Consider the following 140,963-nt stretch of genomic DNA (forward strand, 5'->3'; position numbering starts at 1 on the left):
TGCTTGCTCCTGTGTGGGTGGTAGGGCCACAGTCATACTATGCTGGGACCTTGGGGTCCCACTGCCACCCGAACCAGAGAACAGCCTGCAGCTCCCACTACCATGTGGCTGAGGGCACACACCACAGATCTGCTCCAAGTAAGGCTCAAAGCAGCTGTAGGTCCAGGAGACAGAATCACCAAAACAGAGACCAAGGAGCAGCACTGGGTAAGGAACAATAGCCCCAAGGAAAGAATGCTGCAAGATGTAAAGACTGTGTTCAGTGGGATCTGGAGCCCTGTGGGCAGCTATCTGAATCCACCGTGCCCAGGCATCTAAAAACCAAGCCCTGGATTAGCACACAACAGGCTCCAGCAGCAGGCGTGCCCTGAGTCCTACCTTGGAGTGTTCCTGCCAACATCCCTCCCACATGCCTTGTGTCCACGCATCCTTCCTGCAGGACAAAGCCTTCTCCTTTTTGAGCTGGGGGCCGCACGATTCCCGACGTGCTGCATCAACACAAAGCTGCCCACTGGCCCAGCTCAGCAGGGCACACACAGCACCAGCTGCCATCTCAGCTCCTGGGAAGGCATGAAGGGAAAAGCATTAGGTCTCAGCCTCTGTTTGCTGGTGCTCCATAAAGGGCTGGTGCTGGCTCCTCCTCACGTTTGGTTGCTAAAGTGCAAAGAACCAAATGCTACAAGAAATTCTCCCATTCCTCTCTTCCTCTGGGACAAGAGCAGCTACCAAAGGGAAGGGACGGCAGAAGGTATCCGCGCTGTGGGGAATGCCTGAGACTCCTGAGGACAGAGCCTGATGTTGCTGCTGAGGGCGAGTGGCCGGGCTGCAGGAAGGTCCTGACACGGCAGGCGCCCCAGGTGACCTGCAGGCAGGGGCACTTGGCTGCACACACACACATGGACACCAATTACAACACGTGTGTTTCCCTGGACTGCTCTGCTGATGGCACTTTGCATTCACATGGCTCTTTATCCTCCAAGCATTTCACAATCAGCTGTGAATTAGTTCTCTCATTACCCATCTGGGCTTCCAGCATCTGAGCGCGTGGCCCGCCGGCTGCACGGCTGGCAGGTGGCAACCTTGAGAACAGTGCAAAGACGGGCCACAGCCAACTGAGTGGGATGCTGTTCCAAAGCTGTTTCATTTTAGGTACCACAGCAGTGATAAAGCTGACTTAAAATCCAGTATCTTGATCCTACCACCACAGAAAAATCTTCTGCTGAGCTCAGCACCACTCAGCTTTCTGAAGACAGCCAGAACAGCCCGCTCCCATTCACACGTCAGTCCCCCGTGATCCTCTGTGGAGGTGCAATCTCGCTGCCTTGGGTGGAATTTTCTAACAAAATGGACAAATGCCATCTATGAAATCAACAAAACAACCCACAAAGCCTTTAAATGAGAGCAGTTCAATCTGCTGCTCTGAAATAAACTCCCTTTAGCTTGCCCCTGCTGCCTCGAGGCAAACAGGCAGCTATGGGCAGAACTCACGCAGCCCAGAGTGCAAAGGCTTTTTTGCTTTATCAGGGCTACAGTGGCAGTGGGAACCGTTCTCATTGAGTTACAAATACTAAATAGCCTAAGAAAAACAGGGTGCTTGAAACAGTCATTAAGTTTATATTGAAACTATTTTTAAACTCTGTAGTATGAAGTCACCTACAGCTGCTTCATTCTTCACCTAAGAGATTTCATGTTAATGGGCACATATACTCACAGAGAAGTCTACACGATGAATATTTCTTACAAGGCAACAGCCCAATCTTCAGTTTCACAATCAAAGTTAATACAGACCTTTTTCAAAAGTGATGTCGTTAAGATTGAAGACAATTATAAACTGTATCAACAATATGTACTACAGCCTGCAAGTCACAATCTGTGCACACCAAATGGAATATATTATTGCTTGTTAGCCTATTAGACTTTCTTTATAAAAAGATTTTTATACAGAGTACAGGATTATGACAAAACTAGCTAAGTCGTTTTCATCTTGAAAATACAACATCAATTATTTCTTTCAACAAAGGCTCGAATAGTAGCTGAGAGTTAATGAACAATGACAAATATTTACTAATAATTTTATGGTCAGTTTGAACAGAATTTCCTGTAGGACTCTTTTCTGGTGGTTATTTACATACGTCTCTCCTCTTTTGGAAAAGGGGTGATAAAAGATAACGAGGGACACAGAAATCAAAAGAATGAGCAAACTCCATACCGAGGACGTTGGACGTTTCTGAAAATGCTAAATTATGCTATCTGTTAAAAAACATACATCATCTTGTCTTTAAAGAAAAATATTTTTCCTGTTTTAAAATATTACTAACAGCATGTAATAAACTAACTTAAAATGAGTCTCATAAAAAAGTTGTCTTGCTGTCTAAACATTACTAAACATGCTTAGGTTGAGATTCTGTTAACTGCCTCAACGTCTTAAAAACAGCCCCTGTACAGGAGCCCTGATATTCTGACTCCAGAAGACCTGCCAATTTAGAACAGTACAGAGATAAAGGATCCAGTAGCTACAAACATTAAATGCACATCATCATCCAGAGCAAATCATTCTGCAGTGATCTGTGCAGCAACCCGCACCAAGAAGCGGGGATGCGCTTGGCTGACTGTCAGCGGGCCCCTGCTCTGCTGCCCACGTGGATGTGGGCTCACAGTGAGGACCCGTGTGTTGAACTGCAGAATGAGGATCTCGTGTTGTCTCTATGGCATCCCAGCTGTGCTGGGGCAAAGGGAAAGCAACACCAGGAGACCGGGAGAATTCACATTGCTGCCTGAAGAAACGTGGCCATGTTCCGCTCATGAGAGCTGTGTGCGGGGCTCCGGTGTGCTGGGCTACGTGGGGAGAGATGGCTCTGCCTCAGCACCATGAGCCCCTTTGTTTCCTGCATAACAGTAATGGAGGTAACAGGGATCAGCCTCCAGTTCTTTCCTGCAAGCCACCTTCCTGTTACTACTAGAATGGAGCATCTCATGCACAAGGAAGGAGCGGGGAACCAGCCCTGTGTGGGGCAGATACTCACCTCTCCTCAGTCTCATCTCTCATCAGCACTTGCAGACCACAAACACTATGATGGCTTTTTTTTGCTTTTGTTAAAAGTCTCCTGCTCTTTCCCTCTCCCTGATCATAACTAACCGCTCAGCTCAGACACAGGAAAAAAGCTCCATCAGGACTAAAGGGGACCAAAGTTTAGCTTTCAGCCACTCACCACCCTGGCAAACTGCTCCAGCACACCAGTAATCACAACCAGCACATCACACCACCTTAGACAGAAACTGACAGGTCAAATTCAAAGGGAAATAAGGGGTTAGGTTTTATAAAAAGAAGCCATTCCAAGATCAAGATTTGCCATGGATGCTACACTGGGAGTCTTAACATCGATGGAAAACTAGACTTCATTTTAACTGCAATATGCCATAGTGCAGGAATCATGGGCATGAATGGAGCAAGAACTGAGACCGTCAGTACTGCACAGTGACAGCCTGAGCTGACACTCCGTGCCCTCAGGGCACTCCTGGAAGGGCTCCTGTGAGTGCACCTGCTTTACAAAGGAGCACCACCAGGACTGCATCACCCTGCCATGCCTGGCAGCCAGACCTTGCAACCTTCACTCACTGCAGAGAAACAGGACTTGGAAGTGACTCCAAACACAAAGGAGAATCGGGCTACCACCACCCAGGGAACAAGGCAGAAGAAGACAGCCCAAAGCAGACTGTTAAAATGACCTCAAAATCCAGAATTCGGGACGCTAATAAAAACAACACGAGCAAAGTGCCTTTTTTTGGTGAGGTTTTCTTTTTTTGTGTTTTTTTCTCTAACCCTGACAACAAACTTTTAGAATGACTACAAATAAATGGAAGACATTCCTCAGCATTGAGGAGTCCTGTTTTAACTACGCCGGTTGTCTATGAGCTTGCTGCACTTTTAGGGATTTAGAGACATGTTGCATTCACCAGGCACAGCAGAACTGAGCTTTCCAATGGACAGGCATTAAATAATATTTCAGAGGGAATTTTGGGGGGGATAAAAGACTGCAACGTTGCATTCATCTTACTGACAGAGGACAAAGATGACCAACCGGCTGTTAGCAGGAGATAATGTCAAACGATCTCCAATAGGAAGTGCTCAGCACTACTTAGAACAGAAGCCCTGTTTCTCAGTGACCAGGCTTGGAACGAACCCGGAGCTCCCCACAGTCCTCTTAAAGACATAGTTATTAAAAGATCCGGTGCTACAAACCACTAAATCTACCTAATCTATTCTAGTTCATACACGTATTGTACAATATTGCCTAGTACTCACTACATACCAAGAGGAAAGGATGCTGACTTGAATTACAGTAAATGTGCTTCTTTAAAAAAATGAGCGTCACAACATAGTTTGACCAGCATGCAACAAACTTTCTTCAGCTAATATATAGAAATTGTCTAATACGATTAGAAAAAATAATTAGTGAGAGGCCAGAGACATATCTCATCAAGGAAATTAAGAGATTTATCTGAAATGCTGAGGCTTTTGCCACTTAAAAACCTATTCATTCATTCCATGTCCCTTCTGCGCCTTCCCTCTCCTTTATATCATATCATTTTTACAGACACTATTTTAAGGCCTATTTGTTTGGTACCTATTCTGAAATTTACCTCAAAATGATTTAAAACGCCACAGGCAAGCTTGGATCAAAAAGCAACTGCTCTCACCACCCACTCTACAGTCATGCTTTACTCTAACAAAGCTGAGGTCCGCATGCAGAAATAAATGCTCTGAGTGCCTCAGTGAGAGGCTGAGGATCTGCTCACTCCTAAACATGATATGGGACCTTCACTTCTAAATCACAAAGCAAAACATCTCCAAAGCTTATTTGGAAAGTGCAATCACCAAATCCTCATTAAGAATTACGAAAAAAACCTAGCCATTAGCAGGAAATCTTTGGAGATTCTCTGTTATTTTTTATAGTAAGTGTTTTCAAAGAAGAGATTTTAATTGAGTGAAGGATCTAGCTTGCCTTTCTCTAGCACATGACTCTGCTGACAGAGAACGTGCTTCACAGGTTCACCTACGATGTTCCTTTCCAGTTAACGTTGCACTTGAATGAAATAAACATGCTGTGCCTTCAGCTTCCTCACCCATTACTGCTCCAGACTCTGGGGACAGCATCTCTTCTTTCAGCACATTTGACAATGCTTGCGTATTACTGAGTGCCTAAAGCAACCTTCTTTCCATGAGGAAGGTTATGTGCTCTCAGCACCTTCCTGTCAGATGACAGACTCAAATTTCTTTCTTCTGCACCCCTACAAATCTCACTCTCCAGCAGCAGAATAAAACAGCCCCGTTTCAGGTCAGTCAATAGCACGACAGGAAGGGCAGCATCTCCAGCAGATATGTACTGGAACAAAGGAGATGAAAGTAGAGCAGGAGACAGAAGAAGTGACTGAAGGACGCAGAGTAACAAGTGAGGGTATAAAGGGATAAAGCATATCTCAAGCTGCAAGTCTGATGCTCAGCTCCCACCTCTAGTGGTTTGGGGTTTTTTTTCTGAGCAAAATTGCAGATCATTAGACTGCTAAACTCAAACTCTGTTCAAACTGCCTGGTCTAAGCAGGCGCTTACTCTCCCACCAAGTATGCTTCATCAGCAGTGTTACACAAGTAATGCAGGAAAGACACTTGCTGGTAATTTGGCACAGTTTGAAAACACAGCGATGACAGTGCTACAGGGAACGTGATTCAGTGATGTGGAATCGACACTAAAGAAAGAATTACAGGTTTCTTTCTTCTTTCTTTTTTCAATAAGATCTTATGAAAAACTCATGCTTCCTCTGAAACTTTCTGCTCTTGCTCTTTCTAGGTCAGATATTGGCCTCTGCATTTTTTAGGTACTTTGAGAAAGAATCTGCCTAAGAAATTTTGAAGATGCACAGTTAAGAAAAATACCTTCCTTACTCCTCCCAGAATTTTCAAATGCTGCAACTTTCCAGAGTTAATGCTGATCTGAAACAAGGGTCCAAGAATGACAGTGAGAAGCGAAACAAGAGGTGTATGTCTAATTTGACAACTAGGACTCATGCCCCACGGCACCTCCTCCGACAGAGAGGGTACAGCACCCTCCCCCTTGTCTTCTGTCTAAGGTCACTGGTTTATCCTCCTCTTCCAGCTCCACAAGAACTGATTGAACATGCATTGCGCTTGAGGTCAGAGTTCCAGCAAACAAAACCTTGACAGCATGTTTAAAAAACAAAAGCAGTTCCCCCTTCCTTACTCACTAAGACCTGTCACAGCAGGGTCCCACTGTGCTCTCCAGGGAAAGCTGTGAGGACTGGCGCAGGAGCGGGCCTGTAGTGGGATCCACCATTGAGGAGGTTGGGAAGAGCTTGTACCAGCCAATTGCTAAAGTTGACAAATCCAGTTCTTCCAGGAGGACCCTTGCGACTCCCATGAAGTGCTTGCGCTCCATGCGGCCGTAGTTTCCCCAGACTATCACCTTAGAAACAAGAGGGGGAGCACAGTTAATCCACAAGCTTGCACGCTTGCTTGGGAAGCAGCAGTCTGACCAATTCTGTATTCCTCCTATGTATCCAGTTTCCCTGAGCTTTACTAGAATCCAAGAAGGGTGTAAATGTTTACACCATGCAGGCATACACAGGGACACGCTGGGCTGCTGCTGATGTGAAGTTCTGGATGATCATTTTACCTGCATTTTTAGCTCAGTTTTACTAATCTGAGTATTAACAGACTTTTTTTTTTTTTTTCCTGTACAAAAGAAGTGAATGTATGTGTAGATGAAACATTCTTCTTCAATAGGACAACTTCTGTAGGCCAAGCACATGCACAACATACCCATGGAGCTGCAGCTCCAACACCCACAATACAAACCAGTCCTGGCACAACAACTGGCCTCAACACAGCAAAAGTATACAACTTAACTTCTGCACTCAGCCTTGTAGTGCACAGCAGATGGCAAGGAGACATGGTTACTCACCTGGAGAAAGGGCAGGAGCTGAGCACTGGCAAGTGCGACTGGTGATGTAAGGGGCACACTTGAAGTGGCATGCAGGGGAAACAACAGACTGCCAAGAAAAGGCTGGAGACGCAGAGGAAGGTGTAATGAAAGAGCTGGCAGTTGAGCAGGGAAAGCTGAATCACACTTACGACACGATGGAGACCGGTGGGTGGAACAACAGATGCAGTGAGGGTCATGGGCTTAGACATGCTGGAGATCTGCACGTGACCAAATGGCCCTATGTGGCTCAAGACAAAGGTGACGCCTGAGTCCATAGCAAGTCCGAGTTCTGAAGAGGAGAGGATGAGTATGATGGGTTATGATGGTGACTGCTGATCTCTGGCTAATCATTCTTTCCCCTAGGCTCTGAATAACCAGAACATTACATTTTTAAGCAAAACGAGTCAGGAGAGACAATGAATGTCAATGAAAAGCCAAAAATTATCACTCTAGGTCAGCATGGGATGGAGCAAGATACTGCAGAAAGTTGGTCTGGTGGCACAGCAGCTGAACCAAGCTCCTAATTTTATCCTGTTTAAGTTCCAGTGTGACATTGCAAGCTGCAATGAGATACTGAAACTGGTCCTGAAGACAAACTGAATGACACAAATGGAGCAGGGCATGGAACAGAAGAACTGCAATGAGGAACACACAGCTCCAACCCCCTTGTAGCAGGCCTGCCTTCTGCTCCAGGAATGCTGCCAGGGCAAAGACACAGCTAGGGGAGCAGGTGAGAGGTTCACAAAGGACCACATACTGACATTTAGCACAGCTGCTTGTTACTCGGTTTCTGCTGAACCACAGCCCATGGGAAGGCAGCACTATTTCTCATTAAGTGGTAAAGCAGCATGGTAGCATTTCTCATTGTTCTATGACCAAGGCCTGTTTGTAAAGGTAAGGTCAAGGCAAAGACTCATGAGAACCCTCAGGCATGGCCGAGTGCTGGATGATGAAGTGGTGCCCCAGGACAGGCAGTACTGGAACCCATGAGACCTTTTCCAGAGACAGCTGTGCTCTGCCAACTCACCTTGGGCATTCTATGGGAGACCCTACCTGAAAAATGCTGCTCACGTCTCTGAAATGGAGACAAATATTACGTTTCATACTGAGCTTTCCAACCCTGCTGGGGATAAAATCCATAGTTCTTAACACCTTCAAGATCTTTCATGAGCTAATTTTTAGGTACCTCAGCCTTGCTTCCATCTTCTTTGTGGCAGCACGGCACAAAGACCATGCTGTGGTCCACAGAGAAGTCAAGGTGAAGATCCACTCAACAGCACGGCTGCAGGTAAGGAAATCCAGACCAAGCCAGAACCCATGTATCAGTCAGAAAAGTTCACTATAGCTTCAATAGGGAAAACTGCTTCCAACCAAGATAAATGGAGAAGAGTTCACTAAAAAGGATCCTGTAAATCAGCTGGCAATTCATATGTGAGTGGAGGTAAGCAAAAGAAACTCACAGATTAATTACATCAGTAATTCCAGTGAATTTTAGCTAGGATTTATGGCACGGAAATGACTTAAGTATGGATTAACAGTAGAATTCGCTCTCTGCCCTGGAAACACAGGTACAGAACTGGAAATGAGAGCATATGGCAGGAGATGTATAGCAGTATAAGAAAAAGGTAGAAACAGGCAGGGTATGTGACTGGGTGAAGGCCAAAGCAGAGTGCTCTGAATAAACACAGAAAAAAACCTCTGTTGCAAGGCTGTTTACTATCTATAGACATTACTCGTTTCCTGACTGGAAACAAAACTAAAACCTTCTCCTGGTAAGCGTCCACGTTACCTGGCATGGTATCAGATAATAAAGTTTGAGTATAAAACAATGCTTTTCCTTTTCATTTGTTATGTTCAGATCGAGCGCATCCAGTTCAATGAAAGCATCGGCTTCTCCTCCTCTATGTTACTTATCTAGATTCTTTGCCACACACAGTATGTTCCAGAACAGATGAAACAGGGAGATGGGCAGACCTGAGACTCAGTCTCTTACCTGTAATACTTTGCCCTGGGGGCTCTCAGGAAACAGTAACACCTGATTGTACAAAGGGTCTAATGATTTGCGAGCCACTTTTGTCTTCTTTTTCGCAATGCACACGCCATTCTCTAACAGGTAAGCTTTGATGTAAGCAGCTGGAAAAAAACAAATACAGTTACAAATATGAACAAACCTCAATGCTCAATTTTGAAAAGGCAGAGTGCTGTGTCTCCTATTTCTGAAGAAGGCATTTGCAGCAGTGCACACAATTTACTCAACCACCCTTATTTTCAATATGACAAACAGACTGCTCATTCTCACAGAAGCCAAGCAGAATCAACAGTACCCCTTTCTGCAAGCACTGCAGGAAGCTGGGGCTCAGTGAAGTATTTGAGGAGGTCAAAGCACACTACCTGGCAGTGTTTTGGAGCCGGGTTTTGGTGTGAGTCCTCGAGCCTGAATGATATCCACTTCTAGCTGCCCATTTCGCTCTTGCAAGCCAATTTCCACGTCCCCTAAACCAAAATGTCAAAACAGACAGAACACTTTCAAAGCAATCTATCTGCAGGCTGATAAAATGTTAAAAAAACAACCCCTGCTACGAGCTGTGTCAAATTGTAGGCCCTAAGTGCCTGATCTCCTCCTGTGTTACTCTGGAGTAGCTCTGCAGTGACTCAAACCCACATTTTCAAAAACAGTCTCTAATTCCCTCCCAACAGCCTCCTAGCACAGCTTTGGTGACTCAGTCTCACACTCTTTGGCTGCAGCTAACCTCCAATTTCTTCCAGACCGCAATATTAGAGCTGCAGGCTGCTTCAGAAAATGCAGTTGTAGTGTGCCATAAGAACATCTCTACAGAGCACTGGGCTCTGCATCTGGGCTAGAAAAATGCATGGGATGTGTTTTCAGATTTTTCGCTGCATTTGACTTAGTCTGTGACTTTTGGATCTGACAGAGCAAAGTATGAAGCCGGTGCTTCCCTGCTGATGCCATATTAGCAGCCATCAGCAAAACCTTGCAGCCAAGCTTACTTGATTTCACACAAAAATGGAGCGGAGGAGTGGTGGAACAGCAGATGCTGGACACATTATTAGGCTCGTAGGAGAGGTCTGTTCAATACTAAATTTAAGCCATCTAAGATCTTGGTGTTCCTTACCCATCGAGGTGGTGGCCAAGGTCTGACGCCCAACAAACTGTGCGGGACCCATGCTGCCCAGGAAGTCACTGAACTGCCCAGCAGATGCCAGATGGACTCCACTGAAATTTAAGCTGCAAAAGAAAGTGGTTTTGGCAAGTGGTTAATTTGTGTTTTAAAGCAACTTGGTGTAACTAAAGAGCCTGATTTAAGACATCTTTCGCATGAATAACATTTACAAAAGCCTTTTCTCTTGCAAAGCTCAGTGATTTCAAAGGCAGTTTAGTTAGGCGGGATGCATTTAAAATCTCTTTCCTTGTATTAAAAAAAACACAAACAGTACTGGATGGAGTCCTTGAATACATGTTTGTCTACAAGGGAAAATCGCTGCCATCTCAGACTCACGTGCAGCCTGTCACCTCTTCCAGGTAGCACTGTTATCTAAGCAGCTTCTTGGCGTAGTTCATAGGAACTCTCTTGGTAGCTATCCTCTCCCAACCTTCATTTTTGGGAATTAATTAACACATCTAGAGCTGTGTTCAGATGTGAGCTCAAGGCTGATGACATCAATCCCTTGGGAGTGAATTCCCTGTTGAGTTCTCACAGGCAGAACAGTGCACCATCCTCGACAAGAGGACCTCACTCCTTACCACTCAGCACCAGAATCACCCATCACACTCACTGCATGGTTTTCCCACCTGCTTCCCTGATCATCTTTGAAGCAGTCATGAGGACCCAAATCCTGGTTCAAGGCTAAAAGCACAGCAACCTCAAATGCCAGCAGTACCTCTACTTCAGCAACAGCAGCAAAGCAGAAGCTGTTAGAGGACACAGCCCTCAGCTCTATTCATCAGGCATCATTCTGAGCCATGACTTCAGGACACAGATGAGGCAATGCAAAAGGGTCAGACCCTGCGGCACGCTGATTTACGCAGCTGTATTATGGGCTGTTGGAAAACCTGCTGCCCCACTTGGTGCTAATGGCAAGGAGAAGGCCAGAAGCCCTCATTAAACACCCACACCAGTCCTGCTGGCATCTGCCAAGCCATGACACAGCTGCCCATCAGTCTGTGCCAGGGATACCCACACCACCGTGCCGCACTCACACGCTGCATCCCAGGAAGCTGCTGTATGTGGAAGTGACGCCAACTGCAGCCCTGCACTCTGCCAAGTGGCCTCAGAGGGGGCAACTGCCCACACGCTGATCCAGCTCATCGCTTCCTGGAATTCATTTCTCAGAAGGGAAAAGAGAGGAGAGCCATGTGTTCCTTCCAACCTACCCCAGCAATGGAATTCAGGCGCAGCCCCGCCTTTGGGGCAGGCTGGGCACTGCAGGCTGCACACAGCCACAAAGATCCATTCATTCACCCGCTGAGAGCCACTTCCATTTGAAAGACACTCAAAGCATTATTTTAAACCCCATTCATCCAGAAGAGTGGTAATTTCAGGTTGAGATTTCAGTTCTCATTAGCTATGCGCAGATCCAGGCTCAACCCTGCTGGGTATATTTATTTATTCATGTGATGAAGGAGGAAGTCACGCACAGACCTCAGCATCATGCTGCACGTGTGACAGGAGGGACATGGCAGCAGTGGGACACGCTGACAGCTTCACGGGGTGGCTCATGGCCTCGTGCTAACAGCCAGAATTTTCCTAGGCACAGGGCACAGCCCAAAGCTGCTGGGCCTGGTGAGGACTGCACACAGACACCCACCCCCAGCACTGCTGCACCTGCACACACAGGGAAATGCGATGGGGAGCACAGAGCAGCCTGCAGCCAGGAGGCTACAAGCCTATGATTTGCCCATACAGGATGGAGCCCAGTGAGGCTCCACAAGCTGCTGGCCCAGGCATTCTGAACTGTCCATAGAGGGTCAAGAAAGGGTGAAGAGTTGTGCTGAGAACCCAGAATAATTCAGGAAAAAGGAGATCTGACAGGGAAAGACATAAGATTCAGACAGAGATGAATGGACATCAGCCAGAAGGTAAATGTTTTCTTTATCCTCTGCAATTCATGGAAGATAAATGGACAAGCCTTAGGTCTTACTCCTACCCCAGGGAATACATGACCTGAGCAAGCACGTAAATAACAAGCTGGCAAGAGAATGCACTGCACTCAGGAAAACGCTGTCATGCTCCTAACAGATGCTCATCTCATTAACAAGATGCCTGGGATGAGGAGAATGGAGAGCAAGTACAGGACTGAGAGAAGCCCAGATCTGCAGAAGCACAAGGTACAGGTCTCCCTCTGTAAGTTCCCTGACCTCAAGGCAGGGCTGTGGAGTGAAGCCTGGCCAGTGACTGCTGAGGGGACTCAGAGGGAGAAGTGCACTCATTGAAACACCATTTTCCATTTGCAGCTCAAGCAAAAGAGCACCAGGATGGGTGAGGATGCTGCTGTGTCCCAGCACGGGGACTAACCTTAGAGGGATGGGAAAGGCCCATTTAAAAACAAAGACCAAGGTAAAGACTCCTGCGTTTTGGCTATCAGCCCCAGTTAATGGCTTTAACAGCACTGCACGAAACTCAATTTTACATCAGACAGTTAATGTTCCCTTATGTTGTTATATCTGGATGGAAAAGGAAGATGCAGGGAATTCTTTAATGGATCACACCATTATGTGGTGGGACTGCCTCGTATGCTGCATTGAGCTTTTGCAGTGCTGCTTTATTAGACATCTGAAGCAGCAGCTTTAAATCAGGTTCCTTGGCTCTAAGCAATTCCAGGATGTATATTTGGTTATTGTCAATAACCCTGGAATGGAAGCAATTTCTGTTTGGAAAAATCATAAGCCACCTCCAAGAAAGCTATTGCTGCTCCCTGGAGAGGAGAGAGGAAAAACAAAACTGCAGAAACATAGCATGCGTGTGAAGAAAAACCAGCAGGAACCATTAAGCTACATCAGCTAAATTTAGGATGCTCAAAAGAGCCGGGTGAGTTCTGTCTGTCAATGTCCAGTGAAAAGCTGGGATGGTGGGTGGGGGGACCAGGCCTCATGCAGTCAGAGGTCTGTGCAACACCTTCCCCATTCACTCACCTGCTTTTTTTGGAGGGAGGAAAAGAGCTCTAGGCATCTTCAGGACTTCTTTGAGGTGTTTGAGCCCTGGTGCTCCCCCGAGCCCTCCCTGCTGCTACATCTCATGTTCTTCTGTTCCACTGTCCAGAAGTCAGACCATGGGATTCTTCTGGTCCCATCACTAAAAGCACTCCCCCTCCCCACCACCTCACTCTTCCTTCCCCCAAAAACACTCCACCTGAAGGGGTGGAAAATGCTGCAACCTGATTATCACCAGGATCACCTTATTTATCTTGACATAAAAAGAGCTGCTAAAAACAGCTGCAGGAACAAATAGGCAGCATTCTGCAGCTGACCTGCAGGTAGCAACTGTCATATCCAGCACGGCCCTGGGGACAGGGCTGCTGCTCCAGACCCATCAGCAGCACACGAAGAAGATTAACAGGTGACACCGTCAGCCTTTTGTCTAAAGGGCACAAAGCCTCCACTCAGCAAGCACAGCACAGCCTTTTGAACAGGCAAGAAATTAATTAATTTCCTCCAGCCCTCTGCTTTCACTAATCATGATTCATGGGCTCTGCTTTGTCACAGCTGACTGGGAATTATTTTAATGAAGTTAAAGATAACGGGTTTGGCCGTGGAATTAGTTTTAAGTAAATGTGACTCTGGTTATTGACCTGGAGGTGTGGGCAGGACAGGGCGACCTGCTGGGTGTCAAGGACAAGCAGAGGGCAGTGTGCTGGAGAACTTGCACAAGTCCTTGGCTGCAGGCAAAGGGGCCAAGCAAGGAGTGCAGCACCACAGCAGCACTCAGAGAGTGACGGAAGCTGGGGTCTCCGGGCCCATCAGTGCTGAGCAGCACAGGCAGAACATGCAATAACATTAATTCTGCTTGCAGCTCGAGGCTGATTTTGCCCAGGCTGCAAAATCCGCTCCAGATGCATGGATGGCCAATTCTAAGAGCACGCCACGAATCGTGCCGCAAACATCGCAGCACCGGCAGCAGACCGAGCCGGGACAGAGCGACAGGAGCTGCTCTGCAGCCGCTCGGACAGCCACGAGAGGGAGCCAGGAGCCAAGGCCGGCACGGGCTGCGCCTGCAGCGTGCGAGCCCCGAGCCCAGCGCATCGCTCACCGCCCTGCCCGCCTGAGAAACGTCCCTGCAAGCACCACCGGTTCTGCTGGGAGACACTTATCAGACTGGGGCTGAGGCTGGCCAGATGTCGGTTTTTCCTTTCTGTTCGTTTAGTTGTTAAGTGCAACATCGTAATCCTGATTATTTAGGAAATCTGTGCAGCGGTTTCTGAAGACCGTGCTCCTGTGTTAGGTCAGGGCATGTGAAATCTGTCCTCTTCAGAGTAATGTAAGAGTGGCTGAAAGGCTCCCTGCCAGCTGCTGCTCTTTTAAGGTAGCAGCCATTCCAGGGCTGCCCTTCCCTGGCACACACAAACCATCAGGCAGTCGGATCCTCCACAGCACGCTGCTCTTCTTCACATGTACTCAGATGGAGAATGAGTTACACGAAATTCAGGATCTGAACACCTTCACAGACAACGCTGACCTCAAAAGAAAGAGCAGAAGGAAAATTCAGAGTACCTGTGCTCATTCCTTCCTACTGCAACTGTGGCTCCACTGCAGCTCACCCCACCACTGTTGGTTGCACGTCAGCATGCAGAGCACACGGCATACAGACATGTCTAAGGAAAATGTATCATTAATTTCTCTCTTTGTCCACGTGCAGTTTGTCTGACCTCTTTTCTACATCTATTTTTAAATTGCTTCTGGGATTCTGTATGCCAGGTACTACCACTGTGCTGCTGCAGATGGCTGCAGAATCTGCTTGTCAAGACCATGAAAAACTTGTATGGAATAGGATAGGGAAGCACCTCCACAGGTCAGCAGGTCCTCACCCAGCCCTAAGGCCATAGCAGCTTATGTACATCCTTATGGCCACTCACCCACCTGCTCTGAAAACCTCTCTCCCTAGACAGCTTGTCCCTTTGCTTTGATTCACTTTTTCCTTCCCAACCACCTTCCTATCAGCCCTGAACGTCATTTCTGAGTTATCAATGTGAAGCACAAGACAGTCTATTTCCTTTCCTTAGCTCTTGATAGAATTATTATATTTTTTTTTGGTGAACTCTCACTTCCAAGCCATCAGGACTGGTCTCACATGCACCAACCTGTGCTGGCCGCATAGCAGCTGCTACAGCTGTGCAAAGAAATGCAGAGCAAGGAACTGACCTCGCAGATGGGTGCAAGGCCCTGCTGCCAGGGAGCTCTGGCGAGAGAAACGAGGGTATTCTGAGACAATGCTGTGCCTTCTCCCTTGGACCATATCCTCATAACTCTTTCCATCTCACTTGTACACTGACTCCTTGGCACTGCGCTGCTCCAGTTCAGCCATGTAGGGACTTGTGAAGCCAGAAGCTCCTTTCACAAGACAACGCTCTGTCTTGTGCTTTTCACCATTTATTCACACCGTCCACACAACTGCCTATATTTGCTGTCAGCCCAGACCTATAGAAGTTACTTTTAAAGAAGAGCTCCATCCTCTGTGCTGAGTACTGACATGGAGTTTGGTTGGGTCCTGGGCACTGCTGGGCTTCAGAAAGCATAACTCTCCTAAGTACTTTCTAAAACAATGTTTCCTCTTTTTAGCACACAAATTGGTGATCAATAAACATGTTGCCTGGACACAGCCACACAACTGAATATGCAGCTGTGGCTTAACCTGCACAGCTGGATGAACAGATTCACTACATCCAACATCCCCTGCATGAGGATGGCCCTCAGCTGTGTCTTTAAAAATCTGGGACAGCAAGACACGCTTCATCCAGAAGAAACTGAGATACAGACTCTTCTGAGAATGATAATATATTCAACAGTTATTTTATCTGAACAGAAAGAAAAAGGCATCAGAACTCCAATTTTAGGAAGCAGGAACGTTCTGTCTAACAATCACAATCATCCACACTGCACATTAAGCTCTCCTAAACTGCATCTATCACACACAAAAGCCACATCGCTGTTTGCCAGACAAGGAAGAAGGCAGAACTGGTTAATTCAGCATCCCCTGCCCCTGCCTTTACAACACATCCGGTACACATCAGGAATTATTAATGCAACGCACACCTGAGTGCCACAAGCCCGGGCACACAGCCCCGTATGCTGTCAAAACTGATGTGAGTGCTGCAGGAGCCTTTGCTTTGGCTGTGAAAGGCTTGTGAGCACCTCTCCCCGCAGTACCTGACGTGGAGCTCGCAGCACCAACCACGCAGCTCTGCTCAGCCTGACAGCTCCGTCTCTGCCTCCCAACAAGCTCTGCTCTCTCCCAGCCACTCCACTCGCTGGAACATTTTTAGCACTGTGACGTACTGTCTTATGTGCAGTAACACGCTGTACTCCATTTGTGTGCGCTTCCGTCTGCTGCATGAATTCTGCCACTTAAACTGTGCTAGAAAAATGAGGCAGGGAACAGTGTACCAAGGCCTCCCCCACTCCTTCCCCACATTGCCAGGCAAGCTCCAGTTCCACAGCTTGTCTCAGCCGCGCTCAATAAAAGACACCCACTGCCGCCTGTCCTCTGGTCACTGCAGGTGGGATTCCATGCATTCAGCCCTGTGACAATAGGGGCACAGCCACTCTGAGCCATGCTGGTCAAGCTGAACAGCACAAGGATCTGCTGCTGTTGAACAGGCTCACTCACTTATTGGGATGCTACAGAAACAACTCTCCTTGCCTTCCCTGATTTCCAGCTTAAGACCTCGGAGTCTTGGTATCCTACAGCCTGAAATGTATTAACAACACATCTCTTTTAAAAGACTCAGATAAAAGAAGAGCCCTAAAGGTAATTTGTCATAAGAGAGACTAGAAGTCCCTTGGCTATGAACACCAAGAAAGAGGATGTCAGTGAATAGCTACAACATGAATAATTCAGATGGTGCTTTTAGGGATCAAGCATTCCTCTGCTTTTGGAGTAACAATGGTACCAGTGCTGATCTCTGGGTGAAGGACAGCAAATCTGAAGGGGATAGGTAGCGACAAGGCACATCAGTGCCGTCTCCAGCTTCCTTCTGGTTCCTGCTTCATAGTAAAGCAGACAAAGGCAGGCAGCTCAGAAACTAGTTGTCATTGGGACTGCTCCCTCATAGGCACTCAAGGGAAAACCAGAACAAGCTGTGGCTTACAGGCACATCAAGAGCCAGAACACAAGCAAGAGGCACAGGATGCCCACACCCAGCACAGACTGCCTTGAGCCCAACACCACAGCAGCTGCAGGAGAAGCAGGTAAGGTAATCTTGTGATGGGAAAAAGGGCAATGATGCAGCTAACAAGAAGCTTCCTTGCTGGACAGGCAAGCTCATCTCAACAATTACAAGAACAGACCTCAACGTTTTTGCTCTCTTCACCTGCTGGGCCTTTCTAAGGTAAATGTCACCTCAGCTCTCTGTAAGTTAATCATCTCTGCAGCAGCCAGCAAGAACAAAAAAACCTGACAAGTAGCATGTATTAGGGACCACAGCAGCTAGCAGCCTTTTGTTCCAGGCCCATTTTTGTCTTTCTGCTGCATTTTCAGAAAGAAAAGTGGTTGGCAGGAATAAGTTCTACACAAGTCCAGAATCTGAATGTCTTGTGCAGCTTGTTGCTTTCTGAATGTCATGTGCAGCTGCAACAAAACTCAGCCAAAACAAGATGTAGGTTGTGCAAGAACTGGGACAGAGCTGCTGAATCCCAAAGGTATATTTGAGAGTTACTCTTCTCTGCTGAATTCTTTCCCTGTGGTATTGGTGCTGCCATGGGACTGCCTGGTAGGCACATGTTACATGGGGAGCTGCCCTCTCATGCAATTTGCTAAATATGTACTTTGAAAACACTGCTGCAGAAATCTGTACCCAGTACAAGGGATGGTTTGGATGGATTGTGAATGGAGATACCTATGTGAGATCTGTGGAGGATGAAGAAAGTAAGACTCCGAGCTGAAAGATCACGCCACAGTAAGATGCAAGTCCTAGAAAGTGTAAGAAAGCCATCCAAGAAACAGTCTGTTGGAAAGAACAACTCAGAAGCCACAGTAAGGACGAGACAGATGGTGTTCCTGGTCCCTGCAGCACGCAACCCAGGCTGGCAGAGCACACCAATACATGAGGCTTGGCGCCTGCACATTGAGCCAGGGGGAGAAATCTAGAAGCCTTAATGACTGAAAATTGGTTTCTCTGAAATAAATATCACTTTCCCCTTCTAAAAGTCTCACATTGAGCTTTATTATATTAATTTCCTATACTAGTGCACAACTACTGTGCAGGATAAAAGCTGAGTAATGTGCTTGGGGAAATTTTTTTCTTAACTGCAAAAAAAAACAATCAATGGAGCAGTGCACTGACATCAGCTCTCTCGTGTGCTGTATGAGCTCACATTCCAGCTCCATCCTGCAGATCAGCTAACCTTCCACATACTTCAGCCTTTGGATCACACCCTGAGATGAGCATTTTCCTGAAGGAGGGCCTACCATACCTGAGAAGTATATCCCTATACAAGGTCTTTCCATACAATGATCCAGATTTCATGCATTATGAAATTATGACAACCACACTGCAAGCAGTGCTGCTCAAAATCATGCAGTATATGAAGTTCTTTGACTGTGATTCTCTGCTCTGCAACAGAGCAGCTGGAGCTAGCTGCAGCCAGCCCAAGTGAACATGACAGAACTCAGTCTTGTCTTGGTTGACAGAGAGCAGGTAGCAAAGTTTTACTGAAATGTTTATCACTTCAGTGGATCACCTTCGGGAGCTGTCATTTAGTCCTTAAAATGAAGAGGATCAGGAAAACAATGAACTCTGGAAACAAGCTCTTCTGGAACACAGTGTTTTGAATCCATCTTCTTCCCTCTGTGTGCATACCAAAGAGGTAAATGGGTAGGAAGAACCAGGGTAACCTCGTGCTGCTGAAGATTAGGTTTCTAACAGTTACCAGCAAAAGCTCCCTGGCCTAGGACTATCTGCATGAGTCAAAAACCAGCAGTGAAAAAAAACAAACTTGCCACAGCTAACAGTCGTATGAATCTTCATTGTACTTCCCTGGGAAGGCATCTACAGCAAACAGGAGAAGCCAAGAGAAGTCTGATTCAGCAGAATACATTTTGCCCCTAGAAGCTATTCCCAAACACTTCCTTTCTTTGCCACAGGAAAAAAAAAAAGCAAAGAAAATCCCCTCCGTCCACGTTCCAAGAGAACAGGGTGCTCTCAACTCTTTGTACTCACAGCCCTTTGTTATCAGCCGTGGCTCAGACTGGTAGCCACAGTTCCCATGGGCTCTCCAAGATCAATTTTCCCACCTGAACAAAGCATCCAGGAATCCCTTATCACACACTTCAGAGAAGTGAGAGCAGGAAGCAGCCCACCCCAGCGCAGGGGCTGGTGAGGATGCTCCAGCAGAATTTGAGGCTTGAATACCAAATGTCAGACGTGTTCTAATAAAGACATTTGGATTGCAATGCAGGATTTCTCTGCCACACTGATAGCTACGTGCTGCTTGCCTTCAGGGTGTTTGTATGGGTGCAGCACTGTACTGGCAGAAATATCTTCTCTCCAGGAATGACCAGCCAAAAAAGCCAGCAAATGCAAGGACAGGATACAGGAAAGAATACCCTTCCCTGAAGGACAAGCAATGTAAATATAAAGGGAAAAATATTTCACCCTGCACAAAAGCAGATTCTTGCCTCACAGTGCCAAGGGACCGAACTTAATCACTAATCCTCTGAATCTCAGAGCAGAAGCAGAACTCCAAGCCACAGGACTGTGGTGGTGTAGATGGAATATATCCCCCGAGACAACAGCTCACTGAAGAGATAAAGTACATCATGGCTTCAGAGTGACAAGATTGCTATCGCAGCCTGTGCCTCATTACTATTTCCAACCTTCAGCACAGACCTGTGATGCCTTTCCAGGATTAGCCTACTTCCGAAGCTAAAGAAAGTATCTCTTAATTTACAGCCTGTTACTTATTTAACACCAGAACTGCATTAATTATTTGAGGGAGCCTTTGGTCTATCCTGGTATTCTAGCAGTACAGTGTACATGGAATATCACACAGGACTCAAGAGCGTGTACAGAGTGAAGCCATGTATGGCACCAGACTTAACCAGAACACATTTTAGGTGTATAAACATTTTGGTCTCATACCCAGAAACATGGAACCATACGATACATATTGCCTGCCCTTTTTTAGTACTGGTTTGTTTTATGGTATTTTTTTCCCCACTTCCAAGATTCCCATGAATGGCCATCATAATCAAATGATGATAATTTCCATATATGGCTTCAAATAATGGAAATACAGAAAATGGAACTAAAGACAAGGCAGTTCCTGAAGTTCTGGACCCTGATGCTTTGCATTCAGTTACAAATGCAACAAAGTGAGTCGTAACTTCTTGTGGTTAAAACCTGGTTCTAAAACACACTTTTTAGGACACTACTCAAATCCAAAAGAAAAGTTCTTCAACAAGAACTTGTAAATACGGTTCTTAAACTTTAATATCAGAGTCACTGTTTTGTCACTTGCATCATTTTCATCACCTCAGCACACTTTTGTTTCCCAAATCAAAAACGTATTCTGCAATAGGGGAGACAGAGAGCTACCAAGCAATGTTGAATACTACTGGCTTATAATCTATTTATCAGTAATGAGCCTCAGCTATTCACCCGGAATTATTCTTCTAAAGGCAGAGCCGTTAAAAGTAATGGGTATCAGCTTCAGCTCAGAATAATGAGGACACTTTAAAAAGTATATAAACAGCTGGAGTATGTGCCAGCTACGCAGGAAGAGGGAGCAATGTGCTCTGCTCTAATTGGATGGGCAGCGCAACTGCAGCATAAACAAGTCAGACACACACATCTAAAAAAACCTAACAGGTACAAGAGCAGAGCACCTTGCAAGCAATCATCCAGCCCACTTTCAGTGACTTACTTTCCCTCCGATCCATAGCTGTTCATGCTGTCCTCAATGGACTCGTGGCTGGCCTGGCGCACGGTCCGGCTGGGCATTTCCACAGCCAGCCCTGTTTCTGTGCTCCTTTGGATGGCTCCTTTGAGTCTCCGACCATCCCCATCTGGAAACAAAAGAAGAGAAGGGGCAGTTAGCCACTGTGCTCAGAGCCCTTTGCTGTAACAGAGCGAAGGAGAAGCAGAGGAGGCCTTGCAGATCAGCCTGGCAGCACTTTGCTCTCATGCTGTGCTCTGTTACTCAGCCTCGTCAACTGCTCCCAGCCATCTCTGGAACAAAGCCCGACATCCAGCAAGCCAGCGCCCAGCAGATACTCAAAGTATACATAACACCCTACCTACCTCAAGTATTTGTACCAATTAATTATGCATTGAGTCCAGGTGCACACAGGCACGCAAGGTGGCTCTATGCACAGATCTACTCAACTCATGAGGACAAGCAATAACACCCACAGGCAGACTGAGGTATGCTGTGTGACCAAGCTCCAAACACCTCCTAAACCCCACAGCAACTACCTGTGAGGAGCAGCAGAGAGCCACCGCTCCATGTCAGCAGGCAAGGAGAAGGCCAGGCAGCAGCAGGGGTACTGAAGGCAGGAGCTATCCCAGATGGACAACAGGGGAATAGAGGGGCGCAGCCAAAACACTCCCCAGTGTCAGCACTTGGGATGGCATCAGCAGGGAAACCCCAGAGAGCACCATTCCCACTGCACATTGCCTGGGTCAGAGCGCAGGGAATTAAGGAGCTTCTCTTCCCTCCTGGGTGCAGCCTTCAGAGGCTCAGCCCTCTGAAATTAAAAGCTGCTATTTTCATCCTTCTTCTCTAGCAGTCTGTTTCACAGAACAAACCACGTTATATAATGAACATGTAATGAATATCATTACTATTAATTGCTTTTGCTGGCACTAGAAAGCTCCAACCCTCATCCCACATACAGGACTCATCCTGCACCACATCAGCTCCAAGTCTTCCGAACAAAGCAGAATATCCAAGTCCATTCAAAAGTGTCCATCTGCTAACCAGGATTCACGCAACAAACCTCCAGCCCACCAACACAGTTTCTCTTATTTTACTTCTTGCTACCAGGCTGATGGCACTGAGGAGGGAATGCAACACTGCTAAGTCACAGTGCTCTCAGAAACCCACCAGCTTCCTGGCACCCCTTGCTAAAGAAATGATGAAGCTACTCAGACTGAAGAACTCAAGATCCCCAAATATTTAAAAGAATAAGTCATTCCCAGCTACTTTAGAGAGACACAAGGATATCTGTAAGAACTTCTCTAAAAGATGCAGAACACTTGCTTGTGCAGCAAGCTGCTTAACCTAATAGCATTTTTCTTTGGGTCTCAGTCTAACAGGCATTTTCATAAAAATAAGTAAGATATCAAAATACTTCTAATCCTACTTCTCCAATTTTACCTGCAATGAAATGCAAAGAGAATTTTTTTCTTTTTACATAAACTCAGCCATAAAGTCCCTTTTCTTCCAGTACCCCGAGGTTTCCAGCTGGGTGAGCACATTGGCCCCAGGGCTCTGTACCAGCTGCCATCCCCACATATGGTGTTGCATGGGTATGCATGTCCCTGTGGGCTGACAGAACAGAATATATATGTTTTCTGTTAACATTAACTACAGTTTGTATTGTTTGTCTGCCTACAGCAATGCATGAAGCGTATTGTATAAATCAGGAAGTCACACAAACGTAAAACAGATATTTTTTAAAGAGCTTTCAAACTCCAAACCTTCAGGCAAGAACATTAATACAGGCATCAGCAAAAGCAAAGCCTAAGCAGCCTCGCATACTTCCCCAGCTGCTGCAGAAATGCTCCCTTTGATGCTTCTTCTACAAGCCTGTACAGTTTGCTTTGGTCCCCCAGTGGGGTTTCTAGGTTCCCTTCAGAGAGCATCCCACAGCCTGACCTGATGCTCCCTGTCATTCCTCACACTGACCTCCACAAACAGCCTTTCTGTCACCCATGTCTGTTACTTCCCAGCCCACCCCTACACAGGCCCTCTCTGCACACATCTTTCTGCACCTGCTAGGTTAGCAGATGTGAGAGCTTTGCTAGGCAAGCAGATCCAAAACAACTGATACATATGTTGAAATTAAACAATGGAAAAATGTTCACTTGCCCAGCTATAGAACACTGCTTAAAAAAAAAAAATCTGCTTAAAAAAGATCTCTAGATTATTTCTCCAAACTAATTAGGCACAATGCTTAGAAGACCATGCATCCACATCTGACACCAAGGCAGTGGCCTGGGACAGAGCATGGCATGATGGCAAGTCAAGGTATGCTTGCTGCCTTTCATCACCCATGCTGACTCAAAGCTGGGGCACTGCCATCAGCCACCCTGCTCAGCATAGGGCAGGGGAATAAGAGGAGGGAAAAAGGTAATTCTGAGCTGCTCTCACTTGCCCTTTGTGGCTCCCTACAGGTGGGCACTTATCAGTATTCCCAATCACGTTCACAGCTATGCCACATAGATATTTAAAAGAATAAAAAAATAAAAAAAGATAACGATAATGGAGAAACTCTGGAAAAGAAGCCAGGAATGAGTCAATGCAAAGGATGAGCTGCTATCACAGAGACAAGAGCCTTCCACCATCCATCAACTGCTGCAGCTAACTAACTACCTCCAGTCACTCTGCAGAAAGTTTCCCCAGCCTTGTTCTCCTTCAGTCTTCTTGGCAGCAACGTCTCTCAAACAGAAGGGGCTGAACTTTTTGGCTGATGTGCCAAAAAACGAAGCTCCAAACCACCTCAGCCCAAACCAATACTGAAACAGGCAAAGGGTGTGCAATGAGCACCAGAAATAGGGCACAGGCTCCTAACCTGCTTAAATCCTTCAGTCAAACTCTGCCTATGGTCAGAACACAACAGCAATATGTTATTTTACTTCCCTCAGTCAGGAGAGCAGGATCAGAAATAACATACTGGGAAAAAGAGTCATTGCAGAATTAAAACTGTTACATGCACTGCTTGTCTGCAGGCTGAAAACATTTCAGAAGCAATGGTCACCTGCCCTGGCCAATGCAGAGAGGCAGAGCTGAGCCTCCTCTCTCAGCTGAAGCCCTGTGCTTTGCAGATCACACAGGTAGATGACAAAACCCCGGAGTGCTGCCTGGCAAAACCATTTGCCTTAATTGTTACAAGAGTGGTACTGTGATTTTCTGCAGCGCCTCTAGATTTATTCCCTGCACCTTTTCCAATTAAGCAGTGAACACTGAGCGTTCTGCAGCAGGGCAAGTGCACAGGGCAGCATGCAGCATGAAGCAGATCCAGGTAAAGAATGACCTTGGGAAGGAGAAATGCTCTGCCCGAATCACCAGGCTGACGGCACCCAGCATGGCAGGGATGCTAAGAGCCAGAAGGGACCAGCAGACCCTTTGCCAAGCTGGCTGTGCTGGCAGGTGCTTCCATTTCACTATTTCATGTTCTGCTCAGCCAAACAATTTATGTTTATCTAAAGAATATCTTCTATAAAGGCATCCACTCCAGACTGGAAGATAGAGGGACGCAGTATCTGCTGCTTGCCTGCACAGCTTATTTTACTGCTTGATATTTAAAGATGTGACTGAAGTTTGCCTGGCTCCAGCTCTCAGCCATCAGCTTTTTAATGCCCTTCCCCACCACAAGGGCTGCTTTGTGTTCTCACTAGAAAGGCTCTTCTGCAGCATAATCAAGTCATCTCTCAATCTTTTTTGACAAGTTAAACAGACCGAGCTCTTTATGTTTCTCATGCGCTGGCATTTTTTCCCTCCTGCCCTTGAATCATTTTAATGACCTTCCCAGCTTTTAAACACCCTTCAGAGAACAAGCGCACAGAACTGGAGCCTGCATTTGATCACACACAAAAAAAAAGAGGTAAAATTCAGCTGGTGCTCTCATTTTGACTGCTGCTGTTTGCATCTCTCCAGACCACAGTAAGCTCTTGGCAGGGCAGCACTCCTCACCGGGATGCTGTGCACTCTGTGCCTGTCCTGCTGCTACAACCCTGGAGAACATAACATTAAGAAATACATAACAAACAAAAAAACGCATTTCTTTTAAAGGAGACAACTCAGTAAACTGTCTATACAGCTCTATACAGCTCTCCTACTCTCAGTACTACTTACCTTGATAACATGCACATCACCTGTGAATTTAGTAAGGTTTACATATATGTTTGCTCCATACCAAATGAAAGTGCTGAACAGCAGCAGACCTTTAACATGCCTCCAATCTTAGAGGATTTTCCTTGCCAAGTGCTTTCTGAGCACCAAAGAACATCTGTGGTCTATTTATCACTTTCACGTTTTTAGGGTCATGCTGTTCTAGCACATAACCCTTACATATGCATCACATTTACCCAGATACCTGCTTCTACTATAACAAGGGAAAAAAGACCCATTTTTCTTCAATCTTACTTGATTTACACTAATTATATTTCCATCATTGTGTTCTTTATCAATTACACCTTATTATCACGATTCTCCTAGTTCTGTCTGGGAGTAACATCAGACCACCAAAACATGAGTTTCTTCCATATGGATTAATGATGGATGGAGGGGTGACCACGGAGCATAGCATCCTTTGAAGCATCTTCTTCCTTAAATACATCATCGCTTGCCAACTGCACTGAGGCATCTCAAGGAAGATGGAGCTCCTGCAATACAGCTGACCACCACCTCAAACTGTGCCTTCACCCTGGAGGTGGGAAATACAGTAAAACAGTCCCTGTCCGTCTGTCCCCCAAGGAAACAGTGACTATCACTCATCCTCTCTTCCCTATCACCTAACACAACTCATTAAAGCCCTTTCTCTCTGCAGCAGACTGATCTCAGTGCTCAGAGAACATCAAATCTTGAAAATCTACACAAGTTGTGCAGTAGCTCATTCCAAGGTCATGATTACATAATTAGTGCTATCACCCAGGATTGCAGCACAGTAGCTGGTTACTGAGCTGACATTTGAGGGACAGTGTGCCCCTTCCACTATCCTTATGCCACCTCTCATCACCTCCCCACTGCTTCCTTCCTCCCCACTCAGGTGCTTGGTATCTTCCTTCTCTTTCCAGTTTGTTTTTCATTTTTTCCTCTGTTTGCTGAATGCTACCAACGCAAAAAGCATGATGTATGTGCTAACGGCCCTCCCACACTTTAGAATTAATTGCTATTGATTTAACCCTTAAATTAGGAATTGACTGGATTTCAACTCCATCAGCTTTGCTCCTAAATTAACCAGCTGCCTCCATGCACGGAACACACTGCTGCCAAAGCACATGACCCGCAGCACCAGTGAGGCCACCCAATACACCTTACACATCCATCAGGACAGCCTGGTCAGCTTTTTGCCTTCCCAAACTTGGAGTGTAAGGGGAAAAAAAAAATGGGAAGGAAAATCAGCTGGTTGCTGACTTGCAGGTTGCATTTGCTCCTATTGCAAAGCTCTGGACAAAATAATAGCCCATCCTTTCCCAGCAGGACCAGTATGAGCCTGAGCAAAGAGGATGCATTTCTACTCATGTTCCTACCCACACCAAGCAGCATGCATTGATCTGCATCCCTGCGTGCTGCAGGATATTGGCCTGAGAGCACTCAGCTCTCTGCCTTCACACCTGGGTCCCCCAGCAAATGAATTACCTGCTCTGCTCCAAAGTAAGGTCTGGGTTCAAAGCAACACTTACACAGCATTGAGAACTGACAGCTCCAGCAGGGGCACGGAGAAAAGCCCATGTGATAGAGGTGATGCACCCTTGGGAGCCAGCTGTGGACTGTGTGTACAAGAAGAGATGAGCAGCAGAGTTCTGCAGAAATGAGAGGAAAAATGAGACAGCAGTGTACCTGCTGCATCCATGGCTCAAACACAGCCCTGCCCTGCCAGCTGTTCCATCTTCCACTGCTTCACTCTTAGGGTCAAAAGCTAAGAGAAAGTTCTTTCTTCTTCATGGAGGTTTGCCCCAGAAATAATGTAAGTCAGTGTGGGGCTGAAAAAGGAAAGCCACCATGCACTTATCACCTGCTGAGATCAGGAAGAAGGGTCTCAAGTCCAGGTGCTGCCCTTTGGCACACCTCTGGGCATAAGGCAAAAGACTCAGGGATGGGGGATCTTCACACACCATGAGGTTCTGCTGAACCACTGACCACAATCAGCTGTGAGATTAATAAAAACTGCACTGTTCAGAACAAAAGCAAAAAATCCTCTCCCAGCCGAGCACAAACATCCAACAGCTGTGCAGCCCAGCACGCACGGAGCAGAGTGGCTGCAGCTGTTGGGTGTGCATTGCAGGCCCTGAACATGGGTGTGTGTGCAGAGCTGTGTGCCAGGCTGCTCTCCTACTGCTGAGGAAGAAAGATGTAAGTGCTGGATTGTCGGCAGCTTAACAAGATGAACTCAATCTCATCATGCCTGGCAAGCTCTAACATCCTGCCAAGTATTCCCAACGTCGACATCCTAATGGAGTGTGAATTATGAGCACCTAAAGAGAGGCAGTTTGTACTGTGCTCCAGAACATGCCAGACTATCATCACAGCCTGAGTAATCCACCAGAAATGACAGAAAATGGCTGGGGATAAACAGGGGCACTAATCAGGCTGCTAGCTTCATTCCCCTTGCCCTACTTTCAGGGGCTATCAGAGTTACACCCTTCTTTCCAAATGAAACAGAAAATCTTCCATGGGGCAGAAAAGATAGTTTAACACATTAATTCTTAATCTGTGCAGATTAAGTACATCCATGCGGCTGGGAAAGGACAATCACTCTTCCTTCTCCCACCCCACTATTTGCCCCTGTCTTTTCTCCCCCAACCCAACAGGCACTGACTGCACCCTGCCAAGATTACCACCAGTAAAACCAACTCTCCCCACAATCCATACTCCTTCCGCTTTCTCCTGATCAGCAAGACAACCAAAAATCAGGGAATTTTTATCAAGCAGGTAGTAGAATGTAGCAGGCACCTGGCTACAACCTTAAGGCTCCATCCATTCCTCATACAGTGAGCATGGGATGCACACAGGAAAGCTTCCCCTGCCGACACTGTGCAGCTGAGCAAGGCACAGGAGGCCTGCAGGTCTTTATGAGGTCTTTATGTGCTGGCCTCCCCCCACAGCAAGATGCTATCCCCAGCTGCAGATCGAGTGGAGCATCACTAAACCACTGGTTTACATCTTGTCTTCCTGAGCTCCATCTGCAAATTTTAGACTAGAAAAATGAGATACACTCATACTGCTCCATTTGAGTTTGAAAACTAACAAACAGTTTCCACGATGCTATTTTTAATGATTTGACCTTTTTGGAAAATTCATCTGCGTAAGAAAGAATTAAATGGCCAAAATTCTTATTTAGAGATTTCTAATGAAAGAATTCTGTAAAATTCAACAAATTGCACGTAGGCAGGAAAATGTGAGATTTTCTCCTTCGCTGACAGAAGAGACAAAGCTAAGAAACCAAAAGGGAAACATACCCATCCCATTTGCCAATGGCTTTTAAGGAGATTTTTGACTATGGTAAAGTCTTACGTTTTTCACCACTAAAAAAGAGTTAGAGTATCATAAGACTATGAAAACTGATCATTTCTTCCAGAGTATTTCATGGAACTGCTTGCAGCAAGATCTGACTCCTCAGAATTCTTTCCATGGGTCTCTCTTTTGTTTGCAACTGGAGATCCAAATAGCTTTGTCTGATGGCTGGTTCTTCACTTTCATAAGAAAATAGAACATGCTGCCTCCTCTTCCCCAGCCTGCCATGCTTTGCAGGAGAGAGTCTGATTAAATGAAAAGTCCGTATGCATACAGAACATTCCCTGCTGTAACAATTCCTCAACAGCCTACCGATGAGACACCAGCAATTCCCTGCCTGCAGGCCCGGCTCTCCAGGGACAGAGAAGCACAGGGCTGCTGATGCTGCAGCTCCCAGACATGTCCCCAGCCCTTCCACACCTTCTCCTTCTTAAGCGTTCAAGCAAAGGCTGATTAGTTAAAAAAATCCTTGCTATGGTATTTATAATGCAATAAACTACATGTACAATCATTGCACAGCAGTGAGGCCATCCATTCTTTCCACTTCTTGCATTTTTGTGGTCTGAGAGTCACCCAGAGTTTATTCACCCCTCTTTGACACTCACACAGCCCCTGGGGTCAGTATCCAAGTGCACTCTGAGACCAGGAAAGTTGAGCTGCTGGGCCTGGAGAACAGGTATGAGTGGCACAGCCACAGGTAACAATAAATAATACAAATTATTTAACCACTGCATGGCAATACTTATTCCCTATTAAATTGGTATACTGCATCTGACATTTTCCTCCAGGTGTTTTAAGGTGATGTTTTTTAAGTTCATAACCTAGAACTTTGCAAGCTATGGGATTTGGGCATGGAGAAAATAGGAAAGGCCAAGGGGTGAGTGGCTATAGTTTATCTGCAAGGGTCATGCCAGAGCTTTCCTGCTGTTATTTCAGGAGGGCCAGAGGCACAGATCTGTGTCCCTGTCCTTGGAAGTCCTCCAGCAGCCCAACCAAGTTATAAAGGCCAGGTTGGGATTTCTCCTTAATTACAAGAGTGTTGAACCAGAGCACTGTCCCAATTCTGCCATCCATCTTAACTATTAATAACTCCTTATGAGGACATTGCTTAAGTCCAGGGTCTGAAATATGAATGAGCCTGAGCTGCAGAAAACCTCTCAATTTAGAAGAGGATCACAAAAATGAGGTGACTTCACACACACACACATAAAAAAAGCAGCTAAAAAGCGTCACTATAAGAGAAGGATGGCATGAGATGAAAGAGCTGCCCTGCCCACGCTTTGCTACACCAGGGAGCTCTGCAAGACACTGCGCTGCCCTTCCCGAGTCCTCAGGGCACATAAAGTTTAGTTTTGGTATAGACTAAATTCAGAGGAAAGAGAACTGACAAGCCCAGATGCCTTAACAACATTTTTTCCTTCTCTTCTGTCCCACTGAAGCTCTTCTAAGAGCAAGCCACTTTATCAAACCTGGATGTGAACGAACAGTCAGCAATGGTCTTGACACAATGAGTCACACAATCTTTTGTTTGTTTGTTACAAACAATTAAGAGCATAGACATTTCTTTAGTGGGTGTGAAGCCACAGAACCCTAAAGTCATTCAGAAGCTGGAATCATGGCGCAGAATCGCACTTCGAATAGCATGTGTGTTCAGCTTGGGCTGTGATTACTTCATATTTTCCTTATGGAAATGAATGATCAAATTCACAGGAGTTGACTTTAATTATACACACTGTGTAACTTGTGTCCATTTGGAAGCAATTATTTGATCCACCGTGGAAGCAGAGAGAAGGAGAAGATGATCTGGTTTCCAGAAGGGACAAACAACCCCAGGCATTCAGCTTCTCATTTCAGGTGCATCAGCTGACACTGCCATGTGCATCAGACTTCAGCAAAGGTGCTTTCACGTAATATCTGCAGCGAATGTTGAGAAGTGAGAAGGCCAACACATTTTTCCTTTCTAATTCTACACACTGCTTTGGCTCCAGGAAGATCAACCTTGGCAGGTCCACAGCCATCAGTGCCTGCTGTGCCAGGCAGCTGCCACACACCCCACTAGGGATTACCTCAGCACAGCACGAGGTCCAGGCTTTGCCCACCATGGCCATGACTACCAGCTGCAGGCATCTCTGGGCAGCTGGGACAGAGGGGTCAGGCTTCCTAGGCCTGGGAGCAGGATAGGACCAGCCATCACAGTGGAAACTCCTGCTGCAACATAAGCAACTCATGGTTACTTCAATCAAAGCAGACAAAGCCCCAGGTGACAGCACCAGGTCAGCAGCCCTGTCAACCATACTGCTTTGACAAGCATCTCCAAATGGTGACCAGTCAGCCATCTGTCACAGAGAAACACTACTCAGTAGCAAGAACTGGGACACTGACATCTCATTAGCAGGCTCCTAACAAACATCATATGAATAAAAAAACAATAAGTCAGGCAGAATCTTTCTCACCCTGAACTTAGAGAGATGCACACTGCCTTGCATCCCACTGAAACTCTCCCACAAACATGGCAGACACATAGCTGCCTCCCACATCTGTCTTCTGCACACAAAATAAAAATCCCTGCTGATTTGAATTACCCAATGACACATAACACAGCAGCAGGTTCACCAGAGGCCCACGATTTGTGCCAAGTCCGTTTTGTAGAAGGAGCAGAGATGAACAAAGTGCTGCAGAGGACCTTGCTGATTCCTCTCTCTCGACCTCGGGAGCAGAAATGAGGACGGCCGATGGAGAAATACAAAAGAGGTAAGGCTGATAAAGCCAGTGACAGTTTTGCAGACAACACTCACAGGAAGATCAAGCACATGTTACAGAGCAATATGATCTCTATTTAGAGGGAAGGAAGGTTGTAACATGGGAACTTATTAAGGCATGCAAGCAACACCTTCTCAGAAGAGAACACTGCATATTAACCTTGCTTACGAAGCACCTGTGTCTGCACAACTTGCTTCACAGATCTGCATTTAACTTTTCCATTTATATTCTCACACTTGAAGACTGGGCTGATGTAAAAGGCCTTGGGATTTCTTGTCACGGGCACTGGCTGGGCCAGAGGAGGACATAGGAGCACCTCACGCTTCAGAGACCCCAGGTCCCATCATGTTTACAGTCCCCAGTCATGATTAAACAGCACAAAGCAAACCCAGGAGCAAAATGTGTCCTCCCTCATCCTCTTGCAGAGCCACGCATTCAGGGCTCCATTTCTTTGCTGACAAAAAGGAGCATCACAGCAGCCTTCTCTCCACCAAGCAGCGCGTAGAAATGTGCCACTTTTCTTCCTCCAGTGCCTTTTGTCGCTAGGGAAGAAGGCTGAACTCAGAACTTACCACTCAGCAAAGATGGAAATAGATATCCATTACTTTTATTTAAGAATTGAAGTATCTTTGGAGCCCTTAAGCTTGTCCAGAGATAGCTAGCAAGTAAGGGATTCTAATTCATTAAGTTAAAAAAAGCCTTGCTGAAGTTCACCTTTAAAGATAAATTATACAATTTGAAGAGTTTGGGGAAAAACGCAGCTCATAAATTTAAAATCTGTATTGTAGATTCTGTTAATAATCTCTTTTGAAAAGCATTAGAAATGAAGATTACAAATTTAATAATGTAACACAGGGGAGGAATTATCCTCCTCCCCACATAAAAAGGCAATTTGTTCTTGCCTATAAATTGACTTTCTATTCGTGCCATTAAAACCAGCATAACGTGCTAAAATTAGGGTCTGCCCCACCATGGCTCTGTGGCAACCCACAGCCAAGAACTTCTCACCCCAACAATTCAGAAGAAGGCTAACAAGGCGAGATGGGCCTCCTTCCATTCAGCCACACCACCGAGCTGTCAGGTCACGGCGCTCAGGCTGCAACAGACTCAACATGACTTACACTGCCCTTCCCTGCAGCTCACACAATGGCTCCGTGCATGTGGCCTCCCTGCTCCATCCATGCTCAATACAACATGACTTCCCCATCCCACAGAGCACCCAACTTCTCCCTCAGATGCTTCTGTCCAATTCCACACGTTCCTGCATGCAGCTGCCAATGCCCACACGGAACTCACTCAGAACCCTATGTTCAAGGAGCTCCTCCAACAGGAAATTGCATACAAACAGCTCTGCTGACAAATGTTAAAACTGCACCGTTGGGTCCCCACTGTCCCATATCCCACAGCTCCACTTCTAAGTTACCAATGGGTTACAACATTTCAGTAACAAAAGAAACCACTTTGCCACTTCTCAGTATCAGTACCAATCCATCTTACTTACCAGTCACACAATCTGAGCTCGGAGGAATGCATTTGTAACATCTGCTGGTGGCTCTTGCCATCACGTTCATGAATTGTCCCAGCTCTTCAAAGCAAAGCAGCCAGCATTTGTTTGAGTCCCGAGGAGCAGCAATGCTGCTCAGCATGCCCAGGAGGCGCCCTGTTAGCAGCAGGCTGGCATGCTGAATCAGCCTGGGCCCTCTGAGTGCTAATGGATGGCTGTGACAAGACATGCCTTCGCCCTGTGACAGGCCACTTCTTAGGCTGCTGGATGACTCATTGCATGCAGTCATTAATAACTGCTTAAAAACTCCCCATTTACCTAAATGCTCAAAGAAGTTCAGTGGTTGGAATAATAGCAGAAAATGAACGCCAAGGAGATTTGTGATAAGCAAAGAACCCATTTGCAAGTCTGATACATGCACAGAAAACACTTTGCAATCTCCACCACCCCTGGATTTGCCTTGCAGCCGAAGCAATCACTGGGTCACAACATGCGTGGATGTTTGGTGCACGCCTTGTCCTTGGCCTACTTACAGAGCAGCACTGTATTTTGCTCTTGCTCTGCTACCCACTGCAACCAGAGTCAGCTACAAGACCATACTTGATTTGGAAGTCTGCTAACTGTAGTCCCATGGATCCATAAATGATTGTCACATCTTTCTGATACCCTGCAAGCCACATTCCTTCTCCAAGCGTCCTTCTGTTGTATCCCTTCTCCTTAGAAATTTTCGTTTACCAAACACAACTACCCTTTGAACATTACACAATATTGGTCTTTCATTTTCTACTGTAGATATGTGGCTTTCTCCCTTGCATTTTACTGTTGTCTAAAACAACTTTCCACTCCAGAAGCTCCCCCACTTTGCACAGCTGCCTAATGAACCTGAAGTGTGACATTTTGTTCTTCACAGGGAGGCATAAGGGAAGCTGTAAGCCACTGCTGTGAGATGAACTAGAAAACACCAAAGGCAGCAAGCCCTTCCCACCAGCCAGCACCAACACCCTCAATATCACCCACCATACGCTGCAAGTACACTGCTTGTACTAGGCTATCAATAACTCCATAACCAAATCTAAATGTCAGCTTTATGAAGCACAGACAAGCTTCTGGGAGCAAGAGAGTTCCCCAAACTCCAGAGTCATCCTATCCTCACTGTTGATACTCAGTTTCCTACTCCTACCTGGCTACTTGGATGCGTCGGTCATAAAACTGATCCACGATCCAAGAGAATGTAAATCCTGGAAAGACTTTCCAGAGCACTGCAAAACCTCCTCTGATGTCACCCAAACAGAAGGCTGCCAATCAGCACCAGCACTGGTCAACATTTTGCTCAGAACTTCAGGCAAACAAATCCATTTGCTGAAGTGCAGGAAGCAAAGATTAAAAAAAAAAGCAGGGAGGAATGAAGACCAAAGAAGTTTGAAGGGTTTATTTTTACCAGTAATCAATACCTTCTGGCAGCCTTCCTCCTGCTCTAACAATGCCAGTGAGTACAGTAACCCATGGCAGTTTTGGTGCACTGCTCTACAAACACTATTTAAGAAGCAAAATTTATTTCAGGAGAGAAAAAGAAAAAAGAACAATTAGAACTTCGACAGCAAGACTGTGACAGAGGATGAGTGTTGGGAAGACATTCTAAGTGACAGAGGCACAGTTCAGGAGCTCTGGTTTCTCTATCTCCCAGCCATGCTGTCCCTCCAGGAGCAGCCCCATGGAAATGGTGTGCAGTTCACACAAGATATGCTCACACCTGCAGTCTGTGCTCAATATACCCCAAGCATTCACTCTGCACCGACACAGCTGTCCAAGCCAATCCATTACTAAATCAGAATGACAATAAAGCAGTTGGAAGGAGATAAATTATTGAACTCACGGCAATTTAATGCTCAAAGCCAAAACCAAACTGCAAAAGCTGGGAGCTGCTGACCAGACTCTGGTGCTCCTTGGGACGGCTCTACTGACGTGCTTAGGCTGACAGGCCAGTGAGAACTGGAAAGAGAAAATGCTGCACCTCATCTCTTCCTTAAAACATGTCCAGTAATGACATCGGTTTTATCTCTCTGTACTCACTTTGGATACTCTCATATAACTGTTTCCCATCTTCACTCCACTGAAGCAAAGAGGCGGACGATGGGTAGATGACAGCAATCTATTTACTGCATCTGAACTCAATGTGTACACCCAGCCCTGCACAAGAGCCTGCTGAGATTTCTCCCAAGTGTAGTCCTTGGGATCTATTCTTTCATGGCTGGCTATTCCCATCAACTCCCATTGCAATGCAGCACAGGCATGTGCCTCCAGGAGAGAACTGAACGCTTTAAATCCTTCCTGCCACAAGCAAAAGCATCCTGCATGGATGGCTGTCTTACAATGGAAAGGTTTTCTTATGAAAAGCATTATAAATAAACCATCCTTAGATAATTTCCCCCCCACATTTGCATGTAACAAACAGAACTATATTCAAAGATCCCAATTATAAAGCAGGTGTGTGACAAACATTTCTCAGGCAGTCACCCATCCCAAAGGGACAGAACACATTCCATACTGATAAATGCTATATAGATGGTTATCTGTGAAGATTTACAGATTCCTCATATACACTCTGATGACACAACTGACAAGACAAAGTCACTGCAGGCATCATTTTGAGCACTAATTACTTGCAGTGGCTGCAGACCACTTTCACCTCACAGCCCAGCCTCTGACACACCACAAATGAAAGGTTAAGGAATATTAACAGTGATTTTTTTCCTAATAGCCAAGGCTGTGCGCTCAGCTCCCTCAGCTGCACCCAAAGTTTCCCTAACTTCAGTGCTTCCAATGAAAAAATTAGGTCAGCTGCAAATCTTCGGTCAAGCATCTCAGCATGACAGGATGGCATTTTGAGTTTCCATTGGCTTGCGCTGATTTGATACCAATCTTGACCTTTAAAGCACAAAACAATACAACAGTCATTCTCAGATCTTCTATTCTGTGTCTTAAAGGACGCAGCAGAGACAGGAGAAAGACAGGCACTATAGAAAAGAGAACGTCCACATTCTACTCCATGTCCTCAGCAGCGTATTTGCTAAACGCAAGACAGAGTTCAGCTCCTCCTTGAAAATCAGAATTAAGAAACAATGACAAGAAACCAGCAATAAATTCCTGCCCCAGATCAGGCAGCGTATCACAGACTTTGTCACATCTGCCATAAGACAGTCACTGCTACCCCCGATTCCCCAGTTACCCCTCAATACTTCCTCTTGCACCACTATGGAAGATGCATCTTTCCAGGCTGTTTCTGCATACACAACGCAGTTTTTCAGCACTAAGGAAACAATTCCAGTACAGAGGTACTTCCCTTAAGCCCCTAAAGCCACCAGTTAACAAATGCGATTCCAGGCAGTTTGGAAGCCCCCATGTCTAAGACATGAACTGGGTCTAACCCCAGAGCCAGCACGGCGATACAGATCCACTTGTGGAGTCTCCTGAACACAATATTGCCTATTACTTCGGGGCAGCCATTACAGAGTCACAATATTTAGTCAACCTTTTTACTTCTACAGTCATTAATCATGCACCATTTAACTACTGGTTTGTCATTTACTCTCCTAATCCTTTTCAAATCTTTCTGCTTATTTTCACATCTTTTTTTAATCCCATTCTACGTGTCTTGCTAATTACACTCCTTCACTGTCATAGGCTGCTACAACACAGACACACTGAGCCAGAGGTGGTTTCATCACTTGCTGGCTTACACATCCAATGAAGAGCTGCTGCTGCAATATTTTAAATAAAGCAGTGTTACTGAAGATCACAAAGTATACTTGATTGACTGGACAGCTACATCACACCCTACAGAAGGGAGGGTGAATAACTGGTTAGTGCTGTACTTGAAGACAGTGTTTCTAACCTTGCAAAGAACAGTAAGAAAGGGGAAAATTGGCTATGATTTCTGTACTCTTAAAATAAATGATTTTGCTCGTTTGCTTTCAAAGGGCCGTTATCTGCAGTTCCTGTTGGTCTCGGGGGACTCCCAGCCTCTAGAAGAGGGAACACAAGGCCAGCCTGAAAGTTGGAGGTCAGCAAAAGCTGAGATGTATCCAAGTGATAGATGCCAAAACCGAGTGATGGATGAACGAGACGGAAGCAGACATCACCTGAAAATTTAAATCCAATTGAATTACTCATGGCAAAAAGGAATAGAAGAGGTAGTGTGACATATATAATAAAGAAGGAGCTAAGGGAAACAGATGACTGCTGCGAGGAGCAGCAGAGTGGCTTCCAGAGGCACCCAGAGCATTACACAGACCAAAGAGTGCAGGTCCACGAATTTACTCCCTGCTCCCTCCTAGGAGAGGAGGCTACAGGTCCCCTCTCAGCACCAGCCCTATGAATATGTGCCCTCCTGACCCCCAGTTTTCATTTCATTTCACCTCTATAGTGAATCTTGATGTTTCATGCCAGTGATGCAAAGCTTAACACAGTGCATACAGAGTGCAGAGAGGCTACAAGACAAACTGCTTCACTCTTCTTGGGACAGTTAGCAAATGCTGGTGAGGAACTAGCTGCTAATTTAGCACCTACAAAAGATGGCAGGAAGTACTCAACATCTCCACCTCCCAACCAGCACCTGGGAGGTGAGCTCACAACATCCAGAATAGGCAAAGCTCAAAGGGAGCCGAACCCAGAGCTCTGCTCAGCCCAGAGCCCATTACACACAATTTGTCAGAACCGTGCTTTCTAATTGAATCCAGTGTTCAACAACAAACCAGGAAAGACCAGAAGCCTCCCAGAACAACACTGTGTCCTATTTGGGCAGTTGCTGGACAGCTTCCACTTGTGGCCACAGCCTATTTCTTGAGAACAGCCAAGCATGCTTATGTGTAACCCCATTAGATTAGCTCCTAATTAACTGAGGACTGTAGATCAGACCTCAAGCATTTCCTTCCACCAGTAAGACCTACTGAAAGTGATAAAGAGGAATTATTATGCATAACACCTGCAAGAACTTGCTGTAAACACATTTGGCAGCACAGGGGGGTTCCTTTATGGCACAAACCATTTTTATCCATACCTAATATTTTCAGGTTTTCAAACGGTTGTCAGTGTGTTTGTAGAGACTGTTAATGAAGCTCACTGCTAAATGCAGTTACAATTCTGTAGCTATTAATACAACGTGACATCAGTTAATGTCAGCTTCCCAGTGAATCACAGTTGCAAACTTGTAGGTGTTCGATAGCTGGTTGTCAAGTTGAAATAGAACACTGTTAAATATAATCCAAGTCTGTCCTAGTTCTTCAGCTCTTTTCCCCTTCTCTCACTGCCGCCTTAGTGGACTGAATACCTGCATGTCTGCAGAGATAAGCGCAGGAAAATTAAGGGAGTAAATAGGTTGACTATTAGACCACTTAGATCAGCAAGTTTTAAAGTGTTTGCTTCTGACTGCAATTTCCTCTCAAATCTGACGCCTGTAAGAGCTTAAGCTCAATGAACCTTTTACAACATCTGAACCTTGCAAGGTTTACTCATATCAAGATGTTACGCTTTTCTTCTTTTCCTTCCTTACAAACCGAAATAAAAGACTGAGAATGTTTCTGAACACCAGCGTTTAACAGGAGAGCCAGCAAAATCCAGCCTTCAAACCATTTAGTGAATGTCAGTGACACAAGCAGAACGTTTCTGCATTGATGAACCCGCACTCAACAAAACAACCTTAAGGAAACAGACAGAAGCCTTGGCAGTTATTAACAAACACTTTGATCAATTGAACATTTTCAGTCCACCATGGGGTCCAATCACCCCTCCAAGATTCACCCTTTTCCTCAAAAATGCACTTAGCATCCTCCACAGCTGATCTCTGCAAAGCCAGTCTTTAGGCTCTAGGGAAAGGTGTTGAGGGAAATAAATGGTTTTATAAACGCCAGGAGATTAAGCAGAATGATGGCCTGAAATAAGACTTCCTGACTTTCACAGGAAGCCTGTCCTAGAAGCTCGCTGTCTCTCTGCAGCAGATGGCTGCAATGAACAGACTGTGAAAACAGAGTCAAATTCACCAACTAAAATGAGCTGTGGATAATTTGCTTGGTATTATTCCTAGAGCAGAGAGCCAAATTTTGCCTTAACCAACCATCCAACATTTCATGGGGCTCCAGTAGGTAAGCCAGGAAGCACGGAGTGAAAAACAGAACACAGGGAAACACACCCAACACAATGCCATGGTAGAGGCACTTGGCTAGGGCTGGAGTGGAGGACTTACAGAGAATTAAGAGCATTTCTGCAGGCACAGAGCAGACGGGTCACAGGAACAGACCCTTGATTTGAGAGAGAAACTAGGAATTTAGTTAAAACAGATGGAAAAAGTTTATAGAAAGATAACTCGGGTCTCTGGCGTGGCTCAAGCAGAGCACTGTGCCGAACAGGAGAGCTGAGAATTACTGCTGTGAAACTCCAGAAGAGATGTTCGCAAGTCAATTTCTTCCCTTACATTCAACCTCTACTTTCTCAGATCTTTCATTTATCCTCTCAATCCCTTCAAGTGGTTCTACCAGCTGGTAGAATCACAAGCCAGCACTTTATTGTATGTGCCCCCCTTATGCCATGGCAGCAGTGTGAGCACAGCCTTGCTGCACACACACACCGAGGAGAACGGCTCGCATCCCCAGCTATGATCACCCACAGCTCATGCCTTTGAGGTAGGTGAATCATTAGGTAAGTGGCTGCCTCTATCTGTGCAATTTTCAGAAGCTGCTCATGCACAATAACTAAACCAAGCCTGCTATACTTCCAAGTGTCAAACAGAAGTGGAAAATATCAGTGGTGGAATGACTGCTGGCTGCCATATAGAAATACCCTTACCTTTATTGTTTCTTGCCAAGCCTCTAGCTTATCAATAAAACATTGAGAACAGCTCTCTCTGTGTCGAGGGAAAGGAGCCAATAAACATGTGTTGTCTGCTCAGTGAAAAAATCCATGATGCTAATTTTGGAAAACATCACCTGGCAGAAACATATAAATACAGAACGAAAAAGGGAAAAAGCAGACTGGCAACACTGTGAATCCTAGTGGGACACTGTTACTGCAGAGGAAGCAGCAAGAACTGAAGTATTTATAGGCAGCCCAAAACCACTGCCAGAGACAGGAATGGAAGCAGGAGACAGAGTATGGGACCCTACAGAGCCCTGCTGCCCAGGAACAGCCCCAGGTTGACAGCATCTGCAGCACAGGATGAATTACAAGAGTCGCCGTATTACGCAAAGGAACACATGCCTTATTTAAGAGACCCTAAAGACCAGAGAGCATCGTGGCAACCATCAGCCCCATAGCCACAACAGTCCTGCAGAAACACGTACCATTAGCAGCATGGCATTCCTAAAGGCCCCAGATGGAGAAAGCAAGAACAACGATGACAGTGAGCACCGACACCACCGCATGAAAGCGAGTGTCATGGGATGCTAACGTTGCCATGGCAATGTCCTCATACTGTGTAACATTTTGACACTGTCTGTTTTCTGGGAAGCAGCAAGGATGTGGCAGCCTGCAGAACCTGCGTGGAACGGCTGTTAGAGCTTCGCCACGGCTCCTGCTGCAGCCAGCAGCCAATTCCGGCTGCCCGGGGATTGGACGTTGACCAATCTGGCAGCTCCACTTTCTAAAATGCAGGAGGAAGCTTTTAAACAGAAACAGCTCCATACATCACTCCGATTTAATATGCAGACTGCCAGGCTGAGCACTAGCCTGCACACCTACTTTTGGCATTTCTTGCCCCGGTTTCCAGACCAGCATTCTCAATGATCCTCCATCAACTTCTTTGAATCACAGAACTCAGATGAGCTCAGTACTCCGCTCAGCCTGGCTGTGTGCAGTGATTTAATACCTTGGTCTTTCTACTCACACAGAAACAAAAACCCAACTCCTAAGGGATGTAGCTGTGGGTTATGTGATTCCCACTGGCAGATGTACGTGGATCACCCAGATAAGGTACAAAAAAGTGGTGTGTTTTCTGAGAAGCATGTTCTAAAATCATCACTGACCAAATGGGAAACATAACACCGGGGCAGCAACTCATTTTGTTGGTTTTGTTTTGTTAAGGGGGGGAACACTGGACTGCAGTCAAACCTTAAAGTCAGTCTGGACCACTACCTACCTTTACTGTAAGCTTAACAAACCCACCACAAAGGTAAAAGGTCTGTACACAACTGCTACAGAGCAACTGCTCTGATCCCTTGGGCCACCAGTGGGACTTCACAGCAGTAAACAGAAGCAGAGAAAGCTGTTGGGTCTTGTTTGCCATGACAGAGCTATCCAGGAATGAGCTGACTCCAACAGCTGGAGGTCTAATGAGCACGAAAAAGAGGAAGAACCTTCTCATTTGTGTTCCTGACAGAGTGATCAAAAAACAAAACATGGATGTAAAGCAGCAACACTTAAATCTTGAATCAAGTTTTCCCAACTTTTTGCTAACACTGTGATGACATGTACTGAAACAAGAAAGGAAAGGTAAATAGTAGAAATAATAGTAAAAAAACCCCCAAACATCCATCCAGCCACCCAACCCTTCCAAGATGCTGAGAAGTTCTAAACAAGGAGCTGGTTTTCCAACAACAACAATCTTGATCTTCTTAGACATCTTGACTGCAGCACAATTAATGTGTTTGCCACCCAAGGGGCAGGGTAAGTTCCCTGCTCACTGTAAATACAAGAGGCACTGGTGGGCAGCTGGCAGGAGCCCCACACCCACAGAGCAGGTCTGGCCCATGGGCAGCTGGAATGTTACACATAAAGGATGGCAAGCTGCAGACAGGGACAAAACCACGAGTGGGAGACCACAACCTCCTCAGCCAGACCTGCCACCAAAGCAATAGTAGTGATTCAGTAACTACAGTTACCTTTAATCTAACTACTAACTGCGAATCACACCTCACAGTCCCCCGAACTGAGTGCTGCACTAGGGAGGTAGGGGGCAAAGACAGAAAGGAAAAGAGAAGACAACTCCTGATGCACTGGAGGCAATAGGTTTCCAAAGATGCTGCAGTTCACCCATGATCCTGTTACAGAGCCGTACTTCAACTGCCAAAGCCATCCTCAAAACATTTCAGTATCTCCTGAGGACAAAGCACTTATTACAGCCATTTATTCCAACCTTCAAGTCCTACATCCCAGTAGCACAGCTCTTGCTCAATGACAGAAACAGAATCCAGAGTGATGCTGATGGGATAAAGCAGCTCACCTTCCCAAATTAAGAAGAGGAAATCCAGTAGAGGAACACACAGAAAGCTGTAACTTCTCAGTGTGGAAACCATTAAATGCACCAATGTCAAAAAGCAACTGAGCAGCCAGGCAGCCATCGTGCAACCAGAAAGTGGCAGGGAGCACATCTGAAATGGGAGCCGTGAGCAACGACAGGCCTGCAAACACCACACACACGCCTGGGGTGCTGCACCCGAGTGTGGGGTGACAATCTCCCTCTGCCAGCAGCCCTCAGCCACAGCCCTGCACCATGCTGTTCTATGCAAAAAGCAAACCAAACCTGGCTAGGCCAAAACGCCAAGGGCTGAAAAACGAGGGAGAGGGATGAGACAGCAGTTGTCATCATCACAGTTGTTTCCTGATTGTTAGCACAGGGCAGAACAGTTGTATGATGTGAAGTGTTGCTCCAAAGCCAGAAGTGACCGACTGTTTCCCACGTCATTGGGAGCAACACAATAGTACCTCTTAATTTCCAGGATGATTTAGTCTACATTGCAGGCAAAAGTGTCCTTCTAACTAGGAATCTTCAATAGGAAGAGCTGTTCATGGGAAGGTGCAGGACACCCTGCACCCCTAAGAGTAAGGAGGCGCTGGCATCAGTGTGAATTCCCCTTACTCAAAGTAGTTTTTAACAAAAACGTGACATTCAGCTCCATATGTGCTGTGCTCTCCAAACTGTTGGGCATTTGAATGCTTAGCTGGTTAGCAGTTCTTTGCATGATGGAAGGTGACACAACGCTAACGGCACGAAGCTGAAATATGAATTATCTGCCACAGTGACTTCCCTGTGGCTGGATTTGGTTAAAAAATTGGGCTGCTGAGCTTTGCTTTATTCCTATATAAAATCAGACTGCATCAGGGCTTCCCAGGCTTCATATGCATGCAGTTTTGCAACAGCAAAACAAAAGATAACAAAAGCAGATTCAAGAAAGCACAGCTTGGTAACTAAAGCGGAGCCTAATTTGTGCACACCATAATTAAAGCAATGGCCCCCCACAGAGGCATCATTTGTGCTGCACGATCCCTGTTTTGACACACATTCCCATACATGTAGCATAGTTCCACCCTCTTCCAGAACACAAAACCAAATCTCCAAGGACCATCATTACACAGATGGGTATTGCATTCAAAGCGTGTTGAGGCAGCACTGGACTAGAAATTCTTATTCAAACATGCAAACAGAGCTTCGTGGCAGATGTCTGAGGGGGAAGGAAGCAGAGGGGATGGCAGGGCTGTGACACCCATGTAAACCACATCTCACTGCCCTACTGAAATGTGTAGGCAACTTACAGACCACTTCCTCAATTAAAACATTCACATTTCTAATCTAACCAAGGCACTGAAACACGAGCAGATAGTGCTTCAGAATCTAATTGCACAGATAAATTATTTCTTAAAACAACTGTTCCAATCAAATCTAATTGCTCCCCTACACAAAGCAGAAACATACGTTCTGTCAAACAGAAATGTTGAAGCAAAGTAGTTACAGCATTTCACGACTTGTCCCAGTGTAGAAATCTGACAGAGTAAAGCCTTCCTTTTAGCCTGGAGAACAGAGTGCTTTTGAATTAATAAATGTTGCATTAGAATTAATTTCACATGAAATAGAAGCAGTAAGGAAACAGTTTCTCCCAGGCAGAAAGCTTTTCAGGGACACACTCTTCTACTTAGAGTAAATTGACAGCAAAATAAAGGAAAAAGATATCCTTCCCTCTGTGGCTGGAGGGATGGCATCCAGGCAGCCCTGCGCAGCACTGCTCACAAGGCTGGTGTGTACAGCATCCTCAGAGCACCTGCAGCACGTGTCAGATAGTCCCATTCGAGGGAAGGAGGTGGCATCATCGTTTCCCACTACTCAATACTCTAAATTGTGTGATACAACAACCAGTGCTATGGGGACAGCAGACTAGATCGGAAACCCCATCAACTCACTGACATCCCTCCCCTCTGCAAACCCACAGCCAGATGACCACCAAGGAGAAGCTGGGAGCAGTGACAGGCTGTCCTCAGCCCCAGGTTGTGTTTTTGGGCAGAGCAAACCAGCCTGGCCCTCGGGGAGCGCTCTGCCTACAGTATGGCACAGCAGGACCCAACATGTGCTAACAGAATTCTGCAAGGAGCTGTTCTGGGTGTAGAGGAAACTGCCACAGAGCTTAGTCTGTAACGGCAGCCCACCCCTCAGCAGCCACAAACACGAGCACCTCCCCGCATACCTGTTCGTTCCAAGGCCAATTCGCATCTGTCCTGCAGCATACAGCGCTGGTTAAGTCCTGGAGTTTAAATGCATGCAGAGTTCCAGGGATGAACTGTAATTTCATTTGCAAAAGGTTAACAGGGAAAATGCTTAACATGACAGCCATGCAAATAATTTCCTTGTCCTGTGAATGTTCTCTGCATGGATGCAGTTGCCTACCTCACCAGGAACCAACAAATCTGGTTTTAGAGCATCCTATAAACCTGTAACATCTTTTGGATAAAAGCTAGGAGGACTAAACTTCAATACAAATGCAGATCACGTGAACCCCAATCCAAAACAGTGTTACAAGTGAAAAAAATCCATGGCAACTAAAACTTAAAAAGCTACATAGGAGATCTGCTTAATAACTTCATAATTTTAAACACTGAAGAGTCATATAGAATTTAAATGGTTAAAATCAGAGAAGTCCAACAGATAAGGCAAAAGCATTTTCTACACTAACCTAACAGTGCACAACCAGCCCATTATCCCAGCCCAACATTCAATGTTACATTAATATTTCACATGGCTTCTCTTCAAAGCAATTGATCACAGCGCGGTGCATCTGTCAGTGCTTGATAGTGTGTGAGCAGCTTCCATCTCGAGCTCAACTCTTCAGAACAAGCAGCTGCCACGAGGAAGGCCTGCTGTCAGTATCCAGGAGACATTTTGACTTTGGAAACCATTTTCTCCCTGCCACATCCTCAGTTCCAGCTGGCTGAGGAACGATTGCACCCTGTGCCTCATAGCATGGCGGGGTCACCACGCACACAGCCACTGCGCTGGGACCCCAAGCCATCAGACTCCACCGCCATGCAGCTATGGCCTCGGTACGTCACAGAGCCTCTCAGCTCCTCATGCTCCCATAGGTGTACAATCCTGAAGTCACTCAAACTCATCCCTATGCTCACGGTGTGCCTGGTCTTCAGGGCCGCTGTATGGGCAGCATGAGCCACGGCTCATCTCCCAGACAGCTGCATCTGTCTCTTGTCAGAGCATACCTCAGGTGCCTTCTATCAGTGCAACCGGATTTCTTTCCCTACGAAACTGGGGCACAGGGTGGAAGAGAAAGGAGCTGGTGCATGTCTGCCCATCAGCCACAGCACAGCTGGAACAGACACCGGCATGAGAGGTGCTCCTGGATCCTGAAGTTCAGGCACTATCTTCAGGCAACCCAACCTCCAGTTCTGGCCCTGACAGCACCCAAGGCTGGCAATGCCATTCTTAGGAGACACCATTGAACCTGCAGATTCCACGGACTTCAAAGCAGGCATTGCCCCACCTGTGCCTGCAAGTACAGTCTGTGTCCCTGGTCACACAGGCTCCTGCATGTGAGCCCACCCCTCCTCAGAGCTCCCGGACACCAACCCCCTTACACTGACTGTCCCTGGCAGCAAAGCCACCTCCTTGCTTCCACCTAGAGCTTGCTGGGTTTTGCAAGCATAGCTCCAAGTCTGCTACTGTTACTCTCCACCAAATCCTCACTTCAGCAAGCAAATGTTCAGCAGAACAGCCCCACTAACCTTGCAGACCATCCCCAGTCCTGGGTGAGGCTGCTCAAGACCTCTCTCGGCAAAAGGGTTTTCATGCACTCTTCTGCAGCACTCAGGCCTCAGTTGCAACCTGCATCCAGACCTCACAAGCTGTCTACAAGGCAGGTTCCCACAGTCATCATAAATCCCCAGCACACTATTTTTAACCTATGTGCACTTGCCACTTGGCAGTTCAGGTCTTTCTGACATGCTGCCACCAGCAGAGCTGATTCTAGCCAAGGGCAAGACAAAGCATCATGGCAGATCCTCAGAACAACCAAGATTTATGTTCACACTTACTAATAAGGAGGGTTTCAGGCTCGCATCTCTAGAAACGTGCACACGCAGGGGGCAGCCACAATAGAGTTAGTGTGTTTGTGATGGACAGCAGCAAGTACGACAGGAGAGCATAGGGCCCTGGGTGGCAGGCAGGCTGCAGGCAGCCTATCACACCCCAGCAGGGCAGGGGAGCAACACAGAACCACCCGTACAATCCTAGTAAGTAAACCTACTTCATAGCCCTAGGTACGTCTCCATTTGGACGTCTGCACTTAGTTTTCTGTAACCTCTTTATAGCCTACTACTCGATAACTGAAAAATTATCAGAGCGTTGGCGTTTGCATAAGCTAAAACAACAATTAGGCAGATAATAACCGCAGTTTCAAAATCGTTAACTTCCACTGACATTGATGGGGACCCTGGCGGAGCGAAGAGAGCAGCACTGAGCCAGCAGGAAGCACAGCAACATTACCATTCGCAGACCAAAAGAGCGATTAACCTAGCGTCCTTACGCTACTGAGTGCAGACAGTAATTTCTGTTATTTCAAAGCCCCACTGCAGCTTACTGGTGAACAGAGCTCGGTGTTTGCTCAGAGTATCCTCTTTGTATAAGCAGCTGAGGAACGAGCAGGGTATTACAACACAGCAGTGCAAATTTCAGTGCCACTCCACATTGGTCTCTTAGCAGAGAGGCACACAGTCCTGTTTGCCACAGCACACACCAGGGGCTCAAGTACACACTCACTCACATGCTCTGGAAGCACTCCAAAGATTACCACTTTCTCACTTCCCATCACTGTCCTGTGCACACTGGCCTGCTTCTCCTGCGTGCTGTGTCACAAGCAGGCATCACCTGCATCTACTTTGCAGCTGAGAAATCAGTTCAAACTCAATGGTTTCGTGGCAGGCAGAAAAGCTGTAAAAGATTACAAGAGTCTTCTCCTATACTGTCCAGAAGATGGACAGTGTAGAACAAAAGGGAAACAAATGTGCAGAAAAGGGCACATTATGAGTCAAAACATTTCTCAAAAGCAGATCCATCTTCCAAGACTAAATGTGGGAAATACCAGAACCCACACGTACCACCAAACCCAGCTGGCAGCTCCCGCACCACCACACCTCTCAGCACGGGCACTCTGACCAGTTTCCTCCCGCTCCCCTTCCATCTGACCCACCTTTTAAAGTAACTTTAGTGATGAGCTCAAAGTTTTCCTTGTTTGTAGATATGAGCTCTCATTTGGCTGCTTTCTCTTTCCACAGGGATGCCACAGTCATCCACCAACTCCTCGTTTTTTTTCCATAGGATGACTGTTCTCTTAAAGATGCAGTTCTCAGCTTCAGACAAGATGGATGATGTGTCAGTCTGAAATACCATTGTTATTTTGTCAGTGCCCATAGGATCAACTTTGTTTTTTTTCTTCTTTTTTGCTGTTGTCTCTTATGGAGAGCACCTCGCCAAATGCAGCATTCACCTCCTTGATGGGGCGAGTAAGATACATATATATTTTTACTGGTTGGGGAGAGAGGGGGCAAGAAATCACTTTGCAACTTTAAGTGGTCAGAATCTCACTATTTCAGGGCTGTGCATAGCGATGAACATCACAGAATATCACCTGGCACAATCTCATCATTTCTGTTATAAATCTCCCTTTCATGACATTTACTGTCTCAAAAAAAAAAATTACAGGCTTTTTAGCATGAAAAAACATTACAAAGCAGCACACACTCATTCTTGCTGTTGGCTCATACATGTCTGGATGCACATTAAGAAGCAGAAAATACAGGAACAATACTGCAACATCCCCAATGTACTGAACATCACCCCAACAGCTTTGCTAACATGACTAACTCGGGCAGGCAAGAGCCACTAATACGCTGATGGAGAATGAGGTCTTAATTGTAGATTCATTTAATTCAGAAACAAGCACTTGTGTTGCATTAAGAACAGCCTATTAGCATTCATGCATGAGCATTCAGTAAGTGTGAATAAATAAATACAGTTCTGAGCAAAACCATTTTTCTAGGCACTGGAACATAAGGTATTTGCTCCACCATCACTCCGCACAGAGTAAAGAGGTCAGGCACCAGGGAATGGAATGCTGTCCAGGGCACTGTGTCAGGTTCTGGTACTCAAACATGTCTCACCATTAATCATTTCTGAAGCAACAGTGCCAGGAGTTCCCAAAGCTCCTGTTATTGCCACGCATTCAAACCGAACCTGAACTGAAAATAAATAACGAGCAGAATTTTGAGAACAAAATTAAATATCTATCCATTGGGGGATGCAATCCTGTGCCCTCTCCCTGGCATCCTCGCAAGATGCTGATGACAATCACAAGTTAATCACACAGATGATGAATTTATTCTTACGTCAATTCCTCCAGAAACAACAACGTTAAAGGTGCAGCACTGCTGATTCGCCCATGTATTCCTGCTGGCATTTGCACATCCTGGGATGAGCTAACAAAGGCGCATGCCGGCATTTTGAGGGATGCAACCATCATGGTCCATGCTACAACATGCCTTAGTTACCAACTTTCATCATTTGCTGCTCAGAGGATTCACGTTCAGTCTCTGGCACAGTTTGTACTGTGAAAAGCATCACTCATTTAGGATTGAGCCTCTGGGGATAGATGAAGTGCTCATACACTGCTCTCCATTCACTCCCTGGTGCGCCCTCACTCCCCATCTAGTTGCTGTGCTGCCCTCCACTCCCAGTGCCCTTCCTTTGCTACTGCTATCCCACTTTGCTCACTGATGACCCTCTCCTTAAAGCCTGGCTTTATTTTATGGGCACAGACAGAAATCATTGCAACCGTTCTGAAAGGATTTTGTACTCCTCTCATGATCCACTTAACCCTTATTAAATGGAACGATTTCCCCACTCCCCCATCCTGAAAGCAGCACGGCACGCTGTGCTAATGACAGCCCTAACCAATCATCCCGAGAGCTGACTGCACATAAATCAGCAGTCGGCTGGTCGCAACGTCCAGCAGCAAAACCACCTCCTCCCTCAGCGCCGTCCTTTAATGCCTCACACAGGAGGGAGCTCAGCACAAGGAGAGGGCTGAAGCTTCGGCTGCTCATCTTGCACATCGCGATTTTGCTCTCAGAAGGGCGAGCGCGTGAAAAAACATCCCTCCTTTATTCTCGCACGGGCTCCCTTGCAGCACCCAGCCCAACGCACACGGTGGGTCCGACGCACCTGGTGGGGCAGGAGGGCCCCGCAGGCACCGCACAGCCCAGCACGGCCGCGTCTGCTGCCCCGCACGCCGTGCAACCCCGGACAGATGGACACAGACGGACAGACGGACACAGACGGACACGCGCAGTCCCGCACAGCCCTCCCGCAGGGCGCTGCCCGCGGCCTCGCCTCCCCGCACCCGTCACCCCTCCTCGTACCCGCGTCCTCCTCGTCGAAGCTGTTCATGCAGGGGAAGTAGATGGCCAAGGCCTCGAAGGAGGCGGAGAGGCTGAGGCGGCTCTGCGACCGCTCCATGAAGAGCCCGGAGCCGGGTGCGCCTCCGGGGGCTTCGCCCGCCGCAGCCGCCGGCGGCTTGGCCAGCTTGGCCGCCCCATTCTTCACTCGTAGCACGGCCCGCGGCGTCTTGGCTGCTGCGGGGGCCTCGGCGAGGCGGCGAGGCGAGGCGGAGCGGAGCGGAGCGCGGAACCCGGTGCGGAGCGCGGCCACCTGCTGCCGCCCGGCGCTCTGAGCGGCGCCCCGCCCCGCAGCCCAGCCCAGCCCAGCGGCGCCAATGGCGGCGCGAAGGGAGGGCCGGGCCGCGCCTCGCCTCGCCGCTGCTGCTCCTCTCGGCTGTGCGGGTGCGGTGCTCAGCCGCAGGCCCTGCCCGGCGGGGTTCCCAGCGCCCCGCAGAAGCCCTTTCTCGGCCGAATTGTGGCAGCATTTACAAACACGGACTGTACGTCCTTGCCTTTCACCCTCTCCCATCCCGTGTTCCCAGTTCCCTCAGCCGCTCCCCACAAGTCCCCACTGTGCTCAGACCCCTCACAGCCCCGTTGCCCCTCTCTGGACGCGCTCCAGGCCCCGATGTCTGTGTGGCAGTGAGGGCCCACAGCTGAGCACAGCACTCGAGGTGCGGCCCCACCAGAGCTGAGCACAGCGATGATCACCTCCCTGTCCTGCTGGCTGCGCTCTTTCTGATGCACACCGGGATGCTGTTGGTCTTCTTGGCCACCCTGGCAGACTGCTGGCTCACGTTCAGCCGAGCGTCGACCAACACCCCCAGCTCCATTTCTTCCACACGGTTTTCCAGCCACCCTGCCCCAAGCCTGTAGCAACGTGTGGGGTTGTTGTGAGCAAAGCGCAGGACCCAACGCTTGGTCTTGTTGAACTTCATCCCATTGCCTCAGCCCAGTGAGCAGCTGCCCAGGTCCCTCTGTGGGGCCTTCCTGTCCTCAGGCAGATCAAGGCTTGCTCCCATCTTGGTGCCCAAGGCCCAGCACACATAGTGAGGACAGGTCTCCACAACCTGTTCCAACTAAGATTTTAGGCTGGTTTTGCAACACCATTTAATAGATCCTGGTAGGAATTCGGGGTGCTGCAGAAACAAAGTGAGTTTTAGCTCATTCCCAAAGGCTAGTTGCCTGGATTTCTCTCTTGGCACAGAGAATTGCTGGCACTGGCTCAGAAGCACCAGCTGTCCAGAGGAGCTGAACACTGCTTGCTCTGAAGTGGCATAGACATCATGACATCACCCCACCCATTTTGGGAACCAAGTCTACCTTATTCACTGCAGCTGAGCTTTAGATAGGGATGAGATGGAGCACATCTTCTGAACGTGGCTTGCTCTCCCCATCAAAGATGCTATCATCTTGTGGTACGAAGGAAGATGTTCCTCACACACTTGTTCTTTCCACCCATCATCATCACCAAGAGCCACCCTATGGAATACAGCAGAAAGGCCTTTTAGTGCTCTTACAAAATGCAGATCAGAGTCCAAAGTCATCTTTATGGATGAAGCATAGCTGAAGCCGCTGTAAGCTGGGTGGTACAGAACAGCAACCTGAAAGCAAAATATATTTGCAAGTGCTGTAGCTCCACTACAGAGAATAGAAGGGAGGACACTTGGGGGTTGGTCATGTTTAGCACTTGCCTCAAGCCCACTAGAGCTCTAAGGCTGTAATAGAGCTAGAAACCTCATACTTGCAAACATTGCTTTTCTTCTCATACACAGTAAAACACATAAGAATTATAGTCTGTAATAACAACTGTGTTTTTCTCTCAAACAGTTAATAAATAAATCCACAAAGTCACCTAAAAGCCCTTCCAGGGCTGCAGCATGTTCGTGCTGCCAAAGTCAGGCAAGCAGGGCTGTTCCCTGGGCAGAGGAGCCAGGAGGTGATGGCACAGGAGCCCCCCAGGGACACTGCGGCAGGAGGTCCTAACAGCACTCTTGCTCCAAGGTCAGCCGAGGCACAAGCCCAGGAACACACCTGAGGCCGGTTCACCTCTAGCATAGCACAGACAAGAACTGAAGGTTGCAGGATGGAGTTTAAATGGAGTGCCTATTGAGGGACCCAGGTGAAGCTTTTCAGGGTAATTAAGGCTCATTAGTACATTCTCTAGCCCTGGCAAACACAGTTGTTATTACTGGTGATCCATTTGGAATAACAAAGGTCATTTGAGTTTCAGATGCTAAACAGAGTTTGCAAGGCTTATCAATAGCAAGTGTATTTCTTAATCCAAAAACTAATCAGAATTTGCTGTGGAACAGCATTAATTCCCTCATCAAAGGATGGGCAGGCTGTAAAGCAGAAGGAACAGAGTGAACTTATTACAGACAATGATGACTCCAGGTCTGAGTTTTGAAAGGCAAGAACATCAGTGAGGAATGTATTACCATATGCTTAAGAAGAGATTTCAATAGCACCAATCAAGGCATTAGCAGAAGCTGTAGGGACAAATCCAAGTGCATTAAAGCTGTTAGACAGCTCTTTCTACCGGTCCTGGCCGCGCATGCAATCTGAGGAGCAAAGGACATCTGTGAATCAAAATCTGCTTCCAGGTTCCCAGGAGCTACCTGGAAGTGCTGAGAGCTGCTTTCTATGTGTTCAAAGAGGAAGTTTTTAAATAAGGAAAAGCAATTTAGTCTTGCCTTTATGCTGTAGTCACCTGAATGTCTCTTGTTCCACTGCATTTTGAAAGCACAGTGATGGCAGATGGACTAATATGTAACGGACAAACAAGCCTAGCCTGTGGTTTGGATGGCTGATCTCTGCTCCCACAGATGCCAAGTGATTTTCAGTGCTTTTCTCTGTCCTTTGCTTTCTTCACCCATGCATGATCTGAGTGCCCCCAGCATCATCCCTTAGCTTTGGTGTCACCTCCCTCCCATTTGCCTGCTTTAAGATTATGTTTCTTAAGGCAGAGACTTACCAAACTCAGCTACTTGATTACTAGTTGGGCTGAAACATCCTAAACCAAAAACCTTCGCCTTAAAGTAAGACAAAATACGTCAACAGCTGGAATTCAGAGAGGTTAAAGTCCAGATACCTGGAGGAAACAGTTTAAGGGCAATAAGGATTCAAAGTGAAGCTGGCAGCTGTTGGCCTAGAAGTCACTGGTCGGCATGAACAGAATGATCGTTGGGAGAAACTCAGAGGAGTGAGGATAAGCAAGGAGGGAAATTCCTGCAAGGCTGTAAATAAGCTGAGTGAAACTGAGAACAAACAAATGCAAGGATTTACTGCCTCCAGAACAGCCTGTCTGCGGCTGCTCCAGTAGAAGAGGTTCATTGATTGTTTCCCCAGTGAAGTAGGCTCTGATGGATTGAACCATGGAAAGCTCTGATAGATTTTTCCTACTTTCTCTTTCTCTTCCCACTAGTCACGTTGCTTATATTTTGTCTTGAGTCTCAGGTGTCTGGGTCAGCTTGGGAAGTTATTTTTTGTGTGCTGGAATGAGATGATTATTTATTATTGCTATTATTACTATTATTGTTATTGTTATTGTTATTAATTCCTTGTTATATGTGTTGAAAGGATACTGAAGGCTGATGCCCTGAAGAGCCAGACACTGTACAAACACATGGTGGAAAACTTTCTCTTCCCCAAGAGCTCACTGTCTACATAGTCTAGACAAAGAACAGAAGGCAGAATAATTTTTCTTATACAAGTGCAGGTATGAAGCATGGGTCTGCCCAAGACCACATAAGGAAAAGTTCTTTTGGAGTTGGGAATTGAATGCAGATTTCCTGCTTTGATCTCAAGACTACCTTCAGCTTTTTGCTAATATAGGCATTCTTTTTTTCTAGCCTCAGCAAATTTACATCATCCATGGGAAATAGTGCACATTGCCAAAGCGGCCAGACAGGTTTTTACAGCATCCTTTGCTGGCTGGAATCCAGGCAAGCTGAGAGGGCTCTGGTTTCTTAACAGTCCAGCCCCATTCGTGCCCTGCCATGGCATAGCAAGCGCTGCTGTAAGGGACTGGCCAGTGTAGCATGCTGTGCACAGTGCAGTTCAGAATGAACTGCCCTTCTTTAAACCCCACACCCCACTGGAAGCAGATTTGTTTTCAGTCTTGCTGTTTTTCCACCCTTCTCTTCTAATATCCTTTGTAGTCATCTCTCTCTGCCTTTAGTTATCAGAAACAAGCCTGCAAAGGTTGTTTCAAACTACTGTGGAGACAGAGCTGGGGAGGTGAGTAATGAGATGCTAAGCCATCATCTTTCAGTCCTACATTCCCTCTTCTTGCTATTCCCAGTTCTCACATTTGTCTAGCCAGTCTTTTCCCAAGGTTAAGATTTGGGGCTCCACACCAGATCATGCACTCTGTTCTTATGGTTGGCATCTACTAACTTCAGTTTCAGCCCATTCAGTGACTTCCACTCACTGGGGGCAGACTGCATGAATGGGTTGAGTACTGCTATGGGGTATCATTCAGATGACAATCTCTGCTTCACTCTGCCTTCTCAAATGTTGATTTATTGACTTTTTTTCCCCCTTTGGTTCAGACAGCAAAGGGGTGTTAAGTCAGACTGTCTCTTTTCTGAAGATCCAATTGACTGAAACATGGGCCCAGACTGATGAAGTACAGGTAGTAGTAATTTGCAGACAAATGTCATCTGTTGCAATACTCAGCCACAAGCAAAAGGGAAGAGGAAACATCTACATGGGAAAAATATCTTAGGATCAGCTATTTGCTTATTATCCCCTGCCCTGATTTCTAAGCACAACATCTTTCCGGAGGCTGTGCTACTCCTTGGCTCTCTGAGCTTGGAAATGCTAGGCACAGAAAGCTTGACAGAAAAAGAAAATGAGAAATCAAAAGCAGGAAGAAAGCCAAAAATGCTGAACTGGAGGAGGCACTGGGGGAGAAGGAAAGGACTGTGGAGCTTCACCAGTCAGAGGTTGTGCAGTCATGGGAACATTCAACAGAGCTGGAGAGAAATGGGCCTGAGGCACATCCTATGGCCAAGGGGAAAACCCAAGAGGTTAAGTAGGACTTGCACAGTCCATCTAGCTCCTCTCAAAGGCTTCATAAGAGAAAACCCACCTGGAAACCAGATCAGTAATCCTAAGTGCCTGTGTATTGAAGTAGCAGGTTGATCGGCCACAAATGAGAGAGGTCTGCAGCTCAGGCAGATGGGCATCAGTCCTGCATGGGTATGGAAACAAAGGAGCAGCCCCTAAAAATCCGAGCCACAGTGTCTTTGTTGTACAAACCTTCCTGCAGAGCAGACATTTTGTGCAAGATATCCTGAGGGTTTAGGAGAGAGGACTGAAATTGAACAGACTGTGGCTGAATGAAAGCATGGAAATGTGCAAACTGGTTCCTTCCCTCCTTTCATTCATAGCCACTCATGGCATTGGCATTGTCACAAGAGGAGGCAATGCTGGGAATGACAGGGGGAATTTAGTGCATTTGAATTTTAATCAGCAATTATTGTAAAACACAGTAATGCTTCAACTGGTGGGTAATTTAGCTCCAATTCCAAAAATACAGACTGATCCACTCTAGCTGTAAATTTTCAACCTCTTTCTTCCAAGCAAACTAGCATATAGAAATGTATGAATGATAACCAAGCAAAGTAATGATGGCTGGAGAATTCGGATGGCTCAGAGCTGCAGAGCCAAATTACATAGCAGTAGTATGGCACACATCCCAGGTCATGCTTGGAAAGATTCAGGCTTACTTCTCCAAGTGACTAAAAGGGCAGTGGCTGCACCCCTTTTCCCTGAGCACACACAAACACATTTAATATCAGGGCTTGGGTCTCTTAGCTGCCAGAATGTGTGGATGCAATGTTCCATGCCGCAACGAGCCCCATCTCTGCTCCCTCCATTGGGCATCGTTGGTACGGCCGAAGCCTTTGGCTTTGGGACTACATTGCACATATTCCCAGCCTGGTTTGGGAAATATCTTTTTAAATGAGACTGCTGAGTCTGTAATGAGAAGAGGACAGAAATAATCCTGTGTGTGACTTCCACAGATGGGCTTTAGTACTTGTAAGAGTTGTAGCAAATGGATTTGCTCCGGGCTTGAATAGACATTGACAGATTTATAGAATGAGCGGTGATGCAACAACAGAGCTACAGCAAAGCTGTGTCTAGGAAAGAGAAATTGCTGCTCACTGGAGGACACCCATCTGCAAGGGTGGTGCTGGCTGGCTCTGGTGCTCACTCAGAAGCTGCTCTCATGTCCTGCAATATGGAGTGGCTGGATGACATGGAGAAGCAAAAATGCTTTTTCTTCCCCTCAAGAGCCAGCAATAGCTTGGCAAAATGTGGTGGTAATTTTCTGGTGCTGCCTGCAAGGCTGCTTTTACCTTTTTTTCTTTTTCCTTCTTGCTTTTTCCCTTCCTCCTTCCCCCAGGCTGTTAGAAACGTGTTCCAGAAGCGACAAAAAGGACCCACATGTCTGTAGGTACCAACAGGGCTAAATCTGTTGTACATTATGCACATTTTTCACACTGCAGCGTTTTTGCTGAAGTCGATAGGAATAGTGTTACATAAGAAGCCCCCAGCAGATCGCTTGGAGACTGTATGAGATAAATAATAGGAAGCTGCAACTCCAACTGTGTAACTACAAACCGAAGGCCGACCCAGCCAAGCTACAACAAGTGTTTTGCCATCATACCCTCCAACACTGCATCACCTTGCAAATGAACGCAGACCTCAGGAGCGTGCTGGAGTCTTCACTGGTAAGCCAACATTTGCTTTCTCAGCAACCTTTTCTCTCCTGACATAACCTGCCCTAAAGCCAACAAACCGTGTGCTATGGCTCACATGTCAGCTATGTCATCAGTGGATTGGCTTTCTCAGTGGTGCAACTCCTCTCTTAGTCCTTAGGAACACATAGGTGGGGATTTAAGGGACTGGGAAGAATGTCTGCCTCCTGAAAGTTTCATTTTAAAGGCATAATGTAAATGCACTGCAAGCATACCCTGGGAATTAATTTGTACATCGATTGCTTTAGTAGTTTCAGAGCTATTGTAATTTTTATCACCTGTATACAAAGATACATTGACTCCTGGTAGCACCAGTGAAAAAACAGATCATATTTTCATGTTTTTACTCAGACTACATTCTGCACACAGCACTTGAATTTATCACTTTGCTTCTTATCTTACCAGTCTTGTTTTTATTCCCCTCTTCACATTTAATTTCAGTACTTTTTTAACGTTTGAAAGCTCGTTCAATCATTCACCTTTGTCAATCTTTTGGAGGGCATCACTGTCAACAGTACTAATGCAATTCCTTCTGGGTTTCGTGCTTTTGCTACAGAGAAATCTTCAAGTTCATCCAAATTGCTTTCAGTCTTCAAAACACGAGGCCCACTCATTCGGATGTTCACTGAAAGTACTGTACCAACAGTTTCCCATATTTGTTAATTTTTCTGCCAAAAAGACTCCCTCACTTTCAAGTTCAATTATTAAGAAGTTTATCATTACTGTCTGAAAACCTGCCTTTTTTTTTTTGCTGCCATTCTTAACGCCACAGGATTGATGCTCTCCAGTTCAGGAGATAGAGCAGTGCTGTGTTCGATTCCCTTGTCTCTGGTGGAAAATGTCTTCAGTTTGCTTTTGACAAAATGGAGTTGCAGCAGTGATTCAGAATTGCTGAAAAACTGTTTTAATAAAATAGCGCGCTTGTCAGATGAAAGAAAAGATGGTTTCAGTGCATCTTAGAGGTCAATAAATCTGCTGCTGGCTGTCTGTAGAGATAACTACCTTGTCGTACAAGGCCCAAGAATTGCTGGCAGTTTGTTTCAGTAAAACGGTGAAGAAGGGAGAAATAAGGAAAGGAGGAATTTGACAGTCATTCAGTATCAGCATGTAAGATGCCAGCTCCTCTTCAGATCCATTGGGATCTGGGTAGACCATGCAATACAGTAAGGCCAGCATGAGCTCCCACGGCTCGCATCCATTTCCATTCTTTCCTGAAGGAAGTGTCTAATTAACCACGTGTGGGTTAATGTTCATCAGTGTCAGCTCCACTCTCCAGCAGGGAGCTGTGCTGCAGGACCTGCACACCCGAGCACATGGAGATGCTCAGAGCAGCGCTGCCTTTCCCAGCAGCCAACCGCAGCAAAACACAACTGGACCCATCCCCAACAGACTTTCATTTTTTAATTTACTTTCTGCTTGGTTTAGCTGTTTTCTGAAACAGTTTCAGCAGTGAAAAGCCTTTTCAGAATGGAGCAGGAAGATTTTCCTTCTCCTGAAAGTGCTGAAAGATGATGTTTTCATGCTGCCAGGCTTTCTTGTTGGGTTGCTTTCAAAACAAAATTCCAATGAAATACAGTCAGTTTTGTGAAGTACTTTGATTGTGATGGCTTAAATGTCCTCCTGCCTTTCTCTAATTCTCCATGTGGGAGAAGCAGGGGAAAGGCAGAGCAGGTGTCACATGGTGTATCAGAGGACCAGAACCTGACATCCACCTTCAGAAGTGAGGGAATGTGGGACAGATGCATCCTCAGTGCAGGGAAGAGCACAGCAGTGATGGGAGAGCCACGAGAGCTGCCTCCACAGCCTGCTCCATCCCCTGCACTCCACCTCTGGCATCTGCCTCTGCCTTTCCAATGACCTCCAGCCAATGCCCACGGCCCAGTGACCCACCTGGGAGAGCAGATGTGCCTCCTCAGACTGTGTCTGCTCAGATGTGGGGCTTTTGGGGGTCATAATAGCCTTATGCATGATTATTTTGAATGGTGTCCTGAACACTGTAGTCCCCTCTGCCTGGCTGCAGGCTCAGTGCTCTGCATAGAGCAGGAGCGGAGTTGTCAGGGCCCCCATGTTTATGCTAAGAGAGGCAGAGGCAGGAGAATTTTAATGCAGATTTCAGCATCCTGCAGACACAAAAAGAAATCCAGGCTTTGCAAAGTCAAACAGAAGCAGATTCATCCTCCTGGGAGCTACAAAATAGGTTAAGATGCCAAAAATAACCTGCTGCTAGTTATAGATGCTCCAGCTCTGTTACCAAGACACGAAAACTTGAGCAGGGTTTGACACAACACACTTGTTCCTCTCCTGTGTCATTGTGACCTTCTGCAGCTTCCCCACCCCAGATGCAGCCGAGTTACAGAAGGCTCTGTCACTTTTAGTTCCTCGTTCTGGTGCTTGTGCTCTGAGCAGGCCTCCTGCTGTAGAGAAGTGCCAGCAGTCCCCATTCTGCTTGTAGCTGGGGTCCCGCTCTCCTGCCCATGCCTGCTGCCCTCCATGAGCATGCAGAAGTGAATTGGGAACAGGTCCCCATGAATGGTCGCCCACCCCCAGCAAATTCACTTGCATGGAAGCGTGTGCTCATTTTGTCAGGAAATGCAGATGAATCCTGGCTTCCAGCTTTCAGGAGCACCTACAAGCAAAGGAGGAGCTGCCACAGGGTCTTAGCACTCAGCGTTCCTGTTCCTATCAATGAGGGCGCATGCAGCCCCCGCTGCCCTGGCATTCAGGCAGAGCAGCAAAGCCACCCAGCGTGGGCTCAGCATCCCCAGGAGAGCTGTGACCCAGGGATTTTTCTGAGGGAAATTATCCAAATCACAAATAATGCTGATACATTCCTGCTGTAGGGACCGTTGTGCTAGAGGAAGGGAAAACAGAGGAGCCATGACAGAAGTGGACTCACCCTGTGTGCTCTGGGGTCGAGATGCTGGAGTGAGGCGGGGAGCACTACAGGTGCCCTCACCCTGTGCCCATCCCCTGCATCACCACCCGTGCCCAAAGCACACATTTGTGCTAACTGGCCATGTCTGTGCTCTGGTACAGCCCCTGCCCTGAGCACGGCTCTAGGAATCACTGGGAAGACAGCCTCTGTTCCCAGGTCCTGCCCAGGGCAGGCAGCAAAGAGGGCCACTGGAACAAAGGGAGATAAACAAAGGATAATCTGTCAGGAAACGATTCATCATTTAAAGCCAAAGCAAAGAAATAATTTCCCAGCTAGCACAGCACCAACCAGATGGGCTGAACCACTCCATCGGCAGGCAGGTGTCCCAGGGCCCAGAAACCATCCAGGCATGGCTGCAGGGCAGTTATCCCGGGTAGCTCTGGTATTTCCCAGCACAGACAACCGAACCCTTTGCTGCTCCCACTGCTTTTGTTGATTTATTTATTTCATGTAACATTTGCACAAAGGACCAGCGGCGTCTCCTGCAGGATGCCTGCAGTGGTACAGCCGCTGCCTGAGGAGCAGATGCTTTGCTGGGAAATCATTTCCATTTGCAAGATCGCACATCAAGAAAGCAAACCTGGGCCGTTCAGAAGGGTCTGAAGGGGGGAGAAGGCAGAGAAGGACCGGAGGGATCTCAGGGCTATGGGAGGAGGAGATGTCTCTGGGCAGGTGGCCCCATCCATGCCAGGATGTCACAGGGCATGGCCCCTGCACAGCTGCCCAGAGCAGCTGCTGTCACCCTGCAGTCCCCCAGCCAGGCTTGGCAGCATGACAAGCTGCTGTCAGTCAAAAGCCTCTCAGCAAACAGAGGCGGTGACAGTTCGCAATGCAGCGCTTTTCTCCTCCATCCTGAGATGCGCTGGATCCCAGGATGTGTAAAATCTGCTGGAACATGTCAGTAAATCCCCACGCTACAGGAGGTCACCTTCCCTAATCTATGATGTCCAGTTGCATAACTGAGATCCTGAGCAAATAGCTTACATTTAATCTGTGCTTCCTTCCCTCTCAAGCGTGGCGAATCAATTCCTGGGTAAGCACAGCTCCAGCGCGGGGCTGGAAACACACAGTGATCACAGTAACCTCCAAAAGAGCCAAAAAACCAAGAGAAATGGACAAGGGGAGATTTTACTGCCCCTCACCCCACACCTCACCCTGTTGATTCTCTCAGTCATGGGGATTTTGGTACCTTCAACACGGCGCTCCCTGCCCAGCAGTGGTTCTCACTGATGTTTCTTTGGTCTCCTGATGACCTTTTGTACAAGCAGGGGTATTAATAGGAAGTTCCATCTCCAAACATCCCCATCTCCGTGCTCCCCCACTCCACCACATCTCTGACCTCTTCAAATAATGAGCCCTACATCTCATCAGGGTAATCCCAAACCCAAACACACTGCCACCGACTGTCCGCATACCTGGGACAGGAGGCAGCTCCCTTCTCCCTGTCCCTGTTCAGATAAGAAAGTGCTCTGCACGTCCATCCTCAGCTAGACACCATTGGGCAGGAGATGCTGTGCTGATCATGTAGGGCAGGGAAATAACCCCACAGCCTTTAGTGCGATGTCCTGGGGGGAAACAGGAGTGGAAAGAGCACAAAGCGTTGGGGCTGCGCATCCTCCTTGGTGCAAGGCTGTGAGGGGGCAGCCATGGGGCCGGGGCTGCTCCCGCCCCACAGAGCATCTTCTGCCCGGGAATTAGAAGCGTAAGTCCCAAATCTCCTAATTTACCCTGACTTTTTCTCTTTAATAGTATTCATGGTGGGAGCCATCTGGACTGGGTAATTTATTAGCTTAGAATAACTCAACCGCTTTGCTAATCTCATCCCATTTCCCAGGGTTCCCTCCAGGTGCTCAGTGGTATGGCGGGATGGGAGTGATGTGCTGAGGCTGCCCTGCATCCACAGTCCTCCGAGGGCCAGCAGCAGCCCCACTCCACCTGCTAGATGAGGGGGAAACAACTGAAATGGAGCTGCATATGAAAATGTGTATTTGTAGATCTGCATCTGTATACATCCATGTGCACTCAACACTTCAGCAAAGGCTGAATGGTTAGGACCACGTTTGTGTTCCTTTAGCACTGCCAGCTCTCTTGGTGGGAAGCTAGAGGGTGCCACACACAGTGGGTTTTCCTTGTGGCGTGTCCCTGCCGCTCGGTAAAGGCCACCATGGCAGTGGTGCAGGGGCACAACCTTCCCATGGTGTCCCTATCAGGACAGAGCTTGGCAGTCCCGGGTGGTTTGGCCACCCCACAGCAGGGCTCCTCCCAGCCCCAGGGACTGAGCAGCTCTCCAGCCACAGCAGCCGCCTGCTGCCCCAAACACTGGCCTTGTTGCAAAGTCATAATTGAGTCCATATTAGCCTAAATGATTAAACTGCCCTCTGTTGAGAGAAATCAATTTGCCAGCAAATTTCCTTCTGCTCAGCTCACAGCACCAAGGGTTCTCAAGCTGTGCTCTGCTATCAGGAATACGTGGGGATGGCTCCAATGGACATTGTCTTTGGCCCTGGGGACCCCCAGTCTGGGGGGGCACACCGCACCACCCCTGCTGCCACCACTGCCCCCTCCTCTCCTTTCCTCTGCAGGAGAAACAGCAGGAACCACAGGAATGAGATCATCTGCTCCAAAATTACTCATGCTGAATTAATCATCCAGCAGTGCAGTAGGAGCAGCCTGGGGACACTGGGATGAGCAGGGAACTTGGGGAGTCCAGCACCGCGATGGGCAGGGGCTCGCTTTGCCTCATCTGTGCCTGAGTTGGGGCTCCCACCAGGCTTCATGATGGCTCTCCCTCCTGGGAGGGCACAGCAAGGCGGCCCAGCGCTGAGTCCCTTCAGCACTGGCATGGCAGCACTGAGCCGCTGTGCCCTGGAACAAAGCTGGCTGCAGCCTCGCCAGCAGCAGGTCTGGCCACTGCCTCCATGCCTAGCCAGCTCAGCGCACAGCTGCGATTAAGTTATGGCTCATATAGGAGTAGGGCTGCCAGAAGACATCAAATTACTTCCCTCTGCCATCACAAATCAGAAGTCCCCACATCTGCAAGAAGCAACTTGCCCTGGTCCTGCTGGCCATGTCCCTGCCCACTGCCCTGTGCTGACTGCTTCTCTGCCCTGCAGCTCCCAGCCAGGGGACCATCTGGGTGCAGGTGCTGCAGGGCCACAGTGCCAGCAGGGCTGCAGCTGGATGCAGGAGAGAGGAGCTGGGGAGGCACCTGCCAGCATGGGGCAGGAGGTGAGTGTGCTTTCTCTATCTAAAGATGGGGGTCTTTGTGCTAAAGGCAGATCCATGTGATCCCATGATGCAGGTCAGATGAGGAGGAAATTATTTACCCAGAGGGGGTCAGACCCCTGCATTGCTGCCCAGAGCTGTGGGTGACCCATCTCTGAGGGTGCTTGAGGCCCTGGATGGGCCCTGGGCAGCCTGAGCTGGGGGGCAGCCAGCTAACAGCAAGGGAGAGCTGGGTAGGCTCTGAGATCTGCTCCTACCCTATCATCCTGGCTGTAATCCCCCAGGGCTTCTTTTGGTTTCTAGGGATGCTGGGAAAATTAGATATTTTTGCCTCCTTTTGGTGCCTCCCTGAAAATTGTGTGCTTTAATGAAATGTTTGTGAATAAGCTTTAAGTAATCAGCAGCTCAGATAGGATACAAATTCTTTTTCTTTTTTTTCTTTTTTTCTTTCTTTCTTTTTTTCTGCTTATATTTTGCCCATTTCAGAGAATCTGCAATATTTTTCTGGATTTATGTCCATCATAAAACCAAGATCCTGTCCCAAAGCAGCCATACCAAGGTATGGCTGAAAATATAAAGACTTAATAAAAACTTATGCAGTAATTTGGCTCTTAATCCCAAATACAATCTCTCCCTGCAAATAACGGCAGCCTCTGCAAGATTAAATTCTCCCTACATATTGTTTGTAGGCCTGATACCTTCTATCAAGCTTAGAAGGGTTTTAGGTTCTTAAGTCATGGCTCTGTAATTGCACATCTGATTCAGCTTGTGATGCAGAGAGCTCCCAAGGAAGCTTTTGTAAAGATTTCTCCATGTCTGACAATCGTGTGTGATGCTGAGATGCATTTTGTATATCATGCAGTGCAGGGAAAGTGCAAGGCCAATGATTACTTAAAGCAAAATGCCTGCTGCCCTGTGGCTTGCTGCAGAAATGCCCTGCAAACTGTGCTGGTTGTCCATGCCTTGCTCGCCCAGCAAAACGTCCTGGACAGGTTATATTTAACCTCAGCTTGAGCACCATTGTCAAAACCTCCCATGCAACCTGCCTGGGCAGTGTCATAATTAATACTGCCCCTGCTCAGGCTACGAGAGGAACATGCGACGGCTCAGCTAGCTATAAACCACAGCAGAGATTCCATCTGGTCCAACGTCTATTTATACCTCCCCAGCCCCAATTAACTTTGGAAGTTGGGGCTGGTTGTTAAGTAGAAAAACGGTTCTTGAAAAGCGAGATGGGTGTGCAGTGAGAGATGCTGGGGGCACAGAGAAGCTCAGGGCTGAGGTCGGTTCCTGTGTCCTCTGCACTGCAGGAAGCTGCTGTGGCCGTGTTAGCTGACCGCTGCAGGGAGTGCAGAGCTCATCCTTGAGCAGGAAGGAGTTAATTTTGTCAGGAGGCTCAAGCTGACACTGCCGCCTCTGGGGAAGAAGAGTCCTGGGACTCTGTGCTTTCTGCTCTGTGGCATGCATGAAGCAGTGTTTCCAGTGTTTCCAGCCTCACCAGCTGAACTCGAACCTCACCAACTGTGCCCCAAGAGCAGGGTCAGGCTGGGCCTGCTAGTTCTCCTTTGTTCCTAGGGGCTCCCCTCTGCCTGGTGTCTGCAGGCTGCATTGGCTTGCACATCCTTGCCTGGGGTTGAACAAAGACATGTCAGCCTGATCTGAGCCTGGGCTGGGCACAGTGGGTGTTTGCAGCAGCACAGAGCCTGGGAGAGGGCCTGCCTGGGCCATCGCCATGGCTGTGCTGTGCCCAGCCAGCACTGCCTGTTCTCTGTGCCCAGGAATATCTTATTGCCATGGTTATGGAAGAAAGACAGCATGAGCAATGCACAGCGAGCAGCAGGTCTGACCAATTACGATGATGGTGGGGATGGTGGCATCGCAGCTTCTTATTTTTTCGTTATTTAGATACATGGGCGTAGAAGACCGCAGAGAAATGAGCACCAAGGGAACATGCTGTGAGGGATAATAACTGCCCTTTGAAGATGGGAGCACAGGCTCAGAGCTGTCAGAGATGCAAACGGCGGGATTTGACTGAGTCCATCTCCCAAGGACGTGGTGCTGTGGCAGTAGTGTGAATTTGCCTCTGTTCCTACTCAGAGGTCACCATGTTATGATTTCATAAGACCCTGTACTGTGACAAGCTGCACTGAGCTTCTTTTCCTCACTGGGCAGCGATTTATCTCACAGAATCTATAAAACCACTAAGGAAAAAATGTCACCTCGTGTCACTGGCTTATGAGCAGGGTGGGAGGAAGGGGAGAAGGACGTGGTGATTTCCATACCAAGGAAAGCACTATTACAATGTCTGGTTTCTTCCACACATTCTCATTCATCCACAGGACCTACAGATACCCACACACATCTCCTGCCTGCACGCCCCACTTCTGTCCCACCCTGCTCAGGAGCCACTGCCTTCCAGGGGAGGGGTGCAAGAGAGCAGAGCACTGCCAGAGCCACGAGCACCACATGCAGCCCTGCATCCCAGAACCTCACTCCTTCAGCCAGGAGCGGCCAGAGGAGGCGAGCGGTGGGACACACAACCCTCCTCATCCAGCAGTGCAGTGGGCAGCTCACAAAAGTCATGTCTTAGATTAATGTGCCTTCCTTCCCTTCTGTGAGCCGGTTGCAGACTCCTCTACTTCATTCTTTCTTTGAATCTCATCAAGAATTTGTCCTGAATCCTTACTCCCAGGAATGAGTGCCAGAAAATTCACTTTGTTGCTTGGTTGTGACTGATCACGAATCACATTAAATTTGCCTGTGCCCTTACTGGATATGTTGGCTGGTTCCTGGTCTGTGTTATGCTGTTACTGCTCTGAGAGCAGGAATGGGAGTGCAGCCACTGCATGCAGGGGTGCAGGCTGAGGGGGCTGCAGTCTGGGGCTCCACACAGTGCCAATATCTAAGACTCTGATGTAGAAAGGACCGTGAATGCTTGAGCCATTCTCTGTTTCTTTGCTCTGAGTCGCCAGTTCACGACTTTCTCCTGCACTGCACCCATACCCACACAACCTTCTGAACAATCTGGGAAATTAAATGCAATTAAATGTAGTGAAAAACAGTGTGCACAAAGCAGTGGATGTGTGCATAGGGACTTGCATGGGTGAAGCTTGCTGAGCAAAGCCACAGAGCCAAAAATAAGGAACAGAAAATGAAAGAGAACTGGCATTGCACCTTGCTGTGGCCCCCATGTGCAGGTCACTATCTTGGCAAGAAATACGTATCTCCTCTTTCTTATGCTCTTATTATTATTCTAGGGAGCTTATAAATGCCAAATAGTGGATTTCCTGCCATGGCAGCAGTGTGGCTGTATCCTGGTTTGTCACAACTGACTTGTGGATATGGAAGCCCTTGTCTAGATCCACCTGTAAAGGCTCCTTGCTGATCTCTCACCACCATCACTGCAATCTTTAGGACTACAGGACCCAGAGAAAGGTGTCTGTGTGCTCAGGAGCTCATTTCACTTTCCCAGCTCTATCAGTCTGCTAAAACATTTCTCTCTGCCGTGCCAGTTTGCAGCAGCTGCGGGGCGGCAGGTGAGGGAGCAGGTCTGGCACTCAGTGGCTGCTGTCACTCACGATCCCAGGGCTCTTGGATTTGCTGTGCTTCCTGCAAGGGGTCTGGCAGAAAATTGGTTTAAAATAAAGTAACACACCCTGTCTCATTCTCTGGGGCTACGGTCACAGATCCTCCCATACATTTACGTTTGTGAAATGTTTGTTTGCATGCGGGGTGGCTTTCTTATCCCTCCACATCTCAAACTCATCCATCTTTGGGAACTAACTCCTGCTATCTTCATTCCACCATTTCTTTGTCCCAGTTGCTTCTTTATTAAGAGCATTTTGTCTTCCGAGGCAGCTGGCATTAAAATGGATAATTAGATTATGTTCTGGCACTCCAAAGGTAAATGCATTAACACTTTCCCATATAATCTCCTGGCCCCTGGCTGATCTGTGAGCATTCAATAAACGAATCCAGCCTGAAATAAAGATGTTTTGCAGAACCAGGCAGATCTTTAGTATGAACAGGGAAGCCTCAGCTGGGATTTTAAGACAGCCTCACGCTGTTATGAGCTTTGTGCCTAACAGCGCATTGAGCCCTGGCTGTCCTGCATCTCTCCTCTTGATTTTCTGTCCATACGAACATGAAGCAGGCAGTCCATTTTCTGTGATTCTTGGGAGCGTGTTCCTGCTGAGGGAACTTGGGTGGCCCACAAGCAGCATTGCTTTCCTGCTGGGAAGTGGGACTGACCCACAGTGCTGGGAGAGCAATGCTTGGGATGCTGAGCTTCAGTACAAGGTGCTGAAATGAAGAGTAGTTTCAGATTCTCTTTCTCTCTTTGCCAGACCTGACTGCTTTCCAGGTTGGCAGAGGGATGTCATTTTGCTTTGGAAATACCCAAAGATAGAAGCTGAGATTTCCCTGCAAGGCTTTACTTGCTTTGTGGAAAAAGCAGCTCAGTTCTAGCAACATACCAAATGTGGTTACTGAAATTTCCTGCAGATCAGTGTGCTGAAACGTCCTTAGTTTGCCCTTGGGAGCAGTGGTACCTTCATGATATCTGAACAGCTTTTTCCTGTGAGAATAGCAGGTGGCAGGAAGAAAATCACTTTTATTTCCAGAGAAAAAGACATAAAAATTCCAAGTGGAGTTGTGGAGTGAGGCTGGGATAGTTTGCAGCTTAAGTCTGCAGAGCTGCTCTATCTTTGTCGTGAAGGAAGTGAGAGAAGGCATTGCTCCATGTCCTCTGCCTCCATCAGTTTAAGCAGCACACCTCAAATGCCGGAGCCTGCTGGAAGAACTGGCGTATAAACATGAATTAGAAGGCAATCTTATCCAGGTTGCTGGGGAAGGCTCTAGAAAGCCCATCCCAGAGCTGCACACTGAATTTCTGGGGAGGAAAGCAATTATGAGCACTGAGTACATGAAATAATCCTCAGCGCCGGTGTCAGACAAACATGCCCTTGTAGCTTCCCATGCTGTTACTGATTAATCCTTTTATCAGCCCTGTGCCATCCTCACAGTTATCCCCCAGCTCTGATCATCAGCAGCCACTTCCTTGGAAGCTCCCATGGACTGTTAAGCTGCTGATGGCCCACTGGCTGGTGCCTATTAAGGGGGACACCTTGAACTACAAACCAGAGGCTGGAAATGTGCTGCTTCAGAGCTCTCACTCTGACTTCCCTGAGAAAAACAAAGTTTTGGGGAGTCATTTACTTGGGGAGGCGGGAGAGCAGTCACCTTTTCTTTTGCGGCTGATTCACTGCATGCCCCAACCTGAGATGTTGGGCAGAAATGGGAGGAGGGAAATTGTGGTCCTATTTAAGAGTAGATAAAGCTCTGCTCGTTGCTGTAAACTCTGTTTTTGACAGTCAGGATCTGCACTGGATGAAAGCTAAATATTCCACGCACTTGTTCTCATCATGAAGAACTTGTTCAGAGCTCTGGGCAGCTTGTGTAGTTCTTCAGGATTCAGGTTTTTTAGGCCTTCAACATAACAACACCAAAAGCTCAGATGCTGGCGTTTCTTTCCAGCCCTCTCCTACCTTTGGAAACTGGATTTTTTAGCTGGCATCTTGGAAAGGCTTGTTTTTGTTCCTTGAATTCTTTTAGGCATTACCTGACATTGGAAATGCACAGCAACTCCACAGGTCTCAATAGCTACAAAATTCATAGCGATGTATTTTGTTCCATTTATGCTGGTTTTCTGCACTGCCACTACTTGCAGGCTGTAATAAATTACCTGAGTTTAATTCACGACATAGAGTTCATTGCACTTGCCCAGAAATAGCATTCTCTGTTTGGGACTCTACTGCCAAGACTGCATTCCTGGAGCTGAATTTCTACCCTGTCCAAGACGTTTATTCTACCCATATTTCCCATCATACCATTTTCTGCTATTTAGGTCATTTATATTTTCTTGCTCTCGCAGTTCCTTGCCATATGTTGCTCTGTTGCTTTGCAGTTTTGCTCTTACCTTTGTTGTAAAGTAACCTTCAGACTTTCAAACTAAAATAGGTGTTTGACCACTGTCCAAGCTGCATTTAATGGAAATCTGTACCAAACCACGCACATTCCTTGGATAGAAGGAAGAGCTGCAAGATGCCCAAACCACTGCTTAGCCCAGTGTTTAGCTGACAGGGGGCCATGCAGAAAAACTGCTGCTTTTTGCTTTAAATGCCACTTTAAATTAATAATAATATTGAATTCTATCTTATGTGAGGTGTTTATATCTGGTTTGAGTTTGGGTGATCTCGTCTCTTCACCAGACTTTCATCAGCCCTCCCTTACCAGAGAGAAATCCCCCTTACTTCGCAGTCCCACCTTACTCATGTCATGGCTTTTTGGCAGTAAGTGCCCCTGTGAACAACTGCTTTCAAGGACAAAGCACAGGAAGAGCAATGTTTCATCAAAAAATCTCTGACAAACACCTTGAGAACTCACTACGAATCGCAGTTCTTGCGTTTCAACCAGACTGAGGCATTAGCTTCACAAAAACAAGGTGACAAATACCACCAGTTTTATGGCTTTGCTGCTCTTTTTTTATATGTTTTAATTAAAAAAATAAAATAAAAGAAGTTTTGTCACTTATATACATTAACTTCATTTTTTATGCTGTTGGCCCACGCTGTCAGAAGTGGACGTGGGTGGTACGGCATTTTGTTGCCATGTGACAGATGGCAGCAGAGGGGCAGTCTGACCCAACGGCGACTGAGATGGAAGTGCATATGAAGCAAAGATGTGTCACTGAATTCTTCCACGTGCAAAAAATGCCCCGCGCTGACATTTGGTGACACCTGCTGAATGTTTATGGACAGCAAACAGTGGGGGCGAGCACAGCGAGGCGCTGGGTGGTGCGTTTCAGCAGCAGTGACAGCAGGCCATCCTTGCTGGTGCTGATTGTTACAAGCACAGCATGCAGGCCTCTGTCCATCACTGCTGAAAATGCATAGCTATAGTGGTGACTGTTAAAAAAAGCATGTTCTGTAGCTGAGAATGTGCTCTGTTAAATAGTGTGATTGTGCTCTTTGTATTGGTTGCAGTTTACATGGAAATATTTAGGAGGTATTACTTTCAGAGCAACCTTCATGATGCAGCCCTAGACAATTCCTATTCATGCAGTCCAGGCAAGCCAAAAGGTAGGATGCCCATGTCATAGCAGATGCCTTAATCCAGCATCCTAATTCCATTCAGCATCATCCCCTCCCACATCAGTGATCTGTGCAATTCAGCTGTGGAACAACTGGAAGGCCCAGACTACGGATGCAGAACACAGAGGGAAAAAAAAAAAGAGTAAGAATAAAAAAATAAAGCACACTTAGTAGATTGCAATTGTATTTCGAATGCTTTCTTTCAGTATGGTAGTGTAGCACCTTCCCCTTTTCTTTGGGTGACGCTGCTGGGCAGCCAGCATCTCATACGCAGTGATCGTGCACTGCCATCGCCTGTTTGCTTCTGGTATCTACCTCAGCCGAGATCTGCTTCCAAAATAGAACGACAGAAAAAAAATCACAAAATCTGAGCAACCCAAGAATTTATTCCTTAAGGAAAACTCTCAGTCCATGCAACAACTTGATCCCTCCACTGCAGGGCCTCGCTTCGGCTGTTCCTTTGGCTGGAGCAGGATCCTGGAGCACATCTGCATGAGCAGTGCCAGGACCAGGAGCAGTGGCCTGGTTCTGAGCTGAGCAAGGGGGGCATTTCTGCTGGAGGGCAGCCTGGTCTCTGTGCCAAACCCGTCCACGGGCTGAGATAACAGCCCCTGCGATAACAGCTGCCATTTCATGTCTTTTGTAGCTCTCTTCCCAGCTCCATTGAGCCTGCAGTACCTCCTCAGGGAGGTGGTGCTCTGAAGGCCTCCCAGCTGAGGCTGAGCAGAAGCTCCAGCCCCCACCTCCCGTTCCTCACCTCTTTCCCTGAGCCTTGCAGCAGCCAGGAAAGCTCACGAAGGAAGGAGCTGGAGCACTGGCAGCTCTCTGTGCCTATGTCACCCAGCTGCAGGGGCGGCTGCCGCACGCCGGTGAGGTGCTCTGCCTGGGCGATGCGATGGGGAACACAGCAGAACTTCCAGAACCAGAGCAGAATTGTGCTGAACGCACAGCGTGATGCAGCTGTGCCAGGATGCAGCACCCCAGCAGCACTGGGAGCAGCCGGGGCACAGAGCAGGGAAGTGGCGGGTGAGAGAGGGAGCAGAACGGTTCTTCTGGGGAGGAGAAACCCGGGGGGACGGCAGTGACCGGGCCGGGCTCGCTGCTGCAGCCAGCACGGGGCTAAGAGCGACCTTCCTCCCGGCTTCACAGCCATCGAGCTTCGGACGGAGGTGAAGCGGGAAGCTGCTTCAGCCCTGCCACGGCCAGGCGGGATCCCGATGCGGCTCTGCGAGGAGCGGGGCCGCGTGTGAAGGGCAGGCCGCCATCCCGCCATCGGACAGCCTTCGGCTTTCGGGCCCACGGCACGGCGGGAGGGCGGCGCTGCTGCGGTTCCCAAACGCCCGCCTAACACCGAACTCCTCAGAGTTCTTCACATCGGGCCCCGGCACGCTCCCTCCCCGATGCCCGTGGTCGCACCCACACAAAATCCAGCACTCAGATAAGGATCTCGGGGGGATTTATTGTTTTTTTCAACGGCGGCAGCGCGCGGCTCAACCCGCAGGAAGCGCGGCCGCCGCACCGACACCCATCAGCCGCTCGGCACCCCGCCCCGCGGCCGCCATTTTCCGCCGCCGCCTCCTCGGGACCGACGCGCGGCTACGCTCCCGCCTCCCTCCGCGTTGCTATAGCGACCGCAGGCCGGCCGGCGCCCGCCGCCGTTCGCCCAATCGGGAGGCGGTGCCCGCCCTCCCCCCGACGCCGGAAGGGGCGTGTCCTCAGCGCCGGAAGCGGGGCCGCAGCTCCGCAGGGTGTGTGTGCGTGCGCCGAGCGGCCGCCGCGCTCCAGTCGCCTCGCCCGTCGGGATCCAGGCTGCGGTGCGTGCCGCCCCCCCGCCAGGTGAGGGTCTCCGGCCGCCCGCGCCTCGCCCCCCGGCCGGGCCGCAACGCCGCGGTCCCGCCGGAGCCCGGGGAGCGGGCGGGGGAGGCCTGCCGCTCCCGCCCCGCTGCCTGGGGGGTGGAGGAGGCCGCGCCGCTTCGTCCCTCCGTTCTCCCGGCGCCGGCGGAGCGAAGCCGCCCTGAGTAACGGTGCGACCCCGCCGCGGAGGCCGCTGCGGAGCCCGCGCGGGGGGCGCCGCCTCCCGGCCGGCTCCCGGACCAGCCCCACCCGCCTGAGTCACTGCGCTGCCGCGGGGCGAGGCCGCGCACACCTGGCCGAGCCGCGGGCCCGCGCCCTCTGTCGCCGCCCGTGAAGGGCTCGGCCGGGGCGAGGGGAGGAGGCGATCCGCCCCCGGGGCAGGGCCGAGCCCGGCTCGCGGCCCCCTCCTCCCGAGGGCTCCTCCCTTCGCGACCCTCTCCGGGCTCTGGGCCTTCTCGCGGCGCTCGCGAAGCCGGGAGCTGCTCGAGGCAGCCCTGGGGCGGCGCTCGTCCGTGTGAGCCCGCTCGGGTTTAGCAGAGGTGATCGGAGAAACGTCCCCGGTGCTACGGGGGAGGACGTAATATCGATGGTGTTATTTTTAATTCTTAATTATTCGTATTTGGGAGTAGAGATGAGTTTAGGGAGGACTGCAGAGAGACAGAAGGTGACTTCGCGCTGTCCCCAACATGTAAGAAGGTTGGGTAGTAACCCAGAGCCGACAACTTTAGGCCTTATTTGAGGTATGTATGATCAGATATTAATTGGAATGATAGGAAGTCAGTGAGACACAGTGACTGTTAGGGTGTAGGGCAGAAATGTATCTCGTGCAGCCATTGCAGTATAAATCAGTTACTTAGTTAAATTTCTCGCTAACAGTAAAAATAATTTTTCTTGTGGTAGGAAGAAAAACTGTCTATCATGCAGCATTATAAGAGCTACATTCCTACAAAAGAGTTCATAAGGTTGTGGAGCATTGGTGGCTGTAGGAATACCTGTGTCTTCACATATGCACTGCTGCACGACCTCAGCCAGACATTGTAATGCTCGTATTTAAAAGAGAAGCTTGCTTTTGTTTGAGAGTAATATGGAGATGCAAACTGGTCTAGAAAACAATGTGAATGCTTTCCTTCACCCTTGATATTAAAAACCTACAAAAATACAGTTTATGTAACACTTGGTTTATTAAATTGGTACCAATGAGGTAGTAGACTCCTTGCACAGATGGGCCTGGTGCAGTTTTCTCAACCTCATTATGTCAGTACTGCATGTTCTGATCTCCGCTATTTTGATGTTGAGTCCTTTTTTTTTTTTGTAAGCAGGCCTTTGCTGGTATGCAGCTTTTTGTGCTGTATGTGAATAAACCCCGATGAGGAGGAGCTAAGGAAATAACAATTTGAACGATGGGATGAAAAGCCAGTACTGCAGTCTGTCTGGTGTCCTCATAAATCCCAGCAGGGCTAGGCCTTATTTTAGTGTCTTTTATACGGCCCAGCTTTTTGCTCCATGCTGTAATAGAAATGTTTTTCAGACTGTTATTAACAAAAGTGGTTTCCCTGTGATACAAATACATTAGTTTGTCATTGATTTTATGCCTGGGGGGAGATTTTTTGGGATAACTCGCTATTTCCACTTGGACTGGGGCCAAAAGCTCACTCATTGGTACCACAAGGTGTTACCAGGTAAGTATGTTGTACTTTGGAACCGCGTGCTTGTCTCCACCTGCAGCTGTCCTGTGTGAAGTGCCGTAGGTATGTAGCAGTGCAGTGCTTCTCAGCCTCAAGTTCCTCATCAAAAGTCATTAGGGACAGCAAGCTGCAGTCACTAAATTTAAGTTGTCCACACAATATCAGTTTCCATCCGTGCTCTTGTTACTTCTGATAGAAAAATCCCATGGTTATTTGCAGAGATTGAAAGCCTTGTGTAGCATTGGTCCGAAATGGTGTTGGTCAGTTTTAGGGAGAAACAATTACTGGTGGCAGGAAGCGGCCTTGAGCAAATTGGGGCACGGCTTTCTAGAATGTTAATGTTATCTTAACGTTTGCAGGATGATTAGCACTGAAGGCCGGGATGTATTTCTAACCAGCAGGTACAGAGGAGGTTGGTGTTACGTGCTATGCAAGGTCAGCGAGAATATCGCAGCTGTGAAACCAGTCTCTTTTTCCTTCCTTAAGCATGCGGTATATTTTACTGAAGTTTTGTAGCCCAGCTGAGGGGAGCTGTAGAAGAATTCAGTGTTCTGATCGTAGCAGACGTCCATTTTCTGATCAGTTGTTTAACAATAGATGGTTGCCTTGGAGGGAACTGAAATAGAGAGACAAAAATAATGAAGTGAAATTCCTGAGATAAAGCAAAGAAGGTTCCTCACACTCCGTTTAAAGGGGGCCAATTCCTTTCCTGCAGAAAATACTGACTGAGTGATGCCTGCTTGCTGGTGACTGCCATCAGTGTCGCACAGGTTCTGCCAGCATTGTAGCTCCAGTGTCAGCATGTGTGCCCTGAATTGTGGCTTTGCCATTTGTTTTAGAAATAACTCAAAAGCTGTTAGTCTCAATAATTGCAGAAATAGAATATGAAATGTGGATATAGAATGGAACGTACCTCACAGGCGTGTTTAATTTTGTAATTAATTGCCTATCCACAAACCTGTAAGGTATGTTCACACGTTGGTAGCTGAACCACAAGAGCTATACCACATTTCTGCTTTTCCTGTTATAATTTGAATGGATCTCCACAGTTTGTGACCAAGAAATGATTGTGTCACATTTCACTGAATCTGATTTTACACTCATTTCTCACAGTGAAACGTCTGTTAAATTGCATCTCTACTTATTAGTGATGGGTTTGTCAAACCAGTAGTTGCACCAGTTTTATAATGAGGTGGAAGTGTTTATTTGACAGCCTCTGATAGTTGCTGTGAGGAGAAAAACAATACACAGCAATCGATGACTTAATTAGCATCAGAAGAACAGGCAGAGTTCAGGCCAGGATCAGCTTATTACTATTGTCTTGTCAGTTCAATATGTTACATAAGCCAGATATTTTTTTTCAGTGTCATTTTTCATCTAGTTCCTAGACTTTAATCTCAGTTACTTCCGATCTGTTTTGGCTTTGTCCTAAAACAGTTCCTTGAGCCTGGAAGCAGCGAAGGCCACAAGCAGATGCTGTAACTGCTGAGCAGCACGATGCAGTCCTCCTCGAGCACTTGCAGTCTTCTGAAGAACGCTGCCTACATGGTTTGCTCTTCAGCTGTTAGTGACATGTAAACTTCCAATGTTGTGCATCACTCTTCTAAAAGCTCTGGGTGCACTGACTTCAGGTGCTGTGTGGGCACGCCTTCCCCTCCTTACTGCCTCTTGCACTGAAAGCAGCCAAGCATTTATAAACCTCCTGACCTCTACCTGAGGTATTTTGTAATGGTAGCAGCTCTCACCTACGCAGATGTCAAACTTTTTTTGTGGGGAGGGAAGTAAGCAGTTGTAATTTTCTTCAGTCAATACGTGCCATCCCGTGCAGGTTGGAAGAGCTTAGGCTGTGTGAGGGAGAGATGGTTTTTGTCTTACTTTGAGTGCGGGGAATCAGAGTGCTTTGAGTTGCTGGCTGCTTGTACTGATGGCTGCAGCTGCTGGCTAGTAGTGGCATTCCTTACTGTAAGTGGTGTCCAGCCACCTCTTCCCGAGGGCTGCTAAGTTGTCGTTAACAGATTCTTAAGAAGGCAATCTTAAGAATTTTCATTGTATTTACAAATCTGAGAATCTTCCGCTTAGAACAGGCAACTTCTGCAACTCCTCCATGGCTGTGATCTGCACGTCTTCCCTCCTTTTTCCATCTTCCCTCTTCCCTTTTGCCGACATGGCATGGCTTCATTAGCACCAGAGTAGATCATTCCTGTTGGCCTCCTGTTTGTCACCTCTGTGTGTCTGGCTCCTAGCTGCAGGTAACCTTTGTTAGCTGGCTTCTGTTTGTGGCCTAGGACTACTTTTCAGCTCTAGGCTTTGCTTGTTTCAGACTGTGGCACACTGATCCGTTGTTAGTGTGGCTTCCATCTCCTTTATGGGAGAGACTAGTTATAAGTGATACTTGCCTCTTTGCCTTTTCAAACATCACTCCTTTCCTTGTATCTTTTTTTCCTTCTGGCAAACACCTCCCTCTTTTGGAGCTCAAGCCAGCATAGCTCTACAAAGCTCTTCAGGCTTCTAGCAAGGTAAGCAATGGAGAATAAACTGGTGTTCTTTACACAGCACCTTGTGACTGAAGTAATGGTAGGCTTACTGGTGGGTTACAGACATCTTGGTGTGGGCAACGATTTTCTTGCTGCATTTAAGCTGTTAACTCCGTTTTATGGAATAGTACTTTGTCGTTTCATAGCAAACACGCTAAGAGTACAGATATTAAGATAAATTGGCACTTCAAACCCCTGTATAATGAATTCTTAATTTAAGCCAGTGAAGTTCTGAGAAGCTCCATCTTCAGTAATGAGTTTGAGTTGCATTTAAGATGTGCATGAATTTATGCTACTGAAGAAAGTTATTTGAGAAGCAGCGTTGGAATGCTCTGTGCTAGTGCTTTGGCTGTGTAGCTGATGTGTTACAGTGGTTTCTGGAGCTCTCTTATCCACTAGCACTTTGTCCTTGCAGTTCCCTCTGATTTCCTTAGCACGTCCTTACACGAACCCATTGGCTGCCACAAACTGACTTGCATCCAAAGATAAATATGTCAGCTAGCTTGATAAAACAAACTCTTCAGCATTTCCAAACTAAACTATATTGTGTTTGTAAACAGAATTCTGGACCAATGACTTGTGTGCATGTCAGACCACTATTGGCAGAATGCAGGTCAGAGATCATGCTGGCCTTTCAGCGGCAAAATGTGAACTGCTGGTGTTGCTTGCCTCAGGGCTTCAGCATGCAGGCTTTTTCTAGTGTATAATTGTGTTCCCTGAAAGGAAGAGAAGATGATGGCAGTAAAACTCCTCCTAGGAGCTGTGCAGACTGAGGAAGCTGGAAGTTTTGTTTAGATGTCCTGTTATTTAAAGTTGGCTCTTGTGACATAAAAAGCATTCTGCAAGTGTGCTGTGTTCATGGGTGAAGAGATGGCATTACTTGCTATGTGAAGCACATAATCAAACACTGCTGAGTTAAGGGAATGGTTTTGGAAGTTGCAGCAGTTGTAAATGCAATAGATCCTCTCAGTGGTAAACACTGCTGATTTCCTCACTATATATGTGTATATGTGCACCAGTGCATCGTCAGTCCTGTAAGTAGGGCTGCAGTCTCTTGCCTAGTTAATAGAAGCCTGTGAAAGCCAATTAGGAATTTATTGTTCTCATTCATTTTTTCCTGTTCCTTTAGAGTTGTTTGTAAGCTGTTTTGGTCTCAGACTGAAAATTTCTGGTTGCAGACATCTTGGCCTAGACATTGAGAGCCCTGATTGACTTGAAGGAGCAAGAAAGGAATCTTACTGCTCAGTGCTAACAGAAATGACCATCCTGGGCCTGTCAGGAAGTGCAGATTTAAGAGTGTGGGTAAACTGATAGATCTGAACACCTGGGAGTTTGTGAGGCATTGAAGTCCTCCTCATGGAGACTCATCTTGTTTTCCTTCAAACTGGGGCCCAGCTGGTGGAATACAACGTTAGTGTGATGGCCAAGTAACTGCATGGTGCTGCTGCCTGGTAGGAACAAGCAGCACTCAGTCTGCTTACTGACAAGTTCTTCTCTAGCATCATTTTGTCTTTGCTGAAGCTCTTCAGGACACAGAGGTTGAGTGATGTGTTTTTCTTGGTGCAGTTTAGCTGCAGCCACCAGAGATGACAAACAAGTTGTTTCCATATGAGCAGTTGGTTTTGCAGCAGTGACTGTTATGCAGCCACATCCCATTCATTTCTGTGAATGTCAGTTTACTTAAGGATCTTAGAAGCCTGAATCCTCAGCCACCCTAGGCGTGTGGAATTGCCCATTTTAGAGGTGTGTCTGTCTGTCTAGAAAGAATACATTTCTGGAAGAGCAGTATATTTATTTTCTGTGGTTGCTGACAGCTGTCTGTAGTGGTGTGGTACATTCCCACAGAAACATCTGCAGTGAGCAGAAGATACAGGTGCCAGGAGAAGCTGTCCTGGTGCTCTGTGCTCTGAAACAGCTGCTGATGAAGACCAATGCACAACCAATACAAAGGAAGGCTCTGCATTGGAGCATGAGGTGTGCCCCAGGCTGAGCTGTGGCCAGTATGGGAAAGAGGAGAGACTTGTGCAGAGAACATACTGATGTGCCGACCTTTGTGCTCATTTCATTCCTCACTGAAGGATGGGGAATAATGGTTATGTGCTTTCAGGGTTGTAATTACACATAATTCCTTCATGTAAATTGTTATTTCTCATTTTTTTTTTAACAAAACAAAAACATGTCTACTGGAGTGGGTAATCTTGCCAGCTTTTAGTGACTGTGAGTTGTCCTTCACCCATCAGCATTAACTTTTGCTATATAGATGACCTAAAAGTATTTTTCTGTTTTTATTCCCCGCGGATTGCAGGATAGCCATGGATAAGAGTGAGTTGGTACAGAAAGCCAAACTGGCTGAGCAGGCCGAGCGTTACGATGACATGGCTGCTGCTATGAAGGCTGTCACTGAGCAAGGACATGAACTGTCCAATGAAGAAAGGAATCTCCTCTCAGTTGCCTACAAGAATGTGGTCGGTGCCCGCCGCTCATCTTGGCGTGTGATTTCCAGCATTGAACAGAAAACAGAGAGGAATGAGAAAAAACAGCAGATGGGAAGAGAATATCGTGAGAAAATTGAGGCTGAATTGCAAGATATCTGCAATGATGTTCTGGTAATAATCCAACAGCAAAAATAACAGTAGCTAGTACTGCAGTATTCTTCAGAGAGCCTTAAGGAATCTTATTAGGGTTGTAGATACTGCATCACCGTAGCAGGGAAACGGTTCTGCTTAACCACAGGTTTAAGTCCAGTTGTAGCTCCTGAATAATCTAGTTTGTTTCTTAAGGAATTTTTTGGATTCTTACACGTTTTAAAAATAGCATTTTGTTTAAATAGGAATGACCAAGGCAGTGTTGAAGACTGCCTGACTGCTGGCCAGTGCTCAGCACGAACATGAGTTTAGCAATAGTGTAAATCCTGCTGAAAAGCTTGCTGTTTGCTGAAGTTGTTTTGGTAATGAATGCTGACTTCCTGAGGATTGTTCAGTACCTTTTAGGGGATGGAGAGGGTTTGCACTTCCCCAAAGTTAGTTCTGGTGTTTCTTTCTCTTAAATGAGAGGGGTCCTTGATATTGCTGTTCTTTTTGCTACAGGTCTGCCCTCAGGAGCAGATGATGTCAGTACTCCCAGTCTTTCCACCTCTTTCTGAAGTGGATGTGCTGTCTGTGTCACTGTTCAGGTTTTCAGCTGGAGCTGCAGATAGAATCAGTTTGTTACAGATTCACTGATGTGAACAGAATTGAAGCTTGTGGTGGGAAAAGTGACTGCATTTGTGCTAATGGCAAGCTGCTGCTCTTCATTAGCTTGCTTGTGGGTGTAGGTTTGCTCCAGTGTATTTCTAGGAAAATACTTGCAGTACTAAGCTCTGATAGCCATTAGGTGCTGCAGCAGTGATTCTCAGTAGCTTCAACAGAGCAGATTTGCTGAGGCTGAGGATCCAAGGGGTTTCTTTTCTCCTTTCTGAGTTTAGGGAACATCGCAGTGACTGACACACGAATGCCCATGTTGATGTTCTAACAGTTTGTGCGTACCATTGTGATGGAGGCTCTGTTTCAGACATTATTTTTATGACTTGGGGAAAAAAACAAGTTTCCTTTCTCAGGAACTCCTGGATAAATACCTGATTGTCAATGCCACGCAGCCGGAGAGCAAGGTCTTCTATTTGAAAATGAAAGGCGATTACTACAGATACCTGTCAGAGGTGGCGTCTGGGGACAATAAGCAAAGTAGGTAGAGGTGAAAGCTCTCATCCTCCTGGGCTCTGGGCAGAATAAAGTGTAGGGAACGCTTCTCATTTTCTCCTCTTTCTTTCTTTTCTGCTGGTGCTTTATGGTTTGGAAGATGAGTGCAGTGCAGGTTGCTTTTAGCGAAGCAAGTTTCTGTGAAATTAATAGAAGCGATTAACCAGCATTCATCACATCAGTCAAATTCTGCTTGCAACCCCCAAACTCTACGATTTTTAAGTTTATTTGGTAGCATGAAATTGTTTGTCTGGTGCTTGGAGGAGGAGAGCTTTTTTTTTTTTCCCATGAAAAATGCTTTGTTGCTATCATTTTTGTTCCAACTATGCATTTATCTCACAATTCTTCTATGTTTGCAAGCTTTCTGCTTGCAGAGGTGTGGGATGTTGGTTTACTGAGTCTTAAGCCAGATAATCTTGCAAAGTGTTGAAGCAACACTGAATTATGCCCGAATTCTTGGTGGATGTTTGGTCTGGTCCACAACTGTAAGCTTAGTTTGCCATCATTCTTGAATGTATCATTACCCATTAGGCAGGGAAGGACTGTTTGCCTTCTTCTCAAAGGCCATACTGAGGTTCTGAGTACATGACCTGCCTGTGGACAGTTTCTCTCTCAGGAGAGTTTAAGTGTGTGGTTTAGATAAACTCCTTTCCCCCATACTGTATTGTCTGCATTTATTGGAATTTAAATGCTATAGCCCAAGCCTTTATCTGAACAAATATTTTGGCCTTAGTAGTTGAGCCAGAGGCTGTTCCCTCTGAAATCACTGAAAGAACCTTGAGTGCCTTTGTGGTTTTACAAATCCCTAGTGGCATAAATAGTCTGGACTAAGAATGCAAGCACCACAAAGTTCAGTGATGTACTGTGCCTTAATATGCTTGTAATTGCTTCTTGCAGCAACGGTAGCAAACTCTCAGCAAGCTTACCAGGAGGCATTTGAAATTAGCAAGAAAGAGATGCAGCCAACGCACCCCATTCGACTTGGGTTGGCTCTCAATTTCTCTGTCTTCTATTATGAGATACTCAATTCTCCTGAAAAAGCCTGTAATCTGGCCAAGACGGTAAGCAGACTCTGTTACCAATTTGTGTGTGTGCTAAGGAGATAATTACATGGTTACAGTAGCACCCTGTAGGTGATTATGCTTTCTCAGATGAAATTCCTTAATTATATTGTCATCTTTAAGCTATAGTCATCTTGACATGTTTTCAGGTAAGTTAACTTAGCTTAGCCATCAGTACAGCTGATTTGCTGGTGCAGTTGATCCAATGACAGGGGAGACCAAGTGATTCTTATGTTCACTTAATTACCTGAAAATGTCCTTGTGTCAAGTTTGAAAACAGCTTAAAGTGAAATTGATTTAAATTTGAACACATAGCTGATATGTGGAGCGTTGTCTTCTACAGGCGTAGCGCGAAGTGTTGCCTTGTTTGCATGCTCACCTCTCTCCAGAGACCAAAAGGAGCTCGTGTGATGGTTTGTGCCAAACAAATAAGTTGTCACTGTCCAGTTTAGGCTTTAATCCTGTTGTGGGGAGAAGACTGAAGTGGAACATATTTTACATCTGTGAATGATAACTGGTAGTGACTTGAATAATATGGCATCAGCTGAATCTTTGTGTTCTTGATACACATTTGAACAATATTTTGTAACAGATACTAAAGTTTTTCTGTGCAAAATGCTGCTGCTATTCCTGATCATTTTTTTTTTAGTTAATATTCTTACGTCTGTTTGAAACCTGATTGAGAGAGGGCACTCTAATTGTGGCTCTCAGCTCTGACCTGCAGTGTGCATTTTCATGTGTAACAGGTGGATGGGCAGCATGGCTTTCAATCTGTTAAACATTCTTGGTGTGCTGTACTGCTTTGAAAAGAAATCTGGCACAAAGAATCCTACTCTACCCTCAAAAAAAACACCCAACTCTTGACTTTCATTTTATTTCCTACTTATTTGTGTGTATTATGTATCAACTGAGCAGTACCTTTCTCTCCTGCTGTCACTTTAAACCACTGAGGCCTTTGCCTTTCCTTTAATTAAAGTATTGCTATTAAAAGTATTGCTATTTTCTCTTAGACCTCACTTTCAGCTATGTGAGTCATTGTTCAATATAGCAGTGTGTGCTTGCCTCTTCAGTACTTGCTGTTGGCCTTAATCTGGCCCCTCGTGGAGACTTCTCTTTTCCCACTGGTTGTTTAGCAATCTGGTGCTTACTCTGGTTTCCTTTTCTTGGTAGAAAAGAAAAATATGGAAGCTGTTACAAATATGTGTGATTTGTGTAGGCAGAAATGAGTTCAGAGAGCAGAGTGAAAGTGCTTTTTTTTCTTGCATGTTTTAGGCATTTGATGAAGCAATAGCAGAGCTGGACACGCTGAATGAAGAGTCGTACAAAGACAGCACTCTCATCATGCAGCTGCTTAGGGACAACCTCACTGTAAGTAGCACAGGGCAAACGCTGCGCTCTGCGCTGCTGCTGCTTAAGGCAGCTGGACTCTAAGTGGGACACAGCAGAAGATTCATGTAGTTCTGTGCCTCTGAAAACACTTGTTGTGAAGCATTAAGTCAGTGTCCTAACTGCACTGCTTCTTGCAACAGACCAGTCAGAGACCACTTGTTAACCACTGCAACAAAGAGCCTTTCTGTAGTACAGCGCAGTGTGCCTGCTCACAACAGCCAGACTGCCCTTGTTTGGCTTGAAAACAGTTTGCTTTTGACTTGTAACCCTCTACCCATTTTCTAGTTTGTCCTTTATCTTTACTATTCAATTCAGCTCTCAGTGACTCTTAGCTGAGAGAATTGCACAGCTGCTAATTATGCTGTCTTCCCTTTACTTGGTTGTAATTAACAGTCTGCTTTCTGTGAAACATGTATGAACAAACAGGCATGAACATGTATTTCTGTTTGCTTACAGCTATGGACGTCGGAAAACCAGGGAGATGAAGGTGATGCTGGGGAGGGAGAGAACTAATGGCTGTCACGCTTCACTATATGTTCAATGTCACCCTGTATCCTACACATATATCCCTTTGTGCGACAAGCAAAAAGAATAGTACATCGACTTTCACAACCTCAACGTAGCAAAAACTGTCTGTGGGGTAAAAAACGGTGGGTTGGTGTTCTGTGTACTGAAAATGGAGGTCGGTTATTATAATGGCATTCCGAATTTTCCTATTACAAACATTTACAGTTACGATTACCGTGTTTATATTTTTAACTGAACACTGTGATTATGGGTTTTGTGATTGCAATTGACTTTGCAAAACTCTTATTGGTAGAAAAATAGGCATCAATTATGTAACAGTGGAAAGTCAAATTTGGCAGCGAAATAGTCGAAGTACAATTCTGTTGTAAAGTTGTACAGAAAGTTATAGAGATTCTATTGTGACACTGGGGCATGGAAGGAAAACAATCCGATGTATGGCATTCCAGTTAGTAACACACTGCTATGAGTTAGTTCAAGGCACACTCTGTGGACATTTTTAACCGAGTCTGAGGCACCGCTTTCAGTCAAAAGCTCACTTTGTCAATCCTATCTTTCTGAGGACCAGGTCTGTGTTGAGGAGGAGAGTAATGGGGGAGCTAGCAGCTTGATTTCCAAACTCTACACTGACAAATAACTGGGATTTGACTTCTAAAAGTGGTTTTGTGCTCATACAACATGCATGACTAAGCCCCTTCCCACAGCAATAACTTAATTATATCTTCAATATTCTTCAGTAGTGAGAATTCTTGGTTCACTGTCATGGACTTGCAATAGCAGAAGATTCAATTTTTTGAATGGCCTTATTAGTTTGGATGATACCATGAAGTGATCTGCCACTTTTGCATTACTATACTCTTGGGTGAATCGAAAACTCCATGGTATTCCCGTTCTGAATTTATCTCAAAAGCCTTTTAATTACTCCACGGAGCCTTCTTTAAGTTTGCTTTATAGAAGACTTTCACCCCTCCCACTCTGTTCATCCTTGACCCTTTTACCTGTTGAAACTCCATCGAAGCAATTTTAGACTCCACACACACACACATCATCCTTTGTTTGATTGTGGCTGGTGTCGATACGGCAGGTGAGACCTGAGGGCAGGTTTCTGCCTCGGATGCTTGAGAGCTGCCAATGCTGTTGGAGTCTTCAGCTCATCTGCCTTTTTTTCTTTTTCTTTTTTGTAATTCCAAGATCTGGCTCAAATATTCAGGATTTCCCATCTATTGTACTGGAATGCAGACCTTACCCATCTGTAAGCTTGTAATATTTGAGCTCCCCATGTCCTCACCCATTATGTTTCAAACATGTCCCATTGAATAAAACCTAGTGAGAGTTGTGTGAATAATGCAGTGGAAGAGATGAGGGTCGGTCACCTCTCAGCCTCGCGGCATCATCCCCTGCCTTCACATTCCACTTAGGGATAGGCTCCATCTGTTTGTCTGTCCATCTGTCTGCTCAAGAGAACTTCATGCACTGATTTTAAAACTCCCCTCTACTAGCTGAACAAATTGTGCAGTTAATACTTGGCGCTTGATAAATGCAGTAGTGAATGTGGAACCGAGCCTGTCTGTATATCTGGTAGCTCTTCTCGCTTTGTTTTTACTGACCAGTATTCTGCCTAAAGTTTGCTTCTGTGACGGTTATATTGCCTAGCACACATGTGGTTGTGAGAATAGTATAGCAAAAAGAAAAACCTGGTTATTGATGTACTAGATTTGTGTATGTCTTTTAAACAGTTCTAGTTTCACCTTACACGAAATAATCAGGAAAGTGTAAAAGAATTCAAAAGTGAATAATAAAAAAATTTTATCAGTTGTTTGTGCCTGTTGTGTCTGCCATCCTTCTTGTGGCAGTTGAATCACCACTTCCTTTTATTACCTGCTCAGATCTTGGGTTGTGTGAGTCGACTGGTGCTTTCCCAAAGGCCCTCATGCTTCACCCAACTGCATTCAACTCTTTGAAAGGGCAGATAATAGCAGGACAAGGGGAAATGGTTTTAAGTTGAAGGAGGGGAGATTTAGTTTGGGTGTCAGAGGGTGGTGAGGTGCTGGAACAGCTGCCCAGAAGGGCTGTGGACACCCCATCTCTGGAGGTGTTCAAGGCCAGACTGAACGGGGCCCTGGGCTGATATTAAAGGGGGGGTTGGTGGCCCTGCCTGTGGCAGGGGGGGTTGGAGCTTCATGATCCTTGAGGTCCTTCCAACCCAGGCCGTTCTGTGATTCATTACCAGCTCCTTTGCAGGGAGTTTTGTCCCTCACCCTTCCAGCTCTGAAGAGGTTCTCTGCTTGAGGTCACACTTGTGCTGTGTTGCCACTGCAGGACTTAACAGAACTGCAACTATAAATCTGTATTTGGTTTACCACGAGTCACTACATATTGCATGGATGAACAACGTATGCACTGAAGTCAGCCAGCACTCGCTGCTGTTGGCCGGCTATGCTTAAAGCTTTTTCCTGGGGGAAACTTGAAATTCATTCTTCTGAATGAGGGGTTGGCTTTCCAGCCGTGCCTCCCCCAGTCATTGCGTGCACTCCCCATTGCACATCGCAGCCCGCACACGCTCCAGTTAACTCCTCAGCTGGTGGGCTGCGAGAGCAATAACGATGCGGTGCACGGCTGAGGCGTCTTCCTGCAAGCAGCGCTGGAAGGCACGGATAGCAGCATCTCAGTTTGGGGAGCGCTGGGGAGGCTGTTTGGAGCCCGAGCCCTGCCTGCTCGGAGAGCATCTTCGGCTCCTGCACCGCCGTGATCCCGGAGCGCAGCCGCGGGGCTTCATCTGCCTGCTGCCGAGGTGCTGTGCTGGATCGGGTGTGCTGCCGGCCCCGCGGCGCGGCTTAACGAAGCATCTTCGTTGCCTTTAGAGCTGCGTGAGCTCCTAAATAATTCTATAATGAACACTAACTCTCAGTCTATTACTCGCGCTAACGACGTCGTCAGCTCCAGAAAGGGACTGGCCGCTTATCCCCGCCCGTAGAGCGGTGCTGAGGAGCTACGTGAACACATCTCGAATCGTTCTATCTTTTGGGGAAGGTACAATTGTTCCGCAAAGAAGAACGAAGCCGTGCCGCCCCGCGGCGCTCGGTGCGCGCCCCGACGGGAGCGGCGCCGCTCCGCCCCGGCACTGCCGCCCGCCCGCTGCTCCGCCACGACGGCTCTGCGCTGCGAAGGAGAGCAGCGCCGGCTCACTTCGACTTCAACTGCGGGCAGCCGGCAGAGAGCAACCCTGCGGCCCGCAGCGGCACGGCGCCCGGGGCGGGGCGGGGCGGGGCGGGGCGGCAGCTGGCGGAGGGCGGGGAGGAACCCCGGGGAGGCGCGGCTCCGTTCCGCCCCCGGCGCCGCCGCGGGAAGAGGCGGGCGGTGGCCGCAGCGGTGCTGCGCGTGGAGCCGCCGGAGCGGTCGGTGTGAGTGTGGGAGCGGGGCGGGTTCCCTCGGCTCTCCCCGCCGGGCCGCGCTCAGCCCTCGGCCGGCTTCTCCCGCTCCCCTACCCGCTGTCGTTCCGGAGCTGCGGCGCTGCCCTGGGGTGGCCAGGCTGCGTCCGAGGGCTCGGGCTGCTGGCGAGGCTGGGACCGCTGCTCTGCTCTGCCTGTGGCGGAGGTGTTGCTCTGCGCACCTCCCCGTTGTCCGCAGAACGCTTTCGTGCACCGCTGGGGGTTCCCGAGCTGCGAGCGCGAAGTGTCAGGGCCGGAGCTGCGCCGTTCCTGCGCTGATGGCTTCGGGTGCTGATTTGGGGCCGCCCGCAGCGCTGCTCTCTGCCTCAGCGCTGGTTGGCGCGGAGCCGCGCTGGCAAAGGGCTGCTTACTTAACTGGGATGAAGCTCCGCTTCTTTCCTCTTGGCCTTTGAGCGCTGGAAGGCCCGGGTCCGCGCCTGCAGTGTGCTGTGCTGGGGGCTGCGATGTGTGCCGGTGACTCCGGAGTGGTTTTCCCCCGTCAGAATATCCCCACAAACCCCGAGCTCCCATTGGTGCTGCCAACCCCGGAGGTTCTGGCACATCTCCTGGCCCTGCGGCAGCACGGCTCCAAAGCAAGGCTGTCGCTGTTCCCTGCGGTCCCCAACCCACGCTGTGTGTCTGTCTCCCTCTCCAGCTGAGCTTTGTGCTTGACCATGAACGCCAGTGGCCCCGGCTACCCGTTGGCCTCTCTCTACGTGGGGGACCTCCACCCGGACGTGACCGAAGCCATGCTCTATGAGAAGTTCTCACCTGCGGGGCCCATCCTGTCCATCCGGGTGTGCCGGGACGTGGCCTCGCGCCGATCGCTGGGCTATGCCTACATAAACTTCCAGCAGCCAGCAGATGGTGAGCTCTGGAAGACGGTCCTGCAGAGCTGCCCCACACCTGGGGCTCAGGAGGGTGTGGGAGGAGCTGGGGTGGCAGCTGTTAAGGATACTGATACCCTCGCATGCTGGGTTCGGGCCGTCGTTAATCCCTGTCTGCACTCTCTTGTCTTGGGATGGTGACCTGTGTCTGCTCAGGGGCTGGGAGATGGTGCAGTAATTGGGATTTGGGAGGATTGGTCTCTTCCCTCTGTGCTCAAGAAGGGCATCCAAGCCCCTTCTGCCCTTTGCTGGGCAGCTGGTTGCCCGTTGGCTTATACCAAGCAGAAGTAAGGTTCCTCTCCCAGTTTCCCTCTGCTGACATCCCATCTCATCCTGCTGACCGCAGCAGTACTGCACAGAATGGTAGAATTGCCTAAAAGGTGAAGGCTTTTCTGCCAGGTGCTTCTGGCAAGAGCTGAAGTTGTCTGCCTTGTTTAGCTTAAGGAAATGCTCAGCAGTGTCCCTGATTCCTGCACCTGTCTCAGGGGCTCTGGGACATGGAAACAGTCTGTCCCTGTGACGATCCTCCCTCCTCTATGTTCACTCTTTGCCAGCTGAGCGAGCCCTGGACACCATGAACTTCGAAGTGATCAAGGGCCGACCTGTCCGAATCATGTGGTCGCAGCGAGACCCTGGGCTCAGGAAGTCAGGGGTTGGAAACGTCTTTATCAAGAACTTGGATGACTCCATTGACAATAAAGCCCTGTACGACACATTCTCAGCCTTTGGGAACATCCTGTCCTGCAAGGTACATCCCTGTCTGTGCTACTGTGGAGGGGACCTGCTGTATCCCCGCATTCTTGGCAGTGTGTTACAACCAGCTAAAATTCACTTTCTAGTTTCACTTCTTAAGTTTCCTTTGGATTTCCACCCTTTGCCTGGATAGAAGCATTCTGGGGACAGGGGAGGCTTTTTTTCCCCCACGTTTCCTTTATTTCTTCCTTCTGATCCCTGACCTGCTGCCTACAAACACCTGAACACAGCTCTGCTGCATTGGGAGCGGGCTGTAAGGAAGGTGAACACTGGAAACAAGGGTGGTTATCCCTGAGACTTACTTATGTGCAGGGATGAAGAAAGCCAGGACTGTGCATTTTCTTTTCCTTTGCTCTGCTTTTGTAGGTGGTTTGTGATGAAAATGGATCCCGTGGCCACGGCTTTGTTCATTTTGAGACTCAAGAGGCAGCAACTCGGGCCATTGAGACCATGAATGGGATGCTCCTCAATGACCGCAAGGTGTAAGTCTGCCCTGGGGCTGCCTTGGCGCTGCTCCATTGGCTTGGTGCTTGCTTGCTTGTGAGCTAACGTGAGCCCTGCTCTGGCTGCTGCCTCCTGCCTTCAGTATCTCCTCTTTCCCCTTCACAGTTGAGAAATGCATTTCTGCTTTCCATAGCTGGAGCCACTTGCAATCTTTACTGATGGCAGCATGATAGTGGTTTGGAGCCCTTCCTAATGATGGGGGAGGAACCTGACCTGGGGCTGTGTTTTATTGTTAAGTCAGTGTAATGACTACCTACAAAGCAGGGCTGGTCCTCAGTCTTCATCCTCTGGGTGATACAGTCTGGGGCAGGAAGCAGTTTTGTCCTGCAGCAGCACCCTGCTGGTGTGATGTCACCTCAGATCTTGTGGGCTACTCTCCTCTCTGTGGCAAGGGGCTGCCAAAGAGCCTGGGGCTGCCTTGGAGGAAGGGAGCTGCAATGTGGTGGCATCTGTCAGTTTCTCTTTTGGGGTGAGACCCCCAGCTGTGCTCTTGGCCTGTACCAAGGCAGGTGAGCCTGTGCTTGTTTTCCCCCTGCAGAGGACATAGAGGGTTTTATGGTCCTCTGCTTGCTTCTGCAGGTTTGTTGGCCACTTTAAATCCCGCAAAGAGCGTGAGGCAGAATTTGGAGCTAGGGCAATGGAGTTCACCAACGTCTACATCAAAAACTTTGGGGATGACATGGATGATAACAGACTGCGGGAAATATTCTCCAGGTTTGGTGAGTGTTGTTGCTGAGGCCAAATAACCAAATGTCTGGGAAGTGAGCTGGGGGCCCCAAAGAGAGGTGAGGAACACTTGGCTGAAACAGAGCTCTTCTCTTGTGACCTGGCTTACTTAAAACACCACGTGGCTGAAGGACTGCAGAGATTTGCATTGTCAGGATGCTGTGTGTGCTTTCCTGTAATGATGGGATACTATTAGGTGACCCAAGAAAAGTGTTGGTTTCCTTAGATTTCTGAGTAACAAATCATTTGTTTTTGAAATTGTCTTAAATGCCGTCTGGTTCTAAGAACCATGGAATAAGAGATGTTGAGTTTGAATTTAAAGCAAAGGTGGCTTTCCCTGTTCAGTCTGTTACTGGAGGGTGCCTCTCACAGCAGAGCTTGGTGCTGTGCCAGCTCATAGGCCATGCTTGCCTAGTGCAAGCTCAGCTCATCTGTGAATGTCATTTATATGAACCTGACATTTGTGTTGATGCATCGAAGAGATGAGAAACTCGTGGCCAAAGAGCCTGAAAAGCCAACAGCAATGAGAGCAGCATACTGGATGGGAGGGATCATCCTGGCCTCCCACAGTGCAGCAGGGATCCAGCAGTTCCTCGTGCTGTTTGCCTGTTCCCCACTGCCTCCCAGTCTTCCCTTTGGGCCAGTGTCTCGTGGTGGCTTTGTTTGGTCCCGTGTTGAGCTTTCTTTACAGCGATGTTCTCCTTCCCTCTTACAGGAAAGACGCTGAGCGTCAAAGTCATGATGGACAACACCGGGCGCTCCAGGGGCTTTGGGTTTGTGAACTTTGAGAAGCACGAAGAAGCCCAGAAGGCAAGCAGCTCCTTGCTGTGGAGCTGGTGGGCAGCTTGGCTGTCTGCTGCCGGCTCTGCTCACCTCTTGAGATCTCCCCTGTCCTGGAGTGGGAGCTCCATGTCCCCACTGGTCACGGTGTCAGCATTGCTGCGGGAGCTTGAACGAGCAGCAGCTGTACAGCCAGCCTTTTGGCCAGGGAGGGGTGGGCTTTGTGAAGGCACAGCTCCTGCCTGCTTGCTGTGGGACTGGGGCAGCGGGGAAGAGTTCTGCCGGTCTCAGAGCTGCGTTCTGCTGACAGGCTGTGGCTGACATGAATGGGAAGGAGATCAATGGGCGGATGGTGTACGTGGGCCGGGCACAGAAGCGGCTGGAGCGGCAGAGTGAGCTGAAAAGGAAATTTGAGCAGATGAAGCAGGAGCGAGTGAGCAGGTACCAGGTAAGGGGAACGGGGTGCTCTCTGGCACGTGCTTGCACTGCAGGTGTGCCCTCTGCAATACAGGTAAGCACACAGAGATCCAGTTGCTATTCCCTAACATCCAGGGAAGCAATGTCAGCGCAGAGCTCTAAGTCCAGGTTAACAAACTGCTCTGCTTTTTTTTTTTTTTCCCAAAATAAAATTTTATTCTCAAAATTGGGAATTTTTTTGAGTTCTTGGAAGCCACTTCATAGCAGTTGTCTGGGTGTGTATCCCCAGGTGAGCAAAGCACATGTTCCTCTTGAAGTTGCTGATTTCATTGGGGTGCTTTCTGGGCTTTGTCCCACCTGCTGGCTGAGCTGCTGATGAAACAACAGCTTTAAAATCTGCTGTAAATCTTGGGATCCTAATCTACTCTTGGGAGGAGGCCAAGCTGCTTTTTCTGCCCCTTTGCAGGGGGTCAACCTGTATGTGAAGAACCTGGATGATGGGATAGATGATGAACGGCTGAGGAAGGAATTCTCTCCTTATGGCACCATCACCAGTGCCAAGGTAAGGGGTTGAGGGTCCTTGGGCTTTGCTGGCTGGCTGCTCAGCCCTCTGAGGGATTGGGGCAATTGTCCTTTTGAACTACAGTTCCCTACTGATGGCTTGTATCTCAAGCCAAGCATGAAAGATTTGTCACTTTTATCCAGTTCTGATTCAGCAAGTCTTGTTAACTTTGCTGAGTTATCCAAGCCTCAGTGAAATGTAGGATGTGGCCCCTTAAAGCCAAATCACTCTGAATATTGCACAGCTGCTAGCATAGCTCAGGGCCAGTGTGACGCTGCAACTCTGCTTGCTTCTGAGCATCAGATGCTGCAGCATCACAGAGTTCTGCAGGGCTGAGGGAGATCGCAGATCTTAAGCTGGCCTGGGCTCTGACCTCTGCACTTAGCAAACCTGTGTTTTTTCACACAGACACATCCTCTCCTTCCTTGGGAAAGGCTGGGACAGCTGGGAGCATCCTATAATCTGTCTAACCCTGGGTGTGGGTGCCGTGGGATCCCCCTGTCCCGCTGTCTACATGCAGGGGGGGCCCTGACCGTGTGTGCTTTGTGCGTGGCTGTGCTGATCTGTGGACTTAGTTGTGTTGTTCTAATCCAATTTTAGGTGATGACAGAGGGTGGCCACAGCAAAGGGTTTGGCTTTGTATGTTTTTCCTCTCCAGAAGAGGCTACCAAGGCCGTGACTGAAATGAACGGACGGATTGTTAGCACTAAGCCTCTCTACGTTGCACTCGCACAAAGGAAGGAGGAGAGAAAAGCAATTCTCACCAACCAGTACATGCAGAGATTGGCCACCATGAGGGCACTGCCTGGCCCTTTTCTTGGCTCTTTCCAGCCTCCCCCAGGGTACTTTCTCCCCCCCATCCCTCAGGTGAGTCCTTTAGGGACAGCCTTGCATGGGGACCTGAATTTGCTGTATGTGGGGAGGAGCTGGGGTTGGTTGGTAGGATTTGGGAGCATATCTCTGTTCTGCACAGATGCTGTTTGGTGTCAGTACCTGGCTTCAAAGTCAGTGCAGGAAAGCTGGCCTGAGGTGCTCCCACTGGGAGCTGGTGTTTGGTAGCCCTGGGGTGCTCCTTGGGTCACTAAGAAGTTTAGTGGAAGGGTTTGAGTGTGGAGATGGAATCTCCTAATGGAATGAGGGGAGCCAGGAGGGTTGGAGAAATGGAGACTTACATGGGGAGGAGTTAAATGGACTTGCGGGAGGAAACGCAGGCAGTAAGATCAGAAGCAGGTCTTTGGCTTGCCTGGCTGCTGAGATGCTCTTTGCCATGCTGATCTGATATAGATCAGCTCCCCAGTCACCTCAGATAACTTGTTCTCCTCCCATAGCCGCAAACCAGAGCTGCTTTCTACAGCCCCAGCCCAGTTGTCCCTGTCCGTCCTGCCACTCGTTGGAGTGCGCAGCCCTCCCGGCCTCCCTGTGAGTGCATCCATCTGTCCCTTGCTGTCAGCTGGGCTGGTTCAGGGATCAGAACGCTCTCTTAAAGACACCACAAAGCATGTGGCCGTGGGAAGCTGTCACCTCAAGAAGCATGCGGTGTCCTGATGTAGGGCTCACTGGTGGCAGGCACTGGGGCTCAGGCTAACCACAGAAACATTCCCTGACCGCGGCCACCTCCCAGCACATCTCCTCCCATGCTTTTTTTTTCTATCAGAAACTTCACTAATTGTGCTCCATCTCTCCAACAGCGTACCCTGCAGCCACCCCCATCCTGAGGGCTGCTGTGCAGCCCCGGCGCCTGGTGTCCAACATCAGCACCATGAGACAGGCGTCCACCCAAGTGCCTCGTGTGCCCCCCCAGGCACAGAGAGTGGGTGAGTGCCACGGGGACCTGACTCTGACCCTGCAGTAGTGGGTGTGCTTGGGGGCTGGCTGCCCCCGGGGCTGAGTGGGATAGTGCTTAACAATCTCTTCCTTCCTTGTTGCAGCCAACATAGGAACGCAGACAGTCAGTGCCCGGGTGCCTTCCTCACCCACCCTGCGGGGTGCCCCGCAGTACAAGTACTCCCTGGCTGTGAGGAACATCCAGCCCATGGGCAGTGTGCCACCTGGGGCTCAGCAGGTAGTGCCAGGCTTTGGTTTTGGTCCTAACTGGTGTGATGGAATCCCTTCCTGAGCTCCAGGCGCTCATCCTGCAGCACTGTAGATGTGATGCCTGGCTCTGGTTTTCCCCAAAAGTTTGCACTGGGATCCAAGCAGGCAGTGCCAGATTTTGCAGTGGTGGCTCTGGAGGACAAAATGCCCCACTGCGCATCCTTGCATCCAAGGATCAGCACTGTTCCTGTAGGCCAACTCGTGTTTTGCTTCCAGCCTGACTGCTGCTCTTCTCTGTATTTCTTCGTGCAGGTGGGAGAACCTGCTGTGCACATCCAAGGGCAGGAGCCGCTGACGGCATCCATGCTCGCAGCAGCGCCTCCACAGGAGCAGAAGCAAATGATAGGTGGGTGTCCAGGCTGCCAGAGATCCTCCTGTCTGTGTGTGCATGGGCAGATGGACTTGCATGTGCTAGGGAATGCATAGATAATAGGAGAAGCTCTAAGCCTGTGTTGGATTTCTCTGATATTATGTTGCTTTAAAAAGGAGGAGGAAAAAATATTACCTAGGCTGCGTTGGAAGGATATGGAACGAGCAGCCTCCTCTCTGTCTGCATTCACTGCCTGGCAGTGGGGTGGACTCTGCAGGAGAGGCACTGCTCCATCCTGCCCGTGCTGCTCCATGCAGCTGTCTGACTTCATCTGACAGCTTCCCTTCATGTGAGAAATCCCTCTGGGCTCAGCAGAAGGCTGGGAGCAGAGCAGTTTGAGGAAGTAAGAGGGAAGCATAGAGTTGGGACTGCGAGGGACTTCCACTGACATCCTCCCTGGTGTTTTGGGCAGGTGAGCGGCTCTACCCCCTGATCCATGCAATGCATGCCTCACTGGCTGGCAAGATCACAGGCATGCTGCTGGAGATTGACAATTCAGAGCTGCTGCTTCTGCTGGAGTCCCCTGAATCCCTGCACTCCAAGGTAGGGGGCATGTGGTGTCCAAACAGATAATGGTGTAGTATTACTGCTGCAAATGCTAGACAAGAACTCTGGCCTTGGCTGTGGCCGAGGACTTTGATACCACAGAAAGATAAAACAGCTCCTTTTCATAGTGAAAGGAAAACAGAAAGAGCCCCAGGCTGATAGCATGCCTGCCTGTCTCCAGCAAGAGAGGTCAGCAGCTCTCTGAAAGCACAGCCAAGCTCTGAGTTTGGAGGTGGATAGGAAGCAAAAGGGGGGAAAAGTGGAGTGAGAATTGCTGCCAGCAATTAAATGGCAAATTGCCATTTAGTTTAGGCACAGTCCTAGTGAATGTTTCCCTTCTGTTTCCCATCAAAACAATGAAAGTGAGTTACTGCATATCCTTGCTGCTGCTTGGAGGCAGAATTCACTTCCACTATTCTGTTGCCATCTTTTTGGAGGAGCCTTGGCTCTGCTGGGCAGTGCCAGCCAGCTTCATGTTGGAGAGGTGCGAGTTCTCTCTCTGGCCACTTGTGACTTATATGGAAAAGGAGAAATGCTCCAGCCCTTCCTTAGGGAGGAGACAGCAGAGGTTTGAGGGCTGATCCATCTTGTGGCACGGGCAGCAGACTTGGATTAGTATTTATGTAAGCTCTTTACTCCCTTGAAATGTGGAACCTGGGCTACTGCAGTTCTTGTGCACTATGTTCCCATGGTGGTGCAACTCAGCATTTCCCCAAATGTGCTCTCTCATCAGATTGAGGAAGCAGTTGCTGTTCTCCAGGCGCACCAGGCCACGGAGGCGTCACACAAGGGCAGCACGGCCCCGTTCCTGCAGTGAGCCCTGGTAGGTGCAGCGCTGCTGCATGAGCTGCCGCCTGCTCAGGGTCTGTGGCTTGTGCCTCTGAAGCTTGGGAGCTGGGTTTCTTGTCCAGACCAAGTGAAGCTTGATGAGCAATTAGGGATGTGTGCAGTATTTCACTTTTTATCAGGTGATTCATCCTCCATTTTCCAGGCTTAACTGTACTGCAAAGACACAATTCTGCATGTGGTGTTTTTTCGTGTGTGTGGCACTTGTTACTTTTATTTCCTCACGTGTTTATGATAGTAACAACTGTGCTATCAGAAAGGAAGACAGGGAAGGATCTTGCTTTCCTGTGTGTCTGGTGAAGGACTGGTGCAGCCTCCCTAGGATTTCTCCACTGTCGTTGCAGAACCTTGTGAGCAGATAAGCTTTTAAAATGTTGGAGCTGAGTGTGGGATGGGTTCATTAGTAAGCAATTAGGCCTCTCACGTACCTCTTTGAAGATGATGGTTTCTTGACTTGTAATCACCAGGAATCTGTGTGTTAATCCAAGCTCAGAGCTGACCTGTGAATTGCTGTCTGGATTAAATTGTTCTCTAGCGGTTGAAAATTCTGTGTGTGGGTTCTTTGTGTTCCTTGTAGACTTCATGACTGAGAGTGAACCTTGAGAACAGCAGCAGCCGCCTCACCTCACCTTGCTTTTGGAACTGTGCCCTCACACTGACCCTGGTTTGCCTTCAATGCCCCATCCTGCTTTTTGTGTGTACTGTGCATCTTGCAGAACCACTTCCTCCTTGCACCGCTGTAGAAGTTAATTCTCTTCTCTTCTGAAAGCATCTTGTGAAATGTAACGTGGAACTCAGTCTGACTCAGTTGCCCAGGAAATGACGAGTGCAGATGAATCGTTGCTTCAGTGAATTTACTGGGTTCTGTAGTTTTATTTGTTCCTGTAGCTGATGCTGATAAAGAACTGATGCTTCCACTTCCGAAGCATGAGTTAGCTTCCTTTGCAGAAAGGCAGCAAGTACTCTGCCTTGGTTTGTGCTGGAGGAGAGACATGTGTCAGCTAGGCTGCTGCAATTAGTGCTTGAAGCTCGTGGTGTTGGCAGGGTGACAGTCCTCAGGGACAGGAAAAGCACCATGTAGGACTACACAGACTGCTGACCAGCAGCTCTCCTGATCCGTCCACTCTCTGAGAGGGTGTCCTTAAGCAAATTTGGCACTATCCACATGGATTTTATCCTTTCTAGGTAACCCTTCTAAATTTCCCTGTTTTAAGGCACTGCTTCTTCCTGCAGCTCTTCTTTCTTAATAGAGCTTGTGTGCCTGCAGGAGTGCTGGGGCTGAGAACCTTCTGCCAGTCATTGTTCTGCATGTGGCTCTGTGGTGCACGAGACCCAGCTGAAGTTACTGTGGATCAAAAGCTGCTTCTCCTGTGTATTTTCAGGCTGACGGGCTGAAAACACCAATAATTGCATGGAGGATGTTAAGACCTATCATTAATGATGTCTGCTCTTAGTATCTCCTGAGCATACTGCACTTGCTGTAGTCATCCTGGCCTTAATGCTCCACTCTGCATCCAGGAGTGGAATTTCTGTCTCTAGTGCTTCCTTAGAATTACACCTGGGATTGTCAATCAATACACTGACCTTATTTGACTGCTTCCTTTAGCTCACAGGAGTACACCTCCATCGGCACAGCCCACCTTCCTTCTATCCATCTTGTGTTGGCACTGCTGTCTCATTCTTCCTTCTGTGCTGTATCACACCCTCCCCTCAACTCACTACTGATTCATCCCTCCTACCTCTTGTTTTCTTTCCAGCATTTTAATAGAAGCACACATTTGCTCTTCCATGGCCACTGTTCTGCTCAGCTGGGACTCTTTCCTGGGGCTTTTCTTCTTTCCTGCTCTGAGCTCTTTAAATACTTTGTCTCTTCATAGAGGATGCCACAGCCTGAGCTGTGCACTGCTTAGACAATTCCTTATCAGTGAGATGCTTACTTCCTCTTAGTTATTTTTCCCCAGTGTGTAACTGGCTGGAAGCTCTTATACTTTTTCTCTACAGAGGAAAGTGCATATTGCATATGAGAAATGTATATTAGGAGCTGGGATGGAATTGTACTGGTGAAATTCATTCTGTTGCCTAGAGTCTGAAGCAGTTCTTCAGGCACAGCATACCGGTTCGGAGTGCCTGTTGCATCACTGACAGCACTAGAAGTCATTTCAAGAAAACAGCTAGCAGTAGTTCAGGATGAGCAGAATATGGAACAGACAAAGAAAGGATATTAACAAAGTCCTTAAAACCTTGACATGGAAATGTAAACTTGCCACTTGAACACTCATGAGTCCAAGAAAATGCTGTAGAGTTCTCAGAGTCGCTCCCTGGTTGAACTCCTCAGGGAGGTCTCAGGCTTCAGCAGGTCGAGGCAGGAGCAGCAGTGCACGTGCAAGTCTGGAGTCTAGTTTGGAATAGTCACTGGTGGTACATGAGCGAGGTAGATGGAGAGCCTCTGTGAAAAGCACCTTCCAACTGCCCGTGTGGGTTGCAACATCTTTGCCTGCCTGGAAAATACTTTGTGCAGTCAGCAGCACGGTTGCTGGAACAAAAGAGGAGGAGAAGAGCAGAAGAGACCTGGGCTTGAAGCACGGCATCATTTTGCTGTGTCTGGTCTGTGTCTGCTTGGTGGTATTGCACTTTACTGGGGAAGGTCTTAGAGATAAGACAGCAAAAAGGCATTGCTGTGTTCAGACAGGGTGGAAGAGATAACGACTGCTGCTGCTTAGAAGCACTGTAACGAATTGTAGTGGGAACAGTGCAGGTGTCTGCCAGCCCTGATAACACAGGGATGTTAAAAGGAGAGCTCTTATTTGAGAGCAGGCTCTTAAATAAGATTTCTCCTGTGTTCAGAGACATTCCTCTGCTTATCTGTGTATGGCTGGCCTGTGCTTCACACCCTGAAGTCCATCATGCTTACCTTGTAACAGCCTGGGGAAAGGTGGGTGCAGGGTCAGTGGAGTTATAGTGGTTAGAGGGTGGGGATTTAAGGAAGCAAAATTTGCCCTGGGGGGAGGTGTTTCAAACCCTGGTGGTATTGCAGCTGAGGGAGTATAACTCTGGGACTTACAAGGAGCTCCTTAATGTCAGGCCAAGATAAGTCTTTGTCTTACAGGAATGTAACAGCATTAGTAATGTCTGCCTTCTGAATTCAGTTCAGTGGAGCATCTGCCTGGAGTACTAACAGCTGGGAACATTACTGTAAGCTGTTAGATCACATCTAGTGTTGTCCAGCATCATGACTAAAAAAGCAGCAACAGAATGAAATAAAGCAGCATGAAAGTGTCCCAGTTCCCCCATGCCTTCCATCCCATACAAAAAATACTCCGAGTGAAAATAAACATCATTTTAATGTAAACACTTCCAACAGATCACAGAATAACTCCAACTGTTTCTTAATCTACCATTTTAACTCAGTGCCATCAGTACCACAGGAAAAAATAGATCAAGAAGAATAAACATACATGGAAGTAGCAAGCCAGCCCTCCATTGCGATGTCCCTGTAACACCCTGTAGCAACTGTTCCAGAAGGCACAGAGAAGCTCAACTTTTAACAGAACAAAAACTGACCAAAAAACAAGCTGCAACGTGCCCAAGCACCTGTACTGTGACACAGTGCCACAGTGGACCATGGCAGGCTGAAGTTGCTGTTGGTTTTCTTATAAGTGCTGAATAATTGAAGATAAAAGAAAGAAAGTTGCTGCTGTAAACGCCTGCCCAGTCACACCATGCAGCAGAAACTCAGCTGAAGGCCAGCAGGTGTCAGGGCGGAGAGGGAATGTGCTCAGCCCTGTGCATGTAACAATGACTTGGTTTTAAGAGTGGTATGCAGTGCTCAGGCAACTGCAGCATTTCTTGCAGCACTCCTTTAGCAACCTTACTTAATAGCAGCACAAATGAAGCACAACTGTCACCTGAATAAGGACTAAGAAAACTCTCAGTTTGTAACTCCTCAGAAAGAGCAGCACTTTGTGTGCATCTTGGCCAAGTGGATCAAGTCCCTGAGGCTAGCAGGTACAGGCACATTGACTTCAACCAGGGAAGTTCACCCATATGCCTCCTTCTCAGGCAAGTGCATGAAAACTTTGCATAATCTTAGAACCAGATACACAAACTGTATATCAAACAACTAACAACGTTCACTGTGGTGGCACAGAATGCACCACATCTCAGCAGCAATTAAAGATAGATCTCAGTACCAATCCTGCATTCAGATTGGTCCCTGCAGCATCAGAAGGGAGAAACTTCCTTCTGCAGCAGAAAAAGCTTTCCTTGTTGCTTGGTTACCCTAGGCTCTGTTCAATTCTTGCAGTAGTCTCAGTGCAGCTGTGTTCTTTGGTTCAATTTTTAACAAGCTGTTGATGTCATCAATACTTGATTTGTAATCCTAGAAAAAGAATTTGTAAGTGTTAGTGCACTGAAAATGCAGCCTAAGTCTCCTGCTGGAGAACTACACCCAGTGACAGAGGCAAGGCAACACAACAGCCTGGGACTGTTTTTTGAGCTGCTTTTGAGCACCAGAATCAGTGTAGCTGTTCTAAAACGTGCTGAAAAGCATTAGCAGGCTCCTACCTGAAAACTGGTCGAAAACTCCTGACTTACCTTCAGTTCTTTAAGTGCCTGAGCACGTCTGTAGAATGCCTTAACGTTCTTAGGATCTAATCGCAGAGCTTCTGTGCAGTCCTGCACTGCTTCCTTGTGTTGTTTCAGAGTCAAGTAACAGAGAGCTCTGCAATACAGACACCTGGTTAGAATCCTTTGGTTAAAAGCAGTATTTATGGCTGCAATGCAGAGAACTAGCCACAGCACAAAGCTGGACTCCCAAACCAGGGAGTATGCTAAGGAATCATTGATCAGAGCTCAATGCTTACGTTAAAAAGAGCAAAAAATAGCAAACAGTTTATCAGTCTGCAAAAAAAAAACAACCCAGCATTTTTACAGCAATGTGCTCCTTGCTCTGCCACTCTGGAACATGCTCTGCTCATCTCAGAAGTGCACTCTGAGTACAGCAGAGTGCAATTTGTGGCTCGTGGGGCAGCAGACAAATAACAAAATGATACAGTCCTGGCAGACAAGCATTAAAGGGATGAAGCCTTTAGCAGTCCTAGGCTGAGTGGCTGTAGGGCTTGTTGCAGAATCTGATCAAAGAACATTATACAAAGTACAGGGCAGATTGTACTTGGGGGAAATGTGTGGGTGTTTTGTTGTTTGTTTTTTTTAAATTCAGATGTCTGGAAAAACCACCAGACAGCTGTGTCAGAAGTTCCAAAGTGGCTTTTATAAAATGCCAAAAAGCACTTGGGCAATACCTGTTGGTGTAAGTTGCACATTCCTGGCTGAGCTTTAAACTCTCACTGTACTTCTCAATTGCCTTTTTATGGTTTCCTTTCTTTACGAGTTCATTTCCTTCTTCCTTAAGAGTTTGAGCTCTCTCTGTGCCAGCAGCAGTCTGGGCTGGAAGCAGTGCAAAAAAAAATACAGAACATATAGAAGTGATAAGATCAGACCAGCCTCTCAGAAGGCAAACAGCCCCATCCCAGAGGCAAGATGCAGATCAAAGGATCCAGAACGAGCGGCCAGCCCATGTTCCTGCAGCTCTCAGCCCCAGCTACAGACACCATGCAGGCACGGCAGCCTGCCGCGCTGTCTGCAGCCCTGCTGAGCTGAAGGGCTCTCACCTGGGTCACCCTGTGGTGTGTTTCCAGGGGGAGCACCTCCTGGGGGGGCTCCTGCAGAAAGAACACTCCATCTTCTCCGGGCATCAATGGGGACTCTGGGGATGGGTGGGAGCTTCTTGCGCCAGTTCGCCCCGTGCTTCTCCAGCAGAGCTTTGGTCATCCTGGAAGAGATGGCTGGTGGTTGCACTCCTGCTGGTTGATAGCATAGGAGCTGGGGGGACTACTTTTTAACCTGACTCATGCTGAGGACCTCCTCTTCTCACTGAAAACTTTACACACATCTCAACTACAGACAGGGTGTTAAGGAAAAGTGTGTCTTCATGTTAGCAGGGCCAAAAATACCACTAGACAACGGCTGGGACTGTTAGTGCTCAGCTGGGCAGGGGATGTTTGTCACTCCTCAGCAAGCAGTGCAGTGAATTGGATGCCTCCAAGAAGAGAAAATGACTCCAGCAGTCTGCAATCCCATCTGCATGGGGGGCACAATGCACAGGACACCAGAACTTGTAAATTATTTTTCTTTTAAAATAAGTACTGGGCAAAGCAAGAAATCATTCCCAGGCCTCCATCATGTGCCAGCAGCCTGAAAGGAGCTGAGGGCATTAGCACATGCAGGGAGCATGACCCAGCCTGCCCTCTGCACAAAGCATCAGAGCCTCAGCCATCTTGTTAACGTGCTCAGGACACAGCATGCTTCTGACACCGCTGCAGAAACGAAACAGGGCTCTGATCCATAGGCTGGGGTTGGAAGAGACCTTAAAGCTGATCCAATTCACAGAATCACAGAATCACAGAATCACAGAATTGTAGGGGTTGGAAGGGACCTCCAGAGATCATCGAGTCCAACCCCCCTGCCAAAGCAGGTTCCCTACAGCAGGTCGCACAGGTCGGCATCCAGGCAGGTCTTGAACATCTCCAGAGAAGGAGACTCCACCGCCTCCCTGGGCAGCCTGTTCCAGTGCTCCATCACCTCACTGTAAAGAAGTTCTTGCGCATGTTTGTGCAGAACTTCCTATGCTGCAGTTTCCAGCCGTTTCCCCTTGTCCTGTCTCCACTCACCACTGAGAAGAGTCCGGCCTCGCCATTCTGCCCCCCACACCTTAGATATTTATAGACCTGGATCAGGTCCCCTCTCAGCCTTCTTTTCTCCAGGCTGAACAGACCCAGTTCACTCAGCCTTTCCTCATAGGGGAGATGCTCCAGGCCCTTCACCATCTTCGTGGCCCTCCGCTGGACTCTTTCCAAGAGATCCCTGTCTTTTTTGTACTGGGGAGCCCAGAACTGGACGCAGTACTCCAGATGAGGTCTTACCAGGGCAGAGTAGAGGGGGAGGATCACCTCCTTTGACCTGCTGGCCACGCTCTTTTTAATGCACCCCAGTAAGCCATTGGCCTTTTTGGCCACAAGGGCAAATTCCAACCCCTGCCGTGGGCTGGCTGCCCCCTACCACACGCCCAGGGCCCCATCCAACCTAGCATTGGGCACCTCCAGAGATGGAGCACCCACAATCTCTGGGCAGCCTGGAGCAGCAAAGCAGACTGCAGCACTCAGAGGCAGAAAGCAGCGTGCAGTGGGGGTTACCTGTTGACCCCATCGTGGGCCGCCTGTATGAAGCAGTCCACCTGCAGGACAGTCTTGTAGTCCACGTAAGCCAGCGCGAAGCTCTCCAGGGCCTCATAGGCAGCCGCTCGCCTGAGCAGGGGCTTGATGGCAAACGGGGTCAGGCTGAGAGCTCTGTGACGGGGAGAGAGAAGGTGACAGCGGGCAGAGAGGCCTCAGGGAGCTCCCTGCTGCCTGCAACTGGACGTGTCCTGTGAGCGCTGAGCAGTGCACGTCTGTGCTCACACACGGCGGTGCCAAACGGTGGGAAACGGGCTGGAAGCCGCTGTCTCGTTTCCTAACGTAACGAACTAAAGGGGGAAAGAAGGGAATTCTTTCCTCGGGGATGGAAACCATAAGGGAAGGGCTGCAGCTCCGGAGCCGCTCCCGAGATCTCAATGCCCATCAACCCCAGGGGAGCGGTCTATTTTCCGCTGCAGAGGGGACCAGAAGGACTCGCTCACCTGCAGCAGTCGGCGACGCAGCCCCGGCAGGCGCCGTCCCGCAGCTGGCAGGCGGCGCGGTTGGCCAGCAGTACGCTGCGCTCCTCGGCGGCGGCATCGCCTGCGCGGCACACAGAGGTGAGGTGCGGCGAGCCCGGCCCGGCCCGGCCCGGCCCCGCCCCGCCCGGCCCGGCCCCGCCCCGCCCGGCCCGGCCCCGCGGTACCTGCACCCTCCAGAATCGCCAGCGCGCGGCTGTACAGCTTCGCGGCCGCCCCGTACTGCCCACGGCGGAACTCATCGTTGCCGGCGCGGCGCAGCTCGCCGACGCTCTCCATCCCGGGCCGCGCGGCGCCGCGTAAGGGCGGCGACTTCCGGCGGCGGGCGGAAACGGCGCGGGGCCGCGATGGAGGAGTGAGGGCGGCGGGCAGGGAGCGGCCGTCCGCGGCGCTATGGAGACGGTGCAGCTGAGGAACCCGCGGCGGTGAGGACGGGGCGGGGGAGCTGGGACGGGGCTGAGGTTGAGGGCGGCGGGCGGGAGGCAGGGGGGGCCAGCGCTCTCGTCCGGCGCTCACGTCCGGCGCTGTGCTCGGGCTGGGGGCGGCGGAAGCGGGACGGCACGGCATAGCACAGCATAGTGTGACACGGCACGGCATGGCACGGCACAGCACAGCATAGCATGACACGGCACGGCACAGCGTAGCACGGCACGGTACGGGTGACGGTAGCGCTGCGGGAAGCGGCTGCCTCCTTCACGCGGCGTTTCGCCACTTCCTGACTCGCCGGCACGTTTCCTCCGCTGCAGGAAGCCATTGTGCGCCCAGCCTCTGCACGGCGATAAAAAAGGGAGAAAAATGCATGTTTAGTGAGGAGCGCAGCGAGTCTGTGCGGAGCGGCGGTGTTTACTGGCAGTACAGTGGTCTGTTTTAGTGTACGTGTGCCGTCTGTCCTTGTAACATTTTTCTTAGCGCCATAGAACGGCTTGGGTCGGATGGGACATCAGCGATCATCGCGTTCCAACCCCCCGCTGTGCTGCCCAGGGCTCGACCGGCCCGGCCTTGAACGGCCCCAGGGCTGGGGCATTGCCTCCCTCCCCCCAGTCTGGGCAGCTTGTTCCGGCGCCTGACATCTGAGCTAAACCTTCCCTCCTTTCATTTTAAACCATCCCCCCTTATCCTGTCGCTATTCGCCCATGTAAAAGAGTTGTTTTCCCTTCTGTTTATGATCTCCTTTTCACAGAATCACAGAATCACCCGGGTTGGAAGGGACCCCAAGGATCATGTAGTTCCAACCCCCCTGCCTAGCAGGGCCACCAAACATACACATTCAGATCAGGTTGCCCAGGACCCCGTCCAACCTGGCCTTGAACACGTCCAAGGACGGGGCATCCACAACCTCCCTGAGCAGCCTGTTCCAGGGCCTAACCACTCTCCTAGTAAAGAACTTCCCCCTAACATCCAACCTAAATCTTCCCTCCTTCAACTTGGATCCATTTCCCCTAGTCCTGCTGTTGTCAGCCCTTTTGAAGAGTTTACTCCCCTCCTGGGTGTGGGTTCCCTTCAGGTATTGATAGGCTGCAATGAGGTCACTCCGCAGCCTTCTCTTCTCCAGGCTGAACAAGCCCAACTCCCTCAGCCTGTCTTTTGTCTTTTGGCTTTTGGCTGCATTGAGGTCTCCCTGCAGCTTTCTGTTCTCTGGGCGGAACCAGAGGCTCCTCCAACATGTCTTTATAGGATATGTAGTGCCTTTTATTTATAAAGATACAGCACTCAGCTGCCGTAGGAAGTTTCTTGGTGAACAGCTGTCAGCATGGCAGTGAACTGAAACAAGTGTAGTTGGTTTCCGTGTTGTTTTGTGTGTGGGATCTCCATAAAGTTGTACTGGGGATTAGGTTGATAAGCGAGGGGTCGCAGTACAACTCCAGCTGGCTCTTCCTCTTTTGTGCAGTATCTGTCTAGGCACAGAACCAGTGGTTAAACTAATGTCATTAAAGCTGTACAAGTGAGATTAGTGCAGTACTGCCTCCTTCCTCAAAGCAAACATCTTACAGTACGTATGGAACGCATCAGACAAGGCTGCCTTCCCCTCTGCATGCCCTGTGTTCCCTTCTGCGTGCCCTTAGTGTAATGTACTTTCCAGACAGAACTGTGAACGTTAGCAGTATGGTCAGTAGCTGCAAGAGGCTGCTGTGCTGTGTTAGGGTTTGGCCACCAGTGTGCAGATCCCTTAGTATGTTCTGCAAAGAAGGACTGTAGATGTGTGTCTGTGATCAAACCCTGTGCTCTGTAACTCTCACTCCTCTTCCGATGTTAGATAACGCTAATGTTTGGTCTTCTGATGATGGGAAATAAACTTATTTGATAAGCAACCTACTTTATACTGAGCCTTTTGTAAGTTTAAATGGCATTTTTAAATTTTTCTGTTTCAACAGAGCCCAAACTGCCATAAAATTAAGTGAAATTTTCTATTCTTACATATGCAGGCAGCTGAAGAAGTTAGATGAAGACAGCTTAACCAAACAGCCTGAAGAAGTATTTGATGTATTGGAGAAGCTTGGAGAAGGGTATGTGCTATGTGACAATGTGCCTTAAGTACATTTATCAAAGAACAGATGTGTGTAACTAATATGTGCACGATGGGCTTTGATTTTTCACTTTTGATGATCCTATTACTGTAGAAGTATGTGGTAGTGTAGCAGCTGCAGTGACTCGAGGCATTGCAGTTCATCCCAGTACCTCTGCAGGAGGTCTGTGTGATGGCAGGCAGCTTCTGTTTCCTAGGGCCGCTCATGTTTGGGAGCACTAAATAGTATGTTTACCACCTTAAGCACTTCGTTTATAAAACAGAGTGGGAATTCTTCCTAGCTGCTGTAAGAAGGTGGAAATAAAGTAAACAGTGTCTGATGAGTGAGCAAAGCTTTCTGACCTGAGCTGTGGTTTTTACCGTTGCTCAGCGGTACCGTGTGCCAGAGAAGGAGAGAACTGGCTTTATTGGATTCTTCCAAAGCTGTGGGCACGTAATGGTGGTTGGCTCCTTTCTGACCATCTCAGCATGCTGCTGGTTGTTACAGCGTATGCAAGCTGTGGGTTGATTATGTAAATAAATTGAAAAATTCTCTTAGCAGGAGGGTGATTTGTTTTTTCCTCTCAAGTCTGCAATTGCAATTATCATGCTTTTTGTGTTCTAAAAATATTATTGTATTCACTATTTGTTTAATATTTTGTTCCCAGTTCCTATGGCAGTGTGTTCAAAGCTATTCATAAAGAGACGGGTCAGGTGGTTGCAATCAAACAGGTTCCTGTGGAGTCTGACCTGCAAGAGATTATAAAGGAGATATCCATAATGCAGCAGTGTGACAGGTAAATGTGTACTGCAAAACCCATCATCAGTATGCAAAGAAAGTATTGACTGTGATCTGGCATGTAGTCACATAAAAGCGATGATGTTGCCTTCAATGTTTTTTGAAAGGCTGGACTTGTACAGTCAAGTTACCCCGTATCAGCTGAGTCATGTTTGGGTAGTGTTAACCCCAGTGAAGGTAAGACAACAGCAATTTAGCTTGCAATGTGAGAGCATTAAGCTGACTAAGTGAAATAACCTTGCACCTGCTGCCAGCACAGAGCAAAGCGTGTGAGCAGCTCCTGCAGTGCTCCTGATGCACCTTAACTTCTGGGCAGCAGTGATGAGGTTGTGTGTTAGACCAGTTCCCTTGTCCAAAGGGGCAGTGAATTGCACACGAGCTTTGGGATATGAAAACGCTAGGAGAGAGATTTTTTTGGTTTATTGGGTTTTCAAGGGGCATGTGGATGAGAGCTGCTAATGCATGACTGCTCTTGCATGTGCGCAGTGTACGTGCTGTCATCTGCTTTAGGTGGCAGAATTGTACTTACAGTGCAGGTTGCAGTGCGTGACGAGCTGTCTGCTGATGTTAGCATGCTGAGAATAACTTATGGGCTGATGTTTGGCTCTTTGGTTGTCTGCATGTTTCTTATGGAAAAAGTCATTTTATGAACTCAGCTGGACAAGGGCAAGGGCTGCAGAAGACCTTCTGTCAGTGACTGAAGCATAAAATGTACAAATTTCTTCCTGTGGTTTGAGTCCAGCCTCAAGAAATGCTGTTTTGAGGGAGTTTAGGCATAGAAAACCATTTAAAACAAATGACATTAGCAATATAAAACTATGTTCCTAGTCATTCACTCTATTGCTCTTCACTCTCACTATCGTTAAGCGAAGATAATTGGTGGCAGCTAAGAGAATGAAACTTCTAACAAATTTAGTCTTGTGAAGTCGTACTGTGTGAATCAACAGAGCATAAGATTTTCTTCTCAAACATTACAGAATACACTGGGGTGGGATTGGCTTCTCAGTGTTGCTCGTCTTGAACCTCTTCATTAGAAAGTATTTGGCAGACATTAGGTTAAGTGCACTTCTGTTCTTTAGCTTTGTCCTCATTAAATCAGAAGGGTTCTCTCTCTTAGCCGTTTTGCTTTACCTTTCCCGAAGGATAAATGGTCGTTCTGACTGTGCTGTACTTTGTTGTTCACCCTCTGGGCAGTCCAGTAGTTGACTACAAGGGAAAGATTTAGGTTGTACTTAATTCCTAAAATAACTTGCATTTCCAGACTGAATAATAGAAATAAGGAGGTGAACATTCCTCATAATCACCACAGCGGTTATTTTCCAGCTTTTGACCTTATTTAATCTTTCTGTTTGGCTTCAGACACTCTGTAGCAGTTTTACCAGGATCTTGCCAAGGTCCATTTTTCATTCCATTGATGCCCTGCCTATTTGACGGCCACAGTTCAGGGAGCAAAAGCAGACTGAAAGCTAATCTCTCCTTGTTTCTGCAGGATTTACTTTCAGACGTTTTAGCTCCCTGAACTGCTTTTGTGACAGGTCACATGGACACCACTGCTAGGACAGGCTTGCAGGACTGTGGTTGCTCGCTGCAGACTCGGGCTGGTGCAAAACACTTGGTCAGGGCTTCAGTGGCACTTCCATGTCTGAATTTTTAGAACCTGCTTAGGGAGGCTGCAGTATTGTTTGCCTTTGCTTATTCAGTTGTGCTGTTCTCCAGTATTTGACCCTTTGTTCTCATTTTGTCACGTTTCATAGCCCTCATGTGGTGAAATATTACGGCAGCTACTTCAAGAACACAGACCTGTGGATCGTCATGGAATACTGCGGCGCTGGATCCGTGTCTGATATTATTCGGTTACGAAATAAAACTGTACGTACTCTTTCTTCTGAATGCTATAAATGGGAAGCAGGAGTGGTGGCTCAGGAAGCTGAGCAGCACATTCAGTGCTTTTGGTGTAATTCTCATGAGGTGTTCAGTGTCTGAAACAACCACGGGCTGCCACTGCAATGTGGGTCCTTTGTTCCCCTGAAGATAAGAAGGCTGGTTATGTTGATCAAGTTTGGGTTGTTTGGCTGATGTAATGAGCTTGCAAGGTTTTGGTGAGGTGTTTGGTTGGCATTCCTGAAAACCCAGGCAGGTTCTGAATGACAGACTGCTTTGCCTTGCTTCTGGCTTTGCAGGGTAAGAGTTACTAGGTGTGGAAGGCTGTGGTGCAGGTATGCTGGTCGAAAGCTAATTCTCATATGTAATGCTGAAGGTTGCTGCCTAGAAGTATACTTATTCCTCTATTAGTCAGTATGGCAACCTTTGATAAAGGCAATTAAATAACAGTCTGTAAATCTCAGGGAGGTATAAACTGAAACACCACTGTGTTCCATCTCAGAAACCGAGAGGTTGACAGTAACGCTTCTTTTTAGCTTACAGAGGAGGAAATTGCTACGATAGTACAATCAACGCTGAAAGGGCTGGAGTACCTGCATTTTATGAGGAAAATACATAGAGATATCAAAGCTGGAAATATATTGCTAAATACAGAGGGACATGCTAAGCTTGCAGATTTTGGAGTGGCAGGACAACTCACAGTAAGTAAAACCAAGATGGTTATGTACCCCTCTGGTCTTCTTTCTAATGTCATGTGCTTGTGGAGACTTTGAGACATTCAGAAGTGTTTTCAGCACTTTACATCAACATAGTGAGACACTATGACAGCAGCACAGCTTCCTCTGTGGGAGCTGTTAGACCTAAGTAATGGCTTGTAATAACATTTGCTGTTTGCTTCAGTTCGTGTCTAATGTCTGCAGCATATTTCAGTTTCTCTCTGCAGCTTTCCATATCTTTGTCTTGCTTAACCTGGTAGTATATACATGTGCAGATGGAAGATAATTAAGATTGTAAATCGTTAATGAATATTTGTGGCTAATAACAGTTGCCATGGTCTGGATTTTCATCCTGCTCTTCTTTTCAGGATACCATGGCAAAACGGAACACAGTTATAGGGACCCCGTTTTGGATGGCTCCAGAAGTGATTCAAGAGATTGGATACAATTGTGTTGCAGACATCTGGTCACTGGGAATCACTGCAATAGAAATGGCTGAAGGCAAACCACCATATGCAGATATTCATCCTATGAGGGTGAGGACTGTGACTTTTTAAAATGTATTGCGATGCAAAATCTGATTTGCTACGACAGCTGGATGAGTGACGTATCAAGATGCCCTCTTGTTTATGATTTAGAGAAAATGATTTGCTTTCTGTCACTTTGTTGTACTGTTGATTAAATGTAAAATGGAGAAGGAAAATCGTGATCCTCATCTATCAAGGCACGGCTGAGTCTTCCAGTGTTGAGTGTGAAGAAATATATTTTATGCTGTGCATTATACAAAATGTTTTTTTTTTGTTTGTTTTTCAAGCACATATTTTTAAGACTTTAAAATGGCAGATTCACACCTCTTGGTGCAGCTAATGGCTCAGACAGACGTGTAAGCTCCTAGTCAGAAAAGTCTGATTTGTTGCTCTATCCTCTCACTGCGCAGTTTAATGTATAAAATATTGGTAGAGACTCTTCTGAAGCAGCAAACTTGAAACATGTATCATTCTTTAGTGCCTGTATATGTTTTTATGTATTTATGTGAGGAGATTTTAAACTTGGTTTGGAAACCTGGCAAATTCTTCTGTTTTTAGGCAATTTTCATGATTCCTACCAATCCGCCTCCAACGTTTCGGAAACCAGAGCTCTGGTCAGATGCTTTCACAGACTTCGTGAAGCAGTGTCTTGTCAAGAGCCCTGAGCAGCGTGCTACTGCAACACAGCTTCTGCAGGTCTGCCTCGTCTTGGGAGAGCGTGAGCTCTAGAGCAGGCTTGCTGTAGTGCAGGCAGTGCTGTGTCCCTTGGGCTGTTGTCATTTCTTGGGTTATCCTTCTCATTACAAATTTCTCTAATAGCTGATTTAAAACCTTGTACCCAACTTCAGCCTTTCAGTTCTTCCCTAAGATCTGATCTGATTTCATCTTCCTATCTTTGTGGATGTGTTTGTTTTTTTTTTTCTTTTTCTTTTATCCTTCAGATTCTCACCAGCAATGCCAACTACCTGTCTCTTAAACCACCAGAAAGCAACTAGATGAACTTTAAGGTCTCCTCCAACCTAAGCCATTCTATGATTCTAAATGAAAGTAACTGCTCAGAATGATGTATGCATTTGTAGTTGGTTGTTGACAGTTCAGTTGGTGAGGAGTAAGTGGGGCTTGTGGGTGGGGAATGAGCCCAGGTGTCACAGCAGTGGTGCCTTCATTGTGATCTTGTCTGTGCAGACAGGTCTCCCTCCTGCACGATGCAGAAGGTTTTTTGTTTTGTTCTGTTTTTAGCAAGGGATTGAATTAAACATCAGTTTTGACTGGAAATGGGCCACAGTAACAGTGTTTTACTGTCAGGTGCTGGTTCAGATGCAATGCTTACTAACTTTAACGTACTACACAGCACCCATTTGTTAAAAGTGCCAAAGGAGCATCAATTCTGCGCGATTTGATTAACGAAGCGATGGATATCAAACTGAAACGCCAGGAGGCACAACAGCGTGAGCTGGATCAAGAAGATGAAGAAAATTCAGTGAGTATTTCATTGCTACAGCATACAGAGTTCAGACTCCTGGACCTTGCATAATGCTAAGCTGCTTTGGTCCTTATTTTTGTAATATTTTGTTTAACTGCTCAAAGGTTTTACATAGCTCTAGAGTTTTGTACTTATGGCTGCTTAACTTGATATTTGAGCTCTGCTCTGCCTTTGTGTTTGAATGGAGCAGTCAGCAATTATGACTTTGTATTTAGCTCAAAGTGTAGCTAAGACCTGCCATTGGCTGTGAGTGTGTAGTAGCACATGCTAAAGACTCAGTACGGGTTTCTAATTGGATAATATTATTTATGCAATGAGAATGTTTCACAGTAGAGTCAGATCTTCTATTGCTGTCAATACAAACAAATATCTGTGATGCACTATGATATAAGTGTGTTATGTTGTTTCACTGTTGTTGTGCTTTAGAACACCCCTTATAGAAACTTTGTACTACACAAGAGCAACCGCCAGAAGTATGAGGTGAGGGCATGACAAGTGTGCAGGGGATTGCTGTGAATTTCTGTCCTGGGTGCCTTGTTCCAGTGATTACAGCATGTGAATATGGAAAGCATGTTGAAAGCTGTCTCGTGAGCCTCTGCTTGCTTCAATCTGAATAAATGACACAGGCAGCAAAAGGCGCTGTGTGCCACAGTCCTTTCCAGAGGTTGGACACGAGGAGTGTGTTGCACAATAAAAAAGATGTATGCTGTTAATCTAGTTTTCCAGCTTAGGACTGCATATTTATTCAGCGTGGAAGTAATTTTATTGGTTCTGTTGCCATGATGTTGACCTGAAGAGTATTGTCCCAGCTGTCTCTCGTTTGTTTCTGGGGTGCAGAGAGATGGCGTCTCTGTAGAGGAGCTGAGCGGTCTCTCTCTGGGCCTGTTTGTTTTCCTGAAGCTTCTGTACTCTGTGTCTGCTAGCAGAAAAGTGTTCTCAAGTGCTTTCAAAGTGCTGTGGAAATTTCTGCAGTAGTTCTTTGTTAAATGATGTGTAGCGAAGGAATTTGCTACTTCCTCTCACCCACTCATCTCCACATAAAACATACTGCTATTAGCTTCTTATGGAGTCTTTCCCTCCTCGTGCTGTTGGCTTTGAGATTGGGAGATGCATTTATATCGACATGCTTAGCAGAGCAAAGGAAATGCATAGAACACCAGAATGTGAAAAGGATCTTCCTTCTGCCAGTGACATGGAGATGGGTCTGCAAGCTGTAACACTGTTTTCCCTCTATCAGTAATTCAGATCAGTAAGGCCGTGTTTGCACATAGGTTAAAGAACTGTGAACTGTGAATTCTCAAAACAAAATATGAGCTTTATTTTTTTTTTATGTTTTCAAGATGAGATGTCCAGAAATTTGTTCTACTGGATTTAATAAGTACCACTGCTGTAAGCCTAGGAATTGATTTCTGTTGTTCAGCTGCACATTGCTGGTAAACTAAGTAGATCGTAGTCATTCTGACCTCACTCTTCACTACTACTACAACTTGTTTCAGAAGTTTCTTTTCCTGCAGGTTCTGCCACTTGAATTTTGGCAGCAATAATTCAATTTCTGCAATACTGATACGCCTTAATAAATGGTAGGGTAAGAAATAGTTTTCATCTGAAACAAAAATTGATTAGGCTTTGATAGTTTAGTTCCTTCTTGGTTCAGTTTTCTTCAGTGCTTCTGAATTTTATAGAAATAAAATGACCTAAATGTTGAAGGCAGACTTCTAAAATGGAGGGTAATGGCTTTTCTTTGGTATGCCACACAAAATACAGACTGAGGGCTATTGCAGTTCTGTAATTAATACCTCCTGGGTGAACTGTATCACTTAAGACAGGGTTTTAGATCAGCTGTTACCACTGGCAGAGTGAATAGGAATGTTGATGTCTGAATGAGTATTGCAATCTGTCTAGGGCTGGCTGACCAGGTCAGCAATGAGATGCTGGTTCAGTTGAGAAACTTCCAGTGATTGTTTCTGTTTTTATTTCACACTTTGGCAGTATGAAGAGCTTTCCTTACTCATTTGGAGATATCAGGGAGAGATCTAAGGGCATAAAACAAACTGCTGCTGGTTTCTGTCTGTGTCTGTCAAGATCTCTGAGTTAATAGGATTTTCCAGTGTCCTTGAATGCAGCCACTTTTCATTGGACCTCACCACCATCAGTAAAAATGTGCTGCTGGTATCTCTGTACAGGAGGAAGATGAAACTGATTCGGGTACCATGGTGAGGGCAAGTGGAGATGAAACTGGTACCATCAGAGTGGTCAACACAATGAGCGATGGAGCCAACACCATGATAGAACACGATGGCACCTTGGAATCCCAGTTGGGTACAATGGTCATAAACACCGAAGATGAAGAGGAGGAGGGCACCATGAAAAGTAAGAACGCGTCTTTAACTTGAGCAGAATTACTGACACAGTGAATGAAGGGCCACACTTACAGCAACAGATAGCTTACACGTTTCAAAGGCAGCAGGACATGCAGTGTGACGAGCTAGCATCTCTAGCATTTGCTCATTTTCTTAAAGTTACTTTTGTTAGCAGGGGCACTTCAACAAACCGAGGCGCTCAAGTTGAAATTTGTTTCACCCCAATAGAGAAAAGCTTGATGAGACTTATCACAAGGTGTAAGATTTAAAATGATGCCGTGTTGATAGCTGATAGTCTGTGCAAGACCTTAGAGCATGGTCTGGAGAAGAGTTGAAAGTGTTTGTTTAAATGAAAAGCTGGTAAGGAGAATGAATCTCCTTGGCAAACTACGAGTAGAAGGAAAAAAATCTTGTCAATTATGAATTCTCATAGAAGTCTGTGCCCACAGAGTTGACAATCACCTCTGCCTTAGACTCTTGAGGTCACAGATGGGTCGGTTGGCCAGCATGGATGTTTGTTCAGGGACTGAGTGCTGACTGGGGGCTTGGTGGCTGTGGAACGTGGCTATCATAGGCAGGGCTTGTTCTTTAGACTCTTGCAGTGTTTCCAGAAGCTGCTTTGGCTAGCTGATTTTTAAACTTCAGCTATGATGGGAAGGGAAAAAAAATTCTCAGCAGAAGTTCAGAAAAATAATTTTCTTATGAAATTTTGCATTGAATCCTTTTTCTGTGTGGGTGCACTCTAGGGTTTGTGAGGGGACGCTGCTTTCTCCTAACAGATGAAGCTTCAGCACAACCTGCTCCAGGGTTTTTGCAGACTTTAGCAAACACCGTTTCAGTGCTTTAGAAATGGATTAGAAATGGAGGTGTCAGCCCATGCAGCAGAGCCAGGGGAGTAATGCTGTTGGGTGTTTGTGGAGTGAGGTGACCAGCGGGAGGCAGATGGATGCCGAGAGGACTTTAAAACTCAGCGAAAGAGAACAGGATGTGTTAGCACCTCTATATCAAATGAAGTTACTATTTCTGCACAAATAGAAACAGTCTGTGCTGTTCTGTTTCATGATTTACAATAGCAGAGGCATTATCTGTGGAGCTCCTGCGGTGGCTATCAAAGCTGTGTCAGCAAAGCAACGGTGCTTCAGTTGATCTGTGTGCTTAATAGGTGCTTATTTCCTCGTCTTCTTTTTAAGAATGCTCATAACTCAAAAGCTCTGGTGCTTTCTACAAGCTCGTGTGCAGAGCTTTGAGGAGACACTTTTGATAACCTTTCCTTTGCAAGGATTTAGAGTAGAATCAGGAGTATATTGCATATTAATATGGTTCAGCATTGAGCCTCGAGAGGGAGCTCCAGAACAAGCTCTAAGAGTGTAGCTCTGCAGCCAGGATTAGCAGCCAAGCATGGAGCAGAAGTGCTTGAGCAGCTCAGCATCCCACAGGAGGCACTTGGAGGCCTGGGGACCAAGTGCTGTGTGACACTGGTACCACTGGAGCCACGGTGAGACGTTCTGCACAGCGACGTCGTGACACCTGGCTTGCTCAGCATGCTGCTGCGGGTTGTGCTGCATTGCTGTAACTGACAGATGTGATGCTAATGAATACAATTGTACCAAACTGAAACTTAACTTTTCCTTAGCACGTTACTCTCTTTCTCCCCCAGTACCATATGCTGACATTCTTGCTTCTGCACACAGAGGTTCTGCAATGGTTTCTTAGGCACACTGCAGAGCAGTGTCTTTTAGCAGCTTGCAGATGTCTTTCACGTGAATTGCCTACAGCTCTGTGTTTCAGCCATCTCCATATTCATGTTTGCTTAACGTGCAGTTAAATTGATTTAACTGTAAAGCTCATCGGCCTGCTGCAGAACTCTCTGGAGCAAATTCTTTTTGTAATCCCAAACATAAAAGTAATAATGGTATTTGGAAGCAGCTGAATGTGAAGAAGCCTCATTGATTCATATTTTTAAAGAAGTCAGTGTTTTACTTGGCAGCTTGTGTTATGACTCACAATAAAGCCTGCTTTAAATCAATAAAGAAGTACAGACATTTCTAGCAGGAGAGATGAGCTTTCCTGGGCGGCTGCGAGCCACCTTCCTGACTGCGAGCTTCTGAGCTCCCTCTTTTGCTCTTCTGAGAACAAAAATCTATCTTTAGCAGCTTTGGGTTTTTTTTTGATGTGAAAATATTTGAGATGTTGCAATACAATGCTTTAGACAGCGTTGTCTTAGAAATCTCTAGCAAACAAGTTCTGATGGCCTCCCAAGTGATTCTTGCTTGAATCAGCTCATGACACTTCAGGCTCAGAGGAGAAGCATCCTTATGTTGTAGCATGTACATAATGCAGGGAAGTTCTTTTTGCTTTGAGTCGACTGAGCTGTGCTTCCATTTGCTTAAACTCTTTCCTTTGCTTGGCTTTTTTTTTCTGGACGCTCGACATAAACATTCAGGCAGCATTAAAAATGTCACCATGACATTCTCTTATGCATTTTCAAAGCACTCAAGTGATTGCATGAAACTGCAGATACTAAATTGTGCTGTGACACATTTTACTTACAAATCAATAGCTACTGGATTACTTATGGATTGCAGTTCAACTGTTCTGTGAAGACTTGAGCAGCAGCTGAAGGACTGCAGGCAAACAGTGATTTGCAGTGAGCCATTTCCATTGTGTTTGGCAGTGCAATAAGTTTGAGCTATGGATATGCCTGCAATCATCTTTTTAATTATTCTGTGTGAGAATATATGGTGCTGGTAAACTCTGCAGCATGTTCTTTTACTCCACTGTTCCTTCATTATTTGCTGTAGGTCTTGAGTAGGTCTGTAGGCGTGAATTTGTCTTTTCCATTGAAAGAGTGGAACATAATTTTATACTAAAGCAGATGAACATACTGCCTTTTTGGACTGTAATGTGATTTGATCCGAGAGGAATAGGGTCTGGTTTGTCCAGTTCTTGAATCTGTCCTATTTTCATTGTTAAAGTACCTCTTGTTTACGCACGAGGTAGCACTGCAGAATGAGGAACTGTCAGCAGAGATGTGAGTTGAACTGTTTGGTTTTGGGGTCGAGGGGAGTGAGGGACTGGGAGAGGATGGAGTTGTGGGTGTGGGGTTTGTTGTTAACGTGGCACACGTGGTGATCATCTGGTGTGGAGATGGACCTGAAGCCCTAACAGCACAGGTAATACTACCCTGCTAATGACATGTGCAGGTGAATGTTCTGAATAGCAAGTGTTTAAAGTAAAATTGCTGGGCTCAGCCCTTAAAGTTAGGGGTGGTCTTGGTTTTGTTGTGCTTTTACCATATTCACACTGCTAAGCTTGGTTGTGTTCTCTAAAAAATGTCTTCTTTTTGAGGGGAGATTGGATTTCATTAGCAAATTAAATGAGCTGAGATGCAAACTTGGCAATTTCCTATTAGAAGAATGATCCAGAAGAAGCTCGTTAGTCTTGGTGGATTTGCAGGGCGTACAGTGGATGATGCTTAAACTGGAGAAGTGTTGCTGCCAAGGTTCTGGAAGCTTTCCAACCCTCAAATTAACCTGTAATTTGTCATATAAAGCAGTGGCTGCTTTAGCAGTAACTTGAAATGAACGGGAAAATGAATACAGATAGCAAAGTGTTTGTGATTGCGTTAATATAATATTCAAATAAATATGAATGGAAAGCAGCTGAGATAGCAATAGGTGGCTCCATGCCAGTAGTTGACTGAGGTGGTTTGGGTGCACTTTACCCAGACGGGTAATGCAGGTATTGGAGAGAATAGCTTCGTGTTTTATCAGAGACACTGGATATGTTTTGCATCCATTTCCCCCTGCAGACATACCAGCTTCGTACTACTTAGCATTAGTAATGTCCAGTGGTTTTGTATCTAAAATAAATGGGTCCGTTTAGGCCAAATTGGACCATAAAGCATTCTCCATGTTCTGCATTTAAATAGCACACTGTTTTTAGAAACACCTCCACTGATTGAGTTCTCTCACTGTAAGAAGCATTACGCTGTCACTGTTGGGTTGTGGAGAATATAAATCTCCTCAGATAAGTCTTCCATACGTGCCTCTTTTTTTTTTTACTTTCATCTTAATAGTAGGCTTGCTGGCAGGCTTTACATTAAACAGCAGGCTGCCTCATTTGTTCAAGAATATTAAGTTGAGTGGACACGAGGACAGTACTTCTGATTAATGGGAGGAGTTGTATATACTCTCATTTTTAAGGAATTTTATTTTTCCTTTACTTGTACTGGCAGACTATTGGACTTGTGTATGGCCTTCACTAGTAAAACAGTGGTTGTGAAAGAAGTTACCTCTGGGATCGGAGCTGGATGCTCATCCATCTTCAATTGCTGTGTGTGACAGAGCTCTAAGATGAATCTGATGATCTGTTCGTATTTTCAGACACACTGAAGCTGGAGAGAGAGATGCATGTGTGCAGCACAGCTGTTTTTGCTGTTCGTAGCTTATTAAGCACTCCTGCATTGATGATGGCGGGGGTTTGAAAGCAGAAGGGATGTTTTGTTTGATGAAGATGGGAAGAATGACTAAGTATTGAATGGCATATAGAAGGTAATACATTTCAGGAGACTCCACCACAAGGCAGAGTGGTAGTGCACCACTCAAGTGCATCTGTCTCTTATGCCCAGGTACATTTGCACATACATACAGGCAAAAGGTGACCTACCTTTCTCTTCCAACAATAAATTTGCTTCCTGCTGGGTCAGAATAAAGCGTGGGGAAAGCTTTCCTCCCGAGCAGGAAGCAATCCCTCTGTAAATTACTATGTTTCTTAATTGCAGGAGTTGAAAAACAAATGCTTTTTACCTGCAGCCTTTGAAGCTTTGGGGAAAAAGTGCTCATTGCTGTGTTGTTCTGTGCTCTCTCCAGATAAGCACGAGTTCCTAGGTCATGAACCGAAGTGGTGGTAGCAAATGCTTCCTGGTTATGTGCCATGTGGGGAGCCTGAGCTGCTGCTCGTGGCCCTGGCACTAACACTGTTTCTTACTGAAGTTCATCAGAACTTGACCAAGGTGGCGTGGGATATGAAATGTGCACCTTTTGCACCTTCACAGCTCACTGCTGGTGTGATGTAATGTAGCTGGTGGACTAAATTAGCAATTCAAGCATATGAGATTTAAAGATACAGGTGTTCACTGGAAATCTGTGGAGGAGGAGAAAGGAAGCTATAAATTTGTAGTATTTTTGGATTTTTTTATGTAACAGAAATTTTAGGTATCCAAGAGGAGGCAGTCTGGTCTTGAAACCCTCACGGTAATGAAAACCTTTTCTCCTCTTTCAGCAAGAGTCCTCAATTCTGTACACCACAGGTCAGGATGAGTGTGTGGGTGCTCTTATCCTTAGATGTCTCCGCCTTACATTCATTAAAAAGGATGATTTAGGATAGCCAGCATTGATACTGATGGTCATTCAGGAGCTTCCCCGTAATCACAGGGCCTGTCAGACATGTTCTGCTTTGATTTAGTTTGAGAGGGGCCATAATTATGGGAGGACTCATCCTCATAAGCTTTGACATGTATCAAGTGTTATGCGGTCTGCCTTTAATGTGAGGAGATTTCAGCTCGTATTGCCACGGGTTGAATTCATTAATGATGGAGCACTTTTTGCTCTGGCTGAATAAATTGGCATCTCTCTGCTGTGCTGTATGAAATGACTCAGTCCTATTCATACTGTACAAATTATGCTGTCCAGCTGCTAGGGTTCATCTGTGATCTTGAAGAAGTAGCCCGAAGCAAATAAAACTACAGTTCCATTGGAAATGTTAATATTAATGAAGTGTTGCTTGCACGTAATGATCAGGCACTGTCTTGTGCATCTTAGATATGTGAGCAGTTTGTGTCAAAGTTACATAATTCAAAACAAAGCAGGCAGAGAGCGCTAAGACTACAGGGAGCTAAGGCTGTGAAATGAGAGGTCAGTGAAGATCTATGCTTATTTTAACCACATAAATGGAGGTTGAAAACGGACGTGAGAACTATTTAAATTAAAGGAAAAAAAGGGGACAGTGGTAAGGAGAGAAGGTGAGCACTATAGAGAATAATATTTTGACTGCTTGAGAGTTGAGACTTGCTGTGGAACACGTGCACAAGTGACCAGTAGAATTTAGACTGAAGGTGAGAGGGCTTATAGCTCTAGCAGAACTGCAGGTTTGTTGACAGCAGGGACAAACCAAAGCAATTGCCTTACAGTACATCTCAATCCCTCAGTGAAAGGGTCTGTGTAGTTGTGTACACGACAGCAGTTTCTCCCAGGGGACTCTGTGGCCTTAAGTATGACAAAAGACAGCTGTAGTTTTGCTTTCCTTAGAGTTAACAAGAGCGGTGCTCTCTGTGGCTGTGCAGAGCTCGGTTCTGAGCTCGTGCTCACAGGACTCATAGAATCATAGAATGTCCTCAGTTGGAAAGAACCCGTAAGGATCATTGAGTCCAATTCCAAGATGGCTTGTCAGCCTGTGGGAGCTTGCTAACATCATGTAAAGAAAGAAGAAACCCATGTACTCTCAAATTCAAGAGTATAATTTGTTATATGAAAGAATGTAATTCATTCTTTGCAGTTGAAGAATTACAAATTGTTTTGTTGTAAAAGCATCTTCCTGAGCTTTGTTCAAGGAGTTGATTGTACTTTCCTTAGTGCCAGAGAGTTGGTTTAAAACGTTTGATCTCATTGCTGCTGACGTCCTGTTAAAACACAGGTATCTTCCAAAGCTGACAACAGTTGTCTTGTTTCAGTTGTCTAAAGATTGCAGCTTCCTGGAATCTTGACAAGTACGTGTTCATGTACCAAGTATCTGATTTTAGTTTGATATTGCTAATGTAGTAATTCATCACTTCATGGTTGTTGATTTAAATTACCTTCCTTATAGATGAATGTTCCCCTTATGAAGCTGTTAGGAGTGCTGTTCTTAAAAATCTAGCTTGATCCAACAGTAGTTCAAACCATATTTGTGGTGGGATCTCCTGGCTGCTCCCAGTCACTGGGCTGCTTCCATTTCTGTGAGAGAAGGGATAAATCTCTCACTGTGGCTTCAAGAATAGGTATTTTAATTAATGCATATTAACCTAAGTGCCTTGAGTAAAGAGTGAATGTGTTCCTGAGGTTATGGTTCTGTCTCGTGGTAGGCTGTTTGATTCTAGAATTTACTCCAGCTGGTGATAGGTATCTCTGTGAAGAGTAACAAAACGAGGATTCTTCTGCTGTCAAATTGAGTAGAGAAGAAATCTCACAGAAAAGCAGAAATTATAGTTTCATTGCAAGTTTCATTCACAGCAAGCTCCTTCAGTCAGATAGAAGGGCTATAAATCTACTTTCCTTTTGAAGGTTTCCTTTGAAGCTCATGAGTTTCTGATATTTTTCAATTGTGAGAGCTGATTTGGCAAAATCAACGAAATGGGTACTTTCATTTCTGGGGCTGGATGATACCAAACGAGCTGGTTGCACTGGCACTCCTTGCTCTCAGAGGACACGCTAGATCTTGTGCTGGTTTAATTGGCTGTGCTATTTCTTCTTTATCATTTCACATTCCCTGCAGCACCGTATGGAAGCACCAATGCCTCCTTTGTCATCTTCTGGCTTATCTGGGCTGATGTTGTTCTGGTATTATCTAAATACGAGTTGGTACCAGGTAACACTGGTGCAAGGAAGGCTTTATGGTATGTGTAAGGCTTCTGTCCTTTACTGTAGGGCCGATCTCAGCGTGGCTGTACGAGTGCCGGGCGCTCCGTGTGCCCAGCCCAAACCTGCAGTTCTGCAGTCGGCTGGACTGTTTCCAGCAGAGCTGTGGTGTTCCATTTGTGTAATTAATACAGCTCCTAAAAGATGACTGCACATCTTGATGGCAGGCTGCTAATGGCTCCAGAGAGCTCTCACAGCACAACCTTATACGCTACTCCTCAGCTTTTGAAATAAATGCCCAGAGAAGCCTTTCTTGTCACTGCAGGATGACCTTCTAATAAAAGGTGCTTTTCTGCCACAGCTGTGATCTCACTTTCTGTCAATTATTTGTATTTTAGTCTAACCTTACAAACATGGAAACTGAAATGCTTTTTGGCACAGACGTGCTTAGTGCAATGTCATCTTGGCAGCAGCTGATCCTGCAAATAGCGGCAGTGGAGTTTTGTCTTCGGCTGCCTGGCTCATCTTTGAAAAGATGGCTCTGCTTGAATGACAGGAAGGCCTCTCCGGCTCCTGCAGGGCTTTAGGAGGCCTCACTGGGCTTCTCCTGCCTGGTCTGGGCTGAGCAAACTCACAGCTGTTCCCTCCATCCCAACTTCCAGCCCGTTGTTGCTGCACCCTTCTGCTGTGTCCCCTTGGTTGCTTGCACTGATGAGGCCAAAAACCTGTGGTCCTCTCAGGATTATAAACTGCCACTGCTGCTTTGTTTTCTTCCTTCTTTGCCTGTTTCGTATCAGTGTGAAAGCAGAAGTTTTAGTAAATAAAGCTTATTTTCAGATGCGCCTTGCAATAATTCATGGAATCATTAGGGATGGAAAAGACCTCTAAGATCACCAAGTGCAACCCCAACCTGTGCCACATCTCCATGGCTGTGGAGCACCTCCAGGGATGCTGACCCTCCGCTCTGTGGGCAGCCTGACCCATCACCTCTCTTTCTGAGAAGAAACCTTTCCTGATATCCAAGCTGAACCTCCCCTGGTGCCACTGGAGGCCATCACCTCTTGTCCCATCCCGACACAAATATTGCTATAAAACATGAACGTGGGGAGCTGAGAGTGATTAAGTCACACAGTTATTCTCTGGTATGGAACAACAGTTATAAAGAAACTGTCTAATCCAAAGTCACTTGTGTGGGGCATTTGCTTTCAGATTCTCCTGTGCTAACAGTTGTTTTGTAAGTGTGCAGTGCAAGCTTAATGTAGATGGCTTTTTCATCTAGGATACCCAAATTAAATTTGAGACCTAAGCTGGCCCTTGGTAAGCTGTGTATGGATTAGGCTGGGTCATTAGGAATTCATTTATTTTGATAAGCTTTGTCAGTGCTAAACACTGCCACGATTGGCTATAGCATTGACTAACCCCTGCCTTATGCCGGCTGGGCTGCTGGGTGCAAGTGGTGTATTTACTTAGCTCTAAATAAATGTTTTATCACTTAGCTGTAATTGGATTGCTATTGTATTTCAGTAATTATTCCCAATAGCAAATCTGTTCTCTCCTTCGCAGACATTTCGTGACTGACCTTCACGCAGTCTCTGTCTGAAGACATCTTTCTTGATCTAGTCCTGCACGAGTTGTTTTTTGTTGGGTGTGGGTTTTCTGTTTTTGTTTTTAAAGGGGAATTAATGCTAGGGATAGGTGAGATGTGTTCCCTTTAGCATGTCTGCAGACAAATAACTTGCGAAGTATTCAGTGGCTGAACAAGGAATTGGTACGCTTGTCTGAGGCTCAGACATCTTGCCAGGGGAGTTCTGGATCACTGAATGGCAATTTTATGCTCAGGAGTGATATTCTGTGATTAAATCTTAATGGATTTCCGGAGGAGGTAATATACTTTTTTGAGAGGAAGGCAGTGCTGAGTCGCTTGCGGCCTGGCACCTCTTTTGTGATAGTCCTGTCTGCACACCATGGTGTGCGCTGTGCAGACCCAGCGAGCCGTTCCAAGGACGGCTCTGTTTTCTCTGTGTACTTCTGGGACTCTGAGGAGTTGGTTGGGTGCCTGCCAGGCAGATGGGGTTTACTTCAACTGAATGGCATCTGGCAGTGAACCTGTTCTCACAGTCTGGAGTTGTGCACGTGCTCGGCAGTTCTGCTGCCTGCTTCTGTTAACTCTGGTCCTCAGACCCCCAGTCCTGCTTTCTGAAAGTTACGGTTTCTGCATTGGCTAAAAATAAGTTTTAAATAGGTGGACCTACTCCCCTGTCTAAGAACAACATTTTACTGCAACAAAAACACTTGGTATTGTCACACCTCACACGCTCACGGGTTTTTATGAGGCGTTTTATTGTGAAGAGGAGCATAATGGCATTAAGTTCTGGGTAGTTTTAACTGCATGTTTGGTGCTGGAGGCATGTTGCTTGATGGCTTGCTAGGCTCATTTGATGTAATGGTGTACTGAGGCGATAGGAATAGGGGTTCAGATTGCATGAAGGCTGGAGGAAGTGGGAGAAGTGCTCGTATCCGTGATCTGACCAACTGTATGACATCCCTGGTTACCCAGTGGGACTACAATTGTGCAGGTTCATTGCTCTTAATGGTCAGCAGTCTTCTTCCTTTTGTTGCTTCTGCTTGTTCTAAAGGATGATTTAGAAAGGCTACAGCAAAGTGAACCTCGTGCTGGGACGTTGTGCTCATGGCTGTCTGCTGTGCTGCCCTATGGGTGAATGCGTTTCCCTGTTACGGTGCTTGGGAGGCTGCTTTTCCAAATCAAAGTGTATTCAGGCATTTACTGAGACTGTTCTGTTTCCCTTTGTTTCCTTACCTATTTGTTACTGACCCAAGTTTCTTGAATGTGGTCTGAACTTGGACAGTTAATTTATATACATGGCTTGTTCAAATAATCCAGTAAGTTCAGGGGAATTAACTTTAAAAAAAACAAAAGCAAAACCAATGAAGCAGGGCAGTTAACTTGATAGCTTACTGACTTTCTAAAAAGAAAGCTACTTATCAAATTAACGAATACTTTCTACCCAAGAAATCTAGAACTTAACTTCTCCTACCCAAGACAAACTGGGACCTGTTTGTGAGGCAGATGTGGCAAGGCTTGCTTTTGTACTGCTCCATTCATAAATATAAATGTGGGTTGGTTCTTGGAAAATAATGCTGTTCAGTTTTGGCATGTGAGTATTTGCAGCCTGCAGCCTGGCTGGGATGTAGAACTGCAGCAGCAGGTGGCAGCTTCCTTGCAGCATTCAGTGTGCAGAGCTTGGTTACCTGGTGGCATGGCTTGAGGGACAGATTGCAGCTGTAGGGCCCAAGGTTCCAGTGCTGTCATCACGTGTGTGGTGGACCTTGAGCTTCCCTTCTGCATTTCTGGATGGTTCAGAATAGCTTTCTATCTGAACAGCTGCTGAAAAATAGTACTTCAGCAGTACTGTGTGATTTAGTGTGTGCTAAACAAATGAACTTGCTTTTGGGTGCCATACAAGGCAGCATAACTGAAAGTATATTTTTAAAACTACTGTGCTTTTTTTTGCTATTTCCAGGGAGGGATGAAACAATGCAGCCAGCCAGACCGTCATTCCTGGAATATTTTGAGCAGAAAGCAAAGGAGAATCAAGTCAATAGCTTTGGGAAGAATGTATCTGGCCAGACAAAAAACTCATCTGATTGGAAAGTACCACAGGATGGAGACTACGAGTTTGTAAGTCTATACTATGAAATGCAATCAATGTGACAATCTTTAAGAATTTTAGTGAGAGCTTCTGTAATGTTACTTCTTGTTTTGACAGACTAATGGGAAACCTGAGCAGTTTGTAATTGCCAGTGCACTTGGGTGGGTCATTTTGAAAAATTCATTTCCTATAGGTATTTCTCAGTTATCGTAATCAGCCATTATCTGTTTACTTTTCTGGCTGAAGAACAAACAGGAAAAAGAAAAGCCTGAAGACGTTAAGGTAGAAACTTTGATGCCTTCATTCCTCTTCATTTAAAATAAAATAGAAAAATAGGATTCAGGATGGTAGTTGGAAAACGTAAATCCTGAATGCAGAGTGTTTGACAAACAAACAAACAAATGCAGCCACAGTGTTACAGCCATTGAATTTCCTTGCTTTTCTCAAGCTTCAGTGGTAGATTTTGGGTTACGATGTGAACATCAGGCTAATCTTTTTTCTTACAAATCTGCAGTTTCATTCTGATCACTCGTACCATAGATTTTCAGGAAGTTTTCAGAAGTCAGAAGAAAGTTCTGTGTTGCATTATTTATAAGCTTTATGAGGGAAGCATTCTGATGTGAGCTAAAATGCCAGAAGAAACGTGTTCTGCTGAGCACCACTCCCCACACCGCGTTTCCTTTCAGCAATGCTTCAGTGCAAGCCCTCCTTGCTCTGTGTGCATTGCACACCCTCACAGCCGTGCTGCTGCCTCCTGTGATTCAGGTTGTCACGCTGCGCTCAGCCCTTGGTGAGCTTCACTCCACCTTCACAAAGCTGTGCAGGAGGCAAACTCCTCTGCTCGTCACGACGCAAGGCAGCAGAGGAGATGCTTCACTTTGTGCCTTGAGCAGCAGCAGGAGCCCTTCGTTCTGGTTGTACAGATGGGCAGGCTGTTGTCATGTATGTTCTGTAGTTCTTGCTGCTGCATCTCTGGTTTTGTTATTAGACTGGGAAGAGCAGCTGGCAGAGGGGACCTGCTGCACTCTTTCTCTGTAGTCCTTTGCACTACGTCACACATAGCCTGAAGGCTCAAACTGACTGCGTGGACATGCTTTGCAAAAATAACCTGCAAGCTGCCTTGTCAGCCTGTGTGTGGCAGAGGCCGAGCGTGCGATTCCGGTCTAGCGAGGTGCCCGGTATGTCTCATTAACTTCACATTCTGTAACTTAATTTCATGATAAACAATAATTTTTTGATGTGTGGCATTTCCCAGGAAAGACAGCGTCTTAAATTTTTTTTTGTGGTCTGCAGAAGATATGGCCCAAGGGAAAATGTGCTGTAACTGTTTTGTCTTTCTAATTTGGGTGATATTCAGCAGTTGCCCTTGTTTCCAGCAAGAAGGATATGCTCTACCCAGCACCCAGTGAGCTGTAGGTGCAGGCTATAGGATGTGCAAAGCAGCTGTTTGACACAAATATGACCTTGTTTACTCATTTCCATTAGTGCTGAAGTATTGCCACGTGCATAGATTACCAGTGTGCTGTGAGCAATAAAAGCAAACCATAAACTGTAGGAAGAAATCAGGCCTTGGGTCACCTTCATGTCATAATTTGTAGGCAGCTGTGTGTATTTCTCTGGTTTGACTATGAACGTGCCGGCCTGTCCTGCATGCAGGTCTTATAATGGAGCTGCCTTCACACCTCATTGCTTCCTTTTTTTGTGGAAGGAAAAACACTTGAAAGCAACCTTATTTAATACACACAGGGTTTAAATGGTCCTTCTCTGGGCTGTGGAAGTGATGACCCCATGGTGAAACCTCATTCAGGACTTAAAACTGAGCAGTTTCTCCTGTTTGGCTAAAAGGGATCCATGTGATGGCTAGCAGTGGGTAAAAATCATGTTTATTAACACTTAGTAATTGAAAGCATCAATGCAATAGGCTTTGCAGAATAAGAAGGAATACAGCCATTAGGTGCTTCAGGTACATCTGTCCTCGACTTGGCTGCAGCTGTAACTTATTTCTGCACTGCCAAGGAAAACAGGTTTGTGCATTGTGTAGAGAGTTTGCAGGATTCCAAGCAGACGAGATCAGTGAGGTGCTCAGTGTGTGCGAGTGCCTCCAGAGCCTCAGGAAACCATTGAAATATTACTGCTTTGTGCTGCTGCAGCCTAGACAAATATGCCTTGTCTTTTGTTCTGAGTTCCCCTCCTTCCTCTATGGGTGACACCTGGGGTCTCCAGTCTTTAAAAAAAAAAAAGAAAAAAGGAAAAAAAGGACAATATCAAATTACTGAAGATTTTTCTGTTTTCCATTGTGATAAAACCATTTGACCTTTTGACTAAAATTGTTGCTCTGAAGCAGGCAAATAAGCTATTTATATCACAAGGCAATGTCATGTTAGATAAGGGTTGGATCAAGCCCCGTGTGCTGTACAGCAGAAAACCTAAAGGTCCTGTTCTGAAAGGTGATGAACTGTGTTACCCCAAAATACGGTGCTCTAACCATGCCCTGCTTTTCCTCTAAGTTGGCATCAGGTGTATCTGCAGCCTCAGATTTCTGAGGTTGAAATTAGGGATGAGCTGATGCCCGGTGTTGTTATTGCTTCTCCCCACTGAGGGATCAACAGGGATCTCTAAAGATTTTAGCCCTGCTTGATTGCAAGAAATGTTTTTGAAAACATCGTGATTTTTACCATGGACAAAAGTTCTGATTAAGGGCAGGACTTCCTGCTGTGAGAAGGAACACAGGAATAAGCTCCAGTCTGAAGGTGCTGCAGGGTGGGCTGCTGATGGGCAGGCTGCGTTGTGCGTGCAATTCCAAACTACCGTAATCACACCTCAGCATTTTTGATGTTGAATTTCATTTTGCCAGAGCACATTAGTCACATGTATTATAAATTAATAATGCTCCAAGATTTGTTTAGACAGTGTCACACAGGTTTTTTTTCCATTCTAATCTTTCAGTGGTACCACAGTGCAGCAGAATTAATTGTGTGCTGTTTCCTACTCTTAACCACTTCTGAAGGGTTATTTATTCCTAGTTTTAACTGCTCTGAGCAGACCAGTATTGCAGTGTCACTTGTGACTAAAGGGGGATCATTTACTATTATTATTACCATTCATTTTAATATTGACCTGCTCAAAAGACCCTCCTTCTGTTCAACCCTGCTGTAGCAGGTTCTTATGGATCATTCAGGCACTATAACACCAATCACTTTGTTGGAAGTCTGTTTCATTAGGAAGTTATGGTTACAGCCATTCATGTTTTATGGGACCTGTGACAATCCTGAAACCTTTTTGGTTCCATTTAATGATCCCAATTTCACTGGGGAGAATAAGCAGCAGTGAGTGCCCCATCAGTCCTCAGTGCTGTCATCCAGATGTGACTTCTTGAAGGGAGCATATGAACAGGAGGGAAAATGGGTGTTCATGAGGGTGGATAGTGATAGGACAAGGGGAAATGGTTTTAAACTGAGACAGGGGAGGTTCAGATTAAATATTAGGAGGAATTTTTTCACGCAGAGGGTGGTGATGCACTGGAACAGGTTGCCCAAGGAAGTTGTGGATGCCCCATCCCTGGAGGCATTCAAGATGTGGCTCTGGGCAGCCTGGTCTGGTGGTTGGTGACCCTGCACACAGCAGGGGGTTGGAACTGGATGATCGTTGTGGTCCTTTTCAACCCAGGCCGTTCTGGGTTATTGTTAATGTGTAACACACTAGAGTGAGAGCACAGCGTGCATCACATCATTCCGCAGGCTTTACAAAAGATGTTTGCTCCAAGGCTTTGTGATTCCATCACTTGTGTTATGGGTGCAGCCTGTAAGGCAGTCTGTCAAGAGCTGCCCTGGTGCAGGTGCCGCTGCCAGGGGCTGCGTGGAGCAGGAGGCTGAGCTGGGAATGTGGAGCTGTGGACACCAGAGAGTGAACAACAAATGCCTTTCACATTTGGGGTTGTGATTTGCTCAGACAAAGCATTATTCTTTTGGGGTAACTGTCTGGGAAGCTGTCAAGGAAGTGTAACTCTTTCTATTTTTTTTTTATTTTTAAATAAAGTACATTTTCTGGAGATGTATTCACATCTCTTGGAGCTCTGGTATTATCTGCACTGCAAGAGCTGGTGTCCCAACTACAGCCTCTTCTATGTAATTTTGTAGGCTTCAGATTCGGAAGGCGTTACATCTATTTCTATTTACCTGATAGAAGACTATGATTTTTGTGTCTCTGTTTAAGCTGGTTCTAGCCAGAGCTATTGCTTACATCTTCTTACAAGTATAACAAGTGAAAGCATCCTCTTCCTAAATGAGGAAATAATTCTATTTGCTAAAGTAGTAAAGAAAACTTAAATTTTTCTGTGTATTGAGATAGCGTGCCATTACACTGCTCTTATATGGCATATGCTGTTTTTTAACAACATCCTCATTTCTGCCCTTCTGGTTAACATGAAACATTACATTGGAAACAATGATAAAAAGACAGAAACTGGTCTTTACCAGCAGAAAAGCATACTAGTGTCTCATAAGTGTCTTCAGCTTGTTCCGTTGCACATCGGGCTGTTGGTTGGTGATACAGTCATAGAATCAATCATAGGGCCATAGGATGGTTTGGGTTGGAAGGGACCTTTAAGATCATCTATTTCCAACTCCTCTGCTACAGACAGGAGCACCTCTCTGTGGATCATGTTGCTCACAGCCCCACTAAGGAAAAACCTTTCCTTCCAGTTTAGAGGAATGACTTAACGCTGAGTCGGCAAGAGCATGTGATTCTTACAGGAAAGTGCATAGGAAGTGTAATTCTTTCAAAAGCAAATCAAATCACATAAGGATCATGATGTATTGGTCAGACTGATACCAACCTAGAGATGCCTGCAGACCAGGATCTCCATCTGCACATCAGGGATGGTGCAGCAGGAAGGATGCTGGCCACGATGGCTCAGTGTGGGCTGCAGTCATAAGCCAGAGAGGTGCAGCAGCTGCTGTGAACCAAGCTCTGTGCTCTGCTCAGCCCTGCTGTGAGTTGCTGCTGAGAACTCAGAGCTGGGGCTCATGCATCGCCCTGCTGCTTCTGCTGTGCAGCTGCAGGAGGGCAGTTTGACGTGCAGCTGCTGGGTGCTGTGCTTCCTCTCCCAGCTCTGTGCTGAGTGGCTGCGTGCTGCAGCCATCTGTTTCTTCCTTTGGAAGTGATTTATAGGGAGGAACTGCTAGGGGGCAGGTGATTTATTGTTTATCAATAACAGTAAACACGTTCTGCTTTACAATGACCAAAGGCTCTAATTTATTGTATTCTGTCTGTGAAGATGTCATTTGTCTTGTGAACAGCTTGTTGTCTACCAGTACCTGGAACATTCAATGCCTGTGGTTTCTCTGAATGTTCATTTGGATAGCATTTATTAGCCATCTTATGTTGGTGCTTTATGGCCACGCTGCCTGCTGTCTGTCCTTTCTCAACTGATTAAAAACTTGGGACTATTTTCTGTACAGTTGCAGGCTTTGAAAACAACAGCAGACTCAGTAATTGGTCCTTGTTTTATTGAAGCTGGTCCTTGGGTCTCTTCTAGCAATAGGAGAAAGGGATGCTGAGGATATGTGGGTGAGGCAAATGCTGGAAGGAAAGAACTTTTGTTGTATGAGTGAACTGCTGTTGGGTGACTTTATCAGCTTGTAATGTTTCCTGCCTCTAAGACGATCCAGCAGGCTTTATCTCCTTCTTACTTACCGCTGTCTTTTAAGCAGCTTGGTTTAGGTGTCTCTGCACTAATCTTTTTGTTTTCCCCCACCCAAATTACTCAAGTGAATAATCTGAGCTGGTTGCTGAGGCTCCAGAAAGTCTGTCCACTAACAAAAATCCTTCAGAGCATGCAGATCTGCAGGTCATTCAGAAGTTCATTGAGAAGCAACTAATCTCAACTGCTATTGATCTGTGAATCTTGTGATACACTCCTTATTTTATAAGGAAGCAAGTTTCTCTAACTTGTGCGTGACGAATGAGGGTTGGTTGTACCAAAAATTAGCTTAAATATATATGGTTTTGTGTAGAATGAAAGGGGAGTTTGGTTAAAGCCAAAAGAATTGTTAAAAAGAATTAAAGAATTGGTTTTTATTGTATCATTTTCTAAGGCTGTTGACCAAACACTCAGTGATCCTTCAGAATTTTCTGTTCAAGAGTTTCTCCCCTTTGCGTGCTGTGAGCTCCCCTTTTCCCAGTTACTTCTCAAGCACCCATTGATTCAAAATGTCTTACTTCAATCCTAAAGTGAATTTATTTACTAGAATTTGGATCAGTTTGAGAGGGAAAGCCAAATCTGGGATGGCTGATAGGTATTCCTGTCCGTGTTTGCCAGACCTACGGCAGATTGCTGGCTGGGATGCAAACAAACTGGAAGGTACTTATTTGTTTGTTCTCTGCTGACTCTAAAGTAAGGCTTGGAGAGCATTCAGATCATCACTTCGAAAGACTCCAGAGAAAAGTTTTTTTCTGACAAAAGAAGGCAATCCAGAATAGAAAACTCACTTCCAAAAGTGTACCCCAACCGTATATCCTGCTAATTGAGTAAGATCTGGAAGTACATTGCCTGGATGTAATTTCTGCTGTGAAGTATGATTTATACAAAGAGACAGCTTTTTGTGATGTTTTATTCAACAGTTTTAAATGTCACCTGCCTTGATTTATAGCATTGATGTCCCTTAAATGGATTTCCTCTTTTTTCCTTCAGCCATCTGCCAAAATTTTTTAAAGCTCAGCTAATTGTTTGTTCTTCACTCAAGTGTTACCTTGCTGGCATGTTGTTCCCGACAAATACTTTAACCAGTGACATCTTTATTAAGGAAAAATGGTTTATTTTGTTACCTCCTAATCAAACATACAGTTATTTTAAAAATAAGCCTTGGAACAGCTTGCTTATCTTCTCTTTTCATCTTTTAGTGGTCTTGAATCTTTCGTAGTGTTTGCATGGAGGAGGCACTCTCAGCCTTGCGACAAACCTCCTGAATTTATGGCTGCTTCCAAGCACTGCTGTGATTTACAGCAAGCTCTGTACCACGTAGGTTTCATAAACCTTTCTCAGTTCCCTTTGTATTAAGATCAGAAGGCACACGTTTGGCTTTATAATTCGTTAGCAGTACTTGAAATGGGAACAATAGTGCAGTGACTTGTATTTTCTATCTGTTGTAGAAGAGAACAGCTTTCTGTCCTCTTCCATTTTATAACAGGGTCATTGTGCACCACCTGCTTTCACTTTGCTGCATACTGACATTGATTGCAAAGCACTTACAGCTACGACTCTGATTTTCCTGTGTTTTTGTCTGTAGCGTGCCTTCTGTGACATAAGGCTTCTAAACAAAACTTGCAGTGAGTGGGAAGTAAAGTGAGTCGCTGCTGTTTGCGTTGCATTGCTGAGGCCGCAGCCCTTAATGGAGACAGAAGTAATGCAGCCTGAAATCAACTTCTTACAAAAGTATTCAGGGTTGTAAATGCAGCATCCTGGCTGTCCTTTCCTGACTGAGACGCTGACTGAAAGTTGTGTGGATGACTGAAGTGCCCAGCTGTGTTCCGGGCAGGCAGTGTGAGTGCTGGTTTGTCTCAGTGCTGTGTGCTGGTGGTCAGGCTGCAGCGTGCATTGCTGCACTGGGAGGAAGAGAAGAGGAATTAATAATTAAAGGTGTCACGCTGGAAAAATCTCACAACATACTGAGTTCTTTAGAAAACCTGTTCCAGCCTTGTTATGCCTCGAGACCTGTTTTCAAGCCTGGGTGTGTTCTTGGCACAGTGTCTCCTTTGAAGAGCATTGCAGCTCGGATGAGATCGATTGGAAGTGCTTCTAAAATCTTCTTGCAGCTCATCTGTCAGCATGAATGTTGGTGAAGGTTAACACCACTAAAAAAGGCAGGTTTGCTCTGGTTGTCTTCAGCAATGAAGGCTCCTCTTGGTGGCTCATCATCAGGAGCCCAGTAGAGCTTGGGATCACCTTGGAAGATGGAGTCTGTGGACAGAAGGATGAGGACAGGGTGCAGCCTGCCTCCAGCCATGTGTACTTCCCAGCTCCTCACCCAGAGCACCGCCTGCAGCTGTGTTCTGTGCAGCGGCAAAGTCAGCTCTGACTTCTGGACCTGCCTTCTGCCTTTGTGCGTATAGGAGTAAATCCTGTGGAAGAATCAGATGATGCTCACTGCTGGCGTGTGGTGCCTGGAACTGCTGGGTGTCTCTGGTTTACCCAGAGGACTTTGCAGTGGGAGTTTTGTCACCTTTGAGGCATCTGCAGCAAACAGAGCGATGGAGTTTGCAGTGAGCTGTGAGCATGCTGGGAGCTTTGCCCTGCTCGTCTGTGCTGTGCTGAAGGTGATCCCAAGCTTTGCTCTTCAAGAAAGAGGGAGGAAGAGTCACTTAGCGTGCACACAGTCTGAAAGGAATATTACTGAGAAATAGAGCGCTTAATTCCTTGTTCTGCAGCTCGCCTTCACACGGTGTCATTATAAATAGATGCCTAAGTCATAGCAAACACTTGAGAAAAGCTCGCATGGCACAGCATGCGGGTTTGTGTGACAAGGATTTTAAGGAGATGGCTCATTCACCAGAGGGCCGTTCTGCAAAAATATTTGTCTCTGAAATACCAAACATATGCCCTTGTTTTCAAAGCCTGCAGCCTCTCCTGGGGTCGTGCAGCTATTCATTTTCAAAACGCCCTTGAAATCCCCAGTCTTTCTGCACAAAATGCTGAATTCTCCTGCCGCCTTCCTCGCCTTCACATTGCCAGATCACATTTCCTTCCCTGTGGCGGAGGAGAGGCAGAGAGTGGCAGTGCTGCTCTGTCACTTGCTGTAGGGCACATGGCACTGGGAAGCTCTGTGGCCCTGCTGCAGGCCAGCCCTGCTGAGAAGCAGTCCTGGGGCAGGGAATAGATGAGGAAGGACTAAGAGTGAAATTAAAAACGTTAATTGAGTAGGGATTAATATTTACAGGGACGAGTTAGTCTCAGTCTCAGAAGATGAAGCTGCTTGTCCTAAGCTGTTGCTGTGCCTTAGGGACTGCAGTGTTGATGCACTCAGATAAGTTACTAATGCCAATGCAGTGTCTTAACGTGCTGTATCTCACTGAGCCAGCTTCAGTCTTCCTGGAAAAGCAGAGAATTTCAGGTTGGGGATACACTTGCCTTCTTCTTGTGCCTTACCTTTATTTTCCCCAGTAGCTCTCACTGAGTGGTTCTGAATGTCTTTCAGCATCTTTGTCTTCCAGTAGCAAAACGCTCCGTCTGCGGTGCAACACAGGCAGCATTCACCTTCTGAGCAACGCCAGTAGTGGTTACTGCTCGTGGCTGCTGGTGGTGGTGTGCTCTGGGATGGAGCCGTGTGGTATGAAGGAATCCTTCGGACTTGTGGTGTTACTGCTGCTCCTGCAGGCCTTCTGCTGCACTCAGGATAAGTGATCTTGAAGAAATACATTGATTTTTAATAAGTGAGTGAGTCAAGAGCCCATAGGAGTTCCTAAACAAAGAGTGAATTTGACTGAGAGAGAGATCTGTTGCAGACACACGTACCCTTCCAGGCAGAGCTTGCCTCACGTTTCTGGAGATGTGAACTCATTTTAAAGGAATCAGCGTTTTCTGACAGATTATTGCCTTTCTTAAAAAGAAAGGGGAGAGGGAGGCAACTTGGCCAGCTGCGCACTTTGCAGTTGGTTTGTACAGCTAGCAGGATCTTCAGTGAAATGATTTATTTTACCATGTCCAGAGGTATTGTCGTACTCTTACTTAAGGAAATTAAAGCATAATCACTTAGAGGGGGGTTGGACCTGCTGTGTTTTTTCTTACTCCAATCTCTGGTCAGCAAGTGTATTTTATAAGCAAGCGATGCTCCTTTTTTGCTGTTTTTTTTTTTCCTCCTTGTCCAGACAGGCTGACCTTTTAGCTTGGTTTGTAATTCAGTTACTGAAATAAAACCGGTGAGATAACCTGTCTTTGTGGTTATAGGATTACTCAGCCACTTTCTAAGTCTCTGAAGGTTCTTAAGGTTTGGACCTCCTGAAGTTTCCTGCTGCAGAGCAACAGCGAAACAATTTGTTATTCCCTTTGTTTAGGTTAGGTATTTATAGTACTTGGGATGGTTTTGGAAGTGAATAATTATTTAATAATTTATTGATAATAAAACTAGAATACGAGGGAATGTAATCTTGGGGCTCAGAAGATTAAAATGCAAAAAAAAAAAAAAAAAAAAAACACCCCAAAAACCAACCTTTTTTTTCTGGCCAGTCATATCAATGAGGATTCCTTTGGATGTTGTTTTGTTTTTTTTTTCCCTGAATACAATTTCTGTACATTACTGAGACTAATAACACTATGTAGATGCTGTATGGATGTGCTGGCAGTGACACTTCCTAGAGCCTTTTAGGGATTGCAGTAAGAAAGGATAAGGTGCAGCTCTTGGCTGTGAGCAGCTCTGGGATGCCAGCACTGCTGATGTGCAGCGTGATGCTCTCACAGCTGGACCATCTCTGCCCTGGGGATGCCGCTCTGTGCCTGCACGTCTGCAGAGCCTGAGCTGCCAGCGAGGTCTGTGTGTGCTGTAGTCCTCTGAAAATTGTATTAAGAGTTTTCTGACACCCTGCCAACAGCAAAGCTCCCCCTGGCTCTGCAGGCTTCAAGGAAATGGGGCAGAGCTGCAGACTGGAGAAGGGCAGCCAGCAGAAGAAAGATGCCTCATGGGTGATGAAGGAGCAGATGTGTATCTGAAGTGTATCTATTTATCTTTTCAATAGCAGTGACAGAGTTGGCAAATGTGCTGGAGCAAGGTCCTTGCTGAACCAGCGGGATCAAACCATGTGGATATAAATAAAGCCTGAAGAAAGAGAGAGCTTGCTGCAGAAGAGACAGATCCTGAGCTGGAGGCAGCTTCTGCTTCAGAGCCAGAGTGAAGGAGCTGCTGCTGTGAAGTAGTGCTGGAGCTCAGACAGGTGCCCAGAAGCCCATCACTGTCCTGTGACAGCTTTAGCAGCCTTGCTAAGCGAGCTGCTGGGCTGGAAGGAGGTCCTGCAGAAGTTCCCAGCTCAGAGCTAGCCCTGCCTGGCAGGGGGTGGGCCAGAGGGGCAGTGGCTTCCAGTAACTGCATGTGCGCTGGGTTCAGGCACCTTTATTGCAGTCATATCAGCAGAACTGCATGTCAGATAGCTGGGATCCTTACCGGTGTTGTACCAGGAATATGTTTCACTTCAGGAGCCTTAAAACTCCACCGCTGCAGAAGTGAGATACAGCTGTCCTGAGCACACCAGCTGAGAAGGGCTGGGTCTTCTCCAGTACATTTCTCCTAAAATACTTCTTTTCATTTCAGCTAGGATTGAATGCTGAGTGCATTAGTGTCTGCCTGTCCTCCCCAAAAAGGCACGTTGCCATGTTACTGCTGTAGCTGCTTGCCTTGCACTGACAGGTTGACTTGGCCTCTGAAGCGTGTGTTGATCTGCTTGAAAGTTGGGGTCATCTGTCTTGTGTGGAGTCATCTCTTGTCCACATAAGAGTGTGGGTGATCTGAAACGACTGTCTCCAGATGTGCACTCACTGCATCTCACCGCAGTCCCTTTCTTTTAGAAGTTCTGGCTGCAGTCTATTTAACTCGTGCTGGATGCTTGCAGCCCATGATGTGTTTTGCTAAATAATTAAGATGCATTAAAAGCAGAGGCTTGTGCTGCTGAGACTTATTTTTCAAATCCTTTGAAAGATTAATATCTGTGTTTTTAATCTTGCATGAAATCCCACAATGAGTGCATTTCATCCTTTGCTTTCATAACGGTATGAAACTTCTCATGCCAAAAAGGGGGGAGAATCAAGGTAATTAATATTTGTGTTGGTGCTGGGGTTCTGATTTACTGAAGCCCCTCCGTGGCACAGCTACAGACTGACAGATGTGTGAGGCTGTGGGGACCTGGCAGTCAGGAGGAGAAGTGGGCAGGGAGTGCCTGCAGGTTCTTAGATCCCTGTGTCCCTTGCGTTGGGCACAAGGTTATGGTGAATAAGTGGTTAATGCCTGCTCGTACGTTCCATCGAGGCCTTCTAACGCTGGGAACATAAATGAGAACAAGGCACTTAATTTTTAGATCAGTGATTGAAAGGACGCCAAATGGGACTGAGCCAGCATTTCAGGAAAAACGCTGAGGGAAAATGGCTTGCTATTCCAACACCAATTTATATCACCATTTTCAGGACCTAGACTCCAGAGCACTGCTTAGCATGAGAAATCACCCTCTTCATTTAATTTTGGCCTGAGAAATTGAATGCTTTTTTTTCTGGCTTTAAAAAAGAACGTGCATGGCACTATTCTGTGATCTGCTTCCTCTGAGTGTATTCGGTGTGAGCACTTAATTGATACAGCACTTGAACAGCCTTTCAGGTTGCAGAAGGCTAATTCCAGAATAACCTGAGTTCTTACAGCCATGAGAGCTCGTGTCCATGGGCTGTGATCTGTGACAGCTTCTCCCCAGCTCCTGGGCTGCTCTCACACGCAGCACTGCGCTCCGAGGTGCTGCCACAAATAGTTGCACGTAGCACCCAGTGAGTGTCTGCAGCCCTAAAATAAAACTCTGCTCGAGGAGGTGATAAAAGAAGAGTTGGAAAGTTGAGGTGGATGTGCGTCAGTTGGAGTCGCCGGATCTGACAGCGAAGCATAAGCATTGCCCTAGGATTTATTGGAAGGATTTATTGGAAGGGAAACATCCTGATAGCATTGCTGCTGTTGTTCCTTTAACCTGTCTGTCGCTGTGCCTTTTTCCTTCCTGCTCCTTGTCCATAATGATTTCATTACGTAGTTGGAGCGGCTCTCAGGTGGTTCAGTGTTATCTGGGTGACTGCTGTTCTTGGAGGAATCTTGGCTGATTTTGGAGTGTCTGGCCCTTTACATGTAGCCTTTACTTCCACATTCCTCTGAAAATCAGAACCCTGCTGACACCTGATTCCTGTGGCACCCAGGAGCTGGCAAACATCCTTAGGTACTCCATGGTCTCAGCAGGTTCCACATGTCTGCATGTCCATGTGCCGTTTCCATAAAACCCATTTTAATCTGAAAGTTTACTTTAATTCTGAGGTTTGTTATGACAGTAGTGGCGATTTTCATCATCTCTAGCAGCAAACCCCTTTTTGGCATTGACTATTTAGCATGGCTTGGATAACTTCTTTTGGATGGACACCCTTCTGAAGCCATGCTCAGCGTTGCCTGCCTGAATGCAGAGCGTTGTGCTCCTTGCTAACACGATTCGAGATGCTTTGAGTCTGTTTAGGGGCTTTGATCTCTGGGTGTGCAGTCAAGAATTGTTAAACAGCAGTGTAAAACCAGGCAGAAAGGGGAGGGAGAACAACAAAAGCTATGCTCAAGCAAGAATTATTTTTTTTCTTTAGTTCCCATCTAGCTGATGTCTTTTCCCTGTGTGGCGTGGGAAGCTGCAGTTTCATTATTTCTGTATTTCAGTCTTCAAACTCCCACTGGCCCTTATGAAGTGAGAATCGCTCAAGCCACTTTTTTAAAGGGCTATTTAAAACTTCTAAGATGACATCAAGCTCCAGTGGATGCCAACTGGAATGTTGGGGTTGAAGGCAGGCTGGTAGCTGGTGTTCGCTTCCTAAACAACCCACAGCTAGTGGTGGTAATTCTGCAGGGCTGCTCAAATGTTTTCACCGTGAGGAAATAACCCCATCTCACCACTGGCATTTATATTCTGGTTGTGCTCCAGAAGGCAGCATCCGTCTGCAGATCTGCGAGGTGATAGGATAACTGCAGCCCCTCTCTGTGATGGATGGGTTCAGGTTGGGCACCAGCTTCAGGAATTTTAAGAGAGTGTTTGAAAAACAAGCCGACGTGTTGTGCACAGTGGGGGAGATGCAAAGAAAAGGCTTTGCTCTAAATCTTGGGATCTGATGCAGCGTCGCCAAAGGAAAGGGAAAAACTGCAGGAGGGCAGTGCTCAGGGTTCCTGTGAGCCCAGTGGAGAGGTGGCAGGAGTTTGTTCTCCATTGGAATGTTATAGTGGAAGAGAAGAGTGTTACAGCTGCTGGGAAATGGCTTTTCTGTCAGATGCTTATAATTCATGCAGCAGATGGGTGTTCTTGGCAGTCTTTTTTGCAAGAGGAGCACTAGGAATGGGAGCTGAGGTGGGACTGCTGGGCAGCACTGTATTTATGGAGTCGTTTGGGCTGTCCCAAGGCAACAGTGCCCACATATGGGGACCATACTGCTATGCTGGGCCCCCAGCTGGCCGTGCTGCTGCCCTGCTGCAGGAAAAGGGTCTGACATCCCTGCAGAGAGCCTTCACGTGCTCCCCTTTCGCTCAGGTTCAGTTGCATTCAGCAGAATATCGTGTTGCAGCCACACTTGCCTGGATTGTAACAAATGCTGGGGATGGGTTGTTTTATGATGTCTTTTTTTTTTTAAATGCTGATTTGAAAGGATGGTGACTCGGGGAGGCAGTTTGCTGAGGTGAGCACTGTGCAGTGATTTGTTATCAGTGATTACCTGAACTGCTTGTGAGGGATGTCAGTGGTAGCTTGTGGATCTGTTACTTGAAAGAAAAAATTGTGCCTCACAACCTTGCATAGAAAGAAAGCTGTTAATCAAATAGTTAACAGTTAACTAGCTGCACATGGGACCTTGCTTGAACACTTTCCATGCTCTACCCCCTCTCCCTGTTGTGAGATACACTTCATTGTAAGACACTAGCCTTAGAACAAGTGTTTGATATCAGCCTTTACGTTTGAAATGCAGTTCCTTCCTTTAAAAGGTTGTCATGGCTGTTTGATCACGGCGGATGAAAATAGATAGCTCTGACAAAGGCATTTGGGCTCTTTACCACAGAGGAATCGCTGAGGAGTGAGGAGGGGATGGGGCTGAGCCCTGGGGCTGAGCCCAGCTCTAATTGCAGCTTGTCAGCACTGAGACTTCACCCTGGGCATCGCAGAATGCTCTGTCCTTGTCCTCTTCTTATTTTGCTCCTGGCGCTTCGTTTGGAGAATAATGAAGCCTAACCCTATAGAGACAGATGTGCCAGCCTTTAAAAACTTCATTTCCAGGAGAAAGTGTGTCTACGGGGCTGGTTTATGAGGCAAGGCCACGCAGCAAAGTGAAATGGAGACGGTCAGGTTCTAAGCACTCCTGGTTTTCCTTTCGAAGATGCGTTTGCAAGTGAGAAAATGACGTGTGGGTGCGGGGCCAGGCATCCCTGCTCCCCTTCCCCTGCCCTGCATGAGCACTGCTTCTCAGCTATGAGTAGTTGCACGCCGTCGCTGTCATGGTGAGCATTCACGCTCTGCACCTTTCAGCTGGGGCTGCCCTCTGGCTTCTCTGCTTCCGTTAGCAGCAGCGTGGCATTCACAGCCACACTGATGCTATTCCAGATGAACTGTCTGCAGGTGGTTCACCATCACCCAGCACTACGCACAGGACGTGTTTCTCTGAGCTTTGACTTCCCTCTCCTCCCTCCCCAGCACCTCCCTTCTGTTTAACCCATGATCAGCAGCCTGGTTCTGCATCCCCTGTCTGCACAGTTAACGTACTTCAGATTTGTTGCTATTAATCATAGAGTCATTAAGGCTAGAGAGGAACACTGAGCTTGTCTAGTCCAACCGTCTGCCCATCACCACTGTGCCCACTGACCCTGTCACTGTGTCTTCCTGTTGCCTTTGTCCACTTCAGACTTTGACATCTCTGCTGTAAATTCCTTGGACTGTGAGGGAAGGGAATGTTGAATGATCACCTGCTCTGTAATAAATTATTGTGGAAAGGTAACTGGTGCCATACATCAGCTTAAGCTGCTGCCTGCTAATGTTGCATGACTGTGTATAAATAATGTATATTTTCTCAGTGGAAGTGCTTTGTCTTTCTAATGAACAGCTTGCTGATTGGAGAAGCAGACTGTACAGCCATACTGAGTTTTGTTTTGCCTGGACTACTAGATCAGATTTGTGATCCTGTGGCATACAGGCAATCATCCCCACTGTGCTGCAGTGCCTGTCAGGCAGCACCTCTCATGTTATTCTGGACGTTTTCTCTTTGTCTTGGTTGAGAGAACTGGCACCTGGGGGAAGCACACTCAGTATCCCTGTTTTTTCAGTGTTATCCTAAAATCCTCTTGTTTTCCAGGTTACAGTTTCACATAAAGGACATAGCTGTGGGCAATTCAGGCTGTCCTGGGCAAACTTTGGCACCTTGAATCACAGGATAAAACTTTTCTGTGCCAGTTCTCAGCAAATAGGCACTCACAAGAGAACCAATTAAGCCGAGGGCAGGCACACAGTGAAGTCAGTGCGGGAGGCTTGTCCACACCAGCCTGACATCTGCACAGTGAAAGACAGCTGTTCTGTAAAACACCAGTTGTGCTTGCATGTTATATCAGTGCAGGGCTGACCTGAGCGACCCGACGTGTGTGCTCTGGGATTTCTTACTCAGCAGAGGAGTCTGAACTCCTCACCATGACTGATGTTCAGCCTGAGTGTACGGAAGCACCTGTGGCTGTGCGTGCATTCAGTGCTGATGCCAATATCTGTTGTTTCCTCTCCCTGCCAGCTGAAGACGTGGAGTGTGGATGAGCTGCAGAGGAGGCTGTCGGCGCTGGACCCCATGATGGAGCAGGAGATCGAGGAGATCCGCCAGAAGTACCAGTCCAAGCGGCAGCCCATCCTCGATGCCATTGAAGCCAAGAAGCGGCGGCAGCAGAACTTCTGAGCCACGGGTAGAATGTCCTTCCAGCCTCCAGCAATCAGCTCCTTGCTTCTATGACTACTAAACAGGTTGATTTCTATTGAAATACGCTAGCAAAATAGAGGGCAATACTTCTGCTCATTTATTTTTCCATAGCACCTTTGTGAACTCAGGAATGCCATTAAGTGGAGAATCCTTGTGGTGTGTTTTAATTTAGGCACATATTTAAAGCAGTATCCGAAGGAGTTCTGTTACTGTTTTTAGATGGATTATTTTTAAGTCAGATGAGTGGATAGAAATAGACCAATGGAAGATGGCTCACTCTCTTTTCAACTGAACCTTTCCATACTCCGTTTTCTTTAAGTTAATATGAATTGTGTATTTAATGGCTGCATCTGTTGTGTGTTTTTTTTAATTGTTTTTGTTGTTCTTTGTGAATGCACAGACTCTGTTTCAAGCTGATGACTGTATGGTTCTGCTGTTAAGGTACTGATTAAGTTTTAGGTCGTTGAAGAGAGTAGATGAGAACACCTACAGACTGTCCCAGCTGTTTGGAAGACACTTAAATCTCATTTTTAAAAAGCTGTAATAAGCCCCATGCCTTACACTTTGTGCTTTGATCGAGTGGGATTTCTTC

The 140,963-nt window shown here is 47.0% G+C and overlaps 5 protein-coding genes across 10 annotated transcripts in view; 3 read left to right on the top strand and 2 right to left on the bottom strand.

Moving 5' to 3' along the window:
• Window positions 1–1,731: 1,731 nt before the first annotated feature.
• Window positions 1,732–51,636, bottom strand: RIMS4 (regulating synaptic membrane exocytosis 4). 3 transcript variants are annotated; one of them, XM_048963059.1, is made up of 7 exons: window positions 51,443–51,636; window positions 50,911–51,069; window positions 21,093–21,234; window positions 10,132–10,244; window positions 9,389–9,490; window positions 8,991–9,130; window positions 1,732–6,478 (listed from the first exon to the last, which is right to left on the bottom strand). In XM_048963059.1, the coding sequence occupies exons 3-7, from the start codon at window positions 21,167–21,169 to the stop codon at window positions 6,260–6,262; spliced, it is 651 nt and encodes a 216-aa protein (XP_048819016.1). In that variant the 5' UTR covers window positions 21,170–21,234; window positions 50,911–51,069; window positions 51,443–51,636; the 3' UTR covers window positions 1,732–6,259. The 3 variants fall into 3 exon arrangements, with proteins under 3 accessions (XP_048819016.1, XP_048819013.1, XP_048819015.1); XM_048963056.1 differs by lacking the exons at window positions 50,911–51,069; window positions 51,443–51,636 and adding an exon at window positions 49,570–49,880; XM_048963058.1 differs by lacking the exons at window positions 50,911–51,069; window positions 51,443–51,636 and adding an exon at window positions 44,334–44,400.
• Window positions 51,637–71,373: 19,737 nt separating this feature from the next.
• Window positions 71,374–84,269, top strand: YWHAB (tyrosine 3-monooxygenase/tryptophan 5-monooxygenase activation protein beta). Its single transcript, XM_048963064.1, has 6 exons — window positions 71,374–71,507; window positions 78,050–78,350; window positions 79,340–79,463; window positions 80,376–80,539; window positions 81,812–81,907; window positions 82,385–84,269. The coding sequence occupies exons 2-6, from the start codon at window positions 78,057–78,059 to the stop codon at window positions 82,439–82,441; spliced, it is 735 nt and encodes a 244-aa protein (XP_048819021.1). The 5' UTR covers window positions 71,374–71,507; window positions 78,050–78,056; the 3' UTR covers window positions 82,442–84,269.
• Window positions 84,270–85,769: 1,500 nt separating this feature from the next.
• PABPC1L (poly(A) binding protein cytoplasmic 1 like) lies at window positions 85,770–94,962 on the top strand. 3 transcript variants are annotated; one of them, XM_048963040.1, is made up of 16 exons: window positions 85,770–85,854; window positions 86,537–86,748; window positions 87,323–87,516; window positions 87,888–88,003; window positions 88,605–88,744; window positions 89,467–89,561; window positions 89,842–89,979; window positions 90,415–90,510; window positions 91,111–91,377; window positions 91,839–91,929; window positions 92,199–92,324; window positions 92,439–92,572; window positions 92,857–92,950; window positions 93,387–93,517; window positions 94,254–94,343; window positions 94,944–94,962. In XM_048963040.1, exons 2-15 carry the CDS (start codon window positions 86,556–86,558, stop codon window positions 94,335–94,337), a joined length of 1,899 nt encoding a protein of 632 aa, XP_048818997.1. In that variant the 5' UTR covers window positions 85,770–85,854; window positions 86,537–86,555; the 3' UTR covers window positions 94,338–94,343; window positions 94,944–94,962. The 3 variants fall into 3 exon arrangements, 2 of the variants coding, with proteins under 2 accessions (XP_048818997.1, XP_048818996.1); XM_048963039.1 differs by lacking the exon at window positions 94,944–94,962 and having other exon boundaries at window positions 94,254–94,905; XR_007380188.1 differs by lacking the exons at window positions 91,839–91,929; window positions 92,857–92,950; window positions 93,387–93,517; window positions 94,254–94,343; window positions 94,944–94,962 and having other exon boundaries at window positions 92,439–92,552.
• A 2,726-nt stretch (window positions 94,963–97,688) lies between these two features.
• TOMM34 (translocase of outer mitochondrial membrane 34) lies at window positions 97,689–102,444 on the bottom strand. Its single transcript, XM_048963062.1, has 7 exons — window positions 102,302–102,444; window positions 102,099–102,198; window positions 101,617–101,769; window positions 100,036–100,196; window positions 99,667–99,811; window positions 98,960–99,086; window positions 97,689–98,744 (listed from the first exon to the last, which is right to left on the bottom strand). Exons 1-7 carry the CDS (start codon window positions 102,411–102,413, stop codon window positions 98,646–98,648), a joined length of 897 nt encoding a protein of 298 aa, XP_048819019.1. The 5' UTR covers window positions 102,414–102,444; the 3' UTR covers window positions 97,689–98,645.
• An 8-nt stretch (window positions 102,445–102,452) lies between these two features.
• Window positions 102,453–140,963, top strand: part of STK4 (serine/threonine kinase 4) — a 40,465-nt gene continuing 1,954 nt past the window's right edge. Inside the window, exons 1-12 of one of the 2 annotated variants that reach the window (XM_048963046.1) lie at window positions 102,453–102,559; window positions 104,558–104,638; window positions 105,306–105,434; window positions 107,191–107,305; window positions 107,854–108,018; window positions 108,402–108,569; window positions 109,119–109,256; window positions 109,912–110,040; window positions 110,470–110,523; window positions 112,227–112,413; window positions 123,559–123,716; window positions 140,192–140,963. The exon at window positions 140,192–140,963 is cut by the window's right edge and continues 1,954 nt beyond it. In XM_048963046.1, the coding sequence (XP_048819003.1) occupies window positions 102,528–102,559; window positions 104,558–104,638; window positions 105,306–105,434; window positions 107,191–107,305; window positions 107,854–108,018; window positions 108,402–108,569; window positions 109,119–109,256; window positions 109,912–110,040; window positions 110,470–110,523; window positions 112,227–112,413; window positions 123,559–123,716; window positions 140,192–140,350 (1,515 nt within the window). In that variant the 5' untranslated portion in view covers window positions 102,453–102,527 and the 3' untranslated portion in view covers window positions 140,351–140,963. The remainder of the gene's footprint in view (window positions 102,560–104,557; window positions 104,639–105,305; window positions 105,435–107,190; window positions 107,306–107,853; window positions 108,019–108,401; window positions 108,570–109,118; window positions 109,257–109,911; window positions 110,041–110,469; window positions 110,524–112,226; window positions 112,414–123,558; window positions 123,717–140,191) is intronic. The other variant, XM_048963047.1, reaches the window with a different exon arrangement.

Source organism: Lagopus muta, chromosome 16 (assembly GCF_023343835.1).
Source record: "Lagopus muta isolate bLagMut1 chromosome 16, bLagMut1 primary, whole genome shotgun sequence".
Lineage (NCBI taxonomy): Eukaryota > Metazoa > Chordata > Aves > Galliformes > Phasianidae > Lagopus > Lagopus muta.

Coding starts and splice junctions, on each gene's coding strand:
- RIMS4 (XM_048963056.1), bottom strand. CDS start 49,666: ATGGAGCGGTCGCAGAGCCGCCTCAGCCTCTCCGCCTCCTTCGAGGCC. Junction 21,235..49,569: donor CTTCGACGAGGAGGACGCGG/GTACGAGGAGGG, acceptor TTTTGTTTCCAG/ATGGGGATGGTCGGAGACTC. Junction 9,491..10,131: donor CTTGGCCACCACCTCGATGG/GTAAGGAACACC, acceptor ATTTTGGTTTAG/GGGACGTGGAAATTGGCTTG.
- YWHAB (XM_048963064.1), top strand. CDS start 78,057: ATGGATAAGAGTGAGTTGGTACAGAAAGCCAAACTGGCTGAGCAGGCC. Junction 80,540..81,811: donor CCTGTAATCTGGCCAAGACG/GTAAGCAGACTC, acceptor TGCATGTTTTAG/GCATTTGATGAAGCAATAGC. Junction 81,908..82,384: donor TGCTTAGGGACAACCTCACT/GTAAGTAGCACA, acceptor GTTTGCTTACAG/CTATGGACGTCGGAAAACCA.
- PABPC1L (XM_048963040.1), top strand. CDS start 86,556: ATGAACGCCAGTGGCCCCGGCTACCCGTTGGCCTCTCTCTACGTGGGG. Junction 91,378..91,838: donor TTCTCCCCCCCATCCCTCAG/GTGAGTCCTTTA, acceptor CTCCTCCCATAG/CCGCAAACCAGAGCTGCTTT. Junction 92,951..93,386: donor GGAGCAGAAGCAAATGATAG/GTGGGTGTCCAG, acceptor TGTTTTGGGCAG/GTGAGCGGCTCTACCCCCTG.
- TOMM34 (XM_048963062.1), bottom strand. CDS start 102,413: ATGGAGAGCGTCGGCGAGCTGCGCCGCGCCGGCAACGATGAGTTCCGC. Junction 101,770..102,098: donor TGCGTCGCCGACTGCTGCAG/GTGAGCGAGTCC, acceptor TCCCCGTCACAG/AGCTCTCAGCCTGACCCCGT. Junction 100,197..101,616: donor GCCCACGATGGGGTCAACAG/GTAACCCCCACT, acceptor CATCTCTTCCAG/GATGACCAAAGCTCTGCTGG.